This window comes from Nycticebus coucang, chromosome 7 (assembly GCF_027406575.1).
Source record: "Nycticebus coucang isolate mNycCou1 chromosome 7, mNycCou1.pri, whole genome shotgun sequence".
NCBI lineage: Eukaryota > Metazoa > Chordata > Mammalia > Primates > Lorisidae > Nycticebus > Nycticebus coucang.
Window position 1 is genome coordinate 98,655,612 of NC_069786.1, and position 109,072 is coordinate 98,764,683.

Consider the following 109,072-nt stretch of genomic DNA (forward strand, 5'->3'; position numbering starts at 1 on the left):
AGGTGCCTGCCACAATGCCCGACAACTTTTAGAGACGAGGTCTCACTCTGGCTTAGGCTGGTCTCTAACCTGTGAATTCAGCCCAGCCTGAATTTAAAGTTTTGAAATCTGGAGGTGCCTGTGGCTCAAGTAGGGTGCCAGCCCCATATACTGGAGGTGGCGGGTTCAAACCTGACCCCAGCCAAAAACTGCAAATAAATAAATAAATAAAAATAAAGTTTTGAAATCTGTAGGCTGGGTGTGGTGGCTCATGCCTGTAATCCTAGCACTCTGGGAGGCTGAGGTGGGTAGATTGCTTGAGCTTAGGAGTTCGAGACCAGCCTGAGCAAGAGCGAGACCCCATCTCTAAAAATAGCTGGGGTGGGCGCCTATAGTCCCATTCACTGAGGCAAGAGAATGACTTGAGCCCAAGAGTTTGAGGTTGCTGTTAGCTATGGTGCCATGGCACTCTACCGCAGGGTGACTGAATGAGACTCTCTCAAAAAAGATAAAAATGTTTTGAAATTTGTAAAAGTACAAGTCTCCCAGGGAGTCTTTTTCAGGTATTTAGGGTTTCAGATTTAAAAAAAAATCTAAATATAGCTGTTTTTCTCACTATAGAAAAAACGCTTGCTTATTACAGCCCAATGGCTTTCATTTTGATTTTACAGCAACTTATTGTAAGAAATGTATTTCACACATTTTATAACAATTTCATGAAATAATAACCTTATTACTTGCTATTCTCTTCTATTTCTTGTGGTCAATAGAGCTTAGAAACTAATGGGAAACAAAAAATAAGCCAGATGTAGTGGCTCATGGCTGTAATCACTTTGGGAGTCTGAGGTGGGAAGATCACTGGAGGCCAGGAGTTTGAGACCAGCCTGGGCACACTAGCTGGGTATGGTGGTACACACCTGTAGTCTCAGCTAGTCAGGAGGCTGAGGCAGGAGGATTGCTTAAGCCTAGCCGTTGGAGGTTGCAGTGAGCTGTGATCATGCCACTGTACTCCAGCCTGAGTACAGTTTCTGACTGAAACTTGTAAGAAAAAAAATAAGGTCACGAAAAGCACAGTGAATTTTATATAAAAAGACTCACCAGAAGCAGCGGGAGTTTACAGCAGGGGTTACTCTGCTAGTCTAGTGAGTCAGCCAACAGTTTTAATCAAAGAAGGGGTCCGACTAGAGCTGCGTATCAGAAAGATCATTTTGTCTGCAGTGTAGAGAAACTGAACATTCCAGATGGGAGGCAGGAACCCCAGTCAGAAGTGTGTGGCAGTGGTTCCGATGAGACCTAATGATGACCCCCCACTGCGGGAGCTGCACGGGGGTGGGGAGAAGATACCATAGGACTTGGACATCAGGGTAGGGGGCAAGGACAGGGTTATGATGGCTCCTGGGTTTCTAGCTCAAGCTATTACGCAGACAGTGGTGCCATTTATTGATGAGGGAAAGTCTGAGGAATAGATAGGTTTAAGGGGCGCAGATCATAAGTTCCATTTCAGACATGTTGAGGTGCTGGGGAGACAGCCAGGTGGTAAATGTCTATTAGAGTTTGTCCCAAGTTTCAGAAGTTCCAAAGAAGAGTCTGGGCTAGAAACAGATGTAGCAGACTACAGAGTAGATATTTTAAGCCAAGGGAGAGGGTGAGATCTGCAGGGAGAAAGTATTGTGTAAGAAAAGAAGAGGGTCTAGAATAGCACCCGAGGACCCTGGTATTTTTTACAACAATATTGCTCATAGTGTGGGCTGTGTGTTATGTGTAAAATGCATAGAGCTGTCACTTGGCTATAAGTGGCTTATATGAGGGGCGGCGCCTGTAGCTCAGTCGGTAGGGCACTGGCCACATACACTGAGGCTGGTGGGTTCGAACCCGGCCCGGGCCAGCTCAACAACTGACAACTGCAATTGACAATTGCAACAAAAAACAGGTGCCGTGGTGGCAGGCACCTGTAGTCCCAGCTACTTGGGAGGCTGAGGCAAGAGAATTGCTTGAGCCCAAGAGTTTGAGGTTGCTGTGACACCACTGCACTGTCCTGAGGGTGACATAGTGAGACTCTGTCTCAAAAAAAAAAAAAAAAAAGTGGCTTACATGAAAGAGGCTTATTAAATTCAAAGTCTGGAGGTAGTGCTGTCAGAGCTGGTGCAAAGATTCAGCAAGGTCCTTGAGAACTGGGCTCCTGTCTCCCTATTATGCCGGCCTCAGTGCTTTGAGGGAAGCCTTACGTTTGCACTGTGGCTGCTGCTTCTCCAAGCACCGTGAATGGATTAGGTAGAGATGTATTCTCTCTCAAAGGCTGAAAGGAGGGAAAGAAATGACAAACAACTGATAAATTTGACTAGTCATCAAATCTATCTCCATCTTGAGATAGATGTGTAAAATTTTACAACTAAATCAGAACGCGGATCTCGAGTGAACAGTGGCAAAAACCAAAGATGCAAAGGAAGCGGGCGCTGGAGGAAAACCTCAGCCACTCACCTTGGCCAAGGCTTAGCACTAATTACCATACTTTGGGATTCTACCCTGGCGCCCCCCCACCCCACCCCTTTTCCTGAGTGGAGCTTTGCCAGCTCCAACACAGCATAGGGGAAGGAAACTTAGGCTTTTAGGGCCTAAGCATTAAAGGCTCTTCTCTTTGATGGCATTTAGGGAAACAGCATTCTCAGTATCTTCCTCCAAAGCCAAGTGCCTTAGTATTTGAAACAGAGGGGAGGCGGCCAGAAGGCTAATACCATAACTAAGTGTAAGCTGAGTGAGTGAATGAGAGACTCAGTCCACATAGTTACATTACCAAAATTAGTCTGCACATGGGTTGGGGAAATGGACACCATCTGTGCAATGCTGCAGCCCTCCCGAGGTGGCAAATGTGGCCAGCTGGGAGCAGTTAGCAGCTTTCCATCTGTGTAGCACTATCTGTGGCTCTGAGAATGCTCCCAGGGTAGAGCTTGTATTCATCCCCAACTTGCTCAATTCTCTTTGATCTTTTCAAGATCTGACTTTAGGGTGGTACTATGCTAACACCCACTGCCTCATTCAGCTGTTCCTGGCCCCAACCAGTGCTACCCTCCCACCCGGAGAGGCCGGTGTTCTTAGCCTGGGCTTTAGAGGGCTCTTTGTGGCAGAGGCACACACAGAAACTAAGTTTATTAAAGAACACACGGGCACTTGATCTGGAGCTCAGATGCGGAATAGCAGGATCCATAGCCCTAAACACCTGTTCCTGTCAGTGACACCACTCAGGTCTCAGGGAATGCTTCCCCACAGGGTCCTTTACCTTCAAAACAAAGATGACTGTGCTTAAATGCTATGGTTTGTGACACTGCTAAGGGCAAAGGCGGACGCTGCTTTGGGATGCAGGGGGGCTTGGGGCAGCAGTGGTAAGAGGAAAGGTAACTTGCCCAAACCTCTTAAGATAGCATGAACCCAAGATTCGTGCATAAACAGTTTTCCAGGGCTGAAAATCCATTTTTTGCTTTTTTTAAAGCCTTATTTTGTGTTCCACAGGTAATCATATATCAGAGTGGTATTCGCAAGCACTGCATACTTGTATGGTGGCTGAAGAACACTTTGCAGTATGGATTCCAGTGATGCTTAAGTTTATATATATGTAGTCTAAATGGAACCTGAATGACGCACGGTACCAACTCTCCATGTTACTGATGGATCTAGAAATTGAGAGATGGCCCCAAAGCAACATAAGTGGTAGTGAAGGATGTGAAATTGAAAATACTTTGTAAAATTTTCTGACCCATTATGTTTGGATGTGATGTTGAACATCTTGCTTTTTAACAACTTAGTGATTTTGCTGAGAAGACAATTAAATTTTGTGAAATAGTACTTTGATTTTTGTATATTTTGAGTTTTATGTATGCATTTTTCATTAACAACTCATAAAAACCTTTGGGGTGCTTTACTTATACCTTCTTAAGAACAAAACACTTCATGCTGTTGCTGGCAACAGTTGTATTTTGGCATCTTTGTCAAACTTGGATGGTAACATTTGTTTATTTGAAAATGTTGTAGTGTTTGGGCCCTCATAACTAAGAAAAAATATAAAACAAAACTTGATATTAGTATAACTCAAATTTAATATAGTGAAAACAGAGATGGAAGTCACCAGGATGTGCAAAGCCCCTGATCTTAACCTTTGTTAGGTGTTTGGACTTAAACACACATCTACTGACATTCATTTGTGGAAGAAAAAACAAAGGTGCCAAGAGTAGCTTTCAATTTCATATCAAACATTTTGTGAACGTTCATAATTCTAAATGGACATTAAATGAGCTTAAAAAATACAGAAATTAAATTGCGAAAGAGATAGAATACCAAAGGCCCTTTTCTTTTAGAGTCTAACATTGTTAAAATTTAGTTTCTTATAAACTATTTCTAATAGCTAAGAGTAACAACAGATGTGTTGACACTCTTAGATTAGATGTGTTTATTTGGCTGCTAATATGCCTTGACTCTGTCTCCAAAGTGACCATTTAATCACTAATTATAAAAAGTATATAAATTATATTCAAAACATTAAAAAGTATAATTTCTTTTTATATATTGCACATAAATCTGATAATTCAAAAAGATTGCTTCAGACTTTCTGAATCTTCTCAAACTTAACTATCTGTATATCAGTGATTTTAAACTTTATTTTTGCTGCTGTTTTTGTTTGTTGGGGAAATATGGTATATATTGACAATATTCTTTAAAAAAAATGAGAAAATATAATAGAATCTATTTACTACTTATGATTATCAGTGCTTTGTTTTGTGTGTGTTGGTTTGATAAATAGAGGTTGTTTTCTGACCATAAACAACATAATGGAAAGAAAAGAGTGCAGGATTATCTGTGCAAATAGCTGGGACAAAAACACAGTCAGACAAATGAAAATTTACGAACCTACTCATGTTTATTAATTGATTTACATTTGAAGAAACAAAGGTAGGTGCACAATGGGGTGTTTGACAAAATCTAATCTGAGATATCAAACAACAGCATTTCCCTGGCTGCCCCAATGCCCACTCCTGGGTGACTGTGCTCTGCAGCATGACCGCTCGGTTACCACTGTGCTGCTGGTGCACTGCACGCTAGGACAGGTCTGCGTGCATCTGACACCTGACCTCGGAGAAGTGGCCCACGAAACACTAAGAGCCAAAGTTCCAGATTTCAAAAGTTGATGTTAGTAACTGAGCACTAATTATATACTGAAATGGTCAGAAAAAATAACAAGCTTTGAATACTGCATAAAATATACCTTTCATAGAGAATAAGCTCGTGAGCTGCCTCTTAATTCCTCTCTTGCCAACTTTTGTTCACATATGTCAAATAACATATAAAACTTTCCAAATAACTACTTTAATAGTCATTAACTTCTCCCTAATGATCCACACCGAAGGCTATTTACGTAAGATTTGGGATCTTAATTCAGGAGAACTTTTAATTCTGAGCTCATGAAGATATCTCTCCTACTTAATAGGATACTCAGAAATACCTCAGGTATAATCACTGAAAACCTTGAAGGGGGAAAAAAAAAGACTGAGGTTTCTTATAAAAGTACATATAAAATTGATACTATAGAAAAACTAAAATGTGAACAGTACCAGAACCTAACAGGTAAATTGAAAGGAACTTGCTATAAGGCTCCATTTCTTCTTACTATACTTTGCGGATAATTCTGTGATAATAGAGTGTTTTGGGGTGTACCAAAAACGATTTTAGGAGGCAACCTCAAAAACAGCAAAATCCAGTTACAAGATAGGATTCATTTCTTGGAATAAGAATGCACCAGCATATAACTGTGTTTCTGGTGGAATATCAACAACAGTCTAATTTTCAAAAACCTAAGTCTTAGATTATATGTGTTTATTTGGCTGTCTTGACTCTGTCTCCAAAGTGATCATTTAATCATTGATTATAAAAAGTATACAAATTATACTCAAAACACTAAAAAACTAGTTTAACTCCTATTTATATAATACACATAAATCTGATAATTCAACTTTGTACTACTCCCTGGCCGTGCATCTTCGTACTTCCTGATGTTTCTTGGAAACTGTAAACGTCCAGGAAACAGGAACATTATTTTCCCAGGGAACAAGTAAAAGCCTTAAGAGTTGGCTAAAGTAAGCATACCAGAGTCACTTTATGAAATAGATATTCAAATGCATTTCTTAAAAAGTGAACTGGAATATTTAGGAAATATAAACGTCAGGAATTACATTCCCTTATGAACTTGTGGGAATTCTTTCTGAAAGTATGTGCGTATACTCTTGTTGGCCTCACCATGACTGAATGCAGGGGAGAGAAAGGGAGACATCTTCACCCTTCGTTTTTGAGAAAGTTAATCAGAAAAGTTACAAAGTCTGAAAAACTCACACATTCTTACCATTGCATGCATGTTGGTTTTTCCAATCCTTTTGAGCACACAGCTCTTCGTGTAAGGGAAGCACCTCAAAAGCAGAGAGGAAGGACGCTCCCTGGCCTGGGAACAGGTGTGCCGATGGGAATCACATGAGCAAGAGTCAAGAATTCTTCAGAAAATCGCTTTTCAGTTAAGTAAGGACAAAGGAGCAAAATATTTGCAAATAAAGCACCAAAGAGATCAAGTAATAAGCTTCCCATTTTCATAAATAAAATAGTTAGGCCCCTCCCTCATGTCTTTTGCACAATGGCATTTCTTTCTGAACTGCCCTGCTTAGACAAAACCAGTTTATCTGATGAGAAGCAGACCTTGGTCAGCAACACTCACAAAACAGAGCTGTTGCTTTCCAAATCACAGCCTTGTGTCACACTGCTGAATGCTGGAACCTAATTCTGGAGTCTCACTTTGCCATTTCATATAGTTTGTTTAAAAAAAAAAAAAAGAAAGAAAGAAGGGAAAGAAAAAGAAAACCTCAGAGGAAAAGGTTTGATTCACCCATTAAGTTCATTCTCCCTCTACAGATATCAAGAACAAGGCAGATATGTTTTAATTTTATTTTACATTAGGAAAAAACAAAATCTTGAAGCAAGCACCTGGATTTTACTTCAGCTTATAATAATTTAATATGCCTGAGAATTTTTGTGCAAACACATATTACTTTTCATTAAAAATATGCATAGCGTACTTTGGGAAAAGTTGGTTTAAGTTGCAACCAACTTTCCGCACAAAAAATTTTACATATATAAATATATAACATTCCCTAATTCCTATGATTGCACTTCTGGTTTAACCCTGTTCAACCCCCAAGGAAATTTGAAAGACATGCAATTATGTTTATATTCCTTCACTACTATGCTTATTCAGAAGAAATATTCTAAAAACTAGTTTCCTTGGCTCCAATTTACCCAAATTTTCTTTCTTGAAAGTAAATCCCTCCCACATCCTACCCATGTTGGGTTCTTTTTGGAGATTGTATAAAAATGCAAATTTAAAAAATGAACTTTTATTAATCATAACTACACAGGAATATGAGTGGTGTTTGGGCTGCCAGGGGCTTACAAACAGAAAGGAAAAAGGAAGTCTTCACTTCTGAATAAAAAAGGTAAAATTCTTTGTTTTGCTAATGCTGTGAGCATACCATTTGATGGATGCATAATTTAACCCAACATTAGCAGGGGAAACATACAAGCCATGTCGCTGTTATCTCAGATAACAGACTGGGCTTACTCCACCAAACATTCGGAACAGCTTTCTATAAGCAAGAGTCATAGCTGTTCCTTTTCTTTTTTCTTTTTTAGCTGTTCCTTTTCTTATCCCATCTTTCTAACCCGGTGCTGCTTGTCCAGGCTTATTGGAAGTAAATGTACCAGGAAGTTCAGTATCTCTGGTATATTTCAATATTACTGAATTTATTTTCTATTTGCTTTTTATTTTCAAGGTAAGAAAACTTAACTGAAGGAGTGTATTAAATCTTTCTCCCTTTTCTGCCTCCAAACACTCATGGCCTATTCATTTATACTTTCAATTTACCATACTTTATCCACTAGGGCCTTATCCCAAATTTGTTTCCATCCCTCCACTTCCCCCTTCCACATTCACAATCCTTCTGCAACATTCCTTTTCTCACAAGTCAGATTAGACCACTTGTATTAGTGGTGCCTACTCCCCTTCATGTGCTCATCTGTACAGGAGGTCAGCTAACTGCTGGGCCTCAGTCCTCCTTCAGGATACCCATTTTGGGTGAGGATGTGCAAGCTGGGGTACCAAAGCTACCCATCATGACCGGAAGACTCTGATTCCTCCTCAGTCCACCCAATAAATTGCTACCTGCACTCAAATAAATAGCAGAATCTGGCTTTTGAAGACCAACTTCTGCCTCTTGGCTTCTTCCATTCTCCTTGATGTCAGGGGTCTTGACCACTCTGGCTATCCCCAGTCTCTTCAGCCTGTCCACTAAATTCATCTTCAACTGGCCAATGTCAAGAGAGTTCCGGGAGGGTCTCAAGCCATACATCTCCTGGAGGAATGTTTCAGCTGGTCGAGAGGCCAAAAAATTTTCAGAAAGATGTACTCGAGGCTCGAAGGGCAAAGGAGGAGGGGAAGGTGAGTGAGATGGTGAATTTGGTGGTGTAGAAGGGGTGGCTAGGACTTTAGGGAATGGCTGGAGGAGGGGGTTCTCTGAAACCGGACTGTGGTACACTTTGGCAGAGATGCCTCGCTCTTGTAGAAGTTTGGCTAAGCTCATGGTGCTACTGAAGGTTATAGTAGAATCTCGTCGGTTGGTGATAGATTCACCAATGCTGAGTCTATAGGACATGGCAGGAGAATTCACAGCTGTGTTTGATGAACTGCTACTGCTGCTTCCACAGGATAATGAAGGGAACCCAGAACTGGGAAAAAAAAAGTGGGAGAGGGTGCATAAGAATAAAAAGCAATCTCCAAGTTGGCATTTGAAGTAACAATCGTAGTTATCCTTAGTAAAAGCCAAGACATCAGTAACTGTATCCTGTGGAAAAGATCTCAGGAATGAAAATTTTGACAATACTTCAATGACTGGTTAATTATTTGTAATATGTATCTTAGTCATTAACTTCTTTTTTTTTTTTTTGTTGCAGTTTGGCCGGGGGTGGGTTTGAACCCGCCACCCTCAGCATATGGGGCCGGCGCCCTACTCACTGAGCCACAGGCGCCGCCCAGTCATTAACTTCTTAAAACATATTTCTTTCTAGTAGGATATGAAAAGGTTGTTGTACTCTTAGATGCCTTTATTCTTAAATTTTAACTCTAAAATGTGTATCTGTGGAAATATAACTAAATGTTAAGATGGGAATCAAATTAAGGAAAGTAATATTTAGAAATTTTTATTAATATATCCATTCCATAAAGTGAAACACACCAAGAGATAATAATCCATGGCAAAACAATTATATAACTTTTTATAAAATATCTTTCATAATTAAACTGAAAAGTTTCTGTACAGCTAAGGAGAAAACAACCAAAGCAAAGAGACAACCTACACAATGGGAAAGGATATTTGCATATTTTGAATCAGACAAAAGCTTGATAACTAAGATCTATAGAGAACTCAAATTAATCCACATGAAAAAAGCCAACAATCCCATATATTAATGGGCAAGAGACACGAATAGAACCTTCTCTAAAGAAGACAGACGAATGGCTAACAAACATATGAAAAATGTTCATCATCCCTATCTATTAGAGAAATGCAAATCAAAACCACCCTGAGATACCATCTAACCCCAGTGAGAATGGCCCACATCACAAAATCTCAAAACTGCAGATGCTGGTGTGGATGTGGAGAGAAGGGAACACTTTTACACTGCTGGTGGGACTGCAAACTAGTACAACCTTTCTGGAAGGAAGTATGGAGAAACCTCAAAGCACTCAAGCTAGACCTCCCATTTGATCCTGCAATCCCATTACTCGGCATCTACCTAGAAGGAAAAAAATCCTTTTATCATAAGGACACTTGTACTAGACTGTTTATTGCAGCTCAATTTACGCCAAAATGTGGAAATAGCCTAAATGCCCACCAACCCAGGAATGGATTAACAAGCTGTGGTAATGTAATACTATTCAGCTATTAAAAAAAAATGGAGACTTTACATCCTTCGTATTAACCTGGATGGAAGTGGAAGACATTATTCTTAGTAAAGCATCACAAGAATGGAGAAGCATGAATCCTATGTACTCAATTTTGATATGAGGACAATTAATGACAATTAAGGTCATGGGGTGGGGAAGGAAAAGCAGAGAGAGGGAAGGAGGGAGAGGGGTGGGGCCTTGGTGGGTGCCACACCTTCTGGGGGCAAGACATGATTGCAAGAGGGACTTTACCTAACAAATGCAATCAGTGTAACCTGGCTTATTGTACCCTCAATGAATCCCCAATCAAAAAAAAAAAAATACAGGGAAAAAGAATATCTTTCATAATTAAACATAAAATGCTCTTCTAAGGAAAAATTTATTATTTTTAATCTTTTAGTTTTATATCACTGAAAAATAATAAACTTCTAATTCTTAAATTTCATTTTCTTTAAAAAACGTTGTATAAGGACACTCATGGGTGAGTTTTTTCTTAACTCTGACTTGGGAATATATGTTTCTAGGATACAATTTTGATGGTTCTTAGAATCTTCCTTCTTATTCAATGCTTAAAGGAAAGCATGTATTTAAAGAAACGGTGATGAAATAAAGAGGGTTCTTTTTTAGCTGATTTCTCCCCAGAACAAATGTTACCAGTATTTAATACAACCAGTACCTAATAAAACTATCACTTCAACATAAATACTTAGTATACTAAGATATCAAGATTTTTAAAGATTATGAACAAAATGTTAAGTTTAAGATTACTACATCAACTTTCTAGCATACCAACTTGAGTAAAAGAAGCAAAACTCAGACAAGTTCTATGAATCATTCCAGCAAATCACCGAACCTGAAAGGGGTTTTGGAAGCCCTTTGAACTTGCAGGTGGTGTGAGAAGTGAGGGTGAGCTTGTGTAGAGCACTGGCAAACTTTGCAATTTGGTTAACTCTGAGTATAGCTCCAGCCGGGTTATTTTATTAGCTGTCTATCCTTGGACCAGTCACCTCAACTTTGTACACCTGAGTTTCTTTATTTTACATAATACATAGTCACTTCCCTGCTTACTTTAAAAAGTTATAATGATCAACTCAGAAAATATAATGTGAAAATATTCTAAAGGCAAATTATCACAGAAAATTAATTAAAATTCTAGAAACTAAAATGAAGGTAATTTAAAAACAAAATTCATGAAAACACAGATGAGGAATGACGTGAGGCCGCTGATTTCCCAGATACTCTTACCTGGGGGTAACCTGAGTGATGTCAGAGGGATGTAATATCCTACAAGTTGTGAAGGTGAATGTCGAGTTTGTGCATGACAGACACTTTCCTGGGTTTGAGGTTGCAACTGAAATAGAGATTTTTAGGGGAGCAAACACAAAATTGAAAAGAGTAGGTTAATAATATAAAAAGCTCATTATTATTTATCAAGTGCCTTTTGTACTAAAAATCTCCAAATCTGGAAATAAAATATATATAAAGATTGTAATAGAATCAACTGGTTAGTATATAACTGAATCCTTCAATACTTTAAAACTGTAAATCAAAAGGCATAAAAATGCTTAGAAATGGGAGAAAAAAATATAAAAAAAATAAAGAGGCAATCGTCTAAACCATTGGTTCTCAACCTTCCTAATGCTGCAACCCTTTAATATAGTTCCTGTGGGTTGTGACGCACAGGTTGAGAACTGCTGGTCTAAACTATCTTGCCAAACTACTTCACTGGTTCTCAAAGTGTGGCCTGTAGCCTCTGTGAGAGTTCACTGGTCAAAACTGCCTTCGTAGTGATGCTAAGGTGGAGGCCTTTTCTTTTGGCTGGGTTGCCGTTTGCACTGTTGGGTGTAAAGGAAATGGTGGGTAGCACAAATCAAGGCAATGTCATCAAGTTATATTACTATTCTTCATCATCATGCACTCACAGTATTGAAAAAAAAAGATTCATGTAAGAATGTCCTTGATGAAGCAGCAAACTTATCCATTAAGCCCTTACATCTCTTTATCATTCCATATGGTGGAAAGGGAAGGGTGCATTGAGTACACTCCTATTCCATACTAAGTTGCAATGGTTATCCAGAGGAGAAGGACTTGTGCAGCTGGACTGGAATTTTGTCACAGAACATCATTTTCTTTTTTCAGACAGAGTCTCAAGCTGTTGCCCTGGGTAGAGTGCTGTGGTGTCACAACTCACAGCAACCTTAACTCTTAGGCTTAAGCAATTCTCTTGCCTCAGCCTCCCAAGTAGCTAGGACTACAGGTGCCTGCCACAAGGCCTGGCTATTTTTTGGTTGTAGCTGTCATTGTTGTTTGGCAGGCCCGGGTTAGATTTGAACCCGCCAGCTACAGTGTATGATGCCCCAATGGCAGCTGGCGCCCTAGCTGCTGAGCTACAGGTATTGAGCCCACAGAGCATCATTTTTACTTGAAAGTACAACAGACAAACTAGTGTCTTGAGTGTCTGACAGGCACTTTCTTGAAAATGAATGAAGGAATCTTGTCCCTTCACAAAAAAAAAGGTGATAATTTTTTTTTCAGTGACAAAATTAGAGCTTTCAAGTGAAAAATAGAGTTCTGGAAAACTTTTATCAACCACTGAGAACTGGAAAGCTTCTTTAAGGCTTTTCTGATGAGATAGGTGGTGACATTAATATGATTTTCATACATTACATAATGAAATGTCGGTTTAGAAAATCTGTGTAACTCAGCAAACCAGTATTTTCTAAGTGACCAATGTACTATAGTATATAATCATGCATGGTAAAAGATACATTTAAAGTGTATGCGTTTTAATGTGCCAAAGCATGGACAGTGCATCACTAGGGTTTCAGATTACACATTGCTACACATGTTCAAGAAACAACTAGTTACCTATTTTTATGTATTATCAAAGAATATCCGCAAATATCTGAAAAGACTATCAAAATATGCTTTCCTTTTCCAACTTCATGTTTGCATGAGCCTACATTTTCTTCATATTGTTCAGTTCTACATACTACAATAGACTGCAGCACTTGATAGCAAGAATTCAGCTGTCTTATATTAAGATCTAAGTTAGAGATTTGAACAATTATAAAACAAAACCATTTTTCTTACTATTTGCATAAACATTATTTGTGTAACATGTAATTACTATTTTATTTTATTATTTATTTATTTTTTGCAGTTTTTGGGTGGGGCTGGGTTTGAACTCGCCACCTCTGGCATATGGGGCCGGCACCCTACTCCTTTGAGCCACAGGCGCCGTCCTTTATTTTTTTTGCAGTTTTTGGCCAGGGTCGGGTTTGAACCCACCACCTCCAGCATATGGGGCTGGCGCCCTACTCCTTTGAGCCACAGGCACTGCCCCGTAATTACTATTTTAAATGAGCTAAGAAATATAATTTTTCAGTTCTGATTTCTGATATTGTAAATACCAATAGATATAACCCACATAGATAAACCCTCTGGAATTCTCAATGATTTTTAAGAGTATAATGAGATTGTGAACCTACAAGGTTTGCAAACTGGCTCAGTGCCCGTAGTACAGTGGTTACGGCACCAGCCACATACACCAAGGGTGGCGGGTTTGAACCCAGCCTGGGCCAGCTAAAACAACTGCAACAAAAAATAGCTAGGTGTTGTGGGCACCTGTAGTCCCAGCTACTTGGGAGGCTGAGGCAAGAGAATCACTTAAGCCCAAGAGTTTGAGGTTGCTGTGAGTTGTGATGCCACAGTACTCTACTGAGGGTAACATGTGAGACTATCTAGGAAAAAAAATAATAAAAAAAAAACGGTTTGCAAACCACTGAGTGAGTTGATCTATCTCTCTGCCCAGTCTATTTATGCAGACTGACTAAGATAAAGTGGAGAGAACCATGAATGCCAATGATGCTACTGCTTTTCATTATCTGATACCTAAGACTGTGTACACTCCAGTGAGTAGAGGTAGCCAGCTGACCACACAGTAAGTCACAATGCTAAGCACTTCTGGTTATTAGACCCTTTTCGACTAAGCAAATCTTCTTACCTGTAACTGGTCCCCCTGTTGAAGTAATGGACGGTAGGAAGATCCCCGTTACTGGGATGGATACTGAAGGTTTCTGTTCCACTTGAAGAGGCTGCTGAACCTGAAAAGTGATACCCCCCTCTTCATCCTCTTCTAAATCTGAGAGGTGATAGATGGCATCATTGGGCAACTGGGTAAATCCTTTAGTAATAACACCTGGTCGTGGATCAAAAATTGTCCCCAAGTTTGGTTGAGCGAGCTGCTGCCAGTGATGCAGAGTTTGTGATCCTGAATATGCAGGCCAAAGAGAAAAAAAGGCATGTTTTAAATTCCCCACAAATCTTAAATCTTGAAATAAAACCAAATTATATGTGTAATGAAAGCAATGAACTACTTATTTAGTGTTGAAATTTTGGTAAAAGCTGCAAATTAGTTTTCTGTGGAAGACTGACAAGATATTGAAGGTATAAATAATAATGTATTTCAAAGTTAACTTTAAGAACATCTAAAGAAGGGGTAAAGAACCAAAACCAAGATGACACGCTTAATAGGAACTAGGATGCGGAGGCAGTGATAAGAAGGAAGATACGCACTTCAGAGGTGGGCCATATTTTCCTGAGTGACAAAAATCAATACTCCCCTGGCCTGGAACCATGTCTATAAACTTGAAAGACAAAAACCAGGCTCCTAGGTTGGAAGACACCTTGAATTTTCAGTGGTTTATGTATTTCCTCATCTTGCTCAGGCCTCTCCTCTTCTCTGGATCCCAAGGAGGGTAGGAAAATGAAAAAGATGACAAATAGGAAGATATAATCCCCTTGGTTCCAGGCTATGGAACGCTGGTGAATGATCAACCCAAGAACTTGTACTAGATACAATATGTAATTATCTTGCTATAGTCATTTCATCTTTAAAAATGGCAGCTCTGGGCTGGGTGTGGTGGCTCACACCTTTAATCCTAGCACTTTGGGAGGATGAGGTAGGATGATCGCTTTAGGTCAAGGGTTTGAGAACAGCCTGAACAAGAGCAAGACATCATCTCTATAAAGAAAATAGAAAACATGAAAGCTATAACCCAGTTACAACCTAACAATAGGGGGAAGTGGAAAAGGGAGGGGAGTGGTGGGTAGAGGGAGGGGGATCGGTGGGATCATACCTGTGGTGCATCTTACAGGGGTATTTGCGAAACTTGGTAAATGTAGAATGTAAATGTTTTGGCACAGTAACTGAGATAATGCCAGGAAGGCTATTTTAACCATTGTGATGAAAATGTGTCAAATGGTCTATGAAGCGAGTGTATGATGCCCCATGATCATATCAATGTATACAGTTATGATTTAATAAAAAAAATAAATAAATAAAAAAAAAAGAAAATAGAAAAATAAGCCAGCATAGTGGTAGGCACCTGTAGTCCCAGCTAATCTGGAGGCTGAGGCAGGAGGATGGCTTCAGCCCAGGAGTCTGTGGTGGCTGTGATTGTGCCGCTGCAGTCTAATCTAGTCAGGGTGATGGACAGAGACTGTGTCTCAAAAAACAAACAAAAAAAAAAGCATCTCCAAAAAATATCTGCACTGAATATTAATGAATAAAACTAAGTTACAGAATCTTTGAGTCTGAGGGATCCTTATAGATTACCTACTCATAATTTTATTTAATGCAGATCTTTTATGATGTCAGAGAATCATTCAATTATTGTCAATATTCCATAAAACAATTTTTTTTTAATTCCAATTCTATCTTAGGAGAGAACAGAAACTGAACTTAAAAAAAAAAGAAAAGTTTTGGCAAACATACCTCTAAATCAATTATAGTTTTGAGTATAAAGAACTCTTTTGAAAAGGAAGCTAGAAAAGAGGTATCGCCTCTAGATCATTTTTGTTTATCATATCTTATTTATCTTACCATGGAAACTGCCATCAGTGATATTCCTTAACAAAGGATAAAAGTAGAAGGGCTTTGAGGAAAAAAAAAAAAAAAAAAATATATATATATATATATCACATGCAAAAACTGATGGCTGATGATTTAGAGAACACAGAGCTCTTCATTAATTTCCCACAAAATGCCCTGTCACTCAAACATCGAGATTAAGGGATATCTCTGCACAGAGTGCTCTTACAAGTAATTACAACACAAATCTCAATTTCAGGGAGAGGGAAGCCCAATAAACCACATGACTTGGAAAGGGCCCATACTGATTTAATACCTTCAAGGGGCTTGACAATTTGTAATTTTTCTGGCATGAAACCTCGAAGGCAACTGGCACTGCTGAAGTCTGTGATCTCTGACTGGTTGGTACAGAGAGAGGCAAGGCTCTCGGTGCGGGTAATGCAGCCATTAGCCCCTTCCTTCTGGTCAGCCAGAACCTGGATCTTCCGCTCCCACTCTTCAGCAAAGAATTGCTTCTCACTTAAATAGTTCTGTCGACGCAGGCTAAGGCGATGCAGGGCTGTGGCCAAATCACTCTCTCCAGAGAGTCCTGGGTGGTCCATCTTCTGGGAGTTCCTATGGGAAAATTACATTCACTACTTAGCTCTTAAGGGTCATAAACATGACCTAGAACTCTCCTTTCTTTTTCTTCCTTATTTTTGCTTTTTTGAGGCAGGGTCTGGTTATATTGCCCAGGATGGTCTTGAACTCCTGGCCTTGAGTGATTCTCCCTCCTCCTGAGTAGCTGGGACTATAGATGTGAGCTACGGCACCTGACTCTGACCTCTAATTTCTATAATGGTGAACATTCAAGATACTGATCTTAAAAACGTAGTATTTTCTTAGATATCTGGAATATAGAAATAATAACAAACCAAAGTCACCAACGATACTTTGTATCATTTTTATAGATTATCTCAAATGACTTCAGATAGGTAAGAAACTGCTTTATTGATATATTGCATTCAGTAACTTTTCGATTTCATTTAATGGATAAAACTACAGATATGACCACTCAGATTAGGTAGTCACAAAAGTAAATGTCATATTCACTGCTTACAAGAGGTATCATTATTTTATGTACTATGAAGAAAGAAGGACCCATGAAATTATTACGTGTCATTAGTCGCAAAACATAGAATGTAAAAATACCAAAAATGTGAAAAAATTTTCTTTGGGCTATAGAATCTTTCATGAATATTATAGAACATTGAAAAGAAAACAAGATTTATATAATACTGCATTTTTATAGCTCTCTGGTACCCTCTTTTCACTTCAACATTTTTGAAATTGAAAGGTATCTTACAATTGCTACCAAAAGAAAGTATAATAAGCCAACTTGTGGTTGCTCCTGCTACTGTGTATGAATTCACATAGATCTATTTTTAGAGAGAACTGTGTACCAATGAAGAAGTATTGATACATAAAGCTATTGTTGGTATAGAACAATGCCCATGACAGATAAATTGAAACCTACTCTGATGAATTTCTGCATGAAGAAAGATTTCCCTCAGGTGCCAAGCAACCACCTTTCAAAGGCTTTTGGCCAACTAAAATTAGTAATGATGTTTAACTTCTAGTTATAAACAAATAAAAAATTAAAAGCAACTTGGTTGTCCTTAATAGGTATTCAAATTTAGTGTGTATACTAAAAGTATCACAGTGGTTGAGACTATGGGCACAGGTTATGAAAAACTGTCATCTTGATGCATTTATTCTAGTGACTAAATGGAATCAAATTTAACTTTGAGCATGAAGATTTAGATTCAAACTCTGCAACACTAAAAAAGTAGCAAAAAATTTTACAGTTAAATATAAGAGCCATTTTAAATATACTAACGCTTCTTCACTCAAAACTTTTATGAGAACAATGATCTACCTTACAAATAATGACAGAGCATTATAATTGAATGAAAACCAACAGTTTCAGAACCTTCTTGGGACATTATAAACTAATGCTGGAATTGGAGTATATGAATCTGGTATGTCATAATCACTGCCATGATCTAGGTTTCCTACCCTGGAAGCTCCTCCGAGTTGCTTCCCTGATTCAGGAGTATTTTGTTCTCTGTTTGCTGTAAACCAGACTCAAAGGGTTTTGCTGTCATGATGACACTTGAACAGTTGGAGCCTGGGATGGGCAGCAGAGCTGGGAATGAGATACAGCGGCCCCGTGCGTCATTGGCAACTTTGACAGTATCAAATACCCGTTTCTGTTGGGCTCTGTCAAAAAAGAAAATGTTCGTTACCATCAGTGCAGCCACTAGAGTGCTTTAGGAAAGAGACACATACATGCAGTTTGTAAGAAATAAAGCTATCTTGAGTAGCCTCTAAAGTTGGGGAGAAATTGTTAGAAAATAAATTTTAGAACAAGAGCACTCTCTCACAAATAAAAATACTGTTGAGGAGAAAACTGAATACAGACAGTCCTCAGGTTACAAATAAGCTAGGTTCTGCAGGTTTGTTCTTAAGTTGAATTTGTATGTTAAGTTAGAACAGGTACATTTACCTGTACATATGTGCAAGTCATACATCAGTCAGATGTTTGTAACCGGGAGACTGCCAGTTATAAGCAGATTATTACTGAATCTCATACAACTTGTCACTTTGGATTGTGGTTTCTCTTAAATTTCCATTTTAGTGGTTGAGTAACAACACATGTGATCTACACTCACTTTTGTTTAAAGAGAGAAGATTCCTCATCCAAACTCAACTTTTTACGCATGGTCCCCTCAATCTCAGCTGCCAAAGATTCCTAAGAAAAAAGAGTTTGAGATTCATTCCTAGTGACTATTGCTCTTAAATTAAGTCTCTACCATTCTATAATCTTCATGTCATAATAAAATACAAAAAAAAAGTCATAGGCTAATATTTTGGGGAAAATGAGACATTACAGAAATACAACTTTTAAACTAGAACCAACTAGCATTTCATAATTTATTTTTATAGAAAAGCAGTGGAAAAACCAATTTAATAAATAGAAAATATTACAGGTAAAGACACAAAAACCAGAGGTCTGAAAGGCCATAAACCAATTATTAATAGTGATTCTGTGATGGCTGAGATTTAATGGTATTTAACCACTTCTTTTTGGTTTTCTATCATTTCAAACTTTTCTGTAATAAACATGTATAGCTTTTATAATACAGAAAAATTAAAAAAATAAAAGCAAGGTTCCTTTTCTTTTTCTTTTATTGTTGGGGATTCATTGAGGGTACAATAAGCCAGGCAAGGTTCCTTTTCTCCTGGTCAGGGATGAGGATTTGACTGGCTTGTTACATTCAGTGGGGCTACGCTGAGGATGACTAGATTTGGAGGTGCTGGTGTGAATTCTTGAGTTTTAATATAATAGACAGATGAATAAAAATGTGGATGGAAAGACAGATACATGCATAGTGTGGGTGTATGTATGAAGTATGTACTTTCTTAGTTCTAACCACTGAGAAGGCCAAACCATGATACATGTGCTCTATAGTGGCCATCAATGGGCATAAAGTACCACCCAGATCTTAGATTCTAAATATCATTCCTCAATAGAAGTTACTAGAGTTTTTTTTGAAAAATGGCTGACTCCAGGGCTGCAACAAAAAAGTACAATATGAAGTTAAACGAGATACCACTGGCTACATCTGGGACAATTTGAGTATCAAAATAAGCACTAATAATAATACACTGAATAAAATAGGAATCTATGAGTCCATACTGACACACCTAGGTGAGCAAATGAATAAATAAATGGGACAGAAATGGGACAGAAGAATGCCAATTAATAAATGTTCAAAAAAATGACTTAGAAGGTGACCATTTGGCAATCATAATAATAGCTGAGTTCAGACAAGAACCATCAAGGGACGGTATAACTAGTGGGTTAAAGTTTGATAAGGAATAGGATATTTAGTCTCAAAGTTATCTCCCCATAAAATATTAACTTTGATCACTTGGTTAAAGTAAGTATCTGCCGATTTTCATGACTATACGGTGAATTAGTAGTGTTAATTTGATTAGCTATTAATTATCCTTAATTTATGGCAAAAAGAACTGGCAGATAACCACCTTAACTGAGAGATCAAAGTTAATTAACATCACTAGTAACGGGCTAAACAGACACTGTGTGCCTTCTGACATGATGCCCCGAGAAATCTAATTGTGAGGACACAACGGAAAAACCTAAACTGAAGACATTCTACAAAGGTGATGAAAAAGAAACAGACAGAAGAATTGTCCCAGATGAAACAACTAAATGCAACATATCCTTTAAAAGACATTATTGGGACAATTAGCAAAAGTCACGTGGGCTCTGTGAATTAGATGATAGTACCATTATCAACATCAGCTTCTCGATGTTGATGACTCTAGTATGGTTATGAAGGACAGTGAACTTAAAAGCATCCTTGTTTTTAGTAAATACTTCTTAAGTACTAAAGGATAATATGGCATATCTTCAACTTACTGATAAATGGACCAGGAGAAAAAAATAAGAGATAATATGGCAAAAGCAATAATATGTTAAAAATTGAAGAATCTAGGTGAAGAATATATGAGAGTTCTTTATACTAAGTTTAAAATTGTTTCAGAAGTTATAAAACAAAAATTCTGCCTCCATATCCTTAGGAAAATCTAAAATTTATAGTTTCAGTTTTTAAATAATTTCAGAGATTGTACACAAGTATTTAAGAATCAGATTGTTAAAATAACTTTGAACCAACCTTATGAATTCTGGCATAAATTCCGAAGTTTTTATTGATTAAATTCCAAAAATACTGTTTATTAATGAATTAAACAAACATGATTATTGTTTTCATGGGGCTTACATCCTACCTGGAGTTAAATACACCAAGAAACTCAAGATTTATTGGAAGAAGTTCTAGAAGATCAAAACACTGTTTAATAATAAGCTTAAGTTGAAATTATATGTAAGCGGTGGGCTTAGTATAACATGACCCAAGTTTTATGGTACATAGTCCTAAACCTAATTTCCTTAGAATCCATCTCACATGTTACAATAAATCAGGAAGGTTATCTGTTAGAATAAATAAGAATATTAAGGAAGACATATATAAACAAATTAATGCCTAAATTAATAACTAGATCCCAGAAATAGGGACAAACCATGTTGTCTCTTCTCAGGATGCTTTATACCATCATAAACCTTACCACTTTGAGGACAACCTCATCTTAAAAAGTGTCTTTAAATACATAGCATCTTTCTCATTTCCTTACTCCAGTAAAAACGCCATATGACTGGGATAAGTAGAGATGAGCAGCAGGGCCAGATCTACTACGAAGTTCTTTTATTTCTTCTTGGGATTCGTGTAACATTCCCAGGCACTCCATATTCCTGTCTTGTAACTCATGTAGCTGAAAGAAAGGATGGTAGTATACTTTTTACATCTTAAAACATTGGGAAAAATCCCCAAAATTCCTTGGGGTAGGTATTAAATGTATTCAGAAGGTTAGCTAACTTTATACATATAATTAAAATACAAAGACTCTGAAACAAACTAAACAAGGAGAGTATATATATTTCAAGTTGCCAGAAGTAGGGGTGTCTTGGCCAAAATTATACAAACGTGATTTCCTAAAAATGTAAAATATGGCTGACACTACCAGACCTGTCAATTCAATATTTTATGCTTCATATCCTAAAAACCTTATAGAGGAAGTATAATGGTTATGGTCAAGTTAGGTTTAGCGTAACACTAATCTTCGTTTTTGTTTTGAGACAGTTCTAACTATGTCGCCCTGGGTAGAGTGCCGGGGCATCACAGCTCACAGCAACCTCAACCTCTTGGGCTTAAGCAATTGTCTTGCCTCAGCCTCCTAACTAGCTGGGACTACAGGCACCTGCCACAACACCCGGCTATTTTTTGGTTGTAGTTGTTGTTTGGCAGGCCTGGGTCAGGTTCGAACCCGCCAGCCCCGGTGTATTTGGCCAGCGCCCTAGCTGCTGAGCTACAGGTGCCGAGCATAATCTTCTTTTTTTTTTTTTTAAACATTGATCTGAAGTCAGAAAGTGACAAGATCAAGAGTCTACAAAATATTATATATGATGTCAGGTGCTCAATCATCCTAAACAAGAAGATTTTCCCCCTGTTTTAGAACCTTCTTTACAGATGGATACATGTCGGGTAAAAGAATACCTAATTTTCAGAGTATATTTTAACAGCAAATTTCTTGAGGTGTACTATGTGTACCACCAGCTTATCAGAATCACCAGGGCTGAAGATTCTTATTAAAAATGCAGATTCTGGGCCCTCACTCTAAACCGTTTGAATTAGAAACTCTTGGGATGGTGCTTGGGAATCTCCATTGAAAACCTGCTCTCTCGACCTCCGACCCGCCGGGGCTCGGGAGAAGCGCCTCTCGCCTGTCCCCGGAATCGCCCTGCTGCCACCACCCGCACTCTCCGCTCGCGGTGAGCCCGTCAGTCCCTGTACTGTGCGCTCCTCCATCTGGGCCATGGATGGCGGGGATCTGATGAGCTTCTTTCTTCTGGCATCAATAACGGACCTTTTACCATGAGCAATTCTACTTCTTTTACAGCTAATGGGAATGACAACAAGAAATTTAAAGGAGATAGACCTCCCTGTTCGCCTTCCCGTGTTCTCCATCTTCGCAAAATTCCATGTGATGTCACCGAAGCAGAGGTCATATCATTAGGTTTACCATTTGGCAAAGTAACTAATCTTTTGATGTTGAAAGGAAAAAGCCAGGCTTTCTTAGAAATGGCTTCTGAGGAAGCTGCTATTACTATGGTGAATTATTACACTCCTGTTGCTCCTCAGCTTCGAAGCCAGCCTGTTTATATTCAGTATTCTAATCACAGAGAACTTAAGACTGACAATCTACCTAATCAAGCTAGAGCCCAAGCTGCACTGCAGGCTGTCAGTGCTGTCCAGTCAGGAGGCCTGGCCCTTCCTGGAGCTTCTTCTAATGAAAGCCCAGTCCTCCCCGGGCAGAGCCCTGTGCTCCGAATAATTATTGAAAACCTCTTTTATCCTGTTACTCTGGAAGTTCTTCATCAGATATTTTCTAAATTTGGCACAGTCTTGAAGATTATCACCTTTACAAAGAATAATCAGTTTCAAGCCTTGCTTCAGTATGCTGACCCAGTGAATGCACATTATGCCAAAATGGCTCTGGATGGCCAGAATATCTATAATGCATGCTGCACTCTGCGTATTGACTTCTCCAAGCTCACCAGCCTTAATGTGAAATACAATAATGATAAAAGCAGAGACTTCACTCGCTTAGACCTTCCTACTGGTGATGGCCAGCCATCCCTTGAACCCCCTATGGCTGCTGCTTTTGGTGCACCAGGTATAATTTCTTCACCATATGCAGGAGCTGCTGGATTTGCCCCAACCATTGGATTTCCTCAAGCTACAGGTCTGTCCGTTCCAGCTGTTCCTGGAGCTCTTGGTCCTCTTGCAATCACTTCCTCTGCTGTCACTGGACGGATGGCTATTTCTGGGACTGGTGGTATACCAGGAAATTCTGTTCTGCTTGTCACCAATCTCAATCCTGATCTTATCACACCACATGGGCTTTTTATCCTCTTTGGAGTATATGGTGATGTTCATCGAGTGAAGATTATGTTTAACAAGAAAGAAAATGCCTTGGTTCAGATGGCAGATGCAAATCAAGCTCAGCTAGCAATGAACCATCTAAGTGGTCAGAGACTTTATGGGAAAGTGCTTCGTGCTACACTGTCGAAACATCAAGCAGTTCTGCTTCCTCGAGAGGGACAAGAAGACCAAGGTCTGACGAAGGATTTCAGCAATAGTCCTTTGCATCGCTTTAAAAAGCCTGGCTCTAAAAACTTCCAAAATATTTTTCCACCATCAGCCACTTTGCATCTTTCCAACATTCCCCCTTCTGTTACAGTGGATGATCTGGAGAGCCTTTTCATAGATGCTGGATGTTCAGTGAAGGCTTTTAAGTTCTTTCAGAAAGATCGCAAAATGGCACTCATTCAATTGGGATCTGTGGAAGAAGCAATCCAGGCCCTCATTGAGCTTCATAACCATGATCTTGGAGAAAATCACCACCTCAGAGTTTCTTTCTCAAAATCTACAATCTGACTTTTCTGTGAATCTTTCTCCTGAAACTGGACCACAATTTCAGTAAAACCTTCAGACATAGACTGAAGAAGCTCAAGACCAATTCTGCCTCTCTGACAAAAATAACTTTCTGAATTTGATATTCAAGTATATTTTAAAAAATCAAAGGATGTTCTTTTTTTCTATTTTCTTTCCCTGCCAGTATGTGATCAGAGGTTTGTTTTTTCTTTGTACCATGGTCTCTATGAAAATAAGCTTCAGGAAAAAAATATTTTTTCAATAATTTAAATCCCTATATTAAATTAGATTTCAAGAAAATGAAATGAATTTTTAGTTAGGGTCCATATCAGCCTTATACAACATTTCTAAACTCCTTTGTACTTTGAAAAATTAAACCTATGGACTTCTAAAATTATTCAATGTAATTTAAATCACTTACAACCAGTTTTTAACCTTCTTATTCAGAAGCTTGACCCCTGTAGGAAATTATGTTCACTTATTAATTATATCAAATATTTGCCATATTAAGTTGTATCAGAAGCAGATTTATAAACCTACATATTTTCTTTCAGTGATAGCTTTTTTCCACTGGAAGACACTTCTTTGAATAATGCCTATCTTCAACTTTTCAAGACTATTTGGAAAAATGAAGTTTCTTAGCTGTCCCCAGGGAAATTAAGCAGAATCCAACTAGAATCTATTAAGATATCAGAACAATTAATAATTTTATTAGGAAAAATCATGTTTTAAATTTCAACATAATACTTACTTGTCAATAATCTAATCTTGGAACATTTTAAAAGAAAAATCCTACATATAAACTACTTTTTTATAATTGTTTTCAGAAAAAAAGTTTACAGTCTTAAGGAAAATATTCAGGTCTATCATATGGTTTGACAGATTTTTTAAAAGTTATTTTTGGTAAGGTCTTCTTTTAAAAAAAAAATAATCTCCAGGGTTTTTTGTACCACTATAATCTCTAATACTTATTCAGAATTACCGTGTATTTACTTAATTTCTTATTATGTGCCTTACTACGTGCTTAAGATATAGTAGGTTAGAGTTTTATCTAAATATCTTGAAAGCTATATTGTGGGCTTGGTGAGCATTTTGTTTTTTCTTTCTCTGTTTTGGTAAAGATTTAAAAATGTTTTTCATTGCGATTTTAAGTGATTTTCAATAAGTAATAGTTTATATTCAAATTTTTGGTGCTTTGGTGTAGAGATGGGGTGGGAAGGGTGGAAGGTTTCGGGAATAATTCAGTGCACACCTGTTGGCCTCTTTACATTGCGACTGATAGCAGTTATTGGCAGTTATTGCATACCACTTTGGGGCTATAGAATGCAATCTCGGTTTTGTCTTTATTGTCCATCAGAATTTATCTCAGGATTACTTGGTTTTTCTCAGTACTCAAATGACAACCTAGTTTTCTTTGTTAATGTAATTTCATAACTGAGTGCCCACATATTTGGGGTATGAGAAGGTGGGTTGTTTTTCATATTCTGTCTCTCTCTCTCTCTTTTTGGTTGAATGTATGAGTACATTTTAATGTTGCCTCAGTGATTGTAAAATGTAAATTTTGATTTTGTTAATTTTTCCTTCATGTATGATCAAATTTTTTTTAAAGCTGAATTTGTTAAAAGGGTCATCTTTGTCCACTCCTTTTATACTTTGCAGATTCTGAAAATGGCTCCTCTCAATTTTTAAAAGAAAATCTTACCAGATATAGTGGAATGTGCCTGTAGCCCCAGCTACTCAGGAGGCTGAGGCAGGAGGATCACTGGAGCCCAGGGATTCGATGCTATAGTGAGCACATACATAAACAGTCATTGCACTCCAGCCTGGGCAAGATAGTGAGAGTATCTTTATCTCTTTCTTATGTTCTAGACATTAAATTGAGCATAGGGAGGTTGTTACAAAAGAAAGCAAACATTAGAGACTACAAGAGGTATTAAAAAGCAGAATTCACTCAACACTGAGCAACACTTGTTAGAGTAGGAAGGAGGATACTTAGTTACAATCTTTCAAATGAATCCACTTAGTATTGGTTGGGTGGATAGATGTAATCCTGTATGTAGTGTTGAGGTTTTATTTGTTTTTACTTATGAAACACTGGGAGGGGGAGGAGGAAAAAATTTTCTTTGAGAAAGATCCCCAGTTTTTTTTTCTTCCACATGAGCGCTATTATAATTTTCAGTGACATGTTAAATTGGATTATTACATTTGCTTTGAGTTCGGAATCACTGTATAATTTATTAATTCATGACTCACATAACATTCAGTGTAAGTGTAGCAAAAGTTACTAGTAGCAGAAAGGAGAACATAATGGTGTTGAATGTAATTTTGTTGAATAGCAGAAGGAAGAACATAATGGTGTTGAAGTAGGGAATGGCCTTTAAATCTGTGCGAGAGAACAGTTGGATCCTTTTCAGGGATTTGTATAAGGGGGTGTGTGTGTGTGTGCGTGTGTGTAGATAAGTGTATATACATACATACACTCTTCTGAAGTTGTATATACATGTGCACATTACATACGTTTTAATTTATTGACAAAGAAAATTAACCAAACTAAGATTTGGAAAAGTGGGATGTTCTTGTTTTAAAATAGCATGTTTGAAACCATCAGTTTGTGTTTAAAATTAGCTATAGCACAAGAGTGTTGTCCATATTGATCTGTTTGCTGTTTGAATTATAGAGATCTACAGTATTTGTGTTGGCATAGTGTTTGTAAAAAGATTTAAAACTACCAGAGTGGTGGAAAAACTAGATCTTTGTATTTTTGTTTTGGCATGCATGTATTCAGTATCTTCAAAACAGTAGTTTATTTTTGCTGTTAATCTATCATAGTATGCTATTTTTAAATTTATTTACTTTATTTTAAAGAGTATTGTCTTAATCACTTCAAGTTATCTTGACTTTTACACAATATATATATTCAGGACTTTAAAAAATAGCAGTACATGTTTAACAGAAGCAAGCAATCTATGCCAAAATACTTTACTTTGAGATCTGAATAACTTGCATAGTGGTAAAATGTGTTTCATGTAAGATACAAGTAGAAAAATGACCCAGTATCTTAACTGATACTTACTGGAGAGTATCAACATGACCCAGTAGCTTTTACAGAATGCCATAAATTCTTTAAGACAAAATATTTTAATGAGTTATTTGAAGTAATGTTTCTGATTTACTGTTGAAAGTTGCAGAACTCACAGTTTAGTTATAGACAATTCTGCCTAATTCCTTATGGGAGAAGGCCTTCTTTGGCTCTGCCTACTATGACTATCCTAGGTTCTACTTTAGTATTTAAGTAGCTCTTATGAATGTCACTGTTCAGCAGTGTTTATACATCAGGTATATTATCAAGCATTTTCTCTTCTGTTCCCACTAAATATTTTTAGACACAAAAAAAGACAAACTCAGAAGTACACATCTTTGCCCCCAATGAGTCACTTAAAAACCTAAGTTTGCCAAACCATCACCTATCTCTTAGCAAACCTAATGTGTACTGCTATTTTTAAAACCAAAAAGAGACAGCATGACTATGCATCGAGCATTTTTCTTAGCCTTTCCTTTGTCTTGATCTGTTAACAAGAACAAAACTGCCAGACTTAAAATATTCTACTATTGTGCTGAACGAAGTAACTACGTCGATTGCACAATATTTAAAAATATAACTCAGCTGTCTTTTAAAAGAGTTGTATTGTTACCTACAAGACTATTTGCAGTCTTTTTTCAGAGCAAATTCTAACAGCCAGTTGTAAATGGTTTTAAAAATAGAAAATTATTAAAATCTTAGTTTTGGAAGTTTTATAGAGGGAGGAAAAACAGGACCAAAGTTTATGTGCCTTCTTCAGTAGTCTTAATCTTTTCTTCCTATTTGAGACTAAGGTAGTATCAGTATTCTGGTTTTCAGGAAATATGTAGTATACAGTTTTTAAAGAATGTTGTTCCACAAACTATATAAGCAAAGAATCTTAGCTGTATAAATGAAGTCTCAGTTACACTTCTGCCTTTATCACATAATATTCATTACAGAGCATTGAGCAGGTCCCAGAGCAGCGCCGCTCTAGGTCTTTGTGGTAGTTACCTCAGTTTTTATAACCTGAGGCAAATGCTCCAGAGAACAGGGATAGTTGTCTGATCTAGTAACCTTTGTGATAATAGTCATGATTGAAAGCTGCTTGTGGCAAGCTTAAATCTGCATTGTCAACAGTTTTGTTTTGTTTTGTTTCTTCATTATTATTTTCAGTTCTTGGATCTGTGTGTAGTTGTAATGACAGATACTTAAATAACTATTTTTTGATGCCGTTTTAAAAGAATCATACTCTGGCCTTTTCCCCCCTTATCATTGTTACCCAGCTCTTTTAAAAATTCATCCAATATCTAGAAAGTACTAATTATAAAGATTACTGACCACACAAAGTTTTGCATTAAAATGTCACCTCATTGCTCTGACCAAAGACTGACTGTTCTAGTTTTAACTCTTCTCTGTGAAGCATATTCCCCAAGCTCCTTTCTGAAAGAAGACCCGTGCAGAGCACCTTTACATTCTATATCCTATTGGTGAATAGACTACTAGAGAAAATGGGAGTGTAAATGTGGACAGAATGGATTAGGATGACAATGGTTTGATGGGCATTTTCAGTACTGTATTTCAGAAAAAAAAATAGCACAGCTAGGAGCCTCTGACATTGTCTTGTTTTTTATGTGGTCTGTTCATAAAGTTCCTTTTTTCAGTTTGTAAGAATGTTCATCTAACAGAAGAAAATGCTGTAAATATTTCTAACAACGTTCTTTTTAACCAGACCAAAAAAGAAAAAGAGGTTTTGGGGAACAAGTTAACATATAAAGTGGTTTTATATAAAACAGCAATTGTCTTGTATATTTTGATAAGGAACAGTACCAGCTTTTATTTGTAACAGAGTTTGTGGCATTGGAAGAAAAGGATTCTGTGATTTTTGAAGTGAATTATGTTATAAATGCAAAGAGAAGATAAAATATTAAAAAACAAACAAACAAAAAAAAAGAAAACCTGCTCTCTCAGGTAATTCTTAAGCATGCAAAAGAATCACTGAATTATATTTAATATTTAAAATTTTATGTAGATAGAAAGTAGGAGATTTTTATTATTTCTCCCGACATACCTGCAAAAACACTTGCTATTAGAAATTATCTTGTTTTGGGCGGCGCCTGTGGCTCAGTCGGTAGGGCGCTGGCCCCATATACCGAGGGTGACGGGTTCAAACCCGGCCCTGGCCAAACTGCAACCAAAAAATAGCTGGGCGTTGTGGCGGGCGCCTGTAGTCCCAGCTACTCGGGAGGCTGAGGCAAGAGAATCGCTTAAGCCCAGGAGTTGGAGGTTGCTGTGAGCTGTGTGAGGCCACGGCACTTTACCTAGGGCCATAAAGTGAGACTCTGTCTCTACAAAAAAAAAAAGAAAAAAAGAAATTATCTTGTTTTAAAAATTGTTGGGCTAGCTAAGGTTAACTGGTAAAAAGGTTACATACTCCTAAAGAATCCTATAAAAGTTGAGGTCTTCCCTATTAATCAAGAAGGATGCTGCCATGTTATTAATTTTATTAGAGAAAGGATTTTAATGTGCTTTACTTAGCTGGGTGTGGTGGCTCACGCCTGTAATCTTAGCACTCTGGGAGGCTAAGGTGGGTGAAATGTCTGAGCTCAGGAGTTTGAGACCAACCTGAGCAAAAGTGAGATTCCGTCTCTAAAAAAAAAAATAGTCAGGTATCATAGAAGGTGACTATAGTCCCAGCTACTTGGGAGGCTGAGGCAAGGATTATTTGAGGCCAAGAATTTGAGGTTGCTGTTAGCTATGACGCCATGGCACTCTACTGAGGGTAACTAAGTGACAGTCTCAAAAAGAAAAAAAAGCTTTACTTCTCAGATCTTCATGATTTCTTCTTACACTTTTTTTCTTGTTGTTGCTTTTTAAATCTGGTAAATACCCCTTCAATAATTCCTTTTCACAAAGATGAAAGAAACTACTCATTCCTTCCCTTTTGAATAGATAAAGATTTCATTACCTCCATTGTTAGTTGCCGTTGGGCATCTTTGGAAGCTTGTAGGTGAAGTCTTAGTTCTTCTTTCTCAATCACATGCTAACAACATATTAAAAGAGACATGTGAGGCCTTCCCATATAAAATATAGCTACACTCTTTCTTTTAAAGACATCTTAAAAATTTCTCTCTGGGGTATAGTCTTAAAGCCCATAAAAAGCTAACCTTTAAAACCAAATAGGGGCAATAAAATAGAATAAAAAAATCCATCAAAGTGTTCAGAGGACAATGAGCATAAGTCAATAATTCATACTGCAACTTTCTGGAAAAAATCTAACCCCATTTATAAAGAGAAAGTGACTAGCAAGTATTTACTATATTATATAACATAAAGATTAAAACAGTAACAAGACTTAAGCATTTCAAATGGCAGGGACTGTGTTTATTTTGCTTAATGTATTTAGGTAGCACTTAGCAGAATGCATGCTACTAGGTCAGCATTTGACAAGTATCTGTTGAATGAGTGAATAAACCTACTTCTTTAAGTTTATGCTGAAGATCTACAATCTGAGACAAGAGAGAGGAGATCTCTTCCTGGTATCGAATCAGTTCATCACTTTTCCCTGACAATTCTTCAGTCATCCTGGACATCTGAGCATTTGTTTCACCTTGGAAGCAAAATAAAAATTTTAAAATTAACATAAATGTGGGCACGGGTTGGTCAACTATGACCTCTGGGCCAAATCTTGCTTTACAAGAAGCATTGGATTATTATGAACAGATTTTCCTTCAACATAATTTTTTTTTTTTTTTTAAAACCTAGAGAAAGGAATAGAGAAAAATAAAGGGACTTCTGAGATAGGCTAATGCCAGGAATTGAACAGAAGACAGTCAAGCTAAAAAGAAAGATGACTCATAAAGGAAGTAGGCTAAAGACTTTGCTTTAACTTTTTTCTTTATGGAAAAGATATTTGCTCTAATCTTTTTCTTTATGAAGGACAAGAAGGCTCACAGGAGAGCTGGGTGAATTATGTACCTCTGCAAATGCTAATGGTAATTTCATTTGTCTCTTGAGAACTCTTTGTAAGTCCCATAAGCAATGAAAATTAATCTTAACCTATCTAAGCCTGAGCAACACAGTGAGACCCTGGTCTGTACAAAAAAATAGACAAATAAACCAGTCATGGCGGTACATGCCCGTAGTCTCAGTCACTCAGGACATCCTGAGGTAGGAGGATAACTTGAGCCCAGAGTCGGAGGTTGTAGTGAGCTATAATGATACCAGTACACTCTAGCCTGGACAACAGAGTGAGACCCTGTATCAAAAACAAACAACAACAAAACCAAAAAACAAATAACTCCACACAAACAAATAAGCAAAACAAAAACAAAAAACCCCACCCAAACCCCCAAATCTAACAGGGAATATTTCCAGAATGGAAGTCACAATCTGCAATCTGTATCATAATGTGATAAAGCTATGGGGAAGCTTCTGTAGGAGAAAGACTTTCTGGGATAACAGCAAACTAAGTAGGGTCTCCACAGCAACTTACAGCCTAACTAGCATTGTTGCACGCACATGAAGCAGAATGTTAGAATACCATTGGGGAAATAAACCTTTATTATATACAAAAAATTTGACATCTGAGCACAAGTAGAAAAACCATTTCTCAGTGTCATAAAAAACTTTCTTAAATTGACGGAAAGCCCCTAATATCCCAAAAGGTGGTGATATGGAGGCAGGAGACCTGGATTGGAGTTCTTGAGAAAGTAACTTTTTCTTTTTTCAAGTATAAAAAAGTGTGGATGACATTCAATTTACGTTTCTTCTGGCTCTCTAATATTCTGCTATTTTAAGGTATCACATTTTGAGGCCCATAACCCAAATGAATGGATGTGATATTATCATACCATCTCTTTCAATATAGAATGCTATATACAATAGTCCCTTATTTCAGGGGGATATATTCTAGGAGCCCCAGTGGAAGACTGAAATTGTGGATAATAATGAACCATACACTGTATATACTAGTTTTTTCCTATACATATGTACCTATGATGTTTAATTTATAAATTAGGCATAGCATAAGAGATTAATAATAACTAATAAAACAATCATAACAATATGCCATCATCACTGCTCTTATGCTTTGGGGCCATTACTAAATAAAATAGGGGTTATTAAACATAAGCATTGTGATACTTCGGTAGTCAATCTGATAAATGAGATAGTTACTAAGTGACGAATAGGTGGGTACCATCTATAGCATGGATAGGCTGGACAAAGGGATGATTCGTGTCCCAGGTAGGATGAAGCAGGATGGTATGACATTTCATCAAGCTACTCAGAAAGGCACACAATTTAAAACATATTCTATTTCTAGAATTTCTGATTTAGTATTTCTGGACTGTGGCCAGGTGTAGTGGCTCACAGTTGTAATCCTAGCATTCTGGGAGGCAGAGGTGGGAGGATTGCTTAAGTTCAGAGTTGAAGATCAGCCTTAGCAAGACCCCATTTCTACCAAAAAAAAAAAAAAAAAATTAGCCAGGCGTTGTGGCCGACGCATGTAGTCCCAGCTACTCAGAGTGAGACTATGGTTACAAATGGGTAACAGGAACCACTGAAAGTAAAACCGCAAGTTAAGGGGTAACTACTGTACTTACAGAGAAATTATATATCTTTCTCTAATGAAGGTAATCTTTTTCCAACAGATTTATTTTAAAAAATTATTTTAGTTATCTCATACCAAATTATTTCTTTAGTGAAATAAAGCTGGTGCTTAATAAATACTTGTTGGGGGCATAATCGATCAAAACTTATGTGCACGTATGGAAGTAAAACTTAATAAAAATCAAGCAAGCGGGAGAGGGGAGGAGGGATGGGTAAATTCATACCTAACCTGTATAATACACACTATCTGGGTGAAGAGCATGCTTACAACACTGACTCAATCTGTACAAAAGCAAATTATGTAACCAAAACTTGTGTACCCCTGTAATATTCTGAAATATAAATAAATAAATAAATAAATAAATAAGTGTTGAAAGTGGCTCTGCCACTTACCAGTCTTCCGGCTTTGGCAAATCATATCCTCTATAGGAGCACTTCCTTATCAACAAAATGAGAGCTTTAGTTCCTTTCAGTATAGTACGCTGTATCTATAGAAATATGTCTTTATTTAATGATGATGGGAATTTGAAACAAATGATATCTTATTTGGGTTGTGGGCTTAATGTGCTATTTTAAGATTTTCAGTAAGGGGCAGCGTCTGTGGCTTGGTAGGGCACCGGCCCCGTATATTGAGGGTGGTGGGTTTGAATCCGGCCCTGGCCAAACTGCAACAAAAAATAGGCAGGCGTTGAGGCAGGTGCATGTAGTCCCAGCTACTTGGGAGGCTGAGGCAAGAGAATCGCCTAAGCCCAGGAGTTGGAGGTTGCTGTGAGCTGTGATGCCACGGCACTCTACCAAGGGCGATAAAGTAAAAACTCTGTTTCAAAAAAATAAAAAAAAAATAAAAAGATTTTCAGTAAGCTTTTATAATTGTTTCTTGAGATGCTTTTACTGAAACCACAGATCTAATTTCCCAGGTGGAGATATTGTACCAAACAATTGCTCAAAGGCTATCAAACGAATATGTTAATACTCACGGAGTTCTTTAACACAGTCATTGACAAGCTGCTGTTCCTTCTCTTCATAGGTAATAGTTTCTGTCTTTATGTGACAAGCCTTCAATGAAAACAATCAGTATGTTGATAACTTCTAATGACTTTATAGTAAGAACTACAAAAACCTTTAATTTGAAAATTTGACAATTAAAATTTATTAACAAGCATCTTGCCCTCTCTGCTCTCAGAGCCTTTTACATTCCTATTCATCCTTCCTGTCACATACAGCTCTGACTGGCTAATCTCTGGCCTCTGCTAAAATGGCACTTGCTTTAAGTAGGACATCCACGATTCCCTCCACTATACAAGCTCACAAAACCTTCTAACTTTCCAACAAAGCTCTTATCATTGTTGTAATTATTTAGTTACTTGCACAAACTCCATAAGATATATATTCTATGCCTTGGCTTTTGCTATTTTTTTTTTCCTGTCAGCCTGCTACTATATACTTTTTAGGAGAACTGAAGTAACAATGGAAGGTGAATACAGTTCTTGTCTGCCAACCCCTAATTGGATTGCGGTTAGCAAATCTGTAGGTATGTCATACTTCACCTCAGTACTACCTGGACCTAAACTTTATAGCCTTTGAAGTGAAGGAAAATGAGAATTAGGTTGAATGTGTACCTTTGATCGAAGAGCCATATTCTCTTCTTCCAGTTCCTTAAGCTTTTCTTGCAGCATGTCCAATTGCAGTAAACCCTGAGATAAGCTAAAGGACTCATTGAACCGAAGAGGTGTAGAACAGCTGGAATCAGTTTCACTTTCTTCAGAAGCGATGGAGACAATTCGAAGTAACTCCTCTTTTTTGGATAGCTCATGCTGTAGCTGATTAACCTGCATATATAAAATGCTTGATTTATAAGTTCTTTATTTTGTGCTATTTACATGGAATATAGCTTCTAATGCATGGAATCACTGCTTTTCATCATAAAACAAAAATCACAAAATCAGTTGCTGGATTTTACTGACTGAAGCAATAATTACTAAAAAAGAATAACAAACCCTGGATACTTTCTAATCTATAGTTTTAGGGCTTTAACTCAACAAATAAGGTTTTTTTCTATAGTAGGTGAGAAGAAAAATCAATTTTCGTATTCTATATAATACGAACATAAGAGGAAAATTTCATCTAAGATGATACATTCACAACTGAAAAACAAAACCAAAGAACCTCCAAAGTATGAGAATAAACTACATCATTCTTATCCAAAAGGCTTGTACTTTAAAGCTTTATCACTGTGTATATTCTCCCAGGAGAACTGATTTTAGTTATAGGGAATAAGTACTTTTAATCTAAAAGCTCGAATGTTATCATCCATAATGCATTTATAAAATATAAATGAAACCAGATAAAAATAAGTTATAGAAAATTTGAAATTTAACCATTTAAGTTATTAACAAGTCAATTCTCACTACAGGTTTATGTAATGGAATAAATATATTTTCAAAATTTTTTTCTTTTCTTCCTTTGTTTCGGTGTGTGAATAAACATACCCATATATTTTTGCATCTATTTATCAAAAATAAATTTAAGGTAAGATCATATATAATGTTTACACAAAAGTGTGAAAATAGTCTTAGAATCTAAAAAGGGTGCCACACATACTATAGATACAGAACACAGGATTTAAAATGACAAAGGTAGTCACGAGTGCCCTTCTCCACATCTTACATTTCATTTCTCTATTGATTAATTCAATGGTTGTCAACAAAGGCAACAGGTAATTATGGTGTTATTTACCTACTGCCATCACTTCAGGGACAACCAGGAAAATAAATTTTTCCATTGCACAAGACTAATTCAAATATTTGACCAAATGCTTACTTGATCAAAGGCTTATATTATTTCCACTAATTATATGCCACAAATATTTGACCAAATGCTTACTTGATCAAAGGCTTGTCCCAGCTGCTCCTCCAGGGCTTCATTCTGCTCCGATAAGATATGGTTTCGCTTTAAGAGAGCCTGCCCAATTCGAGCAGCGAGTTCCAGATCACGATCTCTCTGTTAAAATGCCAAATACACCTTTTCTTTGAGTACAAACAAAGTTAAATAGTGCTTAAAAGATTCTGCAGTCAATTTTGCTAAACTCAAAAGCAATGTCCCAGAAAGCATCAAGACTCCTTTGAATGCCCAGATACCACAAATAAACAGAGGGCCTCACATACAAGTAGAGTTTAATAAATGCTTATCAGATGAATGACTACTATAGTTCTAAACACAAGAGAACATCTCTTTTCTTGATACCAAGTAAGATTTATTGGTTATTCTAGTAAGTTAGTGCCTAGCAACTCAACCTTTCAAATTTACAATTTGGGGGAATTAGAAAATCAACAATCTTTGAAAATGAGGATGAGGCCTATATAGTAAGTAAAAGCTTAAGAAATATTTATTGAATGCATTTGTGTAGCAAGCATGATAATGATGTAAGTTCAGGTATTTAAGAGAGGGAGATTAGGCAGGTATGCTGCGGACGGATCCATTTAAGGCAAAGCTTATACATTCACAGCCAAAGGCTTAGAGGAAAAGTGCAGCCAACAGTGCTTTGGTCAACTGGTACAGGAATAATGCTATGAAATAAAATAGGCAATAAAGGCTAGAAATTTTGAGGCTGCAGGGCTCTGCCTAGAGTATAAACAAAAAGGAGTCTACAGAAGTTGGTGGTAATGTTACAGGGGGGCCTGTGGAAAAGCCAAGCAACAGGCTTCTACTCAGAGTTACTCTTTTTGAGCAGATAGTGACACTTACCAATAGCATAGGAATTCCATTAGCACCATGGTGGTGAAGATTGTATCATGTAGGATGGAAACCCACTAATATACATCTAACTGCCTTATATATGATAGTATGGGCTCTGCTTATATTAATCGTATAAATAATATTAAGCTTCTATTCTTTCTCTTCATAGCACATGCAAATGAATGGATTATCTCCAATATTTTAAGACTCGCTTATCTCATTTGAAATACAGGCTAAGTGACATACACACAAATCATTCTAGCATGATTTGATGTAAGCATGATAATAAGTTCAGGTATTTAAGATAGGGAGATCAGGCACGTATAAATCTGGGGGGAGATGGGAAATTGTATGGTAGTGAAAGACAGCCTTCCATAAGATCAACCGAAACTGAGGTGTAAGGGAAGAAAGACCTCTCTTGACTGCCAATTGGAAGAGATACACTAGACATGCTACATATATTAAAAATGGCAGAGACAAAAGTACGCTCAAATAATGGCCAAAACAGAAAGAAGAAGGGCACAATGCTCCCAACTGCAAGTGTTGATTTGCAATAAGCTGATTTTCTTGAATGGGTAGCTCTGCCCTAGGGTGAGTAATAGCAGGGATTATTTTTAAATAATTTTTTTTTTTTGAGACAGAGCCTCAAGCTGTCACCCTGGGTAGAGTACTGTGGTGTCACAGCTCACAGCAACCTCCAACTCCTGGGCTTAAGCAATTCTCTTGCCTCAGCCTCCCAAGTAGCTCGGACTACAGGCGCCCACCACAACGCTCGGCTATTTTTGTTGTTGTAGTAGCTGTCATTGTTGGTTATACCGCCAACTCTGGTATATGTGGCTGGTGCCTTAGCCACTTGAGCTACAGGTGCCGAGCCTAAAATGATTTTTTTCCAAAAAATTAATGCTTTTCTTGGACAGGAAGGCCAGCCAGTACCATTTAAATCCATCTGTCCATAGATCCTCTATGACTTCACAACAATAAACTTCAGGAACCGTTCTACTTTGGAATTTCAGCTATTCCAGTAGTAACAACCTTATACAAAATAAACCAGAACACAAACATCATCCTTTTTCATTTCATATGCAAATTTGATAGATTCCAAATGATCCATAAGTTTTAGATTTTTGTACTGGAGAAAGAAAACATATTTTCCTACCTCTGCCAGGAGATGTGTAACCATGTCGATATCGTTGTAAGTTTTGGTCATCCGCTCCACCCTGTCTGTGCCTAGAACTGAGATTGTTAAAAATAACTATTTATGGGTTTTAGACAAACAGAAAAATTTAAATATTCTTAAGAATTGAACAACAACAACAACAACAACAACAACAACAACAAAAAAACACCCCGGCTTATACAAAAAGTCATTCAGGAGGATAAAAATACATGTGAAAAAAGAAAAGAAAAGAAATGTTTCATGTATTAGGCATTCAAGAAACAGACTGATCATTATAATCAAAGTATATATCACACAAGAATTAAGAAAGCATCAAATGATCACAAGGCAGTCACTTCTTAATCATTTATCCCTCTCCCGGTAAAACAAAAGTTTGGCCCACTCACATTTGAGAATGTTGGCTGAGAGAATGAATTTAGTTGTCAACTGACTTTAAAAAAAAAAGAAAGAGAAATGAGGTCTGGCTCTGTTGCCCAGGCTGGAATACAATAGTAGCATGACTCTAGCTCACTGTAGCCTCAAACTCCTGGGTTCAAGTGATCCTCCTAATTCAGCCTCCTGAATAGCTGGGACTACAGGTGTTCACCACCATGCCTGGCTATTTTTTAAAAAATTTATTTTAGAGATGAGGGTCTCACTATGTTGTCCAGGGTGGTCTTGAACTCTTGAATCCTCCCACCTCAGCTTTGCCAGTTGCTGGGATGACAGGTGCAAGCCATCCTAGCTGCCAGTTGTTTTATATCCTAATCTAAATTAGAGACGCGTTAATAGGGGTTATGCTGTTACAAGGAATTTAATTAGAACTTTGCTGTGATTATCTTGATCATCTATGATCATCTATCAGGTGAGCTAATGTAAACAAGGAGCAGGATATAAGTCTTTTTTGTAGTTCTTTTATGAATATAATCCTTTTAAAATTAATTAAAAATCCTTTACCTGTATGATAATCTTCATCACATCTAGGTCTAGGCTACAAAATAAGTTATATTCTATATTATTACTTACATAATTCAAGCCCAGGATCTCTGTATTTCATAAGTTCAGGAAATGTCAATACGCCTGGATAATTTAGCTCAAAAAAGAAGGGCAAATATGACTCCAATGATTCCGTAATTACACTAAGCAGCATCTTAAAGTTAATGATGTTTAACAAAAGAGATCCTTTCACTCTGAAACATCATGAGGCTAGGCGCAGTGGCTCAAGCCTGTAATCCTCGCACTCCCATGAGGCAGAGGTGGGTGGATTGCTTGAGCTTAGGAGTTCGAGACCAGCCGAGCAAAAGCGAGACCCTGTCTCTACTAAAAATAGAAAAATTGAGGCAAGAGGATCACTTAAGCCCAAGAGTCTGAGGTTGCTGTGAGCTATGATGATGCCACGGCACTCTACCAGAGTGAGACTCAAAAAAAAAAATAAATAAATAAAAAGAGAGAGAGAGAGAGAGAGAGAGAGAAACACATCATGTTACTGCAGCATGTGGATTTGTGCTTGACTTAGAATGATTTAATAGTTTGCCTTGAAGTGTGAAAAGGACAGGGGCTTTGGAGCAGAAAAGCTGAATTCATGAATTTTAGTGATAACACTCATCTCACAAGGTCATTAAGAGGATCAATAGGGCGGCGCCTGTGGCTCAGTTGGTAGGGTGCCGGCCCCATATACCGAGGGTGGCGGGTTCAAACCCGGCCCCGGCCAAACTGCAACCAAAAAATAGCCGGGCGTTGTGGTGGGCGCCTGTAGTCCCCGCTACTCGGGAGGCTGAGGCAAGAGAATCGCTTAAGCCCAGGAGTTGGAGGTTGCTGTGAGCTGTTTAAGGCCATGGCACTCTACCAAAGGACATAAAGTAAGACTCTGTCTCTACAAAAAAAAAAAAAAGAGGATCAATATGATCATCCAATGAACTATAAAGTATTCAGTAAATGGCTAAGTATACTGTTTACAGTTACTACTCCTTAAACACAACTGGTATGTATGAAATGGCACCAATTCTGAATTCTCTGAGTTGGCAGTAGGACACTATGATATTTAAGTCATTTGTAGTCCTTCAGAAGTCATTTGTAGTCCTTCAGAAGTCATTTGTAGTCCTTCAGTCCTATCTTAACAATTTAGGGCGCTCAAAAGACAACGTGTATACGTAGAAATACCTTTAGGTATACTTTATTTTTATTTGAGCTTTTAATTTTTCTTCCCAGCACCACTGCCTAAAATGAATGTAGGAATATAGCTTAATTATTAATAACAGCCTTACTTCTAGTTAAGGAAATAAGTCTTTTGGTTTTAAGGAATAGACACAATTTAACTTGTTTGCATAGCAGGATCAAAGGATTAAAAAATTAAGGTAGATGCTACAGCATGTGGTCTCATTTACTCCTGGTCTCAGTAACAATATTTGGGGAAAGAAAGTCAAATCAATATATCTATGCTCTGAAACTAATTATGGAAAATCAGGCAATGGTTGAAAAACTAAATGTAATCTAGAACAGTGATTCTCGGCTCCACATTGTAAATTAATTGATTGGGAGGAGCCCTAGGGTAGTACATAGAAGATTCCCAGGTGTTCCAATATGGAGCCAGGAATGAAAACCAGCAATCTAGGGTTAAAAGTCTAAACAAGCGGTAATTCTATTTTTATTTTTCTTCCCAGCACCACTGCCTAAAATGAATGTAGAAATATAGCTTAATTATTAATAACAGTCTTACTACTAGTCAAGGAAACAGTCTTTTGGTTCTAAGGAATAGACACAATTTAACTTGGATGCATAGCAGGATCAAAGGATTAAAAAATTAAGGCAGATGTTACAACCAGTTTTACACAACAAATTTAAAAAATATATGACATGGCTTTTATTATATAACTGACCAGAGTTGAAGATGGAGTAAAACCACTAAGTTAAGGATGTAGTAAATGGTTGGCCAGGCGTGGTGGCTCACGCCTATAATCCCAGCACTCTGGGAGGCTGAGGCAGGTGGATTGCCTGAGCTCACAGGTTTGAGACCAGAGACAGAGTGAGCGCTTGTCTCTAAAAATACCCATGCACTGTGGCAGGCGCCTGTAGTCCCAGCTACTCAGGAGGCTGAGACAAGAGAATCCCTTGAGTTCAAGAGTTTGAGGTTGCTGTGAGCTATGATGTCACAGCACTCTACTGGGAGAGTGACATAGTGAGACTCTGTCTCAAAAACAAAACAAACAAACAAAAAAGGTAGTAAACAACCGGGAGCTACAAGTCACACATGATGAAAGGGGAAGAAAAAAATGAAGGACGGTAATAAAGAAATATTTTGAGTATGTTTTGATGAGGAGAGACAAAATATATTTTTTGTAAATACTTACCATCTGTCACAGTGTGAGAATTTGAACCTTAAGAAGTTATCCAGTTTAGTGATCTCATTTTCTTATATGAGGAATCTTCTTTGAGAGAAATTATGTAACATGTCCAAGATCACCAAGGAAGTTATTAGTGGCAATACTGGGATTTGAACATGGAAGTGATAACAATGGTTCATCTTATAAGATCATCAGTAAAAACTTACTTGAGTTAGTAAAGTCTTTCCACCATGCTGCTGTTTCTACCAGTCCTATTGAGAATGTCAAAAGCTACTGGCCAGGCCTGGTGGCTCTGTCTACAATCCTAGCACTCTGGAAGGCTGGGGCAGGAGGATAGCCTGAGGTCAGGAATTGGAGACCAGCCTGAGCAAGACCTGGTCTCTACCTGCTCCCACCCCCCCAAATTAGCTGGGCAAGGTAGTGGACACTTCCAGTCTCAGCTACCTGGGAAACAGAGGCAGGAGGATTGTTTTAGCCCAGGAGTTTGTGGCTGCTATAATCAATCTACTGTACTCTAATTAGGGCAACAAAGAAAGATCTTGTCTCAAAAAAAAAAAAAAAGACCTTGTTAATGAAATAGCAGACTACACATCTGTGAACGCATTAGAAAACAGCATAAATCCCTATTTTTGTTTTTTAAAGTATAAGCATATCTATATTTCTATATTCAAGACAGGCTTGATAGAAATATGTTAAAATGTTAATAGTGGTTATCTCTGGGTAGGGATTATGACTGATTTGTATTCTTTCTCAGTTTTTTGCTAATTTCCCATAAAGAAAGAATGTTACCTTTGCAATCAGAAAAAAAGGGCAAATCTTAATAATTTTTTAAAAAAGCAAAAATGAATTTTAAAATGCTTATTTATTATTACAAAGAGGTCAATGCAACCGGAATTCTCCACAATTCTTATTTTTTTATACGAAACAGCCTATACACTGTAGGATTTAGCATAGGGTTAAAAGTGCTAAGCGCGGGCGGGGCCTGTGGCTCAGTCAGTAGGGTGCCGGCCCCATTTACCGAGGGTGGCAGGTTCAAACCCGGCCCCGGCCAAACTGCAACCAAAAAATAGCCGGGCGTTGTGGCGGACGCCTGTAGTCCCAGCTACTCAGGAGGCTGAGGCAGGAGAATCGCTTAAACCCAGGAGTTGGAGGTTGCTGTGAGCTGTGTGAGGCCACGGCACTCTACCGAGGGACATAAAGTGAGACTCTGTCTCTACAAAAAAAAAAAAAAAAAAAAAAAAGTGCTAAGCGCTAGGGACAGAGTGATCTGGGAAAAAGGCAAGCCTCATTGCTGGCCCTGAGTACTAAAAACAATACTCACTGGACACAGCGTACTGTCTCGGCACTAAGTCATATTTAGCAGTGATAAGAAAAGGCAGAAGTGCAGTAAACAGAATGTGTTAAGCGGTCAATCATACAGTGAAAGATAAAGTCCATGTTTTCTAACCTTACTCTCTCTTTGAAGCTTTCTGCTGTGCTATATTTTCTTATGCCTGAGATTTCAATAAAGGCCAGTGAGGAAGGAGGAGGCCTGGCACTCTTGCCTCTCTGTGTGGAGGGCTTGCTGGTACAGGCCTCCTGGGTCCCTCAGTTCAATGCAAATGGCTGAGCAGGTGTTATTTATTTGTGTTCCACTCCCACCAACAATACATCACCAAGCCCAAAGGCTGGGCTACTTTAATTGCACAGAAAAGTCAGTCAGTTGTAAGACAAGATAGGAACACAATGGATTCTTCTCTGTAGTCTATCAGTTGTCTTCTCTTCCCTAACATAATACTTCTGAGAAAGACATGCTGCTTGGGTTGATTCCAAAAGTACTCAAGGTAAAAGCTCTGAAGTGTTCTCTTTAAAACCTGTAGACCAGGCGTCCTCAAACTTTTTAAACAGGGAGCAAGTTCACTGTCCCTCAGACCGCTGGAAGGCCGAACTACAGTTTAAAAAAAAAAAACTATGAACAAATTCCTATGCATACTGCACATACTTTATTTTGAAGTAAAAAAACAAAACGGGAACAAATACAATCACAACCGCCTCATGTGGCCCGCGGGCCGCAATTTGAGGACCCCTGCTTATAGACTAATTCTTCACTATAATTCTGTAGCCAAGAATGTGGAATAGCCAAGTAGGCTGTCTTTATTCAAATCAATCCTATCAAAACCTATTTTCCCTTCAGTTCTCAGCGGTAAAATAAAAATGCTAAGTGATTTAAAATTAGCAATGATTCTCACTTATTTCCGACATGAACTTTCCTCACTGTCTAAAAAAATATTTATACCATCAGGGAAGGGAAATGATAATCATTTGTACAGAATAATTTGCAAAGTGGTTTCTGTAGGCTGTTAATTAGCATTCAACATTTTTGTATAATGTTAGAGCACCTAATATTCCTTAAAATATGGGTGGGGAGTTTAATATACACAAGCACTTCACTAGTCCTTACTCTGTGTTCTATCCCTCCATAATTTCACATCAACCAACCCAATTTCACATTATTTTAAGGATAGAAAATACTAATGCTAATCTAGTCTGATAATCTGTGTCACTTACATGAGACGGTGCTCAATAGTTCTCTCATATATCTCCTTTCAAGATCAAGACCACAGTTTTACCAGTTATTGAATTTAAAACAGAAGTCTAATTTTTCATTACTCTCCAACCTTGTCACACCAAAACCCTACCTAAATCAAACCATCACCATAATAACAAAAACAAAAATGAAACATATACACTGCCCACATAGCATAGCAAAAGCTGCAGCAGCTCCTGACAAGTACAGACAGGTCTGGAGGTTTTTATCCTAAAGAAGTGATTGCAGCTTTTGCTGCTATAACACAGAGAACATCTCTGCGATACAAAAAACTGCCATCAGAAGACCTGAGACAGACAAAATGGAGACTTCCAGAGCAGCCTTACTCAGTGGGGTGCCAGGGAGAGTTAAGCCCTATAGATGATTTGGGTGACAATTTTCTCCATTTCCCAAAGATAGTACAAAGTTAGTACATGGTACATGGATGATAAGGTAATCTATCATACCATAGATGTTTTAAGGCTTAATTCTCTATGGAACTGGTTGACAGGGCTGATCTAGGAGAATTATAAATATGCTAACCACTATGACCCAGTTATGGTTAAGGCTTTATAAACATTATCAGTCATATTTACTTTCCTGCCAGTACAGGCTATTTGAGCACACAGCTTGATAAAAAGTATATCTACCAATTAGAAGTAATAATTTCTATAACTGCATTTCTCTGCAAAATTTTATATCCCTGCTAATTAATGTCATTGTAAAATGACCATTTAGCTTTGGCTGACAATGCTTTGTATCAGTTGTTCTTAAACTTAAAAGATCACCAGTATCATCAGGAAAATAGACAACTGTATCTTAACCCAGACTTTCTGAATCTGTAGGTGGAGTGGAGGCTCAAGAATTTGCATTTCTAACAACTTCACAAGTGATACAGATAGTGGGGTCCACATTTGGAGAACGACTGCCTTAAATCAGCAGTTCTCAACCTGTGGGTCGCAACCTCTTTGGACTGTATTAAAGGTTCGTGGCATTAGGAGGAAGGTTGAGAACCACTGCTTAACTTACATAATCATTTCAAAAACTGAAAAGAAAACAGATCAGACATAAATCTCAGCCAGAAATAACCACTATTAAATGGTTATCTTTTGCTTTAGGAAATGTCACCTGTCCCAAATAAAATTCCCTGAAAGTCAGATCAGGGAATTTCCTTTAAATGAACAAGAGGTATTTTCTGTAATGTGTATTCTGATTGCGCCTGGCAACTGGAGTTCAGTCTTAATAAAATTAGGAAAACCTGGAATGACTTGTTCTGCACATAAAACATTCTTTGAGCATTTTAAACTTTGTTAATGTGTTGCAGGGGCTGGGATGAAATTATATTTCAGACCCGTTGCTCTTAAATTATTCAACTTTCAAAGTAAACAATCTCTTTTTGGTTTGGGTTGAGAATTATTCCCCCCACTCCCACCGCACTCACATGAGAGGTTCACAACCCCAAATGCTGCCCATGTTTCTAACCAAGTCAAAGAGGTTTCAATTTCTTTGAGTTGTGCAAGAGAGAAAGCGCCCCTGCATGTGCCACCTCTCTTTACTAGTCATTAAAATTCATTTTAATGAGCACAGGTATCCACTGGCACATGAGGGAGGTAGGGTAAGAAGGGGCTGAAGTAATACCAGGTTGCTGAGTCTAGGATGGCCTGCCAAGATACGTAACAATTATTCAAACCACTCATCTTGAAGTCTCAAGGGGATAGAAAACTGTTGAAAAGGGAGAAGATGTTTTGTATCTTTTTTTTTAAAACCTTGAACAATTTTCTAAGTAAAGTAAACCACTTATCTTTTATAAGATGCAAATTCCTAATGAAGTTTATTACATTGGATTGAACAATTTAAATGACAGTGAAATTAAAGTGCAGAAATAATTAGCGCACCATTTATAATCCTAGGTTATATGCTTTATGATCTCAGGTATACATGGGTCACTATGAAAGTGCTGAGACAGACTGTGTTATAGCCCATTATTTCACTTTCAAGAAACACATTAACAAAGTTTAAAATGCTCAAAGAATGTTTTATGTGCAGAACAAGTCATTCCAGGTTTTCCTAATTTTATTAAGACTGAACTCCAGTTGCCAGGCGCAATCAGTCAATAGTGTCCTTTCTGATTTACCCATGCAAGTTTCAACTTTCTCAGCTTATTGGTGTGTTGATGAGAAAGCATCAGTCCTCTCTGCACAGATTCTACATTTCTTGATTTTTGTGTATCTCAAAATTTTTATAATGACACATGCATCATATATACTTTAATTTTTAAGTTTAATTTCACTTTAATTTTAAACAAAAATAGGGCAGTTTTCCAGAACCTTGAAGTATAAATCTGCATCATCCTACTAATCTCAGCTTTTAAATTGCTCCCTTGAACATTATGGTTTATTTGGTATAAAGTCTTAAAAAACATTTTAGAATTTGTTTACTTTTTTTTTTTTTTTAAGAGACAAGAGTCTTGCTGGTCACCCAGGCTAGAGGGCCATGGCACAATCATGGCTCACAGCAATCTTGAACTCCTGGGCTCAAGCAATCCTCCTGCTTCAGACTCCCAAGTAGCTAGGAGTACAGGTGTATACTACCATGTCTGGGTGTGTTAACCTTTTATTTTCTAGTATTTTTATTTAAAATTCACCCTGAAAGTAACTCCTCTAAATCACAATCTAAGACATCTTTTTAGCTAGAGTTTCACCCCTCAGAGTCCTACAGAACAAAGAACGAGTAAAACTAAGGGCGCTTTCTGTGACACTTTACCAAAATATGACAAACTAAATTAACTTTGATGAAATTTCAGTTTGAAAGTTTTTTTCCACAAATTTAAAAACTGAAGGAATAAAGGGAAATGAAAATAAAAAATACTGTTCCTTCTAAAAACTAATTTTCTAGAAAATCCCAAACAAGGAATTTTTGAAACTAAAATATTAAGAAAACTTTAGGAGCCTTAATTTAGTTTAATTCTGTTACTTAAAAGAAATACACACATTAAATACAGTTTTATTTGGGCTTCTTGATATTTTAATTCAACTTCAAACAATGTTTATGTAATAATTTCTTTCTTGAGCAGTTAAGTTCTGAGAAACTACTACAAAAATCAAGTTAATGATTATTATGAAAATGAATATTTCACAATAATTCTTCAGTGACAATCAGACATTAAAAACATTGAAGTACTTGCTGGGAAAATGTCTGGAACTTGACACAATCTCATATCTCATTCCAATTAAAAGCATTTCACAAACATGTTCATGTTGAACTTATACCAAACACATTTTTTTTTAAAAAAGAAAGCTCAGCCTTTTGGGAGATTTTTGAAATGAGGTCACATGCAAAAAGGTCTCCATGTTTCAAAGTATAAAAATTCCTCTACTTAATTTTGTCATTTTTAACAGGAATGGTATTACATAGACGTATTTTCAGGATAAATCTAGCTCAGCTTCTCACTGAAATACTCTCTAGGAACCCTTCAGTAAATAATGAAGATTATTATATGATGTACATTTGTTCCTCTGTGGTAATAGAAGAATTACCTATGTATCTAAGAACTAAGCTTCTTAACGACTGATTTAATTCCTATAACCATCTTTAATGGGGAAGATAAGCATCAAGAAGCTGATGGCTCAGGCACCAAATTATTAGGATGTAAAATTTCAAATAATTTCACTCCTTTTAAAAAAGTTCTCCTTTCTACTCAGTCTGAGGAAAATATCAAAAAGATAGAAGAAATGGAAACATCTCATATGCTTGCAATACTGGACACTCATAATTACAAGAATGACAAACTTTCTGCACTCAGACATAACACAGAATTACCTCTTCCTGTTAAATCAGTTCAAGTCACCTCTTCCTGTTAAATTATTCAAGTAGGTCTATACTGAACAATGGCTACTAAGTGTCAAATATTTCAAAAGTCAATGCACAAACTCTGAAACGATAAAAAGTACTCACTCATATAATGGAAAGTCTCTTCAGCAAGCACTGGAGAAAGGGCATCAGATGCATGTTGTTGCTGGTGTGGGGACTGAGTCCAGTCTTGATTTTCATACAGAAAGAGAGAGTCTACTTTTAGCCTATACTGCGGTAGCTGTTCTTCTAGCAGATTAACCAGCTCAACTTCAGGGAGATCTTCATTGGAGCAGACATCTAAAGAGAAGAGTCCATGTAAACGAATCCAATATATTTCAATTTACTAGGCTAATAAGGAAATCAATGAAATTAGTTTTGCAAATGTAAGACAACCAAAGAAACATTAAACAAAATCATTTCTCCATTGATTTTTATTAATAAACAACAGTACCATTGTAATGTAATGTCTGATAGGGTCAATTCGACTGTCAAGCTTGGAAAATAACACACTGGAAGCCACACACCACCATAAAACTGAAGCCATGTATAAGTACAAATAATGAGAACGTACATATTTTATGTGACATTACAACACAATGTCATCTATAAAGTTCACGTTTAGGACCTGCATAATTGAGCTCCACGTACACAGAAAAAAAAACACCTCACAATGTTTTCAGTAAGTTTATGCTTTTATGTTGGGCTGTATTCACAGCCATCCTGAGCCCCATGGGGCCTAAGGGCCATGAGTTGGACATCCCTACTCTAAATGTTAATTATTTTTATTATTGTTTTACTATGAAGTTTTTAGACCTCAAGATGAAATCAAGTCTAAGCTACAGCTTCTAAATAATTAGTGTTGAAAGTGAAAGGTGGTTTGAGAAATCATTTAATCCTACCTTCTAGATAAGGAAACTGAGACTTAAAGGTGAGTGACTTGCTGAGGACCACCAGACTTTAGTCTCAGTTTCCTATCCAGCACTGCACCATGCCCACTTGAACTCAGGGCTATCTCTTATTGCTCTATGCTCACTTTTATAGGACAGAGGCTGACCACTTGTTCTAGAAGGCAAGTTCCTATATATCATGTCTCTCTTCACCATACCATATTAGTCCTATATATCTAATACTTCCAGGTGCCTTGTCTACTTACTATTCTTAATATTAGAAAGAATACAGGCTTTGGCATTGGACCTAGGTTTTTTCCCTTTCTTTATATTTTTATTCTTTAAAAATATTTTTTTAAACACTAAAAAAAAAAAAAAAAAATCTCAATTTGACCTAGCTTTTAAATCTGACTCCTTTACTCATTAGCTATGAGATTTTATACTATACACATGACTTATCCTTTCTGAGCCTCAATTTCCCTCATTTATAAAATAATGAGAATCATTTACCTCCTCTCCCCCACATCCCATCTCTGAACACAACCTAGCTTCTCATTCTTTATGAGCCTGCTACTGGCTTCCTGTTCCCAATACTGCCTATGATTTAACAACTCCCAAATTTAGCAGTTGACACAAAAAGGAAAAGTTATCCCTCATAACATGCTTAAAATACTAGGGCTTAAAATAATAGGGAAAATACAGGATGTTGTATCAACCCTCTCACTTTTTAAAGTGATCTGGTATTTCCTTTGTGGGTTGTATAAAGAAACATGTTCTGACTCCGGCAAAGAACAACAAAGTACGGTTTAAGAAAACCAATCTAAAAAGGGTAAATTTCTACTACTTGGCCTTGACTTAATGACATTTCTTTTCTTTTTCTTTGCCCTAAGGAGTCAGACCCTGCTTAGACTTAATGACATTTTAATAAGTCAAATATTAGAAGGCTGGCTGTATCAGACATCCCATTCACCCAGAAGGACAAGTACATGCTGCATAATCACCAAGGGATGTAGGATGTAGATAAGGTACATTTAAAATCTTAAATATGTTTCTAAAGAAGATTTTAATCCTTGGCAGATCTCTTAAATAAGAACCCTGAAAATCCATTCAAAAATCTATTATTATAAATTTCATGTGATGATCCAAAGTTTTCCTGCCACACATATATTACATTCAGAATGTCATTATAATACTTGTAGGAAGACAAGTTGAGTATAAATACATGAGAGCTAAAAGCAGACTATTAGGCATTTAAGGGTATAACAGAAATCAAAAACAAAACATTCATTAAAAGAGGTACTAGTCTCTGGAAGTTTTCTTTTAATGAGTATTGATGAAATTTTGTGAAAACTCAAGATAAATTCCAAAAAGTAATTTTAAAAATAAGAGTACAATACAGGTTTAGTAAATTGAGCTAAATAGTCTTTGGACTAGTTCCTCTTACTTGCTTCTGTAGTTCTGATAATGCATTATTTAATACTCTCCTGACTGCTCAGGATCCACAATCCAGTCCTACCATTTCATCCTTCAAATGTCTCTTCCATATTCTCATTTCTTTCTAGTCACACTGCCTCTTCTTATTTCTCTTAAATGTGGCCCCAAAATTGGTCTGTCCTTATCAACTCAAATCATTCTCCACATCTTCATCATATCACTTTCCTATACAAAACTAAGAGAGAGGTCTGGCTTTCCTCTAGTTAGCAAAGGAAAACATCATTCAACACTTGGGACAAGCAGTAAAGATCCCAGAATGGTCATGTCTATTGTTAGCAGAATTAAATTAATACGAGAATAAAGTGTAAGTGTATGGCATAGAATATGATCTGTAGACACACATACCAAAGATTAAAAATAAGCCTCAAAAAGATCACTAAATAACTTAAAGACCTGCCAAAAAATTTTTAACTCTCTCCCAAAGAAGACAACAAAATCCAAACATCTAACAATGTAACATTCATCATGTCTAGCATTCTATAAAGATTACATGACATGGATAACAGAATTAGTAAGCAACAATTTAAAAACAGCACTTACTAATATGCTCAAAGATTTAATAGGAAAAGGTGAACTTAATGGAAAGAGAAAGAAGATATAGCTATACTTATAAAACTAGAGTTCAATATCTAAAATGAGAAATTCACTTGATAAGATTAACAGAGTACACATTTTCCAGTAGTAAAAGATAGTAAACTCGAAGACACAGCAATGAAAATTATCTAAAACGAAGCACAGAGAAACAAAAGCTGGGGGAAAAATGTAAAAGAACATCAGTGATTGTGTCACAACATTAAGCAGTCCAAGCAACTGGAGTTTCAGAAGAAGAGAACAAAGTTAGGAGGAGAAAATATATTTTAAAAAATAACGGCCAAATTCCATCAAATTTAATGAAAATGATAAATTTGTAATTTAAAGAAGCTCAGCAACTCCAGGCAGGATAAATATAAAGAAAAACACACCCAAGCAAAATTGCTAAAAAAAAAAAAAAAATAGTGATAAAGGGAAAATCTTAAAAGCAGAGAGAAAAAGACATGACATTTAAGGGAATAAAAATTAACTCAAACTACTCAGTGAAAGCAATGCTAGGTAGATGACGATGGAACATCATTAAAATGCATGGAAAAAAGTCAACTCAGAGTTCTGTACCAGTGAAAAGATCTTTCAAAAAAGGTACAGTAGAGATTTTTTTTTCAGATAAGCAGAAACTGTGATTATTCATTGCTAATATATATTACAGAAAATATTAAAGTTATTCAGGTAAATACCACATAGAGACTTAATCTATCAAAAGAAATAAAAAGTGACAGAAATGGTAAATCTGTGGGTAATATATAGCCTTTTATTTTCACAATTCATTTAATTTACAATTATTGAAAGCAAAAATAATAACAATGTGTTATGTATATAACATACATGGATGTAAAAGGCCTGGCAATAATAATACATAGGGTGGTGGTAAGGAGAAATAAAAGAATGCTGTTTTAAGAGTCTCACTTTATGAAACAGTTACTTGAAAACAGGCTATGGTAAATTAAAGGTAAGTATTGCAACCTAGAGCAACCACTGAGAATATCAAAAGGTATAAACCAACAGTGGAATTAAAGTGGAATCCAAAAAACCATTTTTTTTTAAAGGAAGAAAGAACAAAAGGAACAAATAGATAACAAATAGCAGCATATTATTAGACTCGACAAAAGTCACAATTACATGAAAAGAAAATGGTCTAAAAAATGTTCCAGTTAGAAAATACCTGTTGGCAGACTGGATTTTAACAAACAGACAGCTATCTAACTGTAAGTTATCTATAGATGACCTTTAAACATAAAGATTCCGATAAGTTAAAAGGATGGAAAATGCTATGATATCAATTCTACTCAAATTTTTCCAAACACAGAGGGAACATTTTGCATCTCATTTTATGAGACTAGCAATACTTCAATATCCAAATCAAGCAAAGATACTGCAAAAAAAAGTACAAACCAATAGTGTTCAAAATGGAGCTGGGACACACACAAACTCCCTGACAAAGCACTTATAAAACAAACCAGCAATATATAAAAATATAACACATTGTGCCCAAGTGAAATTTTTCCCAGAAATACAAATTCAAAATTGATAAAATTCAAAACTAAACAACAGAATTCACCATATTAACAAACTAAGAAAGAAAAACTATATGAACATTTCAAACAATTGGAAAATAAGCATCTGACAAAACACAATGTCCTTTCATGATAAAAACTTCTCAACCAACACGGAAGAAAAGGACACTTTCTCAATTTGATAAAGTACATTCTCAAAAAACTTAACAGTGAAGATTTGTAACTTTTTTCCTAAGATTTGAACCAGGGCAAGGATATTTGCTCTTACCACTTTCATTCAACAGTATGTTGAGATCCTGTCCCACTCAACAAGGCAAGAAAAACAAAGGTCCCAGATTGAAAAAGGAATATGTAAAACTGTCTGTATTTGCAGATTATAGTATATATAGAAATTCTAACAAATCTATCAGAAAGGCTGGGGTGTGGTGGCTCATATCTGTAATCCTAGCACTCTGGAAGGTCAAGGTGGGTAGACTGCTTGAGCAAAGGAGTTCGAAACCAACCTGGGCAAGAGCAAGATTCCATCTCTACTAAAAATAGAAAAAACTAAGCAGGTGTTGTGGTGGGTGCCTCTAGTCCCAGCTACTAGGGAGGCTGAGGCAAGAGGACTGCTTGAGCCCAGGAGTTTGAGATTGCTATGAGCTATGATGCCAGAGCACTCTAGCCTGATGGACAGAGTGATACTCTCTCAAAAAACAAAAAAACCCAAACGAACAAACAAAAAAAGGAATATACCAGAAAGTTAGTAAAACTATTAAATTAAGTAAAGTTGCAGAATATAAGGTTTATATTTAAAAAAATCATTTGATTTCTATATAGTACTAACAAACAGTTGGAGAATGAAACTAAACAATACTGTTTAAAAACCAAAATGGAACAGGCTGTGGTAGCTCACACCTGTAATCCTAGCACTCTGGGAGGCCAAGGCAGGTGGATTGCCTGAGGTCATGAGATGGAAACCATGTCTCTAAAAATAGCCAGGTGTTGTGGCAGGTGCAGGTAGTCCCAGCTACTTGGGAGACTGAGGCAACAAATCGCTTAAGCCCAAGAGTTTGCAATTGCTGTGCGCTGTGACACCACAGCACTCTACCAAGGATGACAGAGTGAGACTCTGTCTCAAAAAACAAAATAAGACAAAACAAATAAAAACCAAAGTGTAAAGAAGAACTAAAAAAATACCAAGTTCCAATACCAAATATCAAGTGAAATATACCAAGTTCATGAATTTCTTAACATGTCAATTCTCTATAGAGTATAATTCCACTGAAAATTCTAGCATTCTTTCTTGAAAGAAATTGACAAGCTGATTATAAAATTTATATAGAAATATAAAAACAATATAGGATAAACTAAATATTCAATTGGAGAGCAAAATCCAAAAAAGCTGGGCTATAACCTCATGGGTCATTGACTTAAATGTAGAAGCAAAATTAAACTTAAAAAGAAAAACAAAGGAGGAGGAGAAACAGAGGAGAAAATCTTCATGAGGCATGCAACTATTTCTTAGAAATGATAAAAAACAAACAAACAAAAAAACCATAGGTGACACCTGTAGCTCAGTAGGTAGGGTACCAGCCACATACACTGAAGCTGGCGGGTTCAAGGCTAGCCTGGGCCTGCTAAACAACAATAACAAACCGCAACCAAAAAATAGCCCGGTGATGTGGTGGGTGCCTGTAGTCCCAGCTACTCAGGAGGCTGAGGCAAGAGAATAACTTAAGCCCAAGAATTTAAGGTTGCTGTGAGTTGTGATGCCACACCACTCTACCGAGGGCCACACAGTGAGACTCTGTCTCAAAAAACAAACAAACAAAAAATCATAAAAGCAAAAATTAACAAACTAGACTGCATCAGAATATAAAAACTTCTTGTTTTTCAAAAGAAACCATAAAGAAGATGAAAAAGCAGGCCACAATCTGAGTGAAAACACTCACAATCCACTTATCTAATAAGAACTTACATTTAGAATATATAAAGAATGCTTTTAATTCAACAATTATGCTTTTACAACAGTAAAAGACAAATTAAAAAATAGGCAAATAGTTTGAATAAACAACTCAAAATAAGATCTAGATATGGCCAATAAGCACATGAAAAGATACTTGACATTAGGAATCATCAGGAAAATATAAATTAAAACCACAAAGAGATACTAGTACCTACCTACCTGAATGGCTAAAATAAAAAATACTAACACTACTAAGTTTTGATGATATACAGTAGAGGTCAGCAAACTATGGCACAGGGACCAACTCCAGCTTGCTTCTTCTGCCTGGTTTTGTTTTCTTTCCTTTTTTTTTTTTTTTGTAGAGACAGAGTCTCACCCTATGGCCCTCGGTAGAGTGCCATGGCATCACACAGCTCACAGCAACCTCCAACTCCCGGGCCCAAGTGATTCTCTTGCCCCCGCCTCCTGAGCAGCTGAGACTACAGGCGCCCGCCACAACGCCCGGCCATCTCTTTGGTTGCAGTTCGGCTGGGGCCGGGTTTGAACACGCCACCCTCGGTATATGGGGCCGGCGCCTCACTGACTGAGCCACAGGCGCCGCCCTTCTGCCTGGTTTTGTAAATCAACTTTTAGTGAAAGACATTCATAAATATGCTTTTATATATTGTCTAGGACTGCTACAACAGCAGAGATGAGTCAGTGCAACTTAGTAACAAAAAATTAACTACCTATATTTATTATAAGTGGATAAATTTCAAAAATATTTTGCTGTACAAAAGAAGCCAGACACAAAAGATACAGGTTCAATTTATATGAAATTCTAGAATAAGCAAATTGAATCTATAATAGCAGAAAACATTGATGGTTACTTAGAACCAGAGGTGAGGGGTGGGGAGATCTGGGTAAAAGGGAACTTTTGCATAAGTTCTATAACTGGATTGTACTGGTGGTTACATGAGTGTATATGTTTGTCAAAACTCAAAGTATTGGCTCAGCAGCTGTAGCTCAGTGAGTAGGGTGCCGGCCACATACACTGAAGCTGGTGGGTTAAGGCCTGGCCGGGCCTGCTAAAACAACAATGACAAGTGCAACCAAAAAAAAAAAAAAAATAGCTGGGTGTTGTGGTGGGTGCCTGTAGTCCCAGCTACTCGAGAGGCTAAGACAAGAGGATCACTTAAGCCCAAGAGTTTGAGATTGCTGTGAGTTGTGATTGCCACAGCACTCTAACGAGGGTGACATAGTGAGACTCTGTCTCAAAAACAAATAAAACCCCCCCCCAAACTCAAAGTATTCACTTAAAATAAGTGTACCTTATTGTATTTTAACAGATACCTCAATAAAGCTGAATTAAAAAATAACCTTGCCTTTAGATGGATTTCAGAATTTTTCAGATTTAAAAAAAAGTGATACTGTGCACAATAGTATGTTATACAACACCCCAACTGGCTTTGGGGCAATACTCTATTATTTAAATATTTTAATATTACGTTTGGTGAATAAGTTTAGTCTAGAAATAGCCATGGAAGTCTGGTTTTGTGGGCAAATGAGTTTTAGAACCAAAGTTTAGAAAAACTTTGAGTGTTCCCAGTTTATAAATTTAGCCTTGTAGATACGCTGTTATGGGCCTGTACCTATGTTTATATACTCTATAAATCCCAAGAGCATCTTGTGTGCCAGGCACTGTTGTCAGGTGCCTGCAGGGGATACAAACACTTATGTAACTCTGCTCTTATCCTGTAGAGGTAAGAAAATAAGTGTGACACAGTTACTACTCACAGGGGGCTTACAAGGTATAGGGGAGTGAGACATAGGTAAGGAACAGGATACAAGGCAGATTTTGATAATGCAATAGCAGACTAAGGGGTAGAGAGATTAACTTAGTCTGTCTCTGAAGAGACCAGGTTGGAAAGGGAGACTAGGGTTTCATCACGGCAGGGCATATATGCTGGACCAAGGCATTTGCCTTTTATCCTGTAAGCAATAGCACTTCAGTATTTATTAAGCTGGACTCACCAGTGATGCTTTCCGAGTCTCGGTGATTGGTATTCATGAGGTTTTCTTCACCTGTTGGTGATGTAAAAATGGCATTCTGGGGCTGACTCATATAGGATCCTTTCTTGCTTTGGTTGAGAAGGCGGACAGCTTTGGTATGAATCAGAGTAAAGGAAATCCATCAAGCCATTCAATAAAGAAATGGTTTTAGTCATGTGGATATTTTCTTTGAGACAGATTTTCTCTGATGAGTCAAATGACATCTGCAGTAATGGATGCTTTCATGTGATCATATCTTGGACAGTCATGACCTAAAACAAAAAATACATCAGGTGACTAGAATTCAGTATGCTCGGTGGGTGGGGCCTTGGTGTGTGTCACACTTTATGGGGGCAAGACATGATTGCAAGAGGGACTTTACCTAACAATTGCAATCAGTGTAACCTGGCTTATTGTACCCTCAATGAATCCCCAACAATAAAAAAAATAAATAAATAAAAAAAAAAAAAAAAAAAGAATTCAGTATGCTCTTTAATAACTATATTCTCATTACTTGGCATATTTGTCACTAAAAATGTTTCTCTAATGATACACACAGCAACATGAATAAATCTCAAAATAATTATGCTGGAAGAAAGAATTCAGAGAAAAATAAAAAGATACGTAGCTTATGATTCCATTAATAGAAAATGCCAATTTGTCTATAGCGGTGGAAAGGAGATCAGTGGCTGCCTGGGGTTGAGGGAGGAATTACTAAGTGGCAGGAGAAAAGTTTTGGGGATGATAAATATGTTCTTTATTTTGATTGTAGTGGTGGTTTCAAAAGTATACATTTCAGAAGTGTCTAAACTGTATTCCTGAAATGTGCAATTTGCTGCATGTTAATTATATTTCAATGTATCTGTTTAAAAAAATTAAGATAATCAATATTTAAAGTAATGCACTAAAAACAAATTATAGGGTCTATAACATATGTAAAAGTAAAAGTAAAATGTTTTAAAACAGCACAAAGGCCAGAAGGGGAAAAACAGAAGTATACTGTTATTATACTATACATGATATAGTAAAATATTGCTTGAAGGTAGGCTGTGGTAAGTTAAAGAGGTATACTATTAACCCAAACAACCACAACAATTATCGATAATAAAACAACAAAGGAGATGGAATGGAATAATATAAAACAAGGTTTCTCAACCCTGACACAATTGACATTTTGGACCAGATAATATTTGTCATGTACTTTGTAGGAGTTTTAGAAGCATCTCTGTCCTTTCCCCACTAGGTGCTAGCAGAATTCCTTCACCAGACCCTCCCCAGCTGTGACAACAAAAAATTTTCTGGACATTGCCAAATTCCCCTGGAGGGCAAAATCACCACTGAAAAGCACTGACATAACAGATGCTCAACTTCATTTATAATTAAAATAAATGAGAATATAAGCAAAAATTATTTTCACTCACTAGATTTTCAACTACTCATTGTTGGAGAAGATGTGGAGAAAGGGACATCTTATTGATAAAAATATAAATTGGTACAAGCTTTCCGAAAGCCTACTATACTTTTAAATAGGCATATATCATAAGTCAACAATTCCACCACTAGGAATTTATTACTACGGGTATACTCACAAAGTACATTAAGATGTTGGGATAAGGATTCCAACACATATATAAAAAGAAATGGTTTTATAACGGAATACACAAATGAATACAATTCACCAAATATATGTGCATACTTAAAAAATCAGGAACTGTTAATCAGTTAGGAAAGTATTTAATTCTACTTATGAACCCTGCTTTACATCAAAACACAATCTCTACTAAATAGATTCTGCTTAGCAACTTGTAGCTTCTACTTACAGCTAATTCATTCTTGTACCTATTGTTTATATGCCAGGGTCCTCAAACTACGGCTTGCGGGCCACATGCAATGGTGTGATTATATTTGCTCCCGTTTTTTTTTTTTTTTTACTTCAAAATAAGATATGTGCAGTGTCCATAGGAATTTGCTCATAGTTTTTTTTTTTTAAACTATAGTCCAGCCCTCCAATGGTCTGAGGGACAGTGAACAGGCCCCCTGTTTAAAAAGTTTGAGGACCCCTGGTTTATAGGCATTATAAATATTCAATGTTTTACAAGAGAGTTACCCTCAACAAGCAGAAAGTAACAAAGTAAAATATAGGCGACTAAAAATGGTTGTTGAGGTAGAAGAACAGAGATGGATTCTCAGCAAATCCTAGGAGAGTTTCAAAGATAGAATGAGCAACAGAATTTAACATTATAGAAATGTCAAAGAGGAAATTTGGTTTAAAAGGAGATAAAGGGACTCAGCGCCTGTGGTTCAAGCGGCTAAGGCACCAGCCATATACACCAGAGCTGGCAGGTTCGAATCCAGCCCGCACTTGCCAAACAACAATGACAGTGCAACCAAAAAATAGCCGGGTGCCTGTGGTCCCAGCTACTTGGGAGGCTGAGGCAAGAGAATCACTTAAGCCCAGGAGTTTGAAGTTGCTGTAAGCTGTGATACCACAGCACTCTAACCAGGGTGACAGCTTGAGGCTCTGTCTCAAAAAAAAAAAAAAAAAAAAAGGAGTTAAAGGACCATAAAATCGATAGTGATTTCTAGAAACCAATTCAGTCAACAGGTTAGATTTAAAGCCAGGCTGCAAAGTGTCAGTAAGTGAGATGGTTAAAAATGAAGTTTAGTGAATATAGAACAGGCTTTCTGATTTCAACAGATAAGTAAAATTCCAAACACTTCTGTAGTTATTGGCATGGGGTTTCTATTTCTTACCACTTTTATTACTTTGTAAGTAAAAAATATTTTATAAGGAAAAAGACATAAAAAACAGCAGTCTTCCCAAAAAGCTTATAATTTTACACTAGAGTAACAAAAATTAATTTTTCTATATTTGCATTAAAAATTTTTAATAAATATTTTAAGATTCTATTATATGTATGTAACTATTTTCTTGAAATATATCTGCCAAAATAGTAATCTGTAGTGGCCAGTGCAAAACAAAGTATAGTTCAAATATATCTATATAGGAACTTTGATTTTAATTCCAGTGTTCAAAAATTAATTATTCCAGGATCAGTCAATTGTATGCAACTGAATTCTGCCTCATGAATCTTACTGTCCAGAATTGCCACTCCTAAATTAGTCCCTACAGGTCTGCATTAGCTCAAGAGGTTAATTCCTCTTGAATATGGACTTTTCAACCACCTAACACATCAGTCACTACAAAGGGAGTAGTATTTAAGTTGGATTAAACCCATGAAGATTCACCTATTGAACTTGGGAGGAATAAGAAAGCAATCTTCCCTTAAGTAAATGATCACCAGGTACTTGAATAAAATCTTAACCGAAGTTCTGCCAACAAAGAAGGGAGAAATGATTTTTTGGTAGGCAACCAAATATCACCTGCTACATAAGTCACATATAATCTTTATCAAGGTTTTTAAAGTTAAGATATTCCTATGACCTGGATTTATATTTTAAATTTTAAAAAACAGAGTAGCAGTGCAAACATAAGAATAAACAAATATACTAGTGTATAACAGGCCATCTAGTGCATGGTCAGCAAACTATTGCCCATAACCATCTGCCCTGCCATCTATTTTGGATAACCTGTGAGCTAAGAATAATTTTTGCTCCTTTAAAAGGCTGGAAAAAAAACAATAACATTACATGATATGAAAATTATGACATTCAATTTTCAGTGTCTATAAATGAAGTTTTATTGGAACACAGCCACACTTAAGGTTTGGCTTAACTCTTGCATACAAGAATGGAAAAACCAAGCAGAACACAGAACTAAGTTCATCTTCAGAGTCATGTAGGAAGAATGTTGATTTCCAGGGCAATCCAGGGACCTGCCTAGCCTGTAGGACACGTAATAGGTCAGGGGTGATTTGGCAATGGTATGTGCTTTTATTGACTAGCTAGAACTTGTAAATAAACCCTTTGGACATTCCCTGGCCTAAATTTGAGCTTTAAGAACAATCAGTTTTGTAGGGTGCAGTGGCTCACACCTGTAATCCTAGCATTCTGGGAGGCCCAGGTGGGTGGATTACTTGAGCTCAGGAGTTCAAAATGAGCCCAACCGAGAGCAAGTTCCCGTCTCTAGTAAAAACAGAAGAAACTAGCCCGGTGTCATGGTGGGCACCCATAGTTCCCGCTACTTGGGAGTCCAAGGCAAGAGGATCACTTGAGCCCAAAAGTTTGAGGTTGCTGTGAACTATGATGATGTATGGCATTCTACCCAGGGTGCCAGAGTGAGACTCTGTCTCAAAAGAAAAAAAAAAATCAGTTCAGAGCAGCAGCAATGTATAGTAAGTATGATGTATGTATGCACCTTGATAGCAGATAGATCTGAATTTTAATCTTATTTACTTCTTTTTTGGCCTTAAGCCCATTATTTAAAATTTTTGGGTCTCCCTCTCACTGTCAAGATGGAGGTATTATTAACTACCCTTTATAAGAAGGGCCAGATAGGATTAAACAAAAAATAAAAATTCCTAGTTTGTCTACACAGTAGACACTCAAATGCTCACTCCCTTCAGATCTCTCTTCTCTTAGGCCTGAGACAAAGATGATGTCTTCTACCTAATATTTCTTAAGTTTCCGGTTTAATAGCTAACTCTGTACTCAGAATGATGTCCACGTTTGAGTATGGAGTAGACGCAGTCTGAAGATGAGTAATCTAAGAGACTGTGTTCCTTCCTGGTAAGTAAAATGACAAGTGCCAAAAAACTGGGACTATTGAGGGCTTATTACCAAAGCTCTGTCCTTTGTGGATTCTGAGGAAGTGTTGCTTATAATAAGTCTTAACTTTACCTAGTATCTTTCTTCATAGCATGGTAGTGATATTATTTCCTGCTGCTGCTACAACGAATTACCACAAAGTTAGTGGCTTTGAAGAACATCAATTTATTATCTTATAGTTCTGGAGGTAAAAAAGATGAAATGGTTTCAACGGATCAAAACTAAGGTGTTGGCAGGGCTGTGCTACTTCCTTTTCTAGACTCTAGGGAATATATATATATATTTTTTCCGCCTTTTTTAGCTTCTAGAGCTGTATTTTTTGGCCTAGGGTCTCTCTCACCATCTTCAAAGCCAGCAGCATAACATCTTCAAATCTCTCTCTCTGCTTCCCCTGTCACAATCTCCCTCTACCTTCTTCTTCTAAGGACACCTGTGATTACAATTAAGGCCCAATTGGATAATCCAGGATAATCTCCCATTTTTAAATCCTTTATTTACTCAAATCTACAATGTCTCCTTTGCCATATAAGGTAATATGAATAGGTTCTGGATATCTTTTTTTTTTTTTTTTTTTGCAGTTTTTTTGGCCGGGGCTGGGTTTGAACCCACCACCTCCACCATATGGGGCCAGCGCCCTACCCAGTTGAGCCACAGGCGCTGCCCAGGATCTGGATTTCTTTGAGAGCTATTATTCAGCCTACCCCAGTGGTTAAGAACATGGATTCTGAAAGTGGAGTGCCTAAATATGAATTCCAGCTCCACCACTTACTGGTTATATAACCTTGGACAAATTATTTAACCTTATTTCTTCATCTGTTAAAGAGACTTAATAATAGGACTATTTTAGGGGGTTTTATGGTAATTAAATAAATCATGAGAGGATGACAGTAGCATGTATCTCCGAGGGTCAATGGGGGAATTTTATGTTGATATGCACAAAGGTCTTATAACAATACCTTAGAATACAGTAAATGCTATGGTGAGTATGTTATTATTATTTCTGTCACCAAAGTACTACTTTGTCGTTATTATTGTTAATGTACCTTACACAATGTTGGGCACAATGTAAGGCCTACTCTCACTGCTTGATGGCATTTTCTCTCAACATAAGAAGTCACATTTGGCTCAGTGCCCGTAGTATAGTGGTTATGGCGCCAGACACATACACCAAAGCAGTGCCCGTAGTATAGTGGTTATGGCGCCAGACACATACACCAAAGCTGGTGGGTTTGAACCCAGTCCAGGCCGGTTAAACAACAACGACAACTGCGACAAAAAACAGCCAGGCACTGTGGTTGGTGCCTATAGTCCCGCCTACTTGGGAGGCTGAGGCAAGGGAAAAGCTTCAGCCCAAGAGTTTGAGGTTGCTGTGAGCTGTGACACCACAGCACTCTACCCAGGGTGACAGCTTGAGACTCTGTTTCAAAAAAAAAGAAGTCACATTTATTTCCTGGCCTCTGACTAGTGATGTTAGTTTGGTGCCATTAGTCATTCTCTTTCTATCTCTCTAATGTGTGAATAAACAGAAAGCTTGCACAGAGTCCTAAATGTGGTAGAAACTAAACTTGAGCAAGCACCAACAGTGCATTTTTTTGTCCCTTTCCCAGTTTGTACACACATACTCTTAGTTCTTCTTTTAATGCCATGAATAATTTTTGCTGGGTCTTTATTCAATCTTTTTAGAAACAACTTTACTGCTTTTCGTTATAAAACAGCCAATCAAACACACATTATTTAACAACAAGCGATTTTTCTGTAATACATATACATTAAGGGGAAAATAGAGAAAAATAACCAAGTGACTTATTTTAATAAGCATGATACTTAAAAATAACCATCAAAACGTGTCATGGATATAAATACTGCTGGCAAAAACAACATGGTTAATGACTCAGTTTAGCCCAGCCATGGAACTAAGTGGTCAACAGTGAGTGCCTTACAAAAAGAATCTTACTACTTCCTTAATCTTGGACTGCAGAATACTCAAAATGAAACATGCATCGTTCCCACCAAACCATCTTGCTTGAACATTTATCAAAAGGTTAAAACAGGACACAATTCTGGGAAACTTCACCTCTGCTGGAGTGGAAAGTCTGGACTTAACAATAAAAGTAATCATTTAATGAAACATTTACATTGAAATATACTTTAAAATTTTATTTTACAGACAATACTTTGTGGATTAATTTAATACACATTTGCTGATCTTCTTGCAGGGGCTGGAACAGTGCCCATCACCAACTCAGCAGCAGCTCTCCTAGGCAGTGGATATGTAATTTAAAAAATGAAAATTTACCACGTTCCTACATAAAATAATAGACTTTTTGGCAAAAACAAAGACTCATTAATTTTAATCTATCTGGCTACATCATGATAAAATTCACCAAAAAACCCCATAGTAATTTAAAAACCAGGCATTAAGCTCACACCTGTAATCCTAGCACTCTGGGAGGCTGAGGCAGGTGAACTGCTTGAGCTCAGAAGTTCGAGACTAGCCTTAGCAAGAGCAAGGCCCTGTCTTTAAAACTACATGGGTGTTGTGGTGGCGCCTGTAGTCCCAGCTAATCAGGAGGCTGAGGTAAGAGAATCACTTGACCTCTAAGAGTTTGAGGTTGCTATGAGCTTTGACACCACAGCACTCTACTGAAGGTGACAAAGTGACACTCTGTCTCAAACAAACAAACAAAAAAACCCACCAGGTATTAAACCACATAAACACTCTACCATGGTTTCCCCAAAATCCTACTTGCATAGTGAGCAGAAGACCCCACAAAGGCAGAGACCACATACCACCACATACCAAGTACAGATGCACTGATGTCCATAATAAAACTACATTAGCTACGTTCAGTACAGCAATTTTACCAGCATACAATGTTCACTCTTAGGAAAAAGGATCTGTGACCAGCAAATACTCTGTCCAGCTTTTTTACTGTCATTTAATTGAAAGATCAGTAGGATTTTCAGAAATGAAATATATGGAGGCATATTCAAACAGGCTGAATTCCAAAAGGCTGTTAAGTCCATTAAACATCCAAAACCATAAGGGAGATTTAGCCTTATGGAGTCAGCACTTCCTTTTAGCTGATATACATATTTTGGGCATTTTAAAAATTGCTGTTTTGTTTACGTTGAGTATCTGCTGAGACAGGCAACCCCTCCCTGCCACAATCTTCACCAACAGCAGAAGGGAGGTAACCTCTGACAGTTAAGGAATCTACATCAGAGCCTTACCTTCAGATTAGAAAAGGCCTTGAACCAATAGTACCATGTGTGGTTTTTGATAAGTTTCCATAGCAATAGTTTCATTCACCATGCTTAGAACTCCTAAGCTTCACCTGAAATAACCTTTGACTGAACAGGTATCCCTCTTTGGCAATGATCCTTTGTCAAATCCATTTCAGGGCTAAGCACATGCCTGTAATTTTAGTTCTCTGGGAGGCCAAGGTGGGTAAATTGGTTGAGCTCACGAGTTGGAGACCAGCCTAAGCAAAAGTGACACTTCCGTCTCTAAAAATAGCCAGACATTGTAGTCACAGCTACTTGGGAGGCTGAGGGAAGAAGATCGCTTAAGCCCAGGAGTTTGAGTTTGCAGTGAGCTATAATGGCATAGCACTCTAATGAGAGTGACTAAATGAGACTCTGTCTCAGAAAAAATAAATAACTAAATAAAATAAAAATAGAAAAACTAACAGGGCATGGTGGCAGGTGCTTCCCATCTACTTGGGAGGCTGAGACAAGAGGATCAGTTGAGCCCAAGAGTTTGAGGTTGCTGTGAGCTATGCTGCCATGGTACTCTACCTATGGCAACTGAGTTAGATTTTGTCTCAAAAACAAAATAAAAACAAAAACAAACCATTTCAGACCTCTGGCTGTCAATTGCACAGTATATATTTTTTCATACATGGGACTACCCTTCATAATTGTTCTTACTGTCCAATGAATGATATACTTCATCTGTGTAATTTTCTCACTTTCAATTTTTTATACTATTTCTACGTTTGTGTCCATTAATCAATTATTAGCATTGCTTTTAAGGGCAAAATGGGACTTGCAATATAAAATACTTCAAAAATATGCACTTATACAACAAACATGCTATATAAAAATAATGGCTGAGTTGAAAGTTACAATCTGCTGGTGATCAGCAGAGCTGAATCCCCTATTCTGGAGTATACTTTGTCCCTACCCATACAATTTATAAATTACAAGTTTCAAGTGGCAGAGTTTGTTTCAAAAGAGTTGTAACAAAGTTACTCTGCCCCAGCAAGGACAGGGCTTTCTGTCCTATATATTTAAAGATGTAATTGTAAATGATGCTTTTTCTTGGCATTTGACTCCAAACCAAGTATTAAAGAATATGTGGAAAAAATTTTAGCCTATTATCTTGTTTGCAAAAGATAATGAACTCATATTCTTTGAAGTAATCCACCCAAACTACTGAAGTGGAGAGGGATGTTTCTCTATACTTTCCTCATCAAGGAATGCCATGAAAAAAAAAAAAAAAAAGATAACTGCTGATAGTATCTGTGATTCATGAGGGCCTTTAACTACTAAGAGCCCAATCCTGCTGAGGAGTCAAAACTATCAGAACAACAACTAAAGAAGGTTTCTAGTCAAGTCAACGATTAGTTTTACAGAAAAGGAGCACATTCTACAATCTTGGTTGCGTATCCCATACTTCACTTTTTATGAGAATTGGACAAATAATCCAAAAGCAAAAGGATATTATGGACTTTTTTAAGAAAGCAAAATCTAGTCATTATCAGAAGCCATTCTGTTTCATATTTCACATCAATATCCTTGTCAAAACACAATGAGCGTAACAAAATACAACATCAATCTCAAGGACAATGTTCAATCATGTCTTAATATCTACTCTTTTTTTTTTTATTGTTGGGGATTCATTGAGGGTACAATAAACCAGGTTACACTGATTGCAATTGTTAGGTAAATTAATATGTACTCTTTAAGGAGCTATGGAAACAGGGCTTTAAAATAAAACATTAAAAGAAAATACTTTATGGAGTTTTAGTATTTAAATTTTGCTCATTCAGAAAATTCACATATTATGTGCTGCTAAGATTTTATGTTCAAATTCTTAGTACTATAATGTTAAACATGTTTGATGTGTTTTTCCCATTTGGCCAACAGGCTACACATACTGGTATTCAAAAGTTAAAGTCACACAGGGCGTGGTGGCTCACGCCTGTAATCCTAGCACTCTGGGAGGCTGAGGTGGGTGGAATGCTTGAGACCAGCCTGAGCAAGAGCCAGACTCCATCTCTACTAAAAATAGAAAAACTGAGGCAAGAGGATCACTTGAGCCCGGGAGTTGGAGGTTGCTGTGAGCTATGATGCCACAGCACTCTATCTGGGCAACAGCTTAAGACTTGTCTCAAAAAAAAAAAAAAAGTTAAAATTAGAAAAGTTAAATAGCATCTTTGTATTTATAATGGACTATGGAATAATGCATACTATGTAACCATTTATTTTCAATGATTTTCATTATTCCCTAATTAGTAATGTGAAAGTGAGGGATCTATTCTTGTATTACTTAATTAAATCCCTCTGTGCCTCAGTTTTCTCACTTATAGAAATGGGGATAATAACAGTAGCTATGTTATAGGGTTATCATGTGGATGACATGCATTAATATTTATAAAGTGTATGTAACAGTACGTAGTACACAGTAAGCATTATTATTATTATTATTTTGAGACACAGTCTCACTTTGTCACCCTCAGTAGAGTGCTGTAGCATCATAACTCACAGCAACCTCAAACTCTTAGGCTTAAGTGACTCTTTTGCCTCAGCCTCCTGAGTAGCTGGGACTACAAGTGCCTGCCACAATGCTCGGCTGTTTTTAGAGACGAGGTCTCGCTCTGGCTCAGGTTGGGCTCGTGAGCTCAGGCAATCCACCCGCCTCGGCCTTCCAAGTGCTAGGGTCACAGTAAGCATTATTTATGTGTTAAATATAATTGAAACGTTAAATAAATAAGTTAGAATTATAATTACAAACAATATCATTTCATAGTTACGGATCATCTGGACATAGACTTAGATGGATCATATTAGCTTTTACTCTTCACACTGCTAACTCGTCTTGCTCTTAAGAAGCACAAGCTTTTATAAAAACTGGGGCTATATAATCTCCTTTAGAACTTCCACCTAGCAATAATTCAAGAGTTCTAACAATTATTTTTACTTAAGGTAATCATTTCTTGTAACTAAGTATGAGTCTTAAGAGAAACTCTTACAAAAAAAATTCCCCAAATAAAAAGCCCATGAGTGCAGAGTAGTGCATTCACACGAAGGAACCATCCAAAACTACCTAGCAAAGTATACTTGTATTTTAGGATGAAGCAATTCTACTCCTGGGTATAATCTATCCCAAAGATTAGCCCATAAAGAGACATGTATAAAACTGTTTCTTATAGCACTGCTCCCTGAAAAGTACACAAAAGTACACTGCTCCCTCCCTCTGGGAGGCCAAGTGGGAGGATTGCTTGAGCTCAGGAGTTTGAGACCAGCCTGAGCAAGAATGAGTCCCCATCTCTAAAATTAGCTGGGCATTGTGGTGGGTGCCTGTAAATCTGAGCTACTTGGGAAGCTGAGGCAAGAGGATTGCTTGAGCCCAAGAGTTTGAGATTGCTGTGAGCTATGACACCACAGCACTACCCATGGCAACAAAGTGAGAGTCTATCTCAAAACAAACCAACAAACAAATAAACCCCCCCCCAAATGTGGTAGATACACAAGATGGACTATCATAGAAATACAGCGCTGAGTGAATAAAGCAAGAAGTAAAATGAGGCCACAATACCATTTATGTAAATTATTTTCTGTACTGTACTTACAAATATTAAAATGCTTGCCTTTGAAGGGAGGATAGGAAGCAAATTTGGAGAAAGGTATGGGGATAAGAGGGAAACTTTAAAAAACCTATGCCCTACTGCCTTTCGGCAGTCTACTTAGCATATAATTATTATTGCATCCCTTCACTACTTAGAAGTCTACTTGTGCCTGGACTTGTAAACATTTGCTGGAAGCAATGTACACAGCAGAACTGGCAATCTCCACAATGTAAACTATGTGGGTGCAGTTTCTGCCAAGTTTTTAAAAGGCCATGTTGTTTTCATGTTACTACCTAGCAGTTTCAAAGCAGTATAATCAGATTTCAATTAATGAAATGGTAAACAAGTGAGATTAAGCTTCTATGTAGACATTTTCAGGTTTATGGTTACTTGGTCAAGGCTCCAAAGAGAAAGGTAAGGGTTTTCAAAGTGGTGCAAAGTAAGCTACATTCCTTACACAAACCTCTTTCTTATGTGATGAAAATCAGCCACAAGCTACACTGGAAATCTCTAGTTTCTCTTTTCTTTCTTTCACTCATTCATTTATTCATTGACACAAGAGTTCAACTTTGTCACCCTTGGTAAAATGCCATGGCATCATAGCTCATAGCAACCTCAAACTCAGGCTCAAGTGATCCTCTTGCCTCAGCCTCCCGGTGTAGCTGGGACTACAGGCGCTGCCACAACGCCCAGATATTTTTAGAGAAGGGATCTCTCTGTCTCAGGTTGGTCTCGTCTCATGAGCTCAGGTGATCCACCTGCCTTGGCCTCCCAGAGTGCTAGGATTGTAAGTGTGAAACACTGCGCCTGGCCTTCTCCTTTCCTTTAAAACACACAAGCAACACAACATGCACATGTGCACTTGTGTTTCTCATAAAGCAATATATTTACTTTTAAGAATCCAGGTAGTGCATAAATATGAAGAATCAAATATAAGGTACTTATATTTGCTATAAGCTATCATTCACCAAGAGAAAGGATGTTAATATGCTGTGTCACAGCCCATTCATTTATCTTTCATGTCAACGTACTATTGATCTATGTTATCATTTAATGATACAGGATTATAAAATTATAACCACTGATTATTCCCATCAGTGACTTTCTAACAATTAAAAGGTTATTTATCTACTATAAAACTCAAGGATTAGTAAGAGGGGCCAGCAAATTGACTGTAAAAAAGGCAGGTCCTAAATCAGGATTTTTCAACCTTTTTTATCATTAGTGTTTTTCAACTTTTTTTTATCTCATGGAACACTGGAACCTAGAGTTAAACCTCTGTGGCACACTTAAATTATGTTGATCAAAAAATCAAAAAGGGTAAAAGGTGGCACCCTAGCTCAGTGGGTAGTGCACTAGCTACATACACCCAGCTAAAACAACAATGACAACCGCAACAACAACAACAACAACAACAACAAATATCCAGGCGTTGTGGCAGGTGCCTGCAGTCCCAGCAATTTGGGAGGCTGAGGCAAGAGAATCGCTTAAGCTCAAGAGTTTGAGGTGAGCTGTGACGCCATAGCACTCTACCAAGGGCGACAGCTGGAGATGCTGTCTCAAAGAAAAAGGGGGACGGTTTAAAAAAAAGGTATACTCCAATGTACTCAGCTCTACTATGAAACTAATTTGTGGCTTTCACATGAAAGCTATAACCCAGTTACAACCTAAGAATAGGGGGAAGGGGGAAAAGGAAGGGAGGAAGGGGGGAGGATGGGCGGAGGGAGGGAGATTGGTGGGATTACACCTGTGGTGCAGCTTACAAGGGTATATGCAAAACGTAGTAAATGTGGAATGTAAATGTCTTAGCATAATAACTAAGAAAATGCCAGGAAGGTTATGTTAACCAGTGTGATGAAAATGTGTCAAATGGTCTATGAAACCAGGGTATGGTGCCCCAGGATCACATTAATGTACACAGCTATGATTTAATTAAAAAAAAAAAAATATATATATATATATATATATACACTTCCTGTGCTTTGAACCTCTTGAAAATAATTTAATTAATAATCTTTAGAGATTTTTGTGGCATACCTAAGATCCTCTCACGGCATATCAGTTAAAAATCACGGTATTGAATGTTAGATATTTTAGGCTTTGAAGCCATATAAGGTTGCTGTTACATATTATCTTTGTTCTCTTTTTCTTAACCCTTTAAAAATGTAAAAACTATTCTTAGCTTATAGGATTGGCCAGATTTGGCTCATATGCATTATTTGTTGACTTCAGATTCAGAGGTCCTCAAACTTTTTAAACAGGGGGCCAGTTCACTGTCCCTCACAGACGGCTGGAGGGCCGGACTATAGTTTAAAAAAAAACAAAACTATGAACAAATTCTTATGCACACTGCATATGCCTTATTTTGAAGTAAAAAAACAAAATGGGAACAAATATCACACCACGGCATGTGGCCCGCAGGCCGTAGTTTGAGGACCCCTGCAAAATTCTTACAGAAAATGCATAAGCAACTGAATAAGCACCATCGACATGCTTTCAAAACTGTATCTCTGGAAAAGAATTGTCTTTTGATGGATGTCCCAGAGTGACAGCATCAAAGGAGACAGTCAATATATAAAAATGCTTAAAATAGAATTGATTGCCATTTATATATCCCTAGTTTTATGCCTCTCTTTCATCGTCCATTTTTTTTCAAACTCATTTCTATAAAAGGTCATGATGGGCTTAGAATATGAAAAAGGAAGCAAATTATTATTTAGCAGTCAAAAATAATTAATGGTTATATGGTAGTTTAGTCAAAAGAAATAAGAATTCAAAGGTAATTCTAAATACAAACTTCAAATTGGTAGACCCCAGTCTCACATTTATAAGACAGTCTTGATATATTTTTTGAAGAAAAAGAGCAACTTGGCAAGCTCTGTCTGAAATTCTGTACCCTTTTAAGCAAGCAGTAGCTTCTCTGTGCTCTTTGGCAAAACAGCTACATAATACTATATATACAGCAGTGGTTCTCAACCTTTTCACACCAGGGGCTTGTTTCATGGAAGACAATTTTTCCATGGACTATGGGAAATGAAGAGGAAGTGTTTTTGAAATGATTCTGCAAGCAACTGATTTATTATGGTTTCTGTGCAGTCAAACCTCTCTGCTAATGATAATCTGTATTTGCAGTCACCCCCCAGTACTAGCACCACGGCCTCAGCTCCACCTCAGATCAAGCATTAGATTCTCACTGCACCCAAACATAGATCCCTTGTATATGTAGTTTACAGTAGGGTTGGAGCTCCTGTGAGAATCTAATGTCACTGATCTGACAGGAAGCAAGCAATGGGGAGCGGCTGTAAATACAGATAAAGCTTCACTTTCTCCCCTGTCCACTGCTCACTTCCTGCTGTGCTGCCCAGTTCCTAACAGGCCATGGACCTGTACTGGTCTGCCACCCAGGGATTGAAGACTGCAGCTATATAGTACATTTGATTCTAACACTGCAAAAACTTTTTCAAGGATGATTAGCAGAAGGAGAGAGAGCAAGGGTGGGATCTCACCTAATGTGCACACTGTGAGGGTGTATAACACACTCGCTGGGTGAGGAGCTCTTTTACAACTGGAACTTTACTCTGGAAGGGAGAACACTGTAACCTAAAAATTTGTACCCTCGGCTCCGGCGCCTGTGGCTCAAGCAGCTAGGGCACCAGCCACATGCACCTGAGCTGGTGGGTTCGAATCCAGCCCGGGCCCGCCAAATAACAATGAGGCTGCAACCAAGAGATGGCCGGGCGTTGTGGCAGGGGCCTGTAGTCCCAGCTACTCAAGAGGCTGAGGTGGGAGAATTGCTTGAGCCCAGGAGTTAGAGGTTGCTGTGAGCTGTGATGCCACGGGACATTCTACCCAGGGTGGCAGCTTGAGGCTCTGCCTCAAAAAAAAAAAAATAAATAAATAAAAAAATTGTACCCTCATATTAATTTGAAATAAAAAAAAAAAAAAAAAAGAAACCATTGGCTTGGTGCCTATGGCTCAAGCGGCTAGGGTGCCAGCCACATGCATCTGAGCTGGCGGCTCGAATCCAGCCTGGGCCCGCGCAACAACAATGAGGCTGCAACCAAAAAATAGCCGGGCGTTGTGGCGGGCGTCTGTAGTCCCAGCTACTTGGAAGGCTGAGGCAGGAGAATTGCTTGAGCCCAGGAGTTGGAGGTTGTTATGAGCTGTGATGCCATGGCACTCTACCCAGGGCAACAGCTTGAGGTTCTGTTTCAAAACAAACAAACAAACAAAAAAAAAACAACAAAAACTTTTTCAAGATAGGTTTTCTTAAAATTTCTAAAGAATGGAGACTAAGTTTAGTATGCATTATTTAAATATTTAAAAGTTTGATAAACACACCCCCTGGGTGAGGGGCTCTTTTACAACTGGATAAAGCTTCTAGAAGCACTATTAATACCAAATTATTTCTAGAAGCACCATTAATACCAAATTATACCTAATAAAGTACACATTTATCATCTTAACACCTGACAGGAGAGCTCCTTTTAGGAAAGAAGTACTTTTCGTTTGGGAAAATACTTGGAAAAGTCACTTAGGGTGGAAGGTGAGTCCTCGCAGTACTAAAAATAAAGCTAAACTGCACTGCATGAGATTAGGGAATAACTTTTTTTTCTCCTGATAAGGAGAAAGTGCAGAGGGGTTGGGGAACATGTGGCTGCAGGGCCACATATGGCCTTCTGGATCCTTGAATGTAGCCTTGTAACTAAATCCAAACTGAACAAATCCTCTGAAGTCAGGATTTGGTCAAGGGGTGGCAATTGATGATCTGAAAGGCTACATGAGGCCACAGATTTCCCAATCCTAGAAGGGCTGTTGCTGTCATGAATTTACAGACCAGGATATTAATAAAATATCATCATATTATTAATAAAATATTATTAAAATATCATATTTTAATTTTTTAAACATAGAAAATTATGTCCTTTTGACTAACATAATGATTAAGAAAGGAAAGAAGTATAGGTCTTCAAAAGTGAGTGCTGCAGGGTAAATGGCACTATAGAGTTTATGGATTTCCAGTTATCTTAACCCAAAATGGGAGAAACATCTCAAGCAGAGGCATTTTATCTAAAAACTCTGTAGGTAATGAATGAAATAAGTACTGGGCTTCTAGAATCAAATAAATCCTCCTCAACAAGTCAGAAAGCATTTTGTTTCAATGCTGATTGGCAAAATTCAGGTACTAATCAAAAGACACCATCAACTGAAAACCTAGAAACACTTTACAGAAAATTAAGAAACAAACTGAACAACAGATACAACTCTGCTGGCAGATTTAAGAGTATTACTGTTTAATCTTCTCTTCAGGATTTATCTTCAAATAGCTAAGACCTCTTGAAACAACACTTTTAACATGGCAGTAAGAAAAAAAACATTAATTTTAAAAACAGCAACAAGTCATAAAGAGGTAGAAAATCTGTGCCCTAATTTCTCTTTGTCCCCTCTAACAATAAAATGTACATTTGCTTTTGGTGGCTTAAGAAGATCCTAAATCCTTCAGTTATTTATACAGTACTGAAAGTCTTCAGAAAAAGTTTCCGTATGATTACTGCCAAAAGCAGTACTATAGCAATATGGCCCTTCAAATCAACAAAGTAATCAGTGATAATCACAGGGCTACATTAAAAAAAAAACCAGAAAAAACAATGAAACATAAAAGTAACTAGTGACATCAGGACATGCGATATTATAGACAGTAACGGGATAACTTAAAATGGGGGTAAGTGATGGTCACCATGGAAGAATACTACAAACATATTTATAAACATATGTAATTCCAGATTTACTACAGAATTATTTGCATACTTAAGACATATAGCTATTTCAGTAATGTAATTCTAGGCAAGAGACTTTCTAATTATAGTATATTTAGGCATAAGACTAATTGTTTTTCAAAACCAATTATCACAATCATCTCTAGGACTTCAAAAGATTGCCTTTTGAGGGAGAATTGACATGTAAGGAATGATTTTGATTTGTACAAATAAGAACAAATAAATTTTTTGAGATATGGCTACTAGATATTTGCAACTCAGGAAACAATTAGATTCTGAGCTTGAAGGATACAGTAACTAGGTAGCTTAAGAAATTTGCCCACCTGCTTTTAATGGCAGGCCCAGTTCTTCAGGATTCTTTCTTGGGTCCTTTATCTCCTCAGGAATCTCTCCAACTTCAAAGGCCTTAATTTCCAACTACACTTAACCATGTGCCAGGCATCATGTTAAATGCTTTCTGTGTATGAGTCTCCTTTAATCTCACAATCCCATGATGTGGATATATTATCACCACCGTTTTATAGATATGAAAACTGAGGCTTAGTGGTTAATTACCTTGCTTAAACAAGTAAAAGCCAGGAATCAAACCCAAGTCTGTTTTTCCAAACTTGGGTCCTCTAATCTCTGAGCTCTACTGTCAAGAGAAATGGAGTGTGGGGACAGGGAGTTTATGTGCAGTTTGAAAAATCCTCAGAGATAATTCTATACAATCCTATCTTTCCACTCCTCTTTTTAAAAACACATATTATTGAATAAAGAATAAAAATACAGTAAACCTCCAATTTGTTCTTAAGTGATTTATATTTGCTTTCAGAAATGAATTATATGGTCCCAAAGTTGGTTGTATTTACAATAAGGCAGAATAATCTGTGTGTTTTTGTACGTCATATACCTCTTTAATAAGACAACTCCAAATCTGAGTTGGATGTTGCGTTTAAATGGGTTATTCTACAATCGAGAAAATAATGCAAATGGATTTGGAATTAATTGTTACTTGTTCTGAGCAACTAAAGGTTATTACCTTTTCTAGAACAGACCCAAATAAATCTCTATTCCAATAAATTAATTCCAGTGATATTTAGTATCTTGCAAATGGCAGGCATTCAAGAAATATCTGTTAAAATGAATCAGGCTGTAGTCAAGTTACATCCTTGCAATCTATGGTAAGGAGAAAAATGAACTACATGAGAAACATGGGACTGTTAACGCATAGGGAAAGTGAAGGCTTTCTTAACCTAATTTACAAAAATCTACATACATCTCTCATGGGTTTCAGTAAGAGATGTTTGTGTATGTGCAGAGCTATACCAATTAAGCCCATCTGTTATACTGAAGTTGTAAACATTCCCTAGAGATAGGATTGACAATATTATGGCAACCTCTCCCAATCTTTAATACTTTGTTTTCCACAGTTTTCTTATTTTACAAACATTGATGGTAAAATGTTTTTCCCCTAAAGTTAAGACATGATAATGAGGAAAAGTCCAATAAATTGCCATGGGAGGTAAAAAAAAAAAATTATTTGACGACCCAGGGTCATTACTATGAATAGCAATTACTGTACTCTAATGAGTACTGTGATGTCCTCTAACACTGTAAGCTTTTAAGGGGCTCTTTTTGGGTGATGTCACCAAGACCTGAGAATAAAAGGCAATCTGTTCTTATCTCCCCTCACAACAAGAAGAATTCTAGACCCATCCACAGTTAAAGAGCTCTTTCTCCCTATACCAATTGATCCCAAATTGCTAATTTCTTCAGATTTTAAGTCCACGTCTAACTTTGTTTCCCTGCTCACTAGGAGGCTATCAACCATTACACTTGGCTGTTGCTACTGTGCCTCACCTTTTCTAACCTGCTGTTGGCTGTGAGAAACCAGATAACCAGGTTATCAGAGAACTCACAAAGTGTCTGCTTGAGACTGAACCCTAGGGCCTATTTTTTCTGCCCTTGCCTGGTTTCCCAAATACCTCTTTCATCCCTCCAGCATCAGGGATTTAGTTGGCTTTCTTTTCTTCTTTGGAACTGTCACCAACTGGTATTCTTTCCCCTAAGCTGGCGCCTCCCAAGAAATGCTTGAGTCCTTCTCTCTTCTTTTGTTAGAATTTTACTGTTACTCACTATAAGGAAATATAGAGTGAATTACAATATGGAAAAGAGTGTTTAGAAAATTAAAAAATTTTTCATCATGATTTTGCTCTTAATTAGCATTTACTGAATCCTCTTCTTGGCTAATCCGAGAAGACGAGGTGGTCACTAGTCATTTCTTCCTGAGTATATTGTGAGCTCTGTGAAGGAAGATATCTTATTTTTCTATGTCCAAAACCTAACAGCAAATGACACATAGTAGGCTTGCAATACATGCCAACTACCTATAAACTTAATGATTAAAAATGTTAGTACACTGAATTACAGAATTTAAGGGGGAAAAAAGTTGACTATTAATCCACGGTCAGTCTGACATCAACTAAATGAATGCCTTGACAAACAAAATCAAACTAAGATTGAACATTCTAAAGAAAACACTGTATTTGCTTTGTGAAAAACTGCATGAAAGAGTTTGGTGTTAACGGGGTGATTTATCATTTTTATAGCAATAATACAGTACACACTTTTCTTGTAATAACTAAAAATAACTAGTTGTCAGTCTCACAGGAAAGCTAAACTGAACCTTTCTTTGGCTCATTGCTTAGTTTTAAGACATTCTTCACTACGAACATTTGCAGCTGATTATAAATGCATTTAAAATAAGCCCCACACCAAATGAGAAACAATCAGATATCTTCTTTTTGAATAAGCCTCATTTTGTGACTAAAAATAAAACAAAAGCAAATTCAGCTGGTCTATCCTAGCATTAGCTGAGAAAGATAAGAATGATTGAAAAGAAATGTTTTTGTCTGTTTTAAAGTTGTTAAATTACTTGCTTTAGCAACAGTACTAGCATCTCAGAGACAAGACATTTTAGCTGGTTTCCAATCCATTAACATCCTGCAGTTTACTACCCATATATACCTCAAATCGACCCACTTTTCTCCATCTCCTCTTCTACTAACCTAGTTCAAACCTTTATCTCTTAGCCCTATAACAGGCCCCCTGCTTAATCTCTTGTTCCTCTTTTAAAAACTAAATTCCTTTTTAAAAAATTCCGAGTTTCACTAAGCCACAGGCACCGCCCAGGTGCCGCCCCATATACCGAGGGTGGCGGGTTCAAACCTGGCCCCAGCCAAACTGCAACAAAAGAATAGCCGGGCGTTGTGGCAGGCACCTGTGGTCCCAGCTACTCGGGAGGCTGAGGCAAGAGAATCGCCTATACCCAGGAGATGGAGGTTGGTGTGAGCAGTGAAGTCACAGCACTCCACCGAGGGCGATAAAGAGAGATTCTGTCTCTAAAAACAAACAAACAAACAAACAAACAAATCCCAAGTTTCACATAAAATCTAGAATAAAATCCAAACCTCTAACCACGGTCTCGGAGATCTGACCCAGTCTGGTTTCTGCCTACTTCTCCCTCATCTGGCACCACTCTCCTCCTTGCTCATATTCAGCCAAAGGCCTTTAGTCACTTCCTCATTACACTCTCTCCTATCTCTGGGCCTTTGTAACTGTCTTTCCCTGTAACTATATTCTTCCCTCTTGTTCTCTGTATGGTAACCACTTCAAGTCATCTTCAGAGATAAAGTATCAGTCCACTTGATCAAAAGTTGCCTCTCCTACCCTCTTACCTTTCTTTTATAACTCAGCAACTAATTTGTTTCTTTCATACACATATTACAATTTACTCCCTGAAAGCCTTCTTAAAAAGAAAGAGAAAGATGCCATCGTCTCCCTTTCCTCTTCTTTGCACATCAAAACCAGAGAGGAATATATGGCAGGATCTCAAGCAATGTAATAAATAATTGCTGCTGAAACAAACTATTAATTAAAACTGGTAGGTAAATTCTTTCACCATTAACACGAACAATTCATCAACACCATTGTCACACGATATAGTATTGATACTCTTAAATTAGGTCCTATTTTATTTTAACTTTTTTGTGACTTGTCAAAAAGCTTTTTAAAAAGAAAGAATTCAAAGTATGGCAAGTGCTGACAGACAAATAGAGAGAAGTATCAAAGACCTCAATAATCTGTACAAAATGAATTAGTTCCATCTCTATACCACCAGCAGGCTTTGATGCTTATTCTCTGGCAGGAATAAAACACTGTCAGGTAGTAAAACAAGATATTCCCAAGATTATATGAGTCAGTAGTAAAGGTAGGAATAAACTCAAAACAATTACATATTAAGCAGACAATTATAAAAGAAGCATCAATAAAGTAACTTCAGTTAACAACTGGTCAATCAGCTATTTATCAGATAGTTGTCAATAACCACCACTTGAATTGAACCAAAAGTATTACAAAAAGACAAGCAGTAGCATACAACCATCTCCGCCCAAAGGATCTAATGAGCTCCAGGATCTAGATTAGATATAATATTCAATGAGCTAAGAAATCTAAGAACTAAGATACCACCAGATAATAAATATTTAATGAGTTTTGCAACAGAATTGTCCTATAGATTGTCAGTGGGAGGAGAGCTGTTTTCTAGCTGAAGTGATATGGCTTCACCAAGGAGGCAGGATTTAAATGGGCTCCTTACATTTGAAAAGATTTGGATAGGTGAGAATAGGAGTGTAAAGGAAAATCTCAGCACCCTCCCCCTACCAACTCCTTATGCAAAAAAGAAGGTAAAGGCCTCCAGCACTTGTGAAGGACAGGCTCCAAAGGTTATTCATTAAGGGAAGTCACTGCTGGCATGCCATATATAAAGAAATACAAACTATAACTTTAGGTCAGGAGGCTCCTAAAACTGCTCAATCAGCTATTTATTAGATTGCTGTCAATAAGTGCCACTTGAATTGAACCAAAAGTATTAGAAAAAGACAAACAGTATGCAACCATCTCTATCTACCCAAAGGATCTAATAATCTCCACACCCAGCCTAATATTAGGCATTTCTAACGCTGTCAGAGGCTTAAAGGTTATTTGGCTTAAAGCAGTGTAAGCACTATAGAAGTGTCTATTAGATACATAAAATCACTCTTTAGAGTGGAAAAATACTGACTATGCTATGATAGCTGTGTAAAAGTTAATGATTTATACAAGGAAAAGTAAAATGTCAAAAAACAAATCCAGTTTTTAAGTATAAAAAGCCACATACAAATTCTTTCTAAATCTTCTTTTGTGGCCAGGCATGGTGGCTCACATCTGTAATCCTAGCACTCTGGGAGGCAAAGGTGGGTGGATTGCCTGAGCTCACAGAGTTCCTGAGCCAGAGTGAGACCTCATCTCTAAAAATATCTGGGTGTTGTGGTGAACACCTGTAGTCCCAGCTACTTGGTAAGCTGAGGCAAGAGAATTGCTTGAGCCCAAGAGTTTGAGGTTGCTGTGAGCTGTGAATTTCACAGTACTCTACTGAGGGTGATAAAGTGAGACTTTGTCAAAAAAAAAAAAAAAAATCTTTTGTATACCTTAATGATTAGCTGTGCCCTTTAGAGTCTTCCTTATATTAACAATGGTTCTGTTTTAGTTTGACATTTCAATATTCAGACAAAATCTTTGGCTTTTTGTGGCAACAGCCACTTAATTGTTTTCCTTGTCTTTAATCTACCCTCCACAAGTCTCACTAGTCTTTCTAAAATACAAATCCAATGTTTTTCTACTGCTATAGCTCCTCTCCATTTCATCTCCCTCAGGGTAAAGCTTAAACTTACTGGTATATCATGTAACATCTTCCTAATCTAGCCTTAATCTCGTCTACAGCTTCATTTCTCAATACTTCTTTCCTTACTACAAAACCTGAACCACCTGCCACATCATGAAGGCTTTTAAATTTCTTTTGCCTAGAATACCTGCTTATATGTTTACTAAGGCTTCCATACAAAATACCACAGACTGAGTGGCTTAAACAACAGAATTTTATTTTTTCACAATTCTGGAGGCTAGAAGTCCAAGATCAAGGTGTTAGCAGGTTTGGTTTCTCCTGAGGCCCCTCTCCTTGGCCTCTCTAATATATCCTCACATGGTCTTTCCTATGTGTGCCTGCATCTCTGGTGATTTTTTTTGGGTCCAGATTTCCTCTTCTTATAAGGACACCTGTCAGACTGGATTAGGATCCACTCTCAGGGCCTCAAATTAATCACCCCAAACTCCTATCTCCAAATACAGTCACCTTCTGAGGTTTTGATGGTTAGGGCTTCAATATAAGCATTTGAGGAGGGCACAATTCAGCCTATAACACCTCTTCCCCTTTTCTCTGCCCAGGCTAATTCCCGTTTGTTTTTCTCGGACTGGCCCAAGCCTTTTCACTCCAAATTGATCTCAGTGCCCCTTCCCTGTGCTCCCATAGTACTTCTATACTGCTCTCCGTATGCTGCTTTCCCACGGACTGCTCAACCCAGTATCATTAATTGTCTCTTTTCCTCTTTTGGCTGTATTCCTTCCTTACAGCAAAGACTGTATCTCTAGCACTAACTAGCACAGTGTTTGGCTCAAAAAAGTATTTAACAAAGACCTGATTATTGAGGGGAAATGAACCACAGAACATGGAACTTGAAGTTAGACAAGCCTAGGTTCAAATCCTGGCTCTACCATTTACTTATCAGTCACTAAATGCTGAATTTCCATTCTAAATAAGGTAGTCACAAAGATAAATTACTTATTTATAATAAAAGCAGCCAGTTGCAGGGTTGCTGCTCAACAGGTGCTTAAAAAGGTTAAACATTCTGATCCTGCCTGGTTTGACACCCAGTTCTCTACTTGTAGTTCAATGACCTTGAGTATATTTACTATCCTCTCCTTGCTCTAGTTGCTTATCTATAAAAACACTTCATAGTGCTATTGCGAGGATAATACAGTTAAAACATTTAGATGAGTATAGTATTATATACATGCTTGCTATTATAAGACAACTGCAGGTCTGAAGAGATATGGCTGTAAACCATGAATAATTTAGTTTTTTAAACTACTCAGTCATTTAAATGTAACTATTACTTTAACACCTTGGAATTCGCCAACTAAACAGGATGGTAACTAAAGAGATTTAAAAACGGGTACAGATGATACAATCAGAGCTCAGAATAAACATGGATAATATTATCATCTGTCTCATTCCTTACATTGGTGTTTAATATATTTTGGACGCTGAAATAAAATTTTTAAGAATCAAGTTTTTCTACTTTGTGAAAATAGGAATATAGATGTTAACTATTTGCAGTAGAGAATAGCACTCATTGGCTCATATTTTCAATTGTAGACTCAAAAAACCTGTGAACTGGAAAGGATCCTTGTGCTGAAAGTCCAATCCTGTCATTTCTTACATAAGTAAAGTGAGATGGATTTGGAATTAGCTTTTAAGGTCTTACTGAGCAGCCCTGTGAGGAACTACAGACAAACTTGTTCAAAAGCACTGCAGCAAGGGTTCAGGACTGGCTCTAGACCTCCAAGGTGTGTTGGAATCAGTCTTAGTTAATAATACTGAAAAATCCTTTTTAACCATTCAACTGTTAACATCTATAATTTCTGAAGCAGGTATGTTACCTGACCTGTACCTCTGAGGCAAGGCAGAGATCTAGATTTAAATTTCTACTTGTGACATAAGAAAGTCTGAGTCTCTGATTAGTGCAACAAATTTGCTAAAGTGATTAAGTAAGCTGGAATACCAGGCAGATCACAACTATTCAAATGCTGGTTCTTTCTGACCTCTTCCACTGTATAATAAAAGTCTGTAAAGTAACAAAACACTGTTTTTCACACAGTATGTGCGTGCTGACTTGCTGGATATCACAACTTTAAGAATAGGAAGCTGGAATAACTGCTGTGGTGACAAAGTATCTTCATCCCTGCCTTTTCTCACAACCAGAAGTCCTTCACAATGTGTTCTAAGTGTCACCTCATCACCATTAACTGTTTGGAATCACTCAGATTTTCAATTCAACAGCAAAGATTTGAAAGTTAGGGAAAAATATGAAACAGACAAAGAAGTGGAAGAGTTCATTTATTTTTTGTTCCTATGGTCCATTCCAGCTTGATGATTTCCAGTAAAAAGTTACCTTTTTTTTTTTCCGCACAGAAACAGCAGGTCTAAGTAAAAGATGTGTAAGAAAGTAACTGAGTTTACCTCTATTATTACCACCCAGAAATGTTTTAAATTGTTTGGGAGGTTTTTATGCTATAAAGGACATCTGTCAATATCCATTATTGACGCTTCAAACTAAAGTCAACTGTTTTTCTTTTAAAAGACGTGTGATGTCTATCTCAAAATGGCAAGAAAAGCCCAACTCTATTCAGCACAGAAAAAGCTCTTTCCAATATCCTCTCCTCACGCTTACATCGCAGATGGCGACCGAAGCTTAAGGATTAATGTTCACACACTAAACCCACTCTTGCTCAAAGAGGGGCTCCAGATGGATGCCGTCCGTCATAAGATGACAGGGCTGCCAATCCTCTTAAGTGTGGCTGGTGTGAATCCCGAGGCCACATCTCAGCGCCCATCACTCTGCACCCACCCCGGGGAAACAACCCAATTCCTACCACGGGGCAGAAACCCAGCCTTCCCTCTGGCGTCTGGTGTGACCTTCCAGGATCCCAAGAGCGCGGGGCGGGGATGCTCCTTCGCCTTCAGGGGAAGTTGGCAAGGGCAAGTTTGAGTCGTGCGCGGGAAGGTTACTCACCGGAATGGCCCGGCGTCCTCCGTCGTCCGCCCGCGCCCCCTCAGGGAGAAGCCTCTAAAACGGCGGCAGCCTCGAAGCGGCAGCCTAAGCTGCAGCTGCTGCCAGTAACCGCCCGGGCGTGGCAAGGACTGGCGGCCGACTTCACAGCATCATCACTTGGCGACCTCGTTTCTGCAATGACGGCAAGTCAATGGCAGCCCCCACACAACTGGGGAAGCACGACAGAAACCACTCTCCCAGCAGCCTCCACGGCCCCAGCGCACGGCCTGCCGGGACTTGTGGTTTTCCATATGCTCCGCCCCCAGGGTTGTAGGCCCCGCCTTCTCTCTGCCCCCGGGGCCGGGGGCGGGGCCGTGGCGACCCCAGCCGGGGTGGGGCGAATGCGGTCCCTGCGCTTAGCCCGGGCCTGGGGCAGAAGTCCAAGCCGGACTGTCCCAGTCTCGGCCGTGCCGCTGGGAGCGGGCCAGCGCGCTCGCCTCGCCCCTCCGCGAGCCGGGCACCGGGGTCTCCCGGCTTCGGCGCCCGCCCAGGTCCCGCACCGCTGGTACCCTGAAGAGAGTCGCTGGCCGTAGTCGCCGCTGGGGTAAAGAGGGGAGGGGGACCGGGGAGGAGGAGGTCTAGGGGCCGGTCGGGGACGGGAGGGAGTGCAGCTCGTTCCGCGCACGCCCCGGGAAGCCCGAGACTGGAGCTGGCCGTCCCTCTCGTGGGGTGTGCGACCCCCGCGGTGCGCAGCCCTGGTTCATCTGGGAGCTCGGCCGCGAGTCCTCTGCCTGCGTGGTGGCGACCGCTGGGTTGGCCGCCAGGTGCGTGGGGCCGGAGCCGCCGGTGCTGCCCTCTCTCCGCGGGGCTTTCACCTTTGGCCGAGCTCGCGGGCCTGGCCCGTTTCCAAACAGAAAGCACCCTCCGGCCCCGTCTCTATTTGCCGCCTTCTGCAAATTCAGGACAGAGTCGCCTTCAAGCAGGACTAGAAGGAACCTTTTACCAAATTAAATGCTCAAAGGTCGTTCTGCCTTTGGTATTAAGTTCACCGTGTTTTCTCCTAGTGGATTTGTTGTGTCAAATACCCTTCTCAAAACTTGGTCAGGATTTTATGACACGGAGCCCGTCTAGCACTGTGCCTGGCACACAGTAGACGCTCAGTGAACATTTGTTGAAGGCATGAGTCACGATACCGAGCTGTTAGTCCCTATGATCTTTGCTAAGATTTTGTGGGTTCCCAAGATCACTTTGAAAATTTCGGTAATTTTAAAGTTGAACAGAGACTTGAATCGTTTTTTTGTTTGTTTTTGTTTTTACATTCCTTTTAACAATGGCTTCTGTTGGAAGTCTGACTCAAAACCCACTGTCTGTAAGGAGATGCACCCTTTGCTTTCCTCAGAATGTGTTAAAAAAGTGTTAATCTTTCAGATTAAAGTCTTCGTATAAACCAGTCTACTATGGAACAAACTATTCATAAAGCTTTATCATAATCAGATTTTTAGATACAGATGCAAGGGATAACAGTGATGTACTTGTGAATATATTTAGAAATATAAATCTCTTAAGTATGATTGTTTTTAAAAAGGGATTTATATTCATATCTAGGGAAAGAGTATGCAGGAAAAAATTAACAGCAAAACCCACACCCCCATGCCCTTGGCTGGTGCAGCTGCTGCCTTGACCTCAAAATGTCTTGTAAAATTATCTCTTAATAGTCTGGTGTCTAAAGCAAAAACCTCTGGGATTAAACCACTCCACTGGGACATCTCTCAGTACTAACAATTCTCACAGATTGTGACCACTTCTGCGCTTTTCTGAAAAGTAGATAATATAATGGAGTTTCAAATTGTTAAGACAACAAAATCAGTAACAACTTACTGATTTTAATAATTCTACTTTTTTCACTTTTGTATGCTGCTGGAAAAAGCAGGACACAAAATCATGGTAACCAGAAAATTCAGTTAATCATGGCAACATCCCTAACCTTTCTAATTGTAAGAAAGTCACCTACTGTTATAGGTCAGGGCCTTGTCTGCCTGTTTAGCATTGTGTGTCCCCAGTGCCCAGCACAGGGCTATTCATTAAGTAATTGTGGAACGAACACTTGGCTGTTATAGATAACAGGGTAACAACTTTCTGTGTATTTGGTTATCTCCTTGGAAGAGATTACTGCAAATGGGACTTTTAGTAGGTCAGAAGGTGTGAATATTTTCATGGTTCAATATTGCTAACTTTCTTTCCAAATGAGTCTTAACTATTTTATATTGGCATCAATGTATTCAAGTATACCTTTCAGAGCATCTGCTCAAGCTTTTATTGTTGATACAATGCTGGTACTTTGGAGCATTTTCAGATGTATGTCATTTGATGTTCATCACCTTGTAAGGTAGGCAGGGTAGGCGTTGCTTCCCCATTTTATAACAGCAAAATTCAGGGCCTTAAATTCATGGTAATGAATTATAGGTGGCAGAATCATTATGATCTTTCAGGTTCTTCCTCCCACAGTGAACATCCTGAATAAATTCATTTCTTTCCTTAGCAGTAAAATTGGATAGTCCTCTATAGTATTTATGGTTTACAAAATGTCCTGTTCTCTTTTTGTTCAGATATTTGTAGATGCCTCGATCAAGTGAAATACAAAGCACAATTTAGATGAAAGAGACATTGGTTAGACGGAAGGGAATACCCTGCATTAGGAAACTGTACATTGCAACCCTTTCTATTATTAGTAGTAAAGATCTGGAAACCTTTGATGGTGTTTTTGTATTCCTTGAATCTGAAGATGTTATTATTTTAAACCTCTGAATCTGTTGCAGAATTTTTACAAACTATTGAGAACAGTACTGTTAGTGAAAGTGGATAAGAATTACTTGCATTATCATTTGTAAATCTTTGATATCTGTCAACAAATTTTGAGAGAATTGAGAACTAAAAATCATAAGGTAAAAAAATTTAATCTACAAAAATTATTTTTTGCATGAAAACTAAAGAAAACATTCTCTTTTTTCCTAAACATTTGCCAATAGGAACACATTGATTCTTAGTATGTTACTAATCTTGATTCTTTTCCACATTTACTGGTCAGGTATCCTAAATGACTTTAATAGATAATCAATTCAATAAGAAAGCTTTGGAATTTCTCAGAGTTTACTTGTAACTGGACCCATTGGAAAGTCTTGGAGTTCATTTGTTAGTGTACATGTACAAAAAGTGGGTCCAAAATTGATACTCTATATTGCTTTTTACATTTGTTCAGAGTTTTTAAAAAACACAACAGAGAAGATAGGGAAGGAGAGATGCAAATATATATTGAAGCTTTAGAAATACTCAGAACTTCCCTTATTTTCACTTTGCTTTTCTGTTGTGATGCCAGATTCCAAATAGTGTTCAATAAAAAGAAATGGTCTTTGAAGACACTTTTCAGAATATCTCTAATCCTTGCGTTAAGAAATAGCTACCTAAATGTTAGATGAGTTTATGACAACTGGTTCTTCAACGAACTTCTTTGTGAATCTGAATTATTTTGCTTTTGTTTTTTATAGGAAGGTATTTCTGCATCTTGAAGATAAAACAATCTTTTTTGGAATAAATGGATTTTTGTCACTTTCTGTGAATTAAAGCGATTCAATGTCTCTTTTGGTAAGTTTTTGTTAACATAGATCTGATTAGGGGTGTCAGAGTAGTTAAATATTAATCCAGAGCCATAACAAAAGGCATATTCTGGCTCTGCCTGGTGGCTCAGGCCTCTAGTCCTAGAATTTGGGAGGCTGAGGCAGAAGGATTGCTTGAGGCCAGGATTACTTGGTAAGACCCTGTCTTTACTAAAAAATTTATTAAAAGATGGATAGGCTTATACTCCCAGATGTTGTTTTGACCTGAATAACTTCTGGTTTTTAGAAATGAATTAAATTATCGTTGATTTTTTTGTTTCTTTCAAAACAAACTTTTATACTTTCTTAATATGCTTATTTTTCTAATCTTTTGTCCCATACTCACTTTTTCTCATACATATGTTGTATTTAGATGTGGCTCTCCCATCCAGTTAGCTATGCTTTCAAAAATCCCTTTTGTAAATTCCTATTTGACTAACAGCAACATAAGTGATAAAAATTATCCCTTTGACTTAACAGAAAAAAAAAACAAACATTTGGATCAGTGTATAACACGAGGTATAGATGCCAAATGGTTTTCTGTTTATATTAGATCCATGGTATCTACTTTAAATTAACTAGCCTAAGGACTTTTACTCTGTTGTATATACAATATAATGTTAGAATAGGGAGTTTTTATTTTGACAGTGATCTTTTAAAAAGTGATGGATGCTTTCAATCCCCCTCCTTCTACCCCCCACCCCCCTCCCTCCCCACGCTTTCCCCATCTTACAAGGGTACATGTGAGGCTTGGCAAATGTGGAATGTAAATGTCTTGGCAAAGTAACTAAGAAAATGCCAGGAGGGCTATGTCAACTAATGAGATGAAAATGTGTCAAATATTCTATGAACCAAGTGTATGGTGCCCCATATTCATATTGATGTACACAGCTATGATTTAATAAAAAAAAAGTGATGGATGATGATTTGCAGTTTATAGATACTTTTATATATTTCTTCATCCTTTAAAATTGTGAGTGATGGGCAAAGCAGGTGATATTATTCTCATTTTGAGTTTGCCTAAGACTTCAAAGAAATGGAACTAGGTCTCTCAGACTTAAATCTGCCGAACTACTTTATCTGTTGCCTAAGGCCGAGAGGCAGAGCTATGTATGAAGTTAGAAAACTGTAACGTTAGTTATATGGAAAATACGTCACACATTTACTTTAAATGTTTAAAGTAAAGCTTTGCCACTTGAAAAGGAAGCTTTATAAATCTGGAAAATACACTGAAGTGAAATACCTTGTTCTATAAAGAAGGGATCAGCAACTTTTTCTGTAAAGGCCATAGTATTTGCATGCTTTATGATCTATGTTACAGCTACTTTTCTGCTGTTACAGTGTAAAAATGGTCATAGGCAGTATGTAAATGAATGAAAATATTCCAGTAAAACTTTATTCACAAAAATAGGCAGTAGGTCAGATTTGGTTCAAAGGATTATTAAAATTATATATCATTTTGTAAGTTGGAAAAGATATAGAAGGGCATTTAGGCTAGTCCTCTCACTCAGCAGATATGGTTCTGAGATTCAGGGGGTTGTGGTTGCCCAGGGCTTCCAAATTTTGGAAAAAGGTTATCTTAAGCTATTAATTCCATAATTGTGGATTTTGGGGAAAATGTGGTGTGACGTGATAATGGGCAATTTGTTGATAATTTTACCTTTGAATTACATTTTATCTGCAATGTTGAAATATTTTAGAATCCTTTGAATCAAAATATTCACCTTTATTTTCCTAAATTAGAAATTTGTACAACTGAGATAAAGTTGATGTTTTACTTACAGAGGATTCCTCTGTAAGTTTCAAGTTTTACCCTGTATTTGAGAGCTATGAAATGATGTTTCTAAAGGAGAAGCTTATGTGAAATATGTAAAATATTTTTCTTTAGATTCTTCATAAAGTCTTCTTTTTGCTTTGCTGTTATGATAAGGGATACAGAAATTATATTAAAAAATATTTTGAGGGAGTTTACTTGTGGATAATATAAAATCATTGTGCTGCTTGAAAGAGATTAATGTATAGATCAATAGCTATTATGTTCATCAGCATCCAATTGATCCAGTGTGGATATAAAAATGTTATGAAGGATATGATATAGTTATTTAGTTATTTTATAACCTGAACAGCTAATGAATATGCTCGCATTTTTTAGGAGGGGAGAGCAAAACTATTCTGCCTTATAGCATGGAATGGTTTTAGCTATCTTCATATCTAATAGTGATTACATTTTAGGGGCTGGGAAAATTTTACATAAAGATGAAACAGAAACCTGTTATTTTATAAAATATTTTCTGTATTTTCATAAACAGAACACAGATCACAATTCTTATTTTGAAAATAAATTAGGATCAACTTAAATTTTTTAAATGCCCAATATGTCTTAAATTAAGTTCTCTTTCATTAAGAAAAGTGACAGGCAGGGCAGTGCCTGTGGCTCAGTGAATAGGGCGCCGGCCCCATATACAGAGGGTGGTGGATTCAAACCCGGCCTGGCCAAACTGCAACAAAAAAATAGCCAGGTGTTGTGGCAGGCGCCTGTAGTCCCAGCTACTCAGGAGGCTGAAGCAAGAGAATTGCCTAAGCCCAAGAGCTGGAGGTTGCTGTGAGCTGTGATGCCACAGCACTCTACCAAGGGCAACAAAGTGAGACTCTGTCTCTAAAAAACAAACAAACAAACAAAAAAAAAAACGAAAGAAAAGTGACAGGCATTTTTTTAGAGAGAGTGAATCTTTAAATATGCTTCACATATATTTTGTTGGTTGTGTCAGGGTTCTCCCAAATCACCCCTAGTTATGGGGATTTGCCAGGAGGACTTAAAGAACTTATATACTCATATTCACAGGTCAGATTAGCAAAAGAATACAAAGCAAAATCAGTGAAGGGAAAAAGTATGTGGGACAAAGTTTAGAGGAAACCAGGCTCCAGCTTTCAAGAATCTTCTCTCAGTGGAATCACATAGTTATGATAAGCATAATTCCCCTAGAGTTGAGAGGTGTGAAATGTTGCCTACCAGGCAAGCTCATTAGAGTTTCAGACTTGGGGCTTTTGGGGGGCTCTTTTGGAGGGTTGTCATGTAGTAGGTACCCTTTGCTAACAGGTACCAAAATTTCAATCTTCTAGAAAGAAAGCATAAACCATATTATTTGCACAAATAGTATAGGCATAGTGAGCCATTCTTATGAGGGAATAAGGAGAATCTTCCCAAAATCCAAATTCTCAGATACCAGCTAAGGGTCAACCTTGTAAGCAGGCCTTTTCTAAGGATACTAGTTTTAGTCCTGCTATGTTAACTCTTTTTTGCACGATAGTATTAATCATTGTGAAAAATTCTGGGTAAGTGTTGCAAAAGGTAAATACCAAACCTAATATATAAATGATGTAACCGATGGTTGTTTCCAGTGTGAACAACAGTATTGTATCTTTAAAAACTGTATAAATGTTATTCAACCTTGAAAACCAATGGAAATTTTGCAGAGGAATTAATTCTAAGCTATTTTGACATTGTAAGCTTCTGTTTTTCAGGGTAAGTTTTACATCATTGAGAATATATACCTAATTATTGTAATAGATAAATAAAGTATACAGACTGTAGGAATTCAGCTTAAAATAATCAGTAATATAGGCTGTCTGGGAAAATGACTAGTTTGATTAGTGAGAAATTTTGGCATAAGTAACTGATTACAAAGTGTTAAATAGACTGGATGGACCTCAGAGATTCATTTGATATTGTGTGTTAATGTTTATGTAAAAATGAATGTTCATGAAATGCATGAAAATATGTCAGTCTCTCATCTGATGGGTTTATACTTCTTTTTTTATGTGTCTTTTCTTAGTAATACAAAGTCAGCTTAAACCCTCTCCACCCCCGCGCCAAATGATGATATAATAACTCACCTGTAGGTGTTACATTTCTTTCTTTCTTTCTTTTTTTCTTGAGACAGAGTCTCACTTTGTTGCCCTTGGTAGAGTGCTGGTGGCATCAAGGCTCACAGCAACCTTAAACTCTTGAGCTTAAGCAATTCTCTTGCCTCAGCTCCCAAGTAGCTGGGACTACAGGCTCCTGCCACAACGCCTGGCTGTTTTTAGAGATGGGGTCTCACTCTGGCTTAAGCTGGTCTCAAACCTGTGACCTCAGGCAGTCCACGCACCTTGGCCTCCCAGAGTGCTGGGGTTAGAGGCATGAGCCACCATGCCAGGTCACTGGGGGCCCGGCCTTTGTGTTATGTTTCTTAATGACAGAAGCATGGGCTAATAGGAAGGAAAATATGAATTGGGATAATAGAAGCAAGTCTCTTTTGCTTTGTGATACTAGAGGTATTTGTCACCTTAAGAAACAAAATTGGTAGGGCGGCGCCTGTGGCTCAGTGAGTAGGGCGCCGGCCCCATATACCGAGGGTGGCGGGTTCAAACCCAGCCCTGGCCAAACTGCAACAAAAAAACAGCCGGGCGTTGTGGCGGGCGCCTGTAGTCCCAGCTGCTCAGGAGGCTGAGGCAAGAGAATCATGTAAGCCCAAGAGTTAGAGGTTGCTGTGAGCCGTGTGACGCCACGGCACTCTACCCGAGGGCGGTACAGTGAGACTCTGTCTCTACAAAAAAAAAAAGAAACAAAATTGGTTCCAAATACATTCAATATATGTTTTAATGTGGATAAATGTGGTTCCTACACTTAAGAAAAACATCTGAAGATTGTAGTAAAAATTCTAATGAATATAGCAGAATAATCTTTAAATATTCAGAAGAAAACCTCAATGGTAATAAGAGTTAAAAATTAACACCAGTTTTTAAACTGAATCACTATTATGACCTCACCAGGGCAAGGATCAGAGATAACGCTAAGTAAAATTCTAACTAAAATTCTAACAGAGGTGAAGTTTGTCTTCTGCATGCCCAGCTGCTCTTCCTTCCCTCCCAGACCGAGCACCGCCAGGGTGTGGATCCTGGCTTCAGTTCCTGGTTCCTGCATGCTGCTGTTTGTCTCTGCTGTCCGCCCCAGTCACTAGACCTTTTTGTGTCTACATAGCACCCCTGCTTATCCTCTGACTTATTTCTCACTTATTTAATGTATTTCTGACTTCCAGGATTGTTTCTGTACTTCAAGAACACGAGTTGAATCACTCAGACCTGAAAAACAGTCTGAAACCAGTATCCATCAATACTCGGTAAGAAAACAGTTGAGTATCATTCTTTCCCTTTGCCTTCTGTAATACCTTTCACTCTTGATTCTCCTGTATCTCTTTTTCTTTCAGGGGTCCTCAAACTTTTTAAATGGGGGGCGAGTTCACTGTCCCTCAGATGGCTGGAGGGCCGGACTATAGTTTAAAAAAAATACTATGAACAAATTCCTATGCACACTGCACATATCTTATTTTGAAGTAAAAAAACAAAACGGGAACAAATACAATCACACCGCCTCATGTTGCCTGTGGGCCGCAGTTGGAGGACACCATCATTTTCTTTTTCTTTTTCCTCCTGCTGTTCTCCAAGACTCTGTAAGGGCCTCTTTCCTTCTTCCTAAGCCGGCTCTTTCTAAACAGTTTCACCTATTCCTATGGCTCCAGTTGCTCAGATTTCAGATTGTCCTGGAGCTACCTCAGACGTCCTCAGGGGACCCTGGCATCAAGCAGAACTGATGATTCTCAGATTTTTACTTGCAATCTTAGACTCTTTCCTAGATACCTCATGTGTCTATAGAATGCTTGTGATTGTTTTGGGGTTTTTTGATGATTGGTTTGTTTGTTTTAAGACGGAGTCTCACTCTGTTGCTTGGGCTAGAGTGTAGTGACCTCCTTGTAGTTCACTGCAACCTTAAACTTCCGGGTTTAAGCAGTCCTCTTGAGTAGCTGTACTCCAGGTGCCCCATGAGACCTGGCTAATGTTTCTATTTTTAATAGCAATAGGGTCTTGCTCTTGCTCAGACTGGTCTTGAACTCCTGAGCTCAAAAGCATTCTTCCCGCCTTGGCCTCCTAGAGTGCTAGGATTACAGGCGTGAGCTACTATGCACAGCCTCTGATTGGATTTTTCAAAGGCATCTCTACTCAGTTTGATAAAACCTTAGTCTCAAGCCTTACCAACTTCTTTAGTTAATGAAAACCCATCTACTCTGTTATTCTAACCAGATGCTTTGGGATTATCCTCACACTACCTCTACCCCGTTCCCTATATTTATTATACAAGCAGTCCCTGGGTTACAACATCTGACTTAACACCTCGCATTTACAAGTGGAGTGAATGTCCTACTGATGTAGGACTCACTTATGAACAGAAGCTACTACAGGTAATAGGTGAATAAACCAGTTCCAGCTTACGTACAACCAAGAGCAAACCTACAGAACCTATCTCATTGTAACCCAGGGGCTACCCATATATCAAGTTTTATGCTGTTGTGCTTTGTATGTCTCTGAAGTGCTGTTGGGTCCATCTTCTGTTTCTTATCAGCACTGGTGCTATTCAAGTCTGGTCTCTCACCTGGGCTGGTGCAGGGGACTCGTTGCGTCTAGTCTCCTAGACACCCCCTTAGTCTCCACCACTCCTGTTGGTGGCCTGCTACCGTACAGGTCTGCTTGTGTCCCTTTCTAGCTTTAAAATTTCCATTGGCTTCCTAAAGCCTGTGAGATAAAGCTCAAACTTCTAGCATGATATAAGGACTCTTAATGGTATAGAATATGTCTGACTTTTGAGTTTCTTTTCTTGCTGCTGAGTCTTAGCACATACTGTCCTCTCTCCTAGACACACTCTTCTTTTCTCCATCTGAAATTTCTCCTCGTCCATAAATAATTGGTTCAAATACCACATCTGTGAAGCTTTTCCATGTAGACTTTTAGTTTCATTACGCTCCCATGTTTCTTAGACATTAACATATTAGTACTTACCATATTATCTCACAATGATGAATACCTGTGTCTCCCCAACTATAAGGTGATCCATGAAAGGGAGGCGTCATGTCTTACTCATCTTTATCATCCCCGGCCAGTGCCTGACACATTAAAGGGATCCTTTATGCTTGGCAATAAATATTTCTCTGGCATCTTTTTTGGCCTTAATTCATACTTTATACTGTAGTTTTTATTACAAAGTGTAACTTGCCTTGCCAATGCCTTATTTACTACAAAATAAGGTAATCTTAGTTAATCTTGCTCATACCTGAACACAGTCCTGTCCTCAGTTGTCTTTATTTTTGTCATTTCACGTTTTATTCACAAATACCCTAAGTCTTCTAATTATTTGCCTTTTAATAAAATAGGATGTAGTATCTGATCTGAGTTTTAATTCAGGTAATACCCTTCAGGTTGAGGTTGTGTTGAGGTAGACAGTAAATTTAATGTTGTCCTCCATGCTGTTATGGAGAGAGAGGCGTGTAACTCAGTAAAAATAACTCCCACAGGTGCTGCTTACATCCTTCAAAGCTCCGGGTAGGAGCCATTTTATATTTTAAAGAGCTAAATCTTACATCTGTGTTATTGGAGTTAGACTACAATTTTGAGTGAGGGGAGCAGAAGCAAAATCTCTCCAAAGTATCCTGTGGGAAAATGAATGGGAGGAGTTGTGTAATGTCAGTTGACACCAGCTAGAAACTGGTGCCTGATGGTTAGCAGAACCTTTCTGAGCTCTCCCTGAGACGTGCTTAAAAACACCATCTGTTGTCTTTTGTTTGGGCAACTTGTAGTTCTCCTTTGGTCTGGACCCGACCCCATAGACAGGCTAACATTTTATTTTAAAATGTCATGCTTGGAGGACAGTCTGGTTTTCTAAATGATTTGTGTCTCTTATAACTTTGGAAACCCCTCTATCTGTAGAATACCATGTTTTCTATAATTAACCTTTGCAAATGAAAGACTGTAATATTTGAATTGAGGTGCCGCTTTTTAAAATAATGCAATTTTAGCATTTCAGCTATTCATGAAAGGCCATCCAGTCCGATTTTCAACCAATGCAGGGGGTGTTTTCTGCAATATCTATGAGAGTTAATGTAGAAATTGAAATAAAAAAGCTCTATTATGGAAAATAACAACATGGAAAGGTGCACTTCACCACGAGTAAAAGTCTGGTAAGATCACTCTGAAAACACTTTAGAGTTACCTTTACTGGCTTGGTTATTGAACCATGATGTAGGGTCTGTTCCTCAGTCTTTCAGGATCAGAAACTGGACTTAGTTAGCAAACCTAGAGTGGATCCTTATTTCAACCTCAGATCCACATTAACCAAACCGATTTGTGAATGTAGTCTCCTAGTACCAGAGGAAATGGTGCCCTTACATTGAATCATCAATCCACTTTTTCCACAGGAAACCAAATCATATTTAGAAGCAATTTAATTTATAATGCAGGACTAATCTCAGGTGTCAAAAGTACTTCAAGTTCATATCACAGTATTTTCTTCTGCTGTAAGCAGACGTTCATGAGCGTCAACTCTTTTCTTTTGCTAGCCTTCCACTTGCTGACCATTCCCTTCTTACATCCAATTCTGAGATGTACCTCCCTGTACTTCGAGTACTGTCAATGGTAGTTATCCAACCCCTGTTTGAATATGTTGGTGGAAAGGGGTGATGTTGTCTGATCTGCTGTTGGATGGCACCACTTGCTGCACCTTTCTTACATTGAACTGAAATCTGATTTGTTTCCTGTTGCTTCTGTCTTCCGAGCTGATCTCTGCTCTCTGAACAATTGTATTTGCCCTTCTACATTAGTCTTCTAGTTACTTGAAAATGGCAACTATATATAATCTTAATATTATCTTTTCCAGATCAGGTATTCCCAATTCCTTTAGTGATGCCAGACCCTTCACCAATATGTTTGGTTTTCTCTAGACCTCACCATTTTGCAGTGTCCCTCTTAAATTGTGGTGTCTCAGTTATCCATCGTGTTCCAGATACTGACTGATCGGAATACAGTGAGACTCTTGTCTTGTTCAGTCTGCTCATTTTGCTCCTATAAATGTAACTCAATATCGTGCTTTTATTTAACCATCCCTGTCATACTGTTAACTGAGACCTCAAGGTCATAACCTTCGTATCTTTAGGCATTGATGTTTTTTTAAACTGAAGTGTAAGATTTTATATTTATTCCTGTAAAATTTTGCTCTTTTGAGCTTATTCTTTCAGTTGTTCCCGATTGGTTCTTTCAGTAATTAGCTATGTCTAGCAATACATAACCCATGCTTTTTTTTTTTTTTTTTAAAGCAGGTCTTTTGCATTTTCAGGAAGTCATTAGAAAGTTTTATAGAACTGGGACAACGCCCCTGCTTTAATTTTTGCTTTCTAATTCTCCAACTAGTCATCTATCAAAAAGAGAACTGAGGTTCATTTGGGCTGATTTACTCTTAGTAAACCTGTATTGTCTTCTTTTCATTACTATGTTGTTTTCTTGAGTGCCCATAATTCATCTGTCAAATAATTTGATCTCAGACTTTACTGGGGGGCAGGATTAATCTTGCCTCTTTGTAGTTTTCTCCCTTTTGGAAAATTAGGTCAGTGTTTGACTATTTCCATTCTGGTTTCTCATTCAAGTCCTACCATATCTACAGAACTTAATATCCTAAGTGTAATTGCTCTTGACTTGGAGATTTAACCTATTTAAAACAACCTATTTGGAGCTTTGGATACTTACTTACAATATATGTGCCCAGAAGTTTAAAGACTCTTTCCCTAATGGATAGTTGGAAGCAAAATAGAAGCTGATTAGCTCTGATTCCAGTAACATGATGTTGTATTTTCAAGCAGTAAACAGTAAGGTTCAGTTTATATGTCTGTAGCCTTCCTGACAGGCTTATGGGTTGATATCACTTTAAAATTTTAAAAAAATTGTTAGATACGCTCTCTCATAGATGTTCTTTAAGTCTGAGTTTATCTGAAGAAATTGATTTATTTAGATTTCTCACTGGCGTTATTTCCAATTGTATAATAGAGTTTCTTTTTACAATCTTTCATTCTTCCTGAATTCTTTCTCCATGGGCTTATATATATATATATATATTTTTTTTTTTATGTTCTCTTAGAAGTTTAGGGAATACATAATCCTTCTGTCACCTTTCTCTTCCCTTCCCTTCCCTTCCCTTCCTCTCTCCTTTTTCTTTTCTTCCTACTCCTTCTTTTCCTTCCTCTCCTTCCTTCCTTCTTTTTTACTCTTTCTTTCCTTCCTTAGTTGACTTTATTTGCAATTCCAGAATCGGATTGCAAATCCTATTTAAAAAGTAGGATAACCATGCCCTCTGTCACTATTTTAAACTCTGTCTCTTTCTCCTGATTAAAAAGAGCCAAGGATGTGAAAAGTAGTTAACACAATTCCTAGCACACAGTAATGTTATTTCTTCTCTTTCTTCTTTCTCTCCACTTGGAGGCAGTGACAAGCTGGTGTCTATAAAGGCTCCTAAATGTCCTTGGGGTACTAGTTGTGCTTTGGGAGACCTGATGGCTGTCGTAAGAAGCCAGTTCAGGCCTCTTCTTTCTCATACATGCGTGTTGTTTACTACCACTGTGTCCAGTGCGAGCCTAACACTCTCACTCCAAAGCACCCCATGAGACCTCATATCAGTACACAGTCATTCATTTAGGAGGTCTGTGCCCTATTCTTCTGTCTCTTTAGGTTTAGTTTTCTCTGACTGCTCTTCTGATTCATTTCATCTTGTAAAAAACTTCATCCACGATTTTAAGAGACTGCAGTATGGAAATTGTTCCTTGGCTGTTAAAACCTCCACTAGCAGAGTGTGTCCCCAGTATCAGAAATGCACATATTTGGCAACCACCTGAGGCAAGAACACAAGCATAGAATATCCCCACAGGTCCCTGCAGCTCTTACCCTAAAGAATTAACAGCCATTCTTAGCAACTCTAAGAATTTTAGTAGAAATTGTGTTGGAGAGTATTCTTGCTAGCTGTAAATCTGCTTTTCCTGCTCTTCCTTACCTGTACAGGCTGATAGCATTCTAGCTAGCATCAGTTAGCAATTGGTAAGTATAGAGGGGTTAGCCTCACTTCTTGCAGCGTGTACTGGCAATCCATATCTTGCGTGATCATTTATGCAGTCGTGACAGGTAAATTCCTTTTAGATCTTAAAATAGCACTAGCCACTTTCTGACTAACAGCCATCTATGTGTTTGAAAATACAGTATCAGTATTTTATATTGGAGTGGAGAGCCAAAATAGTTTATGCCTATTTTGTTTCTATCTTTTAAAAAAATACAGGTCAATGAACCAGCCCTATCCCGGTTGACTCCATCCTCTAGAGCCCGTGAAGTGATATGTTCCACCAACGTTTCTCACTATGAGCTCCAAGTGGAAATAGGTAATAGTCCTGGATTTCACATAACTGATTCTTTATTACTAGAAATGAATTAATGACACAAGATTCCTTTACATGCCAGTCTTTTTCTTTTGTCACCTACAGCATAAAGCTAGATTCTGATTGTGTCAGTCAAATGGATTCAATTAATTTCATGCCTTTCTTAAAATAATGGCCCAAATGTTTCAAGATTACTGTCTAAAATTTTTATTTTCTCTGAAGTGCAGTTAGAGAAGGAAGACTGGATATCATTTGTGTCTGTATTATGGGAATCTTCTAATTTTATGAGGATCATTTATATGGGATACGAAGTAAAATTGAATCTCATAAATCCTTTCAGTTACAGTCCTTTAACCAAAATTTTTTTAATTCATAATTTTAGCCTAAATCCCATGTGTAGTAGAAAGCTTTATCGGTTAAGTATGGAACAGGATGGCCTACTCTTTATAACTTTATATATGTGAAATATTTGCTCTGAATATTCAAAAACACCTATTAAATACTACAAAGCAGTTACTGTGTGAGGTGCTAGGGATACAGAGCCACATGTCACTCCTGGGGAGTTCATGTCCTCTCCGAGATGAACACGTAAGACCGCTTTGTTTGATGACTAGAGAGTGCTGTAGTAGAGCCGTGTGCTGCGTGATACGGGAACAGAGGAGGTGGAGCATCCAGTCAGCCACCTCTGGAGTCAAGAAAGCTGGCAAAAAGGGGCTGAATCTTGAAGAATAAAGAAAGGTTTGCTCGATATTCTCGTCAGAGGTTTGACACAAGCAACACATAACAATCCTGGCTGACTAAAGCAAAAAAGGAACTTTTAAACAATTTTGCTAACTCACAAAATTATTGGCTAGAGAAACGAGTTTGGAAGAAACTGAGAGCAGCTGAGTGACTGGGACAGGGACGGTGGAAGAGGAGTAGCCTGGTTAGTGTACTGCCCTGCAGGGTCTCCTGCCACCAGATGGTGGACCCTATTGCGGGGACTTCTAACTGCCCCTGCTCCTTTACATTACTCATTCCACTCTCTAGTTGGCCAACCTTAGACACATGCTAGGGTCAAGGAGAATAAAGAGCTGACCTTTTCTCAAATAGCTCATGGTGGCAAATTCTCCAAAATTAGGAAGAACCAATTCTGGAAAGGTAAAAAGTGTTCACATCAGTAAAGGACTGAGGAGAGATGGTGAGAATGAGAATTCCATTTAGTTCCTCTGTGACTTCAAGCGGGAATAGGAGAGAGTGGGTAGTGGTAGGAGACACACCTGGAGAGCCAGGTTTGGAGCACATTGTGAAGGATTCCACGCGGTGTATTCGTCTCTGCAGCCACCACTCCTTAGCCATGTTACTGATCTAACGATTCAAGGCAGCAGTTTGAGATTTATTGTCCTCAGGCTAGAGAGACATTGCAGAACAGTGACAATGGTATTAGTAGCATCTAACAGGCCTTATGCTGAACACTTAGTATGTCCTTTTTCCGTTTAACCTTTTGCCACTTCCATTTTGCAGATGAGGGCACTGAGGCTCTGAGATAGTCATATAGCTTATGATTTGAAACCAGACTTTTCTGACTGTAGGGTCTAAGCTCTCAGCTGCTGCACCATGGGAACTTCCTATTGATCAAATGCCAAATATATGATAGAACAGCTATCATATAGAAATGCCAAATATATGATATTTGCCAAATATATGATAGAACAGCTCTGGCAGCAGTCTGAAAGATACAGTAGGTTGTTGATTCACAAACACAAGTATCATCCTTATTACCCATGTCTTGTTAAAAACTCTAGTGCTGCTGGGTGCAGTGGCTCCTGTCTATAATCCCAGCACTGTGGGAGGATTGCTTGAGCTCAGGAGTCCGAGACTTGTCTGAGTGAGAGTGAGACGCCAACTCATTAAAAAAATGAAAAACCCAGCTGGGTGTTGCAGTGAGCACCTGTAATCCCAGTGGCTTCCTGAGGCTGAGGCAGCAGGATGTCCACAGCTGGAGTCTGAGGTTGCAGTGAGCTATGATGCCACTACACTCTGCTCGGGACACAGGGGGGACCCTGTTTCAACAACAACAACAAAAAAACCTGTAGTGCCTATATTCTGTCATGGAACAACTAAATCAAAATTTCTGAGGAATGCCTAGGCACTGAGGTAATTCCTTCATAATTCTGGTGTGTGCCTGGTTGAGAATGCAGGGCACAGTGTCACTACATATACCCAAGAAGAGAAGAGAGAACAGGACTTGAACTAAGGCGGTGACACCAACACTGGAGGGGAGGAGATTAGCTTCGTTTCAAAGATAAAATTGACAAAATTTGGTGGTTGTGGAGAGAGAAAAGGTGCCTATTAATAGGTACCACTCTAAACTAGGTGTTTTGCATTTGAAAAACTGATAATACCAAATGCTGGGGAGTATTTCAAGCAATTGCAGCTCTCTTACATTGTTTATGGGAATGCAAAATGGTTTAGCCACTTTTAAAAACAATTCGGTAGCTTGAACACTCACATGACCCAGCAGTCTCATTCTCAGATATGTATATTTGCCGGAAAGAAGACTTATGTCTACTTAAGGACTTGTACAAGAATATTTTTGGAAGCTTTATTTATGGTTGCCCCAATTGAAAGCAACCCAAATATCCATCAACCTTATGAATGGATAAATTGTGGTATATCCGTATGATGGATTATTGCTTGGCAATAGAAATTTACTACTGGTAGATACAACATGCATAAATCTCAAAAGCGTTATGCTTAGTGACAGAAGCAAACCACAGAAGACTACATTCTTTTTTTTACCATTTATATGACAAAAATCAGATCAGTGGTTGCCAGGGACTGGAAGTGGGGGGAGGAGATTACTGAATAGCATTTCATTGTTTGAATATGTCACAATTTATCAAGTCACAATTTTAGTTATTATGATAGATACGTGATTGTATGTCTTTTAAATTTGCATTTTTCTGTTTTGAGCATCTTTTCATATGCTTATTAGCCATTCCTGTATCTTATTTTGTTGCTTGCTTGTTTTAATTCTCTGCTTGTTTTTTTAATTGAATTTCCTATTGTCTTATTATACAGTTGTAAGAGTTCTTAATATGTTCTGGATAAAAGTTTTAACAGATATAAATGTTGTTAATACTTTTAAATGCTAGCTTGCTTTTTCATTTAACAGTTTTTGAAAAGCATAAGTGTTTGATTTTAATGAAATCCAAATTGTTGATTTTTTTCCATCTTTGGTTGTTAACTTGAATTTTACATCCGATTATAGGAAGAGGATTTGACAACTTGACTTCTGTCCATCTTGCACGGCATACTCCTACAGGAGCACTGGTAACTATAAAAATTACAAACCTGGAGAACTGCAATGAGGAACGCCTAAAAGCTTTGCAGGTAACAGTACGAAGAAAAAGATAGACACTTGGCCCTTTCTATCCTTGGGGTCTGTATCTGAGAGTTTAACCACTCACTAATAGAAAGTTTTTTTTTTTTTTTTAATGATATAACATATAAGAATACAAACAAAAGTATAAAAACTATTTACATATCATTTGCATTCTTTTGTATTCTTATATTAGATTTTATAAGTAATATGAAGAAGATTTAAAGTATATAGGAAGATACCACACAATTTTATATAAAGGACTTGAGCATTCTTGGATTTTTGGTATCCTTGCGGAGTCCTGGAACCAATCCCCTATGGATACCAGGGGACAACTATTTTTAATGTATTGTCTGTTTGAGGAGATGACATCTTTAAAAAATTTTTCCCCCAGATTAATAGATCTTCCAGTTAGGGAAAGGTAGATTTCTTAATTAGCACCCAGTTACAGAATTGAAAAGAATACTTGGAAGCCACATCCATTACATGAAAGAACAAACATATTCAAGATTTGGTAATTACTATTTCTTCAAATGAGTATCACTCAAAATACTAGTCTAGAGATTTATAACACTCCTGGTCAGTCCAATCACGAATAGCCATATAGGGAGTAAAAAAAATCAAAAGCAAACAATTTCCTTTTTATCCAGTTAAGCAGAATTAATTTCTGAATTGATAAATTTTGACAGAATTACATTTCAGGTATAATACCATTTTCATTATCACTAAACATTTTTGATATAAAAGGAGAAAGGGTTTTGTTTTGATAGTGTCCTAATTTTTAAAATATAAGTACACATGTATATTGTGCAGAAAAATAAGATGGGAGAAACTATACCAAAATGTTCACAGTGATTCTCTCCATGATAGGGTGTTAGAAGGGGACTTTTATTTTCATATTTTTAAGTGTTTTTAAATGTTCCTGTAATAAGGACATAGTATTGTCATTAAGAGTATGTCCTCTCGAGTTAGATGGTCTAAGTTCACATTCCACTTTCACTCCTTTTTGTGAATAATCGTGTGTTTTCGCCTAAGTTTTCTGACTTATCCCTAAGCGTAAAGTGGGAATCATAATAGTACATACTTCATGGAGTGAGATTTAAAGCGGTGAAAACATTAATGACAGTGCTTAGTGCTAATAAACTTCTTGAGTAATAGCTGCCAGTAGTACTCCCTTCAGTGTAAGAAAAAAAGATTGTAAAGATTTTGTCTCTTGTGTGTTTATCCTAGAAAGCGGTGATTCTATCCCACTTTTTCCAGCATCCCAATATTACAACTTACTGGACAGTTTTCACTGTTGGCAGCTGGCTTTGGGTTATTTCTCCATTTATGGCCTATGGTAAGACAACTGGTTTTTAGTAAACAATTCATCATTTGGTGTGGACTCTGTACTTATAAAGATGATCAGGATCTTAGATTTATGATTACTACTTTTAATTTGTAAATCTAATGGCTGATTCCAGAGTTCATGATGTATTTCTGTTACTGGTTCGTGTTGTATTTTAGTGCCTCTTTTTAAAGCTTCCTTCCCTTCTTTCGGTGGAGAGCTACTGTTATTTTGCAGGAAGTAGTTTTTTCACCTCTGCACACCATCCCTGTCTCTCTTTCTCTGCATTGTAAGCTCATTTCACTGTGTCGTAAACATCTTTGTGTGTGCCCATCTCCCTCACTGGATTTGTGCTTCTTTTTTTTTTTTTTTGTAGAGACAGAGTGTCACTGCACTGCCCTCGGGTAGAGTGCCGTGGCGTCTCACGGCTCACAGCAACCTCTACCCTTGGGCTTACGCGATTCTCTTGCCTCAGCCTCCCGAGCAGCTGGGACTACAGGCGCCCGCCACAACGTCCAGCTATTTTTTGTTGCAGTTTGGCTGGGGCTGGGTTTGAACCCGCCACCCTCCACATATGGGGCCGGCGCCCTACTCACTGAGCCACAGGCGCCGCCCGGATTTGTGCTTCTTGAAGGCAAAGATCGTTTATACATTTTTTGGTGTCCCGAGATGCTCACATAGTACTTAGTGCAAAGTGGTGTTCAATAAGTGTTTTGAATAAATACACATAAATGAATGGATTCTAGAGCTTTGATTTTTAGGACAGCTTTTGCGAATTGCTTCTGGATTAATGCATATACACACACAAATATACTGTATATATTTTTATTGAATAATATTGAAAATTTTATTTGATTCTCTTGCCTAATTTCTAGAGTATCATTAGAAAAAAAAATCTTTTAAAGATTCCTGAAGGAAAATCATATTTGCATGGGGAAGGGTTAGATTGCAAAAAATGGCAGATGTGTGTGTGTGTGTTTGTGGTTGAAAAGAACCTTAAAACATAACTGGGAATAAAATCACTTTCAGTGTTCATCTGAGGATTTCAGGGGTTTCTTTCAGGTTCAGCAAGTCAACTCTTGAGGACCTACTTTCCTGAAGGAATGAGTGAAAGTTTAATAAGGAATATTCTCTTTGGAGCGGTGAGAGGGTTGAATTACCTGCATCAGAATGGCTATATTCATAGGTATTTATTTACTTATATTACAGAATGAGAGAAATCTTTTAGGGAACTTTTAGGAAGGAGCAGTTAAGTGTTTGAATGAGGGTTAGGGAACTTACAAATGAAAATTGAGGGACGAGGGGGCCAACAGGTGCTGTCGATGGCATCCTCTGGCAGTGTGCGTGGTGCTGCATGGAGCTCACAGTCCCAGTCTAAAGAGAGACCTGAGAACCTTTATGTATGGGGCATAAACTATACAGAGTGGGACCCAGTTGGCTGGATTTTTTTTTTTTTTGAGGATTTTTTTAAAGCAAAGAGCTTCTTTATCTGCTTTTTAAGCTCATCTCACATTTATATAATGTACAAATTATAATTAACCTTTCTTTGATTTCTTAAATATTTTACAGCACTTTGAGATTATCTTCCTAAGAAGTATCAGTTCTCTTATTACCAGACAGTTGTTGCAGAAGTAACTGGCTGAATGCTAAAAACAGTGCTATTCTGAGATATACTGGGACTTTATTTTGCATTTTAAGTTTCTTTTAATAAGCTTGCTTTCTTATTGTTTGTTTTAAACTCCCTAAAGCTTTTTGTCTTAACTATTTGGGGTTCTTAGGGACATTCTTATTAACTAAGGATTCTAACACACTATACTCTAGTTGAGGTTTTATTATACTTACCAGACTATTGGCTGTTCTACTCTGTTATTCCAAATTGTTTTAGATAGAAAAACAAGATTCTTTTATAATTTATTTGACAATTAAAGGAAATTATTCTCTAAGACATGTTTATAAATGATGTTAAACTGTGAAAGGCTTTTATTTTATTTGTTTAGAGATATGTCTGGCTCTGTCACCCAGGCTGGAGTGCGGTGGTGTGATTATAGCTCATTACAACCTTGAACTCCTGACCTCAAGTGATCCTCCTGCCTCAGATACCTAAGTAGCTAGGACAACAGGCATGCTGTCCATATGTAGCTAGTTTTTCTGTTTTTTCTTTTTTTTTTTTATAGAGATGGGGGTGGGGGGGGTTCTTGCTGTGTTCCCTAGGCTAGTCTTGAACTCTGGGCCTCAAGTGATCTTCCCACCTCAGCTTCCCAAAGCTCTGGGATTACAGGCATAAGCCACTGCCCCTGGCTATTAACTTCAATTATAACCTTATACTTTAAATATTATTTAATTGAGGTTTTTAGATTTTCCTTAGGTGTTTTATAATAGCATCCTAAAATAGTGAAATTAATAATTTGATCCCACTCCTTGTTTGAAAAAAAATATTATCAACTCCAAACATGTAGCTATCATTTATATCTTATTTTAGTGCTATATTTAGTAGCTGAAATAATTCCTTAATACCCTGAACATTTCTTGCATATATAGCAATATGTATTACATACTACTCTTTTAGAAAGGGTATTATTTTCCAAGAGAATACATGGATTTGTTCTGACCAGATTTTTATTCTTTCTTCATTGGCCAGTTCCTTAGTACTTAGGATTGTTTCTTTTTGTTCTAGGAGTTTTAAAGCCAGCCATATCCTCATTTCTGGTGATGGTCTGGTGACTCTCTCGGGCCTTTCCCATCTGCATAGTTTGATTAAGCACGGACAGAGGCATAGGGCTGTGTATGATTTTCCACAGTTCAGCACATCAGTGCAGCCGTGGCTGAGTCCAGAACTACTGAGACAGGTCAGGTGTGGCTGTTTCGTGGGGTTGTCTGCGTGTTGAGTGTCTTCTGAGTTGGACTAAAAGACATTTGTGTCCTTATATTTGGGTTGGTGAATGGCTTACTGTAAGACTTTTTTTTCTCTTTCTTGTCAATTATGTTAGGAATTTAAAATTATATACCTATATCTTGATTTCTTGCTTATAGGGGTTTTCCCCTCCCATCATTCACTGTGCTTTATCAGAAGAACACATGTATGTAATTTTTTGTTAAGTTATTTACATTAAATGACTCCAAATTAATTGTGTTCAACAGGATTTACATGGGTATAATTTGAAGTCAGATATTTACAGTGTTGGGATTACAGCATGTGAATTAGCCAGTGGGAAAGTACCTTTCCAGGACATGCATAGTACTCAGGTAAGTGCTACTAAAATCCCTGAACTACTTGCCTTTTATAAGATATCTTACATTCTAGATAATTTCTGTTAAACATGTTTGCTGTATAGACTCTTAAGAGCTTTATTATTATTAATATCTTGCCTAAATCGTATTAAAGGATTTTTTTTCTTTTAGATGCTGTTACAGAAACTGAAAGGTCCTCCTTATAGCCCATTGGATATCAGTATTTTCCCTCAAACAGAATCCAGAATGAAAAGTTCCCGATCAGGTGTAGATTCTGGGATTGGAGAAAGTGTATTTGTCTCCAGTGGAACTCACACAGTAAACAGTGACCGGTTACATACACCATCCTCAAAAACCTTTTCTCCTGACTTCTTTAGCTTGGTACAGCTCTGTTTGCAACAAGATCCTGAGAAAAGGTGTGATGTTTGTTATATTGCCCGTCCCATAAAATTCAAATCTTTTATCAATATTCTGAGTGAAAATTATAATCTAAATTAGAAAATATCAATGCTAAGAATAAGTGGCAGCAATAAGCAAATGGAAAGAATCCTAGGTTCAAAATCAGGCAGGGGTCCTCAAACTGCGGCCCGCGGGCCACATGAGGTGGTGTGATTGTATTTGTTCCCGTTTTGTTTTTTTAATTCAAAATAAGATATTTTCTGTGTTCATAGGAATTTGTTCATAGTTGTTTTTTTTTAAACTATAGTCTGGCCCTCCAACTGTCTGAGGGACAGTGAACTGGCCCCCTGTTTAAAAAGTTTGAGGACCTCTGAAAGAGTTGGGCCTCTAGTTTCAACCCTGCAAGTCACCTTGTAAAACTCGTTACTCTTTCTGGACATTAATTAATGCATTTATGTTAAGACATTTTAGAAACTTCTAAGCAGTATAAAAATGTAAGGTACTGCTATCATATTAATATAGATTATTTTCATAGGTAACTATATTTTACCTTTAGTATTTTGGAAACGAGATGTGTGTGTCTTATTTATTTTTTTAGCCCCTTAATGCCTAGCATAGTTTCTTATAAATAGAATGTGTCCAATAAATGTTGAGTATATATTATTTGAAGGATACCCCTAGAATTAATTCTTCCCATTTGTCAAGATTAGAGCTAAGAATTGGATTCTTACATATATTTTTTTCTTTTTAATTTTTTAATAATGGGTTTTATAGCTCTAACCTAATTTCTAATGACTTACGTACCAAAAACATACATCTAATATGAAATTCTATTTTAATAACTTTTTTAAAAATTTCAGGCCATCAGCAAGCAGTTTATTGTCTCATGTTTTCTTCAAACAGGTAAGCTGATCTATCTGTTGTCTAGATGTTTTTAAGTAGTATTAAAATGTCACTCATTTTTGTTCACTTGATGGGATACTTGGGTTACTGAGATTCTTAATAACTTACTAACAAAATAAAATGAAAAACAAGAAAACCTTTTTAGTCTAATTTTAAAACTTTCTAAAATATTTTCATTCTGTAAAACAAAATGAGTACAAATAAACCGGACTATGGTCATAAGTTACAGTATGCTCAGTGCATGTTGATTAATTTAGAGACATTTTCTATATTGGCTAGAAATAATAAAAGGGCAAAATAATTCTGATACAAATCAGTTCGTCTCTTCTTACTGTTTTCAGATGACCAGGATGAAAGGCATTTTTAGGAAAAATACTCAAAAACTATTTTAAACATTTTTTAACATGATTTCTTTAAAATTTTTTGCTAACAAAGCTAATGCATTGAATTTATGTACCAATAGCCTTATTTTGAGTTTCTTTAACAGATGAAAGAAGAAAGCCAGGATTCAATACTTTCACTGTTGCCTCCTGCTTATAACAAGCCATCAATATCACTGCCTCCCGTATTACCTTGGACTGAACCAGAATGTGATTTTCCTGATAAAAAAGACTCAAATTGGGAATTCTAGGGCTGCCAAATCATTTTATGTCCTATATACTTGACACTTCTTGCTGCTTTATCTTCTGTATTGCTAGGTACAAATACCAGAATTATACTTGAAAATACAGTTGATGCACTGGAGAATTATCATTTAAAACCACTTTTTAAAAGGGGAATGAGTTAATAGTCCTTCTGCTAGCTCAGAGTGCTATAAGAACTCCAAGGAAACATTGGAATTATTAATCCAGCCACAGGTTGTGTCATGGATTCTTGAATTTTTCCCCTAAGATGTGACTAACTCCTCTCTTCATCTCTCAATATAATTTTTGAGCCAGTTGATATTTTTGGCATTTTTCTGAGGATGAGCCCTCAGAGGATGGTATCCAAGTACATCTCTTTCTTCCAGATTCTCTAGCCTCTTTGATGAGCTGTTGTTAAACCAGAAGGCTAGTTTAGCCTGGCACCAGATGTTTTTCTGGTAGAAGGGAAAATGTTTATCCTTTCCGTTTCTCTTTTGTTAACACAGTAACATCAAACTGAGCCTCACTCATGTTAAACGATTCACTTGAAATATATTGAAAAGTTGTAATTTACTTTTTTTAAAAATGGGGGCTAAAGTAACACTTTTCTACCTATGTAAATTATGGACCCTAAATTCACACACCCTGTGGGAGCTCAATAAAAATTTATTGAATTGAGTTTATGCTTTTATTTTCATTGTGTGGCTGTAGAAATACAGATTCTAATTTGTTTTGACAAGAAGAGCCTTTTCCCAACAGATGTACATAACCTAGTGAATTGGACATAACCAAGTATTTGAATCAGTGGAGGTAGAGGCTTTCTGGCCCTTTCCATGGTTATTGCTCCTGTAGGGGATACAGAGAATGAGGACATAGGGGTCTCAATGGCATTTCCTTACTATGAGAATTTCTCAGCAAAAGAGAGATTCTGTGTCTCAAAAAGAGTATATAGTTTGAGCTATAGTAATTTGGGACCTCAGTTGATTATCTTAGAATCTTACAGTCTTACTCATAATACATTACAATCTTACTTACAATACATTAAAAATGATTTTAAACTTTAAAAACCAAAAAGATAGTACACACATTAATTGGCAATTTTAAACAATTCTTTTCTTGTTTATTGGCTAGACCCCCTCAAGAATGAGTGTTTGGGTTTCTCCCATCAATTAAGCCACCAGGACCCACGAAGGGGGAAGCTGAAGGTGAGAGAATTTCGAATGGACGGTGGAGGAGGGAGATGAGGCCCAAGTGAGGCCCTGAGAGCAACTGCAGTTGGTGGGGGCTGTGTTCATCCCATTATCTCCCCCTTCTGAATTTCCCATCAGCAAGAGAGGCCCCCAGGAACCTTAGAGGTTCTCCTGAATGTGTGTGGTGCAACAGGTGGACCATGGAGGCCAGGAAATGGTGCCTCTCAGATTTCCTACTGTGTATTAGGGTACTCCAGGGAAACAACCAGTAGAATATGTGTGTGTGTGTGTTATAAACAGATTATCATAAGGAATGACTTGCTCGTGCTGTGGTGGATGCTGACAAGTGTGAAGATCTGCCAGGTGAGCCAGCAAGCTGGAGACCTGGGAGAGCTGATGGTGTAGTTCTAGTCCAAGGGCGATCAGGTTCAAGACCCAGGAAAAATCCAGCTGTCAGTTTGAGTCAAAAGGCAGAGGAAAGCCTGTGTCCGTGCAAAGATTGTTAGGAAGAATTCTCTCTTGGAGAGGTTGAGCTTTTTTTGTTCTTTTCATGTCTTCAACTGACCAGCTGAGGTCCACTGGATTAGTGAGGGCAATCTGCTTTATTCAGTCTGCTGATTCAAATGTTCGTCTCATCCAGAAACATCTTCACAGAAACACTGAGAGCAATGTTTGACCAAGTATCTGGGCATTCTGTGGCCCAGTACAGTTGACATAAAATTAACCATCAGAGTGGGTATTGTAATTGACTGATAGCCTCCCTTTTGAGAGAGTGCTTTCTTAAATTTTGTACATTAGGCACTTCGCTTGCCATATTACTTTTCTATGGCCACTGTAACAAATTACCACAACTTAGTGGCTTAACACAAATTTATTACTTTGCATTTCTAGTTCAGAATGGGTTTCACTGAGCTAAAATCAAAGTGTTGCCAGGTGTGTATTTCTTTTGGCGGCATCCATTTTCCTGGCCTTCCTACCTCTCAGGGCTGTTCATATTCCGTGGCTTGTGACCCTCTTTGTCCACCTTCAAAGCCCACGGTGTTGGACTGTGTCCTCCTGCTGCCATTTCTCCAGTGCTTTCTCCAGTTTCCTCTTCTACTTTTTAAAGACCTTTGTGATTATGTCAGGCATTGCCCCATAAGCCAGTGTAATCTCCCTATCTATGGTCAGTTGATTAGCAACCTTAATTTGCCTTAGCCATGTAAACTTTTTCACAGGTTCTTGGGCTTAGGATGTAAGCATCTTTAGGGGGATCAGGGGCATTATTCTGTCTACCATA

At 37.7% G+C, this 109,072-nt stretch overlaps 3 protein-coding genes across 5 annotated transcripts; 2 read left to right on the top strand and 1 right to left on the bottom strand.

Annotated features, from left to right (window-relative positions):
* Positions 1-6,830: 6,830 nt before the first annotated feature.
* Positions 6,831-82,180, bottom strand: TRAK2 (trafficking kinesin protein 2). 2 transcript variants are annotated; one of them, XM_053596829.1, is made up of 16 exons: positions 81,858-82,180; positions 55,767-56,056; positions 47,422-47,616; positions 37,561-37,637; positions 35,553-35,669; positions 34,289-34,498; positions 33,647-33,725; positions 30,536-30,666; positions 30,025-30,099; positions 21,138-21,275; positions 18,593-18,672; positions 17,937-18,140; positions 16,195-16,493; positions 14,010-14,276; positions 11,249-11,354; positions 6,831-8,787 (listed from the first exon to the last, which is right to left on the bottom strand). In XM_053596829.1, exons 2-16 carry the CDS (start codon positions 55,855-55,857, stop codon positions 8,109-8,111), a joined length of 2,748 nt encoding a protein of 915 aa, XP_053452804.1. In that variant the 5' UTR covers positions 55,858-56,056; positions 81,858-82,180; the 3' UTR covers positions 6,831-8,108. The 2 variants fall into 2 exon arrangements, with proteins under 2 accessions (XP_053452804.1, XP_053452805.1); XM_053596830.1 differs by lacking the exon at positions 11,249-11,354 and having other exon boundaries at positions 8,454-8,787.
* LOC128589932 (polypyrimidine tract-binding protein 3) lies at positions 22,244-28,399 on the top strand. Its single transcript, XM_053596831.1, has 2 exons — positions 22,244-26,317; positions 26,363-28,399. Exon 1 carries the CDS (start codon positions 22,436-22,438, stop codon positions 23,999-24,001), a length of 1,566 nt encoding a protein of 521 aa, XP_053452806.1. The 5' UTR covers positions 22,244-22,435; the 3' UTR covers positions 24,002-26,317; positions 26,363-28,399.
* A 109-nt stretch (positions 82,181-82,289) lies between the features above and the next one.
* On the top strand, positions 82,290-107,281 carry STRADB (STE20 related adaptor beta). Of its 2 annotated transcripts, none has more exons than XM_053596833.1 (12): positions 82,290-82,440; positions 85,379-85,475; positions 90,565-90,645; positions 96,663-96,762; positions 100,013-100,134; positions 101,354-101,462; positions 102,513-102,636; positions 104,125-104,296; positions 104,589-104,693; positions 104,850-105,094; positions 105,938-105,980; positions 106,444-107,281. In XM_053596833.1, exons 2-12 carry the CDS (start codon positions 85,464-85,466, stop codon positions 106,462-106,464), a joined length of 1,134 nt encoding a protein of 377 aa, XP_053452808.1. In that variant the 5' UTR covers positions 82,290-82,440; positions 85,379-85,463; the 3' UTR covers positions 106,465-107,281. The 2 variants fall into 2 exon arrangements, with proteins under 2 accessions (XP_053452808.1, XP_053452807.1); XM_053596832.1 differs by having other exon boundaries at positions 82,293-82,440; positions 106,468-107,281.
* The last annotated feature ends 1,791 nt before the right edge of the window (positions 107,282-109,072 follow it).

Coding starts and splice junctions, on each gene's coding strand:
- LOC128589932 (XM_053596831.1), top strand. CDS start 22,436: ATGAGCAATTCTACTTCTTTTACAGCTAATGGGAATGACAACAAGAAA.
- TRAK2 (XM_053596829.1), bottom strand. CDS start 55,857: ATGAGTCAGCCCCAGAATGCCATTTTTACATCACCAACAGGTGAAGAA. Junction 35,670..37,560: donor TTACACATCTCCTGGCAGAG/GTAGGAAAATAT, acceptor GCATTTTAACAG/AGAGATCGTGATCTGGAACT. Junction 11,355..14,009: donor AACAGGGGGACCAGTTACAG/GTAAGAAGATTT, acceptor TCTCTATTTCAG/TTGCAACCTCAAACCCAGGA.
- STRADB (XM_053596832.1), top strand. Junction 104,297..104,588: donor GTCCAGAACTACTGAGACAG/GTCAGGTGTGGC, acceptor TGTGTTCAACAG/GATTTACATGGGTATAATTT. Junction 105,981..106,467: donor CTCATGTTTTCTTCAAACAG/GTAAGCTGATCT, acceptor TTTCTTTAACAG/ATGAAAGAAGAAAGCCAGGA.